The sequence below is a fragment of the Panthera onca genome, chromosome E2, assembly GCF_046562875.1.
Source record: "Panthera onca isolate mPanOnc1 chromosome E2, mPanOnc1 haplotype 2, whole genome shotgun sequence".
Classification (NCBI taxonomy): domain Eukaryota; kingdom Metazoa; phylum Chordata; class Mammalia; order Carnivora; family Felidae; genus Panthera; species Panthera onca.
In genome coordinates, this window is record NC_138353.1 from 1,117,204 (window position 1) to 1,245,558 (window position 128,355).

The 128,355-nt window shown below is 44.5% G+C and overlaps 5 protein-coding genes, 1 long non-coding RNA gene, 1 other non-coding gene and 3 pseudogenes across 16 annotated transcripts; 2 read left to right on the top strand and 8 right to left on the bottom strand.

Moving 5' to 3' along the window:
- Nucleotides 1-10,627: 10,627 nt before the first annotated feature.
- ZNF134 (zinc finger protein 134) lies at nucleotides 10,628-17,307 on the bottom strand. Of its 8 annotated transcripts, none has more exons than XM_078438689.2 (5): nucleotides 17,198-17,288; nucleotides 15,573-15,611; nucleotides 15,111-15,192; nucleotides 13,051-13,150; nucleotides 10,628-12,404 (listed from the first exon to the last, which is right to left on the bottom strand). In XM_078438689.2, exons 4-5 carry the CDS (start codon nucleotides 13,088-13,090, stop codon nucleotides 11,170-11,172), a joined length of 1,275 nt encoding a protein of 424 aa, XP_078294815.1. In that variant the 5' UTR covers nucleotides 13,091-13,150; nucleotides 15,111-15,192; nucleotides 15,573-15,611; nucleotides 17,198-17,288; the 3' UTR covers nucleotides 10,628-11,169. The 8 variants fall into 8 exon arrangements, with proteins under 8 accessions (XP_078294815.1, XP_078294812.1, XP_078294814.1 ...); XM_078438686.2 differs by lacking the exon at nucleotides 17,198-17,288 and adding an exon at nucleotides 15,730-16,286; XM_078438688.2 differs by lacking the exon at nucleotides 15,573-15,611 and having other exon boundaries at nucleotides 17,198-17,307.
- Nucleotides 16,326-18,175, top strand: LOC144614593 (uncharacterized). Its single transcript, XM_081791438.1, has 2 exons — nucleotides 16,326-17,534; nucleotides 18,046-18,175. Exons 1-2 carry the CDS (start codon nucleotides 16,555-16,557, stop codon nucleotides 18,077-18,079), a joined length of 1,014 nt encoding a protein of 337 aa, XP_081647564.1. The 5' UTR covers nucleotides 16,326-16,554; the 3' UTR covers nucleotides 18,080-18,175.
- Nucleotides 18,176-21,589: 3,414 nt separating this feature from the next.
- LOC132691199 (vomeronasal type-1 receptor 1-like) lies at nucleotides 21,590-24,469 on the bottom strand (annotated as a pseudogene).
- Nucleotides 24,470-29,984: 5,515 nt separating this feature from the next.
- On the bottom strand, nucleotides 29,985-32,389 carry LOC144614596 (uncharacterized). Its single transcript, XR_013552450.2, has 3 exons — nucleotides 32,161-32,389; nucleotides 31,054-31,162; nucleotides 29,985-30,896 (listed from the first exon to the last, which is right to left on the bottom strand). It is a non-coding gene; the product is annotated as an uncharacterized LOC144614596 (long non-coding RNA).
- A 5,015-nt stretch (nucleotides 32,390-37,404) lies between these two features.
- On the bottom strand, nucleotides 37,405-43,540 carry LOC144614591 (uncharacterized; annotated as a pseudogene). Its single transcript, XR_013552441.2, has 3 exons — nucleotides 43,326-43,540; nucleotides 40,457-40,513; nucleotides 37,405-39,282 (listed from the first exon to the last, which is right to left on the bottom strand). The product of XR_013552441.2 is annotated as an uncharacterized LOC144614591 (transcript).
- Nucleotides 43,541-44,758: 1,218 nt separating this feature from the next.
- On the top strand, nucleotides 44,759-44,944 carry LOC132691390 (U2 spliceosomal RNA). Its single transcript, XR_009615740.1, has one exon. It is a non-coding gene; the product is annotated as a U2 spliceosomal RNA (small nuclear RNA).
- Nucleotides 44,945-55,573: 10,629 nt separating this feature from the next.
- ZNF530 (zinc finger protein 530) lies at nucleotides 55,574-75,787 on the bottom strand. Of its 2 annotated transcripts, none has more exons than XM_078438675.1 (6): nucleotides 75,458-75,787; nucleotides 74,799-74,837; nucleotides 72,730-72,856; nucleotides 68,690-71,268; nucleotides 67,469-67,510; nucleotides 55,574-56,960 (listed from the first exon to the last, which is right to left on the bottom strand). In XM_078438675.1, the coding sequence occupies exons 1-4, from the start codon at nucleotides 75,488-75,490 to the stop codon at nucleotides 69,884-69,886; spliced, it is 1,584 nt and encodes a 527-aa protein (XP_078294801.1). In that variant the 5' UTR covers nucleotides 75,491-75,787; the 3' UTR covers nucleotides 55,574-56,960; nucleotides 67,469-67,510; nucleotides 68,690-69,883. The 2 variants fall into 2 exon arrangements, with proteins under 2 accessions (XP_078294801.1, XP_078294800.1); XM_078438674.1 differs by having other exon boundaries at nucleotides 67,469-67,513.
- Nucleotides 75,788-83,459: 7,672 nt separating this feature from the next.
- LOC132691292 (vomeronasal type-1 receptor 1) lies at nucleotides 83,460-84,457 on the bottom strand. The gene has a single exon (XM_060652726.3). The coding sequence runs from the start codon at nucleotides 84,450-84,452 to the stop codon at nucleotides 83,529-83,531; it is 924 nt and encodes a 307-aa protein (XP_060508709.3). The 5' UTR covers nucleotides 84,453-84,457; the 3' UTR covers nucleotides 83,460-83,528.
- A 13,834-nt stretch (nucleotides 84,458-98,291) lies between these two features.
- Nucleotides 98,292-100,314, bottom strand: LOC132674805 (zinc finger and SCAN domain-containing protein 4). The gene is made up of 3 exons (XM_060627330.3): nucleotides 99,857-100,314; nucleotides 99,261-99,426; nucleotides 98,292-99,169 (listed from the first exon to the last, which is right to left on the bottom strand). Exons 1-3 carry the CDS (start codon nucleotides 100,250-100,252, stop codon nucleotides 98,427-98,429), a joined length of 1,305 nt encoding a protein of 434 aa, XP_060483313.3. The 5' UTR covers nucleotides 100,253-100,314; the 3' UTR covers nucleotides 98,292-98,426.
- A 21,772-nt stretch (nucleotides 100,315-122,086) lies between these two features.
- On the bottom strand, nucleotides 122,087-126,691 carry LOC144614664 (vomeronasal type-1 receptor 1-like; annotated as a pseudogene).
- Nucleotides 126,692-128,355: the final 1,664 nt, after the last annotated feature.

Here is a 128,355-nt window from a genome sequence, read left to right on the forward strand (position 1 = left end):
AATTATTTAGTCCCTTTCCCCAAACTCTTCAAAGCTTTAGAATGCTTTTATTTCAAATGCTTTTATTCATTTGCACATCCCATTCTTGTCCAGGATAACTTTTCTTTCTCAAGTACAAATTTAGAAATCCATTTTGATAGCATTGCTGGTAGTAAGACGCTGAGTGTTTATTTGCATATATTTTCATGATGGTCCCGTTCTTGTAGGATTATTTAAAATGATATGCAACCCTGAGTTGCCAGTAATTTTATTTCTACATCTTCAAAACATTGTGATTCTCCCCTATTTTCCATTATTTCTTTTAAAATTTTATTCTCTGTTTAAGGACATTTCTTTTTAGGTCATCTATCTTTCCTTCCTGGCTATTTCTCAATCTTCCTTTTCTCTTCACTGGGGAGCCATGTGATATGGGTGTGTCTTTCAGTGTACTTTGTTGATTTTTATTAGAATTGTTTTGCTTTCATAATTTTGCATTTGATTCTTCATCAGCTCTAGGAAATGTTTAATCATAGTAAGCAATGTGAATAATAATCACAGTAATAATCATGGTAAATAATAGTAATCATTTAAATAATGCCTGAAAATCTTGTTCTGTTTTTTGAGAAAAAAATATAATTAATGGTAGTGGATTGCATTCTGCACTTGAAAAAATAGGATAATTGACATTTTAATATCATCTTTGAAACACATAATACTATTGGATCAACATTAAATTTTCTCATTTTGATCATTGTATCGACATTATGAGAGATAGTTTCCATTTACTTAGGAAATATTTTTATATATGTATATACACGTGTATATGTGTGTGTGTGTGTGTGTGTGTGTGTGTGTGTGTATTACAACTATAGTGATATATATATATATATATATATATATATATATATATATTACCTCACAAGAGTTGTAATGTAATTTATATCTATGTATCATCATTATATCCTATTTCCTAAAATTTTAAGGATGTTTTGCATCAGTGTCTGTATGGTGTTGGTCTGCAGCTTTCTTTCAAGTATTTTTTATTTTTGTTTTTAAATTTTATTTTATTTATTTATTTTGAGAGACAGAGACAGTGCAAGTGGGGGAGGGGCAGAGAGAGAGGGAGACAGAGAATCCCAAGCAGACTCACTGCCAGCACGGAGCCCAAAGTGGGGCTCGAACTCATGAAACCATGAGATCATGACATGAGCTGAAAACCAAGAATCGGTTGCTTAACCGACTGAGCCACCCAGGCACCCCAGCAGTTTTCTATTCATAGTATTACCTGGTTTTGGTATCAAGTTAAAGTTAAAATCATAAAACTAGTTGGGAAGAGTTCCATCCTTTTTTTTTTTTTTAATAATTTTAGTAGAATTGGAATTATTTCTTAAATATTTAAAAGAACTCACTAGTGAAGCCATATTGGCATGAAATTATGGTGGAAAAATTTAAAACTACCAGTTCAATGTCTATAATAGAGGGCATTTCAGATTACTCATTTCTTCAGTGACCATGAGTAGTTGAAGTATTTCAAGAAAGTTTTTCTTTTTTGTCAATTTCTAGTTTTCATAGAGTTGTTGGAGTTATTTAAAATATCATGTATAATCTTCTTAATATCTCTAATATATCTAGTGCTATACCATCTTTCATTGCTTATATTGGTAATTTGTCTTTTTTTTTTTTTTTTTTTTTTTTCTTAACAATCTACACAGAGATCTATCAACTACATTGATCTAGTTAAATGACAGCTTTGGGGTTCATTGATTTTCTCTATTTTTATCATCTATTTTTATTAACTTCTGCTCTTTGATATTTATTTTGTCTACTTTGTTTTTGTTTTATATTTACAGTGTCCTAACTTAAATGTTGAAAGTATTTACTTATCTTTTTAATTTACAAAATGAGTACTTGATCAGTTGTTCTTCACAAACCCAATGCAGCTTTCTGCCCATGGATCCTGTCCCTGTGCTTTAATAAGACCACATTTTTGCACTGAAAAAAAAAAAAAAAAAAAAAAAAAAAAATATATATATATATATATATATATATATATATATATATATACACATTTTCTTCTAATCTCAGTGATAGTAAATCTTGAAATATTGGGTTTCATTTCACCTGGTTCAAAATATTATCTACTTTTTCTTGTGGTTTCTTTTTTGACCCAAACATCGTTTATCAATATTTTCTTTAATTTCCAGATATGTGGGGGCTTTTTTCAGAGTATTCTTTTATGAAGTCTTGGTTGAATTCCCTTATGGTCAGAGTATATAGTTTCATGATTTTAATCATTCTACATTTATTGACATTTATTTTATGGGCTATGGTCTATTTTGATGAACATCCTTTGTGGACCTTAAAATATGTTCTGCTGTTGTTGGAGAAAGACTCTCTAAATATCAATTAGACCAAGTTGGTTGATGTGTTAGTTTCCTACGGTTGATGAAACAAGTTCATCAATTTATTCTACCACAGTTCTGGAGGCTAGAATTTATTCTATCACAGCAATTTATTCTATCACTGTTCTGGAGGCTAGAAGCCTGAAATCAAGATGTTAGTAAGGCCATGTTTCTTCTGAAAGCTCTGGGGAAGATTCCTTCCTTGCCTCTTCCTAGCTTCGGATATATTTTTTAATCATTGAATTTTTTTCATCATGATAAGTGTACTCTTTCATCCAGTAGTGTGATTCCTGGATTTTACAGTAGTTCTATTTTTCATTTTTTGAGGAACTTCACACTGCTTTCCACAGTAGCTGCACCAATTTGCATTCCCACCAGCAGTGCAGGAGTGTTCCTTTTTCTCCACATCCTTGTCAATGCCTGTTGTTTCTTGTGTTTTGTCACCAGTAGCAATAAAGAAAAAAAATTTTTAAAGCAGTCAGAAAAGAAGATAGTTACGTGCAAGGGAAATCCAATAAAGCTATCAGAGGATTTTTCAGCAGAAACTTCATAGGCTAGAAGGGAGTGGCATGATATATTCAAAGTGCTGAAAGGGAAAAATCTAAGCCAAGAATACTCTATCCAGCAAAACTATCATTTAGAATAGAAGGAGAGATAAAGAGTTTAAACAAAAACCAAAGATCATAACCTCTAAACTAGACCTACAAGCAATTTTAAAGGGACTCTGAGTGGAAGGAAAGACCATAAATAAGAGTATGAAGAGTAAAAAATAAGAGTATTTTTTTAACACAAAAGCAGTAAAAATAAATATTTCTGTAAAAATCAGTCCACGGATCTATAAAATAAAAGGATGCAAAATATGAGCTGATATACCCAAAATATGAGGAGAGGAGTAAAGAATGGTTTAAGTGATTATCAGCTTAATATAGACTGCTATATGAATAAGATGTTTTACACCAATCTAATGGTAACCACAAATCAAAAGCAGTAATATGCAAAGAATAAAGAATTCCAAGTATATCCCTAAAGAAAGCCAACAAACCATGAAAGAGCAAGAAAAGAAAGGATCAGAGAAAATCTATAGGAACAACCACAAAACAAGTAACAAAATAGCAATAAATATATATCTATCAATAATTACTTTGAATGTGAATGGACTAAATGCTCCAATCAAAAGACATAGGGTGACGGAGTGGATAAAAAAACAAGACCCATCTATATGCTGCCTAGGAGAGATGGCTTCACAGGTGAATTCTATCAAACATTTAAAGAGGAATTAATACCCATTCTTCTCAAATGATTCCAATAAATACAAGAAGGAAAAATTCCAAATTCATTCTATGAAGCCAGTATCACCCTGATACCAAAGCCAGATAAAGATGCCACAAAAAAAAGAGAAAGAGAGAACTACAGACCAATATTTCTCATAAACATAGATGCAAAAATCTTCAACAAAATATTAGCAAACCAAATCCAACAATATATTTTTAAAAAGCACACACCATGATCAAGTTGGATTTATTCCTGGGATGCAAGGGTGGTTCAATATTCACAAAACAATCAACGTGGTATGTCACATCAATAAGAGGAAGAATAAAAACCATGTGATCATCTCAATAAATGCAGAAAAAATATCTGACAAACTACAACATCCACTGATGATTTAAAAAAAAAAAAAACCCTCTGTAAAGTAGATCTACAGGGAACATATCTCAACATAATAAAAGCCTTATATGGAAAAAAACCACAGACAACATTGTACTCAATGGTGAAAAACTGAGAGATTTTCCCCTAAAGTCAGGAACAAGACAGGGATGTCCACTTTCACCACTTTTATTCAACATAGTCCTAGAAGTCCTAGGCACAACAATCAGACAACAAAAATAAATAAAAGATATCCAAATTGGTAAGGAAGAAGTAAAACTTCCACTATTTGCAGATGACATGATACTGTATATACAAAACCTTAAAGACTCCACCAAAAAACTACTAGAGCTGAAAAATAAATTCAGTAAAGTTGCAGGATACAAAATCAATGTACAGCAATCTGCTGCATTCCTATACACTAATAATAAAACAGCAAAAAGTGAAATTAAGAAAACAATACCATTTACAATTGCACCGGAACCAATAATATATCTAGGAATAAACCTAACCAAACAGGTGAAAGATCTGTACTCTGAAAACTATAAAACACTGATGAAAGAAATTCAAGATGATGAAAAGAAATGTAAAGATATTCCATGCTTGTGGGTTAGAAGAACAAATATTGTTAAAATGTCTACACTACCCAAAGCAATCTACACATTACTGCAATCCCTATCAAAAGAACAAATATTGTTAAAATGACTATACTACCCAAAGCAACCTACACATTTACTGCAATCCCTATCAAAATACCAATAACATTTTTCACAGAGCTAGAACAAACAATCCTAAAATTTGTATGGACCCACAAAAGACCTTGCATAGCCAAAGCAATCTTGAAAAACAAAACTGGAGGCATCACAATTCCAGATTTCAAGTTATACTACAAAGTGGTAGTAATTAAAACAGTGTGGTACTGGCATAAAAACCAGTCTCTGGTTTTTTAGTTTTATAGAGGCATGACTCAGTTTGTTTGTTTTTTTTCCTTTCCTTCCTTCCTCCCTTCGTTTCTCTCTCTCTCTCTCTCTCTCTCTCTCTCTCTCTCTCCGCCCCCCCCACCCCCTCCCTCCTTCCTTCCTCCCTTCCTTCCTCCCTTCCTTCCTTCCCTCCCTGGTATGCTCTTGCTTCTAGTATACCAAATATAGTGTATTAGACCACCTGATATTTTTCTACAAGTCACTTTTGCTGTTTGTTCATTTTTTTCCTTTCTATGTGGTTCATTTTGCATAATTTCTATAACTACATCTTTAAACTCACTGATCTTTTCTTCTTCAATATCTTATCTGATTTTCATACCATGCAGTGTATGTATTTTTTGTTAGATATATTCCCCATAAATTCCACATAGATCTATTTTTGTATGTTTTTAATCTATTTCTCTTTTAATCAAGTTATTGGTTTTCCTATGCTTCCAACAACAAATGCAGTATATTTATAAAAGCTCTTTAACATATTTGTCTAGTTTTATCATTTCAGTCACTTTTGGTGTTTGTTTCTATTTTCTTCTTATGCTAATACGCTATATGTCTTACATTCCTGCTCCTTTGTGTGCATGATAAATTTACTGGGTGCCAGACAAGATAAACGTTACATTGGCAAGTGTTGCATTTGCTTGTGTCCCTTTAAATAGTCTCAGATTTTGTCATGGCTTTCACTAAAAGTACTTGGTAGCTGTTTTTCCTTCGAATGTTTGCTTTTAATTCTTTTCAGTGTGAGTCCAGAGCAAAATTTAGTCTGTGTTTAACTAAGTCTCACTATCTAGGTGATATACTTCTGAGGATTCTACCTGTTGTTCTGTACACTGTATAATGGATGTTTCCATGCTGGCAGATGAGAACATAAATGATTCCCAGCCCTCCAGGAGCTGCAAGAATTATTCAGTATACTGCCTTCTAGGGGTGCTTTCCTAAACCTCACATAGTTTACTCTTGCACTTGTATAGATCTGGACACGGTCAACAGTTTCAGTGGATCTCTCCTCAATTCTTTGCCTCTCCTCTTTCCCTGTACCTCCCAACTCTAGCTCCTACCCTTTCATAACTAAATTCTAGTCACATTAGTCTTGTACCCTGATTTTTGTCTCCAGGCTCTAAGGGAGGGAAATCAGAGGGCTCCACTCCAGTTTCCCTACTGGGAAGCAGTGTCCCAGTGGCTACCCTGAATTTCGGGAAGAATTCTTTAAGATTCGCTGAACAGCCGGAAACAAAGACCAGAGAAATTGACCAGAAAACAGGAAAGAAAATAAATGAGAGTCTTTGCCAGGCAGGAAAAAAACAAAAACAAAAACGAAAAACACCTGAAAATCAGAGAATGAAATTGTCACCATGTGAGAACAGTCTTTCTGATGGAAAGACTTGAGTATCTAACCAGAGGATGGATCTTCACTTATTCCTAGGGAACCACTTATAGGTGCCCAGTAAAATACCCTGATTTAGGTACACCTGTGATGGAAAAAGCCCCTCTTCCCCTCGAATGGGAAGCAGCCCTCTTGTTCACATTGGTACTGCAAACCCCAGGGTTTCCCTCAAACCTCAGAATGATCTCACCACCCAGAGGAGGTCCACAACTTTCTGGATCCTTTGGACCACTTCCTCTCACCCAGATCTAATAGAACTACACTTATTTCAGGGTTTCCTCTGTGGCATAGGGTGAGGGAGAGGGAGTGATTTTGCAGCAGGCTCGGGAGGCAGAGAAAAGCTAATACCTTGAGGTGCCAGGGATGGCACAGGGGCCTACAGCACCCAGCCAAACTCAAGACCAGGTGGTAGAAGGTGGGTTATAGACACCGGGGTGCAGTAGACAGTAGGTGCAGGAGCAGGTGAGGGAAGCAGCCTTAGGGACGCAGGGGGAAGGTGGGAGTCGTGTGGGGACAGTGGGGCAGGAGCCGGCCTGGAGGCTGGGCCACGGAGGGAGCAGGCTGCCAAGGGTGCAGAACAGGGCCAGGGCAGCCACCGGGGCTGCACGTCTCGAAAGTGCAGGAGGGCCAAGGAGTCAACGCTGCTGCCAAGAAGCCATTAGGCGAGAGGGGAATTTCCAGGCTGGGCCAATAAGGCACATGGAGAGCCCCAGAGCTGGACTGCTAGGGATTGCGGGGGAGGGGGTGGAGGGCCGTACACCTGGAGGCCAGAGAGCCCAGAGAGGTACAGCCAGTTAGACCAGAGCTCTCCCTGGCCTCTGGCAGGGTGCCCACCTGACACCCCACCCCTAAGCCAGCAGTTTGGCACTTAGAGGCTCCGGCTTCCTTCCTCTCTGAACCAAAGCCTTTCCGCAGGCAAGTCCCGCCCTGGCATGCATACCTCTAATGCAGTGCACTGGCCGGGTTCTCCCCCAGGCCCTGGGGCTCCAGCTGTGCCTGGAAGTTGGCAGGTTGTGTTCCTTTCTGGAGGCTCTGGGAAATCAGATTCCTGCTTGTGTGGGCTGTTGGCAGAATTTAGTTCCATGTGGTTGTGGAACAGATCCCTAAGCGTCCAAGGTTCTTTCTGGTTGTGTTGAGATCTGCAAAGTCATATAATTTCTTCAAAGAGCTCTTTCTGTGACTCAGTACTCTGGCCTGATCTTGCTGAATCAAGACTGAAGACGCTGGCTATCAGATGTGTGATGCTCAACTTGGCTCCTAGCTTTTTTCTCAGAACCAGCAATGGGCCGTCAAAGGGCCTTATACAGCCCTGACTCTTCCGTCTGCCTCTGTCTCCCTGCAGCTGGGAAAGGTTCCATTTTCAAAGACTCGTGTGATTACATTGAGCCCACCTGGTCAAGTCTCACCAAAAACTGCATTACATTACACACGCGAAGTCCCATTGGCCATCTGCAGGAACATTCCCAGGTTCTGGGGATTAGGGCATGGACATTTTGGGGAGCAGTGATTCCATCCACTACAGTTCACTGTCTGGTCCTCAGATTCATTATGTGTCCTACTTGCAAAATATATTATGCCCATCCCAAGATCACAAAAAGTCTCATTCTATTACAGTATCAAGTCTAACACCCAAATCTCATCATCTAAATTGTCTAAATCAGGTATGGTGAGGGTTTGGATATAATCCACCCCGGGGCTCAAATCCTCTCCATCTGTGGATCTGTAAAATTAGAAAACAAGGTAACTGCTCCAAAAATAAAATGGTGGAATGGACCTAGGATAACAGTATACGCATTGTTTCAAAACGGGAGACAATGAAAAAATAAGTAAAAGCCACAAGTCCCAAGAAAATTTGAAATCAAGTTTAGCAAACTACATTAGGTACCAAGGCCTGGGAATATATTCTGTGGTTCAGGCCTCTGGCCACTGGGCTCACAGCTCCCCACCCTGGGTTCTACTCTGCCCTCGGAGTCCTCCTTTCCCATCACAGGTAACAAAGGTTTACAGTTTAGAAATTTGCTTAGCCAGTTTCATGTGTGTAGAATATTGGAAGTCCTAATTTTGTACTCTGTCCCTTTGAGATCCCACGTTATTTCTACTAGAATGAATTTCTTTTTTTTTTTTCAACGTTTTTTTATTTTTTTTTTTTTTATTTATTTTTGGGACAGAGAGAGACAGAGCATGAACGGGGGAGGGGCAGAGAGAGAGGAAGACACAGAATCGGAAACAGGCTCCAGGCTCCGAGCCATCAGCCCAGAGCCTGACGCGGGGCTCGAACTCACGGACCGCGAGATCGTGACCTGGCTGAAGTCGGACGCTTAACCGACTGCGCCACCCAGGCGCCCCTAGAATGAATTTCTTGAGAGCTTTGTGGCTCTTCTGGATCTACCAGAGATTGACTCCATTACACAAGAGGTTGGTCCACAGACTTCCCCCCTGAATGATCCCGTTATCTATTTTTGACTTTTGCTGAGCTGGCCGTGGGATGCCTTTAAGCTTCTTAGGTGCTCTCGGGTTGCAGAGGGGCCTGCTTAGTCACAATCTCTTCAAAGAAATGTCATGTGCCCGCATACTGTTCTTCTGATCTTGCTGAGATCTTACAAAAGGTTGTACAGCAACACCTGTGGCTAGTTCTCCAGAACATGCTTTTCTCACCATGAATCACTTCCTTTCAATGTCTTTTGCAACTAAGACAGGATAAGAATTTCCCAAATCATCCAATCTTGGGTCTTTTCTGTTTAATAGTTCTTCCCTACATTTATCTCTTCCCTATTACATTTTACCATAAATGGTAAGAGACAAGGCCGCACATTCAACACTTTGTTTAGAAATTTCCTCAGCTCAAAATGTCCGTATAAAGACTTTATATTAACATTTGCAGGAGCTTTGTTTTGAATACTCAGAATTTGGGGGGAAAAAACAAAAGGCAATTAAGATAAAGGGATAAACTGCAGTATATCCCATCAGAGCATTACTCAGCAACGAAGAGAACGAGCTATTTATACACACAACAGGAGTGATTCTTAAAATAAGGCTGCATGGAAGACAGCAGATGATAACAAACTTCTAAGGTTCCACTATAAAGAAGAATCTAGAAAAGACACATTTATCCATACTGGAAGTAAATCAACGGTTGCCTAGGGAAGACACGGGAAGTATTAGGAAGGGGCATGAGGTAACTCTGGGGGGTACGTATGTCCAAGAACATGGCTGGGTGATCCTCAGGTTTGTGCATATGTTAAGGCTTACCAAACGGTACGCTTTAAGTATGTGCAGTATACTGCATGTGGACTACACCTCAATGAAACTATAAAAAATGATTCCACTAACATCCGGGTCTTGTGCTTCTACTGGAACACCAGATCGAGCACCAATATAGTGACTCTACCCTCCCTCTCCAAATGCCCTGTGAAGAGAGCCTCTTCCTCAGCACTAAGGAAAACTGGCAAGCAGTGAAGGCTGTTTGCAAGGGAGTCCCCAGAAGCTCTGGCTGGTCACAAAAACTACAACTTTGGACCACAATGTCTGTGCCAGTTCTTGCCCATGCGGCAAAGACACTGGGTAAAGAGCCAGGGAGGTACAAGTATCAAGGTAAACTTTACATTCTTTGCTCTGCCACTGACCTTGGTCAGAGAGTGACACAGCCCTGGAGATCCTAAGAATTTCCACGCATCCCGATCTCATACAGTCACAGTGATTGGAATGTTTGTGGACGTTTTTAAAACGGGCACATCCACTCCCACTTGCTGCAGTCTCCGCAATTCCAATTATTCACACCCAGGGCGAAATTTATTTTTGTTTCCTTCCTGGGATGGTAGGTCTCGCAGCCAGAGACTTGGGCAGCAGATCAGATTCTGACCTTCAGGGCAGCGGGAACTTGGCAGGTCCTCAGAAACAGCTTCCCCTAACAGTGCTGGGAAACGTGGCACCTATGCTGGAAATAAGACACATTCAATCCACGCTGCTCCCAAACACCGTGAAGGCTGCCCCAACCTTCCTCAACACCACCCTCAAATTACGCTGAAATCCAGACAAAATCAGGCCCACAAACCCCTGACCTCTCACCTAAAAAGCTTGTGTCAGCAACACCAGAACTGGACTGAGAGTGGTTCTGTGCCAGCCTGCTCTTCCACTTGAGGTACCTGAAGCTGGAGGCCCCCACAAGCACCGTTTACCGCTTCCGTTTGGCAGGGCCTAGTGTCTGCAAACCAATCCAAACAGTAAAAAGAACGTCCAAGATTAACGATGGTTTAAATAATGTCTTTATTATCACAGAGACCAGAGCAACAGAAGACAAGTGGTTCTCCAGGTGGGGTGACTCGGAGAAAAATGTGTCACATGTATCACATGAGGCCAACAATGTCCATGAAGAAAGTAAAGCTCTTCTGTAAGCCTCCAGAACACAGCTCAGGTCCTCTTGGCTAAAGATGGGTGAGGTCCACACCTTTACCAGTCAGTGGGGAGGGAATGAGGAACCCCATTCAATTCAGGATTCTCATAATTTCCTCCAGAGACTGGAGGTGTCCCTGAGGACATACAGAAACGAAGCTGGTAGAACTGAGATGGTTTCTGCCACAGACATTGGGTGGCAAATTTGGCAAGGAACCTGAGCAGGTCTGCAAGTGCAACGCAACCCATGAAAGTGTCCCTGTACCTGGCATCCTTAAGGTCTCTCCCCAGTGCTAATGTTCAGATACATGAGGTTCAACATCTGACTGGTGTCTTCCTCTCCAAGGGCAATCACAAAGCCCCTCTCCACACAAGTCCTGTTGTGTCGAAAGCACTCCTAAAGCCGTCCTGCAGTGTGAACCTTCTGGTGCCGAATGAGGTGGGAGCTTAAACTATAGGCTTTCCCACATTCGTTGCACTCGTATGGCCTTTCTCCAGTGTGAACTTTTTGGTGCCTAACAAGGTGGGATGTTCTGATGAAATCTTTCCCACATTTGCTGCACACAAATGGCCTTTCCCCTGTGTGAACTCTCTGGTGTGCAATAAAGTCAGAGCTTCTACTAAAGAATTTCCCACAGTCGATGCACTCAAAAGGCCTTGCCTCAGTGTGAATTCTCTGGTGTTTAATGAGGGTGTACTTGTGGCCAAAGGATTTCCCACAATCACTGCAAACGTAAGGGTTTTCTCCAGTATGGATGCTCTCATGCTGAACAAGTGTGGATTTGTGTCTGAAGACTTTCCCACAGTTGTTACACTTATAAGGCCTCGCTCCATTGTGAACTCTCTGGTGTACGATGAGGTTGGAGTGATGGCTAAAGTATTTTCCACACTCGCTACACTTGTAAGGCATTTCTCCGGTGTGAATTCTTTTGTGCTGAGTAAGATTGTCTTTGCGGCTAAAGGCTTTCCCACATTCTTTGCACTCGTAAGGCCTTTCTCCGGTGTGGATTCTCTGGTGCTGGATAAGTGTGGCTTTGCGGCTGAAGGCCTTCCCGCATTCGCCGCACTCGTAGGGCCTTTCTCCGGTGTGGATTCTCTGGTGCTGGACAAGCGTGTCTTTGCGGTTGAAGGCCTTCCCGCATTCGCTGCAGCTGTACTGCATCTGTCCGCTGTGAGAGGCCTCCCCGCTCCCAGTCCTCCTCTTCCTCTTGCTGTGGGTGGCCTGTCGCTGGTGACTGCCCAGACTGGCCTGGAGGCTCCACTGCTCCTCACACAGAAAGGGCTTTCCCGACAGGTGAGGTTCTTCACAAACCCTACAGTTCTTCCCAGATGAGGTCTTGCCTCTGTCTCTTCTGACAGGTTTCTCTACACTGTACTGCTTCTGATGCTGGTGAAAGTTTGCACTGAACAAGAACTGTCTCCCACACGCCCCGCAGGTGTAAGGTTTCAGTCCTTGGCATATTTCCTGGTGTTCATGCAGGTGTAAGAGGTCTTTCACGATGGGGCCACAAATGTCACAAGGGTGAGCCATCTGGGTTGATGAACCTGCCTTGGAAATGCTATCATGGGAGACTCCTAAAGAAACGGTCTGCTCAGAAGGTGCCTCTTCATCTTTCGCCGCGCACCAATAACCTGCGGGCAGAAAAATGCTCTTTAAGTGAATGGGGACTTTGGAGAAGGGGCAACCCCATCACAAACGTGTCTAGTATTTACCCCACGGGGGTGTCGGTAGGACAGCAGATGTGGGATCAGGTTAAAGAAAAAGCTGCTGTGCAATGCTGGGCCTCAAAGGGTCACAGAATGAGGAAGCCTTCACAAGGGACAAAGACCCAAGGACGGGGTGTAGGTCAGGGAGAACCAGCAAGTAGGATATCCAATTTACTCCTCTGCAGATGACTTTTGAAGGGCCTTAGCTATTGGTGGGCACTACACAGAAATGTATGTCTAGGCCCAGGAAAATCTGATTTAAAATGAGCAACTTGTGTTCAAAAACAATTTAAGAACAGATGTGTGTCTCAGACACATCAGACACATCAGCATTGTCCAACACAGGACGGCACTGCAGAAAGAGCAGCAGAGAGCACTGGTGAGTGGGCGTGGACAGCCCTGGGTTGGAGGTCTGGACAGAAACGATATAAATAAGTGTCCAGAACGAGGAGAAAAAGATAGAAATAGGTGTGGTTTATAACCTGGGCACCAAACAGGAGTGGTGCCCAGGACAGGTTTCTGGTGCTATTTGAAGCCAGCCCTGAAGCTCCCTCCCCACGCTCCCACTCACCAGGGCCTGTCCACGTCCCTCCAGCCATGGCTAGAGTCATGACCTCTCAGTCAGGCACTCAGAGTTCTTTCCCCTGCTATGTTCAGCAACCACAAAAAGTCTGGAAGAAACAAGTCGTAGAGGAAAGACAGGGCAAGTAGGAAAGCAGTGGCCCAGAGCAGCCTGCCCACAAGAGATTAAAGGACAATTAAATATTGCAAAATGAACACCAGAAATGTCTTGCAGATCAGCACCATGGGCCCCACAGGCAGTGGCCATGATGACAATTCATGACACAGGTAGGCCCAAGGAAATGCCAATTATAGGAAAGGGTAGAATCTGGAGCACAGAGGTTATCACAAATGTGGACAGAGCCACATACAGCCAGGAAAACGGCAAGCAGGGTAGTCCACGGGACTGACCACAGGGACTGAAGGAGGCAGTTCACACAGCTGAACCCTGGCACCCAGAAAACCTGTGTTACTGAGGGAAAATGGCAGTGCCCACAGCAGCTTTGGGAAGAAAATGGCAACCTCTGAGGGAAAAGAGTAGAGCACGGCCCAGAAAACTGGGGTGTGTGGGGCCTTACCCAGGAAGACCGTGTGACTCAAGTCTCTGGGCCACTCTTCCCAAGAGAAACACACAAGCGCATCCTTCAAAGTCACATGACCCTGACTGACATCAATAACTGAACACGGGGGCAGCAGCTCTCCCCAGGACTCCTGGTCTATCCACCACACCTTCACTTCCCTCCTCAGCTCCCCAACTCAGACAGGAGACCAGGCCCTTGTGTGATCGGTGCCGGCTCACTCGTTCCTCATTTCCTAGTAATCATTTTGTCCAGCCCAGAACAACAGGTGGGGGACAAACAGACACTTCTGCCAGCCAGTTCCCCTGGTCCGGAGATCACGCCTCTTACATACAAATGTGAGCTCAGAATTCTCCTCTAAAGCCCCCAGGCTATGAACTCAGATTCCATCTCCAGTACACATCACTCTTTAGACCACACCTCCCTCAGGTCTATGGATACCCACAACACAGGTACCTCCCACGTGCAAATGTGCACACGGCATCCACAGAATTCTTGGTTATTGCAGCCAAGATCACATCTGGCTCCAGCTGATGGTTCCCAGTGCCGTGTATCTCTAAACCCAGCTTTTAAATGCTCCCTTCCTGGCGCTATTCTTTGATTCAATTTCAGCAATCCGGAACCACATACAGACATCAGATAAGCCCAGCCCCTTCCCACTTTGCCGTCACATACCGAGGATGCCACATCCTCATCAGTCGGACTTAACACTTGACACTACGTTATCATTCAGAGTCCGCACCCACCGGCCTTGTACCCCAAGCACAGTCACTCTGCCAGCTGACCCAATCAGCCTCTGAGCTAATCTACCTCTGCGCTTGGCAGAAACTCCCTAGGTCCCACTACAGGTCACCACGAAAGCCTGGGGAGCACCCAGCAAAGGAAACGGGTGCCTGCTTTGGCCTCACTTTCATCTCATCTCTGTTACTGCTACGCCCCAGCACTCATCTCATGTCTCCCCTCTCTGGAAGACTCCCCGCACCCCGCCAGACCCTATTATCTCCCCCACCATGGACACTACACTCCCTTTGTCTCTTAAGTGACTCCCTCTCTGCCGTGTCCACCCCCCTCCAGACCCTTAATGGTACTGCCACTGTGACAAAAAGATTCTGTCTATAAATCTGACACACAGCTCTACTCTAATCCATATACTGGCTGCCACTTTGTGGACTTGGATCCCTCCTGTGAAATCCAAACGTGTGCATCCAGCTGCCTACCTGAAACCTCCACTCAGATGTCTTTAGACGCTACAGACTCAACGTGGTCAAAGCCCAACTCCTGATATTATTTCCGGAAGTTACTCCCACCACCAACTTCGCTGTCTCAATTGAGAATTTTTCCATCCTTATACCTTCTCACGCCAAAAACTGTGGGAGCTGTCAGGTCATCCCTGAGTCCTCTCCTTTCTCTCACCATCCACATCAGAAAGTCCGGTTGGCCCTACTTAAAGAGACACAAAAAACAAACCCAGAATCCAGCACCCGTCCCTCACCTCCAGAACCACCAATCTGGTCCAGCCATCAACAGTCTTCTTTCCTCACCCCAATCTTCTTCACTGTGCAGCCAGAGAAAGCCTGTGAAGACCAATCGGATCACTCCTCTGCTCTAAACCTTCCATGGCTCCCACCAGCCCAGCTCCACAGGCTGCTGTTCCAGAGCTGAATTCTGTCCCCTGCTCGCTGATCACACCAAACATAACGGAGACCTGAGGCTCCCTGAGCACTCGCAGTTCAGCCTCCAGGGATGTTTTTGCCCAAGCTTGTTCCTATACCTGGACACAGTTCCACACTTCATCCCACTGCACCAAATTCAAGGTACAGACCGTTAGTGACACCAGCATCCCCACACCCAAAGGCAAATACAAGGGAGGTGAACATTGCTAAGACACCAGCATTTGCCATACTGGGTTACCAAGACCGTGGGCAAGTGCACTGACTGAGGACCGAGGACTCACCTATGCAGAGATCCTAAGTGCTCCCACCCTCAAAGCAACCTGGCAGTAAGAGGGAAGAGGGGGCTGAGGACGGCAGGCCACCACATGGGGCACCACGGACTGAACCCCTGTAACCCCTGCCCTGCCCTTCCGCACCCACGATTTCTGAATGTCTCACCTCAGATACTAAGACCTTAGTGCCGCCTCCGCCCAGCTGTGCGAACAAAGACCGGTGTCACCACGTCCTCACCGGTAAAGCAGACAGTAGTGGTACCCACCTAAACAGGGCTGCTGTTTGGGTCACACACGTTAACACAGATCAAAGATCTCTGAATTGGCTTTTTATCCAAATGGTTTTGGTGCAAATGAAGTGATGGGATTTTTAAATTGGGGATTTCTTTTTCAGCTTCTCAGAAAACGTGATACTTAAGACTTTCCATCATAATCAGACAGAGGCAGGCGCTTTGACCCGTCACTGGGCATCAGTATACACTTACAGCTACACACGTTAATCTTCGCCCACTTGCTCCTGCGAGCCGGGTGTACCCGTGTCCCTTCACCAAACCGGCCTACTGGTATACCCTCCTCTGCGGAGTCTGCGGGCCGCCCCTCTAAGACGTCCACAGCCTCTCCTTACCTGAACAGCTGGGGAGCTGGTGCACCAGCGCCCTGGACTGGGCTACGGCGGCTCCCCCCCGCCCGGCTGACTCTCCCCTGCTCCACGCGCAGAACCTTTGCTGGGTCCACACGCCGGCCAATCTGGAGCGCCTCTCACCTGCCCCTGCATCCCAGGCCAGGCTCCTCACACCCTCCGGCCCTCTCCTCCTCCAGCAGGGACTCTCCCTGGAGGGAATGAGGGCGTCCACCCCCTCCTCCCTGCCCTCCGATCTCTCACCCCAAGGACCACACACGACAAACACATCCTGAATCTTCTTCCCCCGAATCTGGCCTCCCGACCCGAGGCCTCATCCCTCAGTGGTCTCCACCCCAGCCCCCTCCCCAGATGCCCGTGGGACACCTCCCCTGCGAGGCGCCTCGGCTTTGCCACGTCCCGAGCGCAACTCCCGACTCCTGCGGGGCAGCTCTCTGCCGCACTCTCTCGGACCTCCGGGGAGAAAAACCGGACACGGACCTGGGACAGCCCCTGACTCCTACTTCCAGAGCAGCCGTCATCCGACATCCGACGCTGAGGAAACCCTGCCAACCACGTCTCCACCTGCAACCTCTCCAGCCGCCACAACACTCCCGGAGTCCGAGGCTCCTCACCGGCCCCCCGCCCCGCCCCCGGGCTCGTCCCGCCCCCCGGAGCCCAGATCGCCTCACGCTGCTCCGCGGCTCCCCCGGCCAGTCCACGCAAGGCTTCCGCTCGCCCGCTACCCCCCCCCCCCCCCCCCGCAAACATGACGGCCCCACTTTCCCCGGCCCTCGCGGCTCATCGCCCCTCCGAGCCTCTGCGCGCGCCGGTCGCTCGGCCAGGACCACTTCGACGGCGGTGACAAACGGGGGCTCCTCCCACAGCGGGCCCCCGCGGCCCAGAGCACTGGAGGCGGGGCCGCAACCGCCTCAACTGACACCCTTCGTTCGAGGCTTTGTGATTCCGAGCGCAGGGACGAAACGCGTCAAGGTCCGGGGAACAAAGTACCCACCTAGGCCGGATCCACCAACCGCGGCCGCCATCACAATCTGGAGGACCATACGGGGCCGTGAGGAGTCCCAGGTCGGGACCCGCGCGCCGCCGTCGCGGGCAGCGGAGCCTTCGCGGGCGCTGCCACCGCCGAGCCTCACTGCGGCGAGCACAGAGTCTCCTCCCGTGTCCTCCCGCTTCCGTCACTCCGGGCCGAACCAGCGACCCCGAGGTTCTAGTCCGAGCGGCCCACCGAGAGCGGACAAAATGTCCGCCGCGGGGAAGACACCGGAAGTCCCGCCCAGTCGCCTTCCGCGCGCTTTAAAGAGTGCCACCAAGCAAGGCGCAGAGGCTTCTGGGTAATGTGGTTCTCCAGAACAATTGGCCCCAGACACCCACGGACTCGCTCCTGGCCGGGGTGGGGCCCAGTGGTCCCGCGAGGGGCGCTGGGAAATGGTACCTCGAAGCTCCGAGGATGGAACGGGGCTTCGCTCCTCACAAGGAGCTGGGTGTATTATGCGGAGGTCAAAGAAATGTTTGGAAACGTTCTTGTGGCTATTTCCCAAAGCCACAAAACCACGTGGACACATCTCATCAAATGTCAGTTCGAGTCCACTCAGCGCACTCGCATTTCCTTGCCGGTTTTTAAATCCGTGTAGATGAAAATTTTAAGTTTGGGTGCTTTGGCTGGGTCAGGGGTCAGGGGTCAGATCTGCAAATTGCCTCTGGGGAGGAGGCAGGAGGGTTATTGTGTCCAGGGAGGCACTTTCTTGCAGGTGGGGGTGCTGATGGAGGGCAACCCAGGCAGCAGCACCCTTTAATTCAAATGATCCTTCTTAGCCCAAAAGCTGATATACTGATTCCCTCTAGGACTATGCCACCCATCTGGAAAGGACCATTATAAATGCTTTTCAATGTGCCAGGACGGTGGCTGACGCGGTCCTGGTGGCAGCAAATGTGCGAAAATGACTGAACCCAGAAATAAAGATTTGGAACAGCATGATCTCATTTCTTTGCTAGGAAGTGATTTCTGATGTGGAAATGTTGGGGTTCAGAGCTGATGGCCAAGAAAGAATTCTTCAGATGTCTTTGGTGCAAAAAGGTGGTTTTATTAAAGCACAGGAACAGGACTCAGGGGCAGAAAGAGCTGCATTGGGGTTGTGACAGGTGATGATTATATACACAATGTTTCCAGGGCCCTGAGGGGCTAGCCACTGTTAGAAACCTTGTTACATTTATTACTGTTTAGTAAAATCTCAGTCATGAGACCCTTCAGATGTTATCAGTAGGCATATGCTTGGAGTATGACTGCCAACATATACGTTGGGGGGGTAGGGATAAAGAAAATTTCTATAGGAGTTTCTAAATGCTTACAGTAGCCTCACAGGATCCTTGAGGTTGGGATAATGTTAAGATTGCCTTGTGACTTTAGCAAAGTGTCAACATCAAGGCAGCTGAGTGCCTAGTGGAAGGTCACTGCCTGTTTCAAGGACTTGTCAATGGGCTGTAGACAGTAAGGAAATTTAATTTTTTTCTCTTGCCTTTGTTTCCCACATCAATTTTCACTTCACTTGCAATTACAGGGACAGTGTCTGAATTGGGAGTACAGATTATTTATGGTAAAGGAAGAAGAAGAGGAGAGGGAGGGTGAGTGGAGGAAGACGAGGAAGGAGGGAAGGAGAAAGGAAGGGAGGATGGGAAGAAAAAAGGAAGGAAAGGAAGAAAAAAAAGAAACATGGATAGTTTAAACTACTGAAAGCTATTGATATAGTTCTGTAGTTCACAGATATACTCAAAAATGGTTCTGGGGGACATACCTTTGACAGGTGAAAGATGGCAGCAAAAACTGAGCTGGAAACACTGAAGTCTGAGAGGTAAGAAAATGAAGCTGAGCACACAGTGGGGCTGAGACACTGAATACAACAGGGTTTAGTCTCCAAAATGTAATTTCTTTCCAATCTTGAAAATTCTGATTATCTACTCTCAAGGAGAATGAAAACATTTAGAAAGATGAACAAGGATACTGTAATACCATGCTTATTCACGGCTCTAACAAACATTCGATAAACACCTACTGCATTTCAACCCCTATCTTAAGTACATGGAACAAATTTGAAAACAAGAGACAAAGACCTCAGCCATCAAGAAGCTTACATTCTACAGTATTCATGAAAGACGGGAAGAAATATGAAATATGAAAAAAAAACCAATGAATTATGTACAATGTTGGAATGTGTTAGGCACAATAGAAAAAGAAGATGAGGGTGCCGAGAAATGGGTCATGAGATGTAGTATTATACAGCTGAGAGAGGCTGATTTGGGCCCAGGTCTTACTTTATAAAGGCGACTTAGTGACAGCATGGACAGGTCAATGACATTGAGAGAAAAGTTTAATGTTATTCACTGTGTCTCTAGAAATGAGAGGCACAGCATACCACGAAAGGTCACAGAAGGAATGCTGGGATTTGTTTAGGAGGCAGAAGCAGGAGCCAAGGAAAGGCCTAGCCCAGAGACTTTATTGTGTTTTCCATGGGAAAGGCAGGGCAGAGCAGAGCAAACAGCTGAGAATTGGCTACTTTGAACAATTCCAGTGGACTTCAGGTTATAGAGGTGATCTCTAGTTACCTGATACCTAGCCCTGGGATGATTTAGGGCATGCAATTTTCTTCAGGAAACACTTAAATGAGTCAACATTCCTAGGTAATGGAGTCCCCCATTCAAGGTAAGCCACTGGGTGCTTTTATAAAACCTGAGCCCATGAAAAATATAAACACAGTTAAACTTCTTAAAGAGAGTGTGCAGATTTTCAATTAGAGGATGATGGGCTAATGAAGAAAAAGAACAGCTCTCTTTTTGAGGCACAATAATTCTCTTGAGTTTACTAGAGGCCAGAAAGGTATCATCATTTATCATACATAACAAACGTGTTGCTTAAATATATTGGACTAAAATGATCATTTAGGAGTGCCTGGGTGGCTCAGTTGGTTAAATGTCTGACTCTTGATTTCGGCGCAGGTCATGATCTCACAGTTTGGTTGGTGAGATCAAACCCCAAGTAGGGCTCTGCACTGACAGTGTGGAGCCTGGTTGGAATTCTCTCTCTCTCTCTCTCTCTCTCTCTCTCTCTGCCTGTCCCCTGCTCACTCTCTCTCCCTGTCTCTCAAAATAAACTTTAAAAAATTGTATTTATATAATTTAAGTACAGGTTTTATTTTTATATACATTAAACTGTATTTTACATGAGGCAGTCTCAAAAATACAACAAATAAAATTAATTTTAATACAATTTTAGTTATAGACATCATAGAAATGCAGAATTGTACATTTACCCACATATACTTTTTAATTACCAAGTATTATGTTTATGAAGTTAGTCATCATAAAAGTCAAGTGATTAAAGATGTAAAATAAAAGTGAAATGAAATGAAACTCTTTGAAAGTTTCTTTTAAGTACCAACAACTGACAAAATTTTCTAAAAATTAATTTTATTTCACAAAAAATAATAATTTTCGAAGTCTATTAAAGAAAACCAGGGGCACCTGGGTGGCTCAGTCAGTTGAGCATCCGACTTTGGCTCAGGTCACAATCTCAGTGTTCGTGAGTCCAAGCCCTGCATCAGGCTCTGTGCTGATAGCTCAGAGCCTGGAGCCTGCTTCGGATTCTGTGTCTCCCTCTCTCTCTGCCTTTCTCCCACTCATGCTCTGTCTCTCTCTCTCTCTCCCTCCAAATTAAATAAACATTAAAAAATTAAAGAAAACCAGAGCTGAACCGTAGTTAAAGCAGTATATGCAGATTTTAATAAGGAACAATTGTAATGGGGGGAAAGAGACCTCAGTATAGAAAGTAGCTCAATTCCAAATACAGCATGAACAACTAGGGGTTCATAGCCAAGAAGCAGTGTGGGAGTCAGTGGATGGAAAGGTACTAAGGGGAAATTTCATGGGTAAGGGGGATTCTTGCTGGAAGCAGGCCATGGTGATCAGTACCAACTGGGGGATGGTGGGATGAGCAATTTGATGAGATATTCAAGGAGCTATTAAGCAGAGGTGGATTCTGCCTACATCAACTTAATTGGATTCTTGCTACAATTGGACAATGCAAATATGGGCACAGAAGTCCAAACGTTGAGATCTAGTTGGGAATAGGATTCTGAGGAGCCTACTAAAGTTTGGTCAAGGAGAGACTTGTTGTCAGCTCTGACCCCTAAATATTGCTGAATTGGAAATGCATTGTTTTATCACTTATTTATTTAAGAGAAAAAACATACTGTAAACTAAGGTAAAAGAGAGCTAAACAATAATTTGTAGTAAATTATTCTAATTAAATTATTTTTATTTATTTTTATTTTTTTACTTTTTAAAACTTTTAATGTTTATTTTTGAGAGAGAGAGAGACAGAGTGCAAGTGGGGAGGGGCAGAGAGATTATCCAAAGCAGGCCCCAGGCTCTGAGCTATTAGCACAGAGCCCGACATGGGGTTCGAACTCAGACTGTGAGATCATGACCTGAGCTGAAGTCGGATAGTTAACTGTGGAGAATAAGCTTAGAAATCCCCGGGCTTACACCAATGGGTTAACAAGGCATAAAGAAATACAAAGCCACAGAATGCTCACACCCAAGTTCGGGTAAAAAAGACTGGCACTCCAAGAATAGGGAGGTGCAAAGGCACCCCAGAATATAGAGGGGATGCAAAGGCACCCCAGAATAGAAGGGAGTGCAGAGCCCCTGGAATAGAGAAGGAGGGACAAAGTCCCAAAATAGGAATGGGTGCAAAGGCTCTCAATACAAAGGTATATAAGGTGAACAAGATTAGGCATGCGAGGCAAAAATGCCCCCCAATTTAGTACCATAGCAGAAAAGCTGCTTTCACAAGAGGAAGGGGCCAAGTTAGGTAAACTGGTGAATTCGGACTATGGACTGCTGTGCTGCAGGCAAAGCAGCCCAGAGCGGAGATGGTTAACAAAAGAAAAGGTGCCTTGTTAACCCTGAGGTTATTCCCCCTATCTGTCTCATCCCCCAGGCTAGCTAAGATAAACAGACACGGTGCCTCATATCTGCCATTAACAACCATCTACCCATCTGCCTGGTGCCAGGATTTTGTTTTATATTGACCCAAACCCCAAACACTGTATATCTTCAAAACCCCCGTTTTCCCTCACATCCCCAAGTTAATGCTCACAGTTTCTTTGTCTCTTTGTACATGCCCATCACGTTTGTAAGCCTTCTTATCTTAATAAATACAGGGCAAGGACCCTTATTTGGGGCTCATATCTTTTCCCGGACATTAGCCATCTCTTGCTTTAATCCTGCGTCCCACTCTTTTGCTGGCCAAAAGAGAACTTCAGACTTAGAGTCTACGACAGTTAACCAACTGAGCCACCCAGGCACCTGAAATTATTTTTATTTTTTATCACAATTTTGATTCTTTCAGTGGACAAAAATTCTGAGAGACCCATGATCTTTCCTATGAAAAGTTTTGATCATTGACACCACCTTCAACCCCTGCCAGAAGATACCACCTACCTTCCTCCCTCGCCACACTCTGCTAAACCTCATAAACTTCTTTTAATTCCTTTAAGTCCACCTGTGTTGGACCAATTTGGGGTATTCCCAGTCATTTTCTTCTCACTTGAAACACTTTTCACTCAATATGCTTTGACAATGCAATGAATCTTATGGATGTCACTTCAAAGTTTGAATCAACAGAACTAAACACAAAAATCCCCATGTCATTATCAGCATTACCTGATATTCTCCATTGAATAGCATTATATAATTTTATTTTTTTTAAGTTTTTTAAAATTTTATTTTGAGAAAGACAGAGACAGAGTGAGTGAGGGAGGGGCAGAGAGCAAGGGAGAGAGAGAGAATCTCAAGCAGGTTTTGCACTGCCAGTGCAGAGCCCGATGTGGGGCTCAAACTCATGAAACCGTGAGATCATGACCTAAGCCGAAAGCAAGAGTCAAATGCTTAATCAACTGAGCCACCAAGGCACCCTGTAGTTTTAGAAAGTCATCACTGAGATATTATTTATACCATGTTCATTTTTTGGAAATCTTATAAGCCGTATGAGGCCAGGGTTATTTTTGCTGTTATTCCATACTGAGTCCCTATGTGATAATAGATCATCTGGCATTAAACACGAGCATACAAACACACAAAAAAGTGATTAAATAGGGACCCCTGGGTGGCTCAGTGGGTTAGGCGTCTGACTTTGGCTCACATCATGATCTCACAGTTTGTGGATTTCAGCCCTGTGTCAGGCTCTGTGCTGACAGCCCAGAGCCTGGAGTCTGCTTTGGATTCTGTGTCTCCCCCTCTCTCTGTCCCTCCCCTCTTTGCACTCTGTCTTTCTCTCTATCTCTCTCAAAAATGAATACATTTTTTTTTTAAACCGGCAAAAGAAAAGTGATTAAATAAATGATAGGATGTCCTATAGGGAACTTACTGTTTTAGAGACCATACTTGAAAAATTATTTTTCTTCCCTAGAAGCAGAGAAAAACTGACAGGCACGGGTGTCACTGCCATAGAGCACGAAGGGGCTGAAGGTCGGGAAGCCTGAAGATGCCAAAGCAGAGATGTTCATCAGCCAGTGGCTTGGGTTCACAATAAGTGTTACCCAAAAGACAAAATGAAAGAGACAAAATAAAAGGAGATGCATATGCTCACCAGGGCCAGGATGGTGTGCGTGGCTCTGGCCTCGTGGGAGGGTTTGGGGGGAAGTCTGTTGCTGTGAATGTGTTGGACTTGTTGCTTGTGCCTGAGCAGGACAGAGACCATGGAGCCACTAGACCAGGCCATGAGGCCCAAACAAGTGACACCAATGAAGGAGAACATGACTGCATGTAGTAAAACAACAAATTTGTTTGGAATGGGTGAATTACAGTATTCATAAATTTTTTCCACACTCATGTTTTTGTTCTTTCTTGGTCCAGTAACATGCAAAGAAATAAAGATATTCAACAGGAGATGCAGGATCCAGCAGAGGAAACAGCAGAAGCCAAAGCACTTTGGGAATGTAACCTTGAGCTCCAACCACTTGGAGGTGTTAGTGTTGAGCTTAATGGCCTGGAAACCACTGAGCAGGCAGGTGGTGCTGAGGGAAACCCCTCTGGCCACTCGGTGAAAATAGAAGACAAGCTTACATCCAGCATCATCCAGAAAAGATTTCAACCCAAATGCTGCCATTGTCTGAGGAACTCCTGTATGAAAAAGAACCAAGTTGTTAGCTAGGACTAGCTGGATGAGAATCAAGTCTGTGGGTCTCAACATGTGCCTAGTGAGTGAAGTAAAGATATAAAGACAAAGAAGCAAGGAGTTTCCAAGGATCCCAACTCCAGTTTGGGTGAGGAAAACAATACCCAGTTTTAAGTTAGAGGAACCATTTCATCAATTTAAAAGGGATACTGGTGGCTGTTTTGATCTGAATCTCAGGAATCTGGAGACTAAAATAGAAAATTTTGTTACTCTCAATACACCAAGAAAACATCTTTAGTCATATAATTTCTCACCGCGATATGAATATATGAATATTTACACATGCCTTTCGTATGTGCAAAACAATTTTTTGCAGGACTGTTTGTAATTACAAAGATTGAAATCAACCAATGTTAATCAACAGGAGACTGAAGGAATCATAGTGTATGTTCACAATGGGACACTAGGCAGCCATGATGGGTAAAGTTCTCTCTACTGCTGCGTTTCCAGGACACATCATCAGGTAAAAAATAGAAAGTGTCGGAATATTGTGTGCAGTTAGCTTATTTTTCTAATAAAGGGAGTATAACTACAATCCATTTATCTATGTGTATATGACCAAAATTTTAAACTAAAAGAATACATTTACAAGTTCTAAAAATGAGCACCTGCCTGCGTGGCTCAGTCGGTTAAGTGGCCAACTTTGGCTCAGGTCATGATCTCACAGCTCCAAGGTTTGTGGGCTTGAGCCCCACATCGGGCTCTGTGCTGACAGCTCAGAACCTGGAGCCTGCTTCTGATTCTGTATCTTCCTCTCTCTCTTCCCCTCTCCTGCTTACGCTCTGTCTCTGTCTCTCTTTCTCTCTCTCTCTCTCTCAAAAATAAATAAGCATTAAAAAAAATTTTTTTTTTTAATGAGCACCTGTAGGTGATAGTGGAGAAAGAGCACAGGACAAAGTAAAGTCAGACCACTCTCAATATACCTGGTTTGTGGCTTTGGTGCCACAATTCTTTTTTTACATATTTATCTAAATATATATGGTGACAAAAGTATTATAAAAATTCAGGCAAACATAAAAACAAACAAACTATATATGCTCATAAATGCATGCACATACATATACAGTGTATACATAACATTTTATTAAAAGATAATTAGAACTTCCTGAAGAAATGAATGAATCCACATCTGGGGTAGAAGTTACAGAAACTATCTCAGAACTTCCTATTATAGAAGAAAACAAAAGAGCCACCCCAAACTACTGAGATTATGTAAACAGGATGCCAAGAGTTAACAGGAAGGATTCCCAATGACAAAGTGTGGGATATTTCCAGCTATTACTATTTCCAAATTGTAATCGTAACAAATTAAAACAAATAGGTTTTTAAAATGCATTTTTATCACTACTTTAAAAAATAACCTTACAGCTGGAGGATGATAGAAGACCAACACACTGAAAAGGAGAAAATAAAGGGAAAGGAGTAAGATCTTCTTTGCTATCTAAACTCTCTTTTTGTAAAAGTTTTAACCTAATAAAAGAAAAAGGGGGACAGAGTGGAACGCCACCTAAATTGAGGCAATATTCATTAATGACTGTGGGACCCCTGAGGTGGCAGGACCTGTCATAATGGATGGGTCCAGAGGGCAATACAAGGGCCTCTGAATTTTTGCTGGAGGGAAGACCGGGCAGGTTTGCAGATGAAATGAGTGTGACCCTGGATGGTTTCTGCTGGAGCTGTGTGACAGGTTCATGTGGTTCCTATCATTACCTTCTTCTCTGGTGCAGATGTTTGAAAAGGTCTATATTAAAGTTGGAAAGGATTTGTTGTAATAACTGGCAAATACTAGGTTTGTTGTTTGCTCCAATTTTGTTCTTTCATTGTCTACAGCACCATGCTTTCTTATTTTGCGTATTTACCCTGTCACTTTCAGATATGAGTTCATTGAAAGCTATTGATCTTACTCTTTCTCTTAGTATTTTTCCTAAGCCAGCACCAACAATTTAAGTGCCCTCATTATGAAGAGAGGAAAGTGAAAAAAAGCAAAGCCAGCCACACAGGTAGAGCTGTAAAGTGAAAAATGCAAAACCCAACCAAGTGGGTTGGTATTTCCGAGCTCTGACCAATTTTTAACTGGTATTACCATATCAACAAACCCAGGCTGGTTTCTGCAATATTCTCAATTTTATAAAAACAAGCTTTCGGGGCGCCTGGGTGGCTCAGTCGGTTGAGCAGCCGACTTCGGCTCGGGTCATGATCTCACGGTCCGTGAGTTCGAGCCCCGCGTCGGGCTCTGTGCTGACAGCTCAGAGCCTGGAGCCTGTTTCGGATTCTGTGTCTCCCTCTCTCTGACCCTCCCCCGTTCATGCTCTGTCTCTCTCTGTCTCAAAAATAAATAAACGTTAAAAAAATAAAAATAAAAAATAAAACAAAAAAAAAAACAAGCTTTCAATGAAAACACAATATAGGCAAGCAAAACACATCTATTGTTTAAAAATTTTTTAATGTTTATTTATTTTTGAGAGAGAGAGAGAGGCAGAGTGTGAACAGGGGAGGCACAGAGAGAGAGGGATACAGAATCCGATGCAGGCTCCAGGCTCTGAGCTGTCACCACAGAGCCTGATGTGGGGCTCGAACCCATGAACCATTAGATCATGACCTGAGCTGAAGTCGGAGGCTCAACCGACTGAGCCACCCAGGTGCCCCAAAACACATCTATTGTTTAGGAGTGACATCTGGGCTGCCAATCATGGGCCTCAGCAATAAAGATGCAGTGTATCAAGAAGGCACTGCCTCAAGGTTAAGCGTCCGACTTCGGCTCAGATCATGATCTCAGTTTGTGGTTCAAGCCCCAAGTCAGGCTCTGTGCTGACAGCTCAGAGCCTAGAGAGCCTGCTTCAGATTCTGTGTCTCCCTCTCTCTCTGCCCCTCCCCCACTCATGCTCTGTCTCTCAAGAATGAAAAAACTTAAAAAAAAAGAAGATGATACTGCCTCAAGCACAGCTTTAATTTTTTCCAAAATTACTGGATATTGGGATTTTTTGCCTTTCTTTCCTTTTTTATTTTTGTATTATAGTGGTTAAGTATTAAAAATTATTCTGAGGGGCGCCTAGGTGGCTCAGTCAGTTAAGCTTCCGGCTTTGGCTCAGGTCATGATCTCACAGTTTGTGGTTTGAGCCCTGCGTTGGGCTCTGTGCTGACAGCTCAGAGCCTGGAGCCTGCTTTGGATTCTGTGTCTCCCTCTCTCTCTGACCCTCCTCTGCTCATACTCTCTCTCTCTCTCTCTCTCTCAAAAATAAACATTAAAAAAAATTTTTTAATAAAAATATAAATAAATAAAAATCAGTAGGGAAAGAAAAGTTTATTTAATACATATTATTAAGATATCTGCATAGTTATGTGGAAAAAGAAACCTACATTTCTACTACATGCTATTTAACATGTATATACACGTTTATACACGTTATATACAAATAATAAGCATGTATATACACGTTTCTTAAATGTTAACTTAAAAAATTTTGTTTAAATATTTATTTTTTAGAGAGAGACAGAGTGTGAGTGGGGGAGGGGCAGAGAGAGAGGGAGACACAGAATCTGAAGCAGGCTCTAGGCTCCAAGCTATCAGCACACACCCTGATGCTGGGCTCCAACTTATGGACTTCCAGATCATGACCTGAGCCAAAGCCTGACACTTAACTGACTGAGCCACCCGGATGCACCCTAAATGTCTTAATATTTTAAAAATAAAAACATGTAGGGGCGCCTGGGTGGCGCAGTCGGTTAAGCGTCCGACTTCAGCCAGGTCACGATCTCGCGGTCCGTGAGTTCGAGCCCTGCGTCAGGCTCTGGGCTGATGGCTCGGAGCCTGGAGCCTGTTTCAGATTCTGTGTCTCCCTCTCTCTCTGCCCCTCCCCCGTTCATGCTCTGTCTCTCTCTGTCCCAAAAATAAATAAAAAATGTTGAAAAAAAAAATTTTTTTTTAAAAAAATAAAAACATGTAGGGGCGCCTGAGTGGTCAGTCGGTTAAGCATCCAACTTCAGCTCAGGTCATGATCTCGTGGTTGGTGAGTTTGAGCCCCGCATCAGGCTTTATGCTGACAGCTAGAGCCTGGAGCCTGCTTCGGATTCTGTGTCTCCCTCTCTCTCTGCCCCTTTCCCCCTCTTGCTCTGTTTCTCTCTCTCTCTCAAAAATAAATAAACATTAAAACTTTAAAAAGAAATAAATAAATTAATTAATTAATTAAATAAAAACATATATATAAGTAAAAAACCTAAACGTAACAGATAAACCATATAGGATGTATATATTTTTTAAAATAATGACTTGTGATAAATATGTATGTAGTAAACAATCCATATGACAGAAGCCTAGTAACTTAAACTTATTGGAATATGTGAAAATGTACAATTTATATAAGATGAAAGGCATGATTAAATTAAAATATAAAGATGAAGAACAAAATAATAGAAAATATTTTACCTAAGAATAATGGAAAGGAGAGGCAATTAATAACATTCTAGATGCCACCTCTAATCATGAGATATATGATCATATATTTTCTAACATTGAAAGTTATATAAATAAGAATTTATTTTTAAAAATTTTTAATGTTTTTTCTTAGAAATTATCATGTAAATACATAATAAATTTAAAAGGAGATACCATTTATATGCAGGAATATACTCCTGTGCCAAATATTTAATCACATTCACATCTTCACTTTACATTATCATATTGTAATCTCACATAACCTCACCTAGATAAAGATTAAATGAATTAATTATGGTTTATCAGTCTAAAAATTTGTATAATGGTATAGGAGTAGGATCTTTCTATATATAAAATATTATTAGGTAAAAATGTTCAGTTCTATTATCCACATTTAATTAGATAGCAATTTTTTATAACCTTCTAAATGTTAGATGTTTCCAGAGAATTAATTAAATTAGGATACATCAAACAAGAGTGGTCTTCAGTTTTGTAATAATATTTGTTATCGGGGAGCCTGAGTGGCTCAGTTGATTAAGTGGCCAAGTCTTGATTTCAGCTCAGGTCATGATCTCATGGGTTTGTGAGTTCAAGCCCCACATCGGGCTCTGCGTTGACAGAATGGAAACTGCTTGGGATTATCCCTCTCTCTCTCTTTCTCCCCCCGCTCCTCTGCTGGCTCATACATGCACGTGCATTTTCTCTCTCTCTCTCTCAAAATAAATAAATAAACTTTAACAAATAATATTTGTTAATAATAATATTAATAGGCAATAATTTATCAAATTAAAATTCATTATATAACTGACATTAAAGTTTGGGAAACACTGGAATCTAAGAAAGTACATGCTAATGAATCAAAGCATTTCTGGAAGTATACACAATAACTGATAACAAATCATAAACCCAGTGACATGTGAGCTTAGGGAAGAGGGAGAGTGAGGAAGAAAAGAACATTTATTGTATGCATATGCATATAAATTTGTTCAAATATTTCTTGGGAAAAAGGTAGTAGGGTTTATAACTCCAGCTGAAAATTTTAGGAAATCACAGGTAAAATTAAATAAAATACACATTTGAAATTAACAAAGAGAAAGAGATAGGAGGGTTGCCCTTGAATCATAATTAAAATAAAGTTTTATTTATAATAAATCGTAAAAATGAATTTTAATAATAATTAGATATTTCAATTGAGTAGGAGTGAGGAGAACAATGTTTGGGTAAATAACGTAGCACAAATGTTCTATGAATGCTCGAGCCACGTGTCCTTTAAGAAACACAGACATTCATGTACAAATAAAACCCCATCTCATTCCTTGAGCAAACTGCTTTCTGTAGAGGCACAATTAGGAACTGTATTGGACACATTTTACTTCCTGGGAAAGTGGCAGGATAATCTTACTAACAGCTCCCCTGACTAGGATCTTTGTGGTTAGAACAGACCAATTTATTATTGCTTGTGAGGTTGAGTTTGAATAATGACTTTTGAAATCACAATGGATTCAAAGCAACTGATAAAGTTCAGGGAAAGTTCTAGTTAAATGTCAGGGTCACATGTAGATTTTAACACAGTAATATTATCCGATGATTTCTGCTCCCAAATCCCAAAAATTCAGAGGGCTATGACCAAGAAGGCAGAAGACAGACATCAGGCAGCCTCCAGACAGGAATGTTGGGTCTCTACTTCTCAGGAACCCTTAGAAAATATCCCTTCTGTATATATTTGTGCCCATTTTCTCTCCCCAGGAAAATAAGATTATATTCACACACAATATTTCTTAAAATGTTTTCTTAGCAGTATCATTTTTCTCTAAGACTCTCTCTTGATCTAAAAGGAAGTTCTACTTACCAAATGTCATTCCCCACCAAACCAGCAGATTTTAGAGTCCAATCTGGAGCATGTGTGCAAAGGTGGTATCTTATCCGAGATAAAGGTCTGGGACACCATGATCTCATCTCTTTGCTGGGAAGTGATGATCACTTCACCAATAATTGCAGTGACAGTGTCTGCATGGAGAGTTGAAATTACCTCTGGAAAAAAAAAGTAAAAGCTACAAATTACTAGGAGCTATTAGTAGTGATTAATTATCTCAGAAAGAAAGAAAAAGCAGGAACAGCCACGGGAAAACAAAGCTAAGTTTTCTGAAAAGTATCAGGTGGAAATGACAGGTGAGATGAGGATGCTCACCTTGTGTGTGTGTGAAGTGACAGAAGGAAGCCTCATTCAAGGCTGGTCTGTGATTCTGGCCAACCTGAGGATGTTACCTCTCAAATATGATTCTTACACTGCCCATATTCTGAAAGAGGAAAAGAAAGAACCATTAAGTAAAAATTACTAAAGTATTAAAAATGAATATGAAGAAAGTGAGGCAAATTTTTAAAAAGATTTTATTTTTAAATAATCTCTACACCCAACATGGGGCTTGAACCCACAATCCCAAGATCAAGAGTCACATGCACTACTGACAGAGCCGGCCAGGCACTCCCAAGGCAACTTTTATTTACTACTTCAATAAACAGATGTTAAGCACCTGAAATGTAGATAATACATTATCCTTGGTGTAAGTGATCTATAGAGGGCAAGAGGAAGGGGGAAGGTAGAAGAGAACTTACCTGTATTGAAACAGGTATTAGATAATAATAATATCTAATATCTAGTATTATCTAATAAACAGTAAATATTCAGTATGCTATATGATGACAGGTGCCTTGAAGGGGAGTAAAATGGAGTTGGGGGATGAGCAGGGAATGAGAGGGTAGAGTAGTAAGGGAGACCTGACGGCAAATGGAAACTTCAGGCAAGACTTGAATAAAGATGAAGTAAGCCATGCAGCATTTTTGAGTATATGACCCAAGCACAGGTATCAGCCAGTATCATTGTGTCGAGCAAAGTCTGGTACTGATGCCTATGGAATGAGATGAATGAGCCACAGGGTTTAAAAGTGCTCAGAGAGAGGGGCGCCTGGGTAGCTCAGTCAGTTGAGCGTCCGACTTCGGCTCAGGTCATGATCTTGCATTTCGTGAGTTCGAGCCCTGTGTTGGGCTCTGTGCTGATAGCTCAGAGCCTGGAGCCTACTTCGGATTCTGTGTCTCCCTCTCTCTGCCCCTCCCCCACTCATGCTCCATCTCTCTCTGTCTCTCAAAAATGAATAAACGTTAAAAAAAAAAAAAAAGTGGTCGGAGAGAAACATGGGCTAAAGACCTGTGTAGCTCCTCAAGCTCTTGTAAGAATTCTGAATTTTCCCCAAGTAAAATGAGGAGGGCTTCTGGGATCTTGCTCAAATACGGACATTACCTGATTCATACTTTGAAAGGGTCACGTTGGCTGAAGCGTTGACAACAGACTTGAGAAGAAAAAGCATAGGATCAAGATCAGTTGACGACCGCTGCAGAAATTCAGATAGAGCATGGTGGCTCTTACCAGGCTGAGGACAGGCATGGCGGTGCAAAGGGGTCAGATTCATGATATGTTTTGAAAGTAGACCCAATCAGATTTCCTGTAGGACTGGTTCTGCGGTACGAGAAAAGGAATGAGTCGAGAACGAGCCCTGGATTTTTAGTCTGAGCAACTGGAAGGATGCAGTCGCTATCAAGTGAGAGTGGGACAGCTGCGGTCAGAGCAGAGTGAGAAGCAAGCTCACACGGACACCACCAAATGCTGGTGAGGAGGTGGAGCAACGGGCACTCTCATTCGTCGCTGGCAGGGAAGCAAAATGGCACAGTCACTTTGGAAGACAGTCTGGCAGTTTCCTACAAGACTGACGGGCTTGCCAGGCAATCCAGCAATTGCATTCCTTGGTATATACCCAAATGTGTTGAAAACACATCCACACAAAAACCTGCACACGGATGTATACAGGCAACTTTATTCACAACTGGCAAAACTTGGAAGCAATCAAGATGTCCTTCATTAGGTGAATGGATAAATAAACTGTGCTCTGTCCAGACAATGGAATATCATTCAGCACTTAGAACGAGAGAGCGAGCACTGTCAAGCCATGAAAAGACAGTGGAGGATACTTAAACACATATTACTAAGTCAAAGAGGCCATTCTGAAAAGGCTACAAACTGTATAACATTCTGGAAAGGCAAAACTATGGAGACAATAAAAATATCAGTCATTGCCAGAGGTTAGGCAGGAGGGAGGGACGATTAGGTGGAGAATTTTTAGGGCAGTAAACCGAAATTTTAGGGGAGTGAAACTAATTTGTATAACTATAATGGTGGACACATGTCATTATACATTTATCCAAACCCATGAAATGTACAAGAGTAAACCTTAATGGAAATCATGGTCTTTGAGTGATAACATGTCTTTGTAGGTTCATCAATCATAACAACTGCACCACTGTAGTGCTGGAGTTAATAATGAGACAGACTATGTGTATGTGAGGGCATGGGATATATGGGAAATCTCTGTAGTTTCCTGTTAATTTGGCTATGAAGCTAAAACTACTCTTTAAAAAATAGTTTATTTAAAAAAATTTTTTTAAAGAGAGTTCGGAGAAGTTTAAGTGTGGAGTCTGTCATGTCTACCAGATGTCCAGAAATAGGTTTTGCAAATAGATCATTAGATAGCTGAGCGCTGGATTTTTCAATGGAGATACACACTTTAAAGTTTTGAGCTTATCATATTATTTATAATCATGCCATTGCATAAGATCACCAAAAAGCAGATACAGATTAAGAGATGACTGTTAGTTGGACCCTCATTCATTACAATACTAAGAGAATATATATTTTTTTCTTCTCGAGCCAGCATATTCAGTTAAGAATACAAAACAACAGGGGCATCTGGGTGGCTCAGTTGGTTGAGCATCCAATTTCGACTCGGGTCATGATCTCACGGTCCGTGAGCTCGAGCCCTGCGTCAGGCTCTGTGCTGACAGCTCAGAGCCTGGAGACTGCTTCGGATCCTGTGTCTCCTTCTCTCTCTGGCCGTCCCTGCTCATGCTCATGCTCTGTCTCTCTCTCTCTCAAAAATACACATTATTTAAAAAAAAAAAAAAAAAAAAAAAAAAGAATACAGAACAACAACAAAAACCCCGTGGTGCCAAAAGCCGCTGAAAAAAACTTTAAGGAAAAATTTAAATGTCATTAATGTGTTCATAAGTTCATTGACGATGATGAAGCTGTGAAGACAAACTTTCATACGAATGAGTAGGAAACACACAGGAGTTGAAATAACAAAAAACAAAAAGAGAGAGAAAGTGCTTGTGAAAATTTAGCCATAGAGAGTGAGGGAGAGCAAAGCTAGGTAAGAAAATGTACTAGATCAGAGTGAAGGGTAGTTATTTTATGAAGTACACAGACTTACTGATTTTTGTACTTTTGTACTTTTTGTAAAGGCGATTAAGAGACTGAAGATCAGTGAGGGGTGGGTTTGTCAGTCAAGAGATGTGATAGACCAAGAACAAAACCCCTTAAAAGTTAAGACATGGGGAGGTCATCTTTAAGTGTCAATAATCAAGGAATTGACCCTACATTGAAGGGAGGCATCATTTCCATTTCAACACAGGGAGCCCATAAGAGAATTGTTTTAGATTTACGAGGCAGAAGATGTTGTCAAATGATACCAAATAATGATTTTTATGTTTATTTATTTTAGAGACAGAGAGAGACCACAGGTGGGGGAGAGGCAGAGAGAGAGAGGGAGACACAGAATCCAAAGCAGGCTCCAGGCTCTGAGTTGTCAGCACAAAGCCCAACACGGGGCTCAAACTCATGAACCCCGAGATCATGACCTGAGCCAAGTCGGACGCTTGACCGACTGAGCCACCTAGGTGCCCCCCAAATAATGATTTTCTATTCTCTGTATAAAGGTGGCAGAATATTAACATAGACAAAAGTAATCCTGGAAGAACGTTACAAAGTTAAAAATTGATTTATTTGGCATTCTTGAGATTTTCATGACTATACTGAGCTAGGAACCCACCAAGGTGGACAGGCAAGTAACGGGAGAGGAAAAGGAGCTGTCCTCCTCCAGAGGACAGCTGGAGGATTCGGGTAAGGTCCTGATCAGGCTTTGGGAAGCTTTTAAGTGACAGATCATAACATCAGCTCTTTGAGCAGACTGACCTCTTTACAGGTAATTATTAGGACAATGCAGGATAGAACAGAGGTCCTGGATTATCTGGATTCCCCAACTCAGGGATGAGAGGTTTGAAGGTAGTGGCAACAAGCCTAGTAAGGAATCAAAATATAGTCTTTTTTAGCTGATGGCAACGGTGGAATGTTAGAGCAGTGATTGCTGTGGTGTAGGGAGTTACAAGGCTCTAAATGGTAGAGAACGTGTTTGTGACCCCAGATGGTGGATCTGGCTTTCCCCTCTACCTGTGGCCAGCGTATGCTCTGTGATATCAATGGCTGCCATGTGCCACTGGGCCGACGGTCATTGGGGTAGGGGGCAAGTATGCTTCCCTAATTGTTTGGATCCAGTGGTTTCGCTGTAAGGAAAGTTCCCATTGGAACCCTAAATAGGAACCAGGTACTCTGCTACAAATAGCCTATGACGCACCCTGAAGATGCTACTGAGTCCACACAACTGAAGTGGGGTTAGTGACAAAGCAAAAATAAGATTTCAAGGAGCCCTTAGCATCTGGATGTCACCTTAAAGATTGCAGATTTGGGGTAAAAAACCAGTAACAAAACACCTTAGACTCCTAGCTTAGCTTTGTAACATGTGTTCTCCTTAAAACAAAAGAGAACTAGTGAGGCTTTGTTTCTGATATGGTGTCTGAGCAAATGGAACACGGAGAATGCAAAGTTTCTCTGGGCTGATAAAAATGTAGGTGGACGTTGCGCAATTAGGAAGTCACCATCAATGGTCTCAATCAAGTTTCCATGCAGAGATAAGCCTTAAGTTGAACTCTAAGCTTAATGGTAATTATTGATGAGAACTTTTAAAACTGGTTTTAATACTCATATATCTCAGTGATTTCAGTCAGAGAAAGATTAAGCACTATGTATTTTCCTAATTCATTAAGAAAAATTTTTGTTTTATTCTTGAGAGAGAGAGAGAGAACAAATGGGAAGGGCAGAGAGAGAGGGAGACACAGAATCCAAGAAGCAGGTTCCAGGCTCTGACGTGGGGCTCGAACCTGTGAACCACAAGACCGTGACCTGAGCCGAAGTCGGATGCTTAACCGACTGAGCCACCCAGGTGTCCCTTTCTAATTCATTTTAAAAAATCGGGCCTTAATGTCAGGTTCAAGCATAATTCAAACACTGCTGATTTCTATCACTATGACTGGGCGAAATTATGACGTCCTAGCCTTTTCACTTCCAAAAGCATTGTTGGTTGTCACAACTGTGCCCTCCTCAGGGCAATCTTTGGTCCTACAAAAAAATCCTGGCACTCAGGTCACAAATTAGGACCACAGACCTTTCTTAGAAGGCCTTATGCAGTATCTGGCTTTTTCTGATAGCAAATGTGTCATTCTAACACCAACTGGGTGTTCAATTCAATTCAATTCTGACACTTAGCCCCACTCGATCCTACAGTTAAGGACTCCATCCCACAACTGTCTCTTCAGATGGCAGCCACAAATGGGGTCCCAGGTTAACCCCACTTCTGCCAGTCTGACTACAAATTTAGTGTTGCCTTGAGTCCCCACTCAGGTTTGATAATTTGCTAGAATAACTCACAGTACTCAGGAAAATGCTATATTTACTATTAGTCTACTATAAAGGACACACGTTAACAACCGGATAAAGAAGTACACAGGGTGAATTCCATAAGAACCCCAAGCACAAGAACCTCTATCCCAGTGGAATCAGTGTGCACTCCCCTCCTGGCTGGGCAGTGTGAAACCTTATTGTCTAGAGGTTTTTAACAAGGTGTCATTACATAGCCATGGTTGACTAAATCATTGGCAATTGGTGGATGAACTCAACCTCTCACACCTTCCCATCCCCAGATGTCAAAGGTAGTGCTTAAAATTCAAACCTTCTAATGTCTGGTGACCAGCCCCGATCCTGAAGTTCCTTTATTGGCCTCCATCTTGAGTCATTTCACTATCATACAAAAGACAGTCTTGGGGCGCCTGGGTGGCGCAGTCGGTTAAGCGTCCGACTTCAGCCAGGTCACGATCTCGCGGTCCGTGAGTTCGAGCCCCGCGTCAGGCTCTGGGCTGATGGCTCGGAGCCTGGAGCCTGTTTCCGATTCTGTGTCTCCCTCTCTCTCTGCCCCTCCCCCGTTCATGCTCTGTCTCTCTCTGTCCCAAAAATAAATAAAAAATGTTGAAAAAAAAAAAATTAAAAAAAAAAAAAAAAAGACAGTCTTATCACTCAGGAAGTCCCAAGGGTTTTAGAATCTCTGTGCTAGGAAGTAGGGACAAACACCAAATATTTATTATTATGTTTGTTTTTAAACCAGACAGGAAGGCAGATAAGGTAACAACTATAGTGAATGGGTAGTCTGTGATGTCATACTGTCCCCATGATGTCTCAAGAAAGCTGTCCACCTCTCCACAATGGCAGAGCCCAATTCTGTTTTCAACCCACCCCACACAATAAACAAAAATCTTAAGATTAAAGGTCACTTAATAAGACTTTTATTATTGCACAAACCAGAGCAAATGTGAGACACACAGGTCCCAGATCAGTGAGTTGGAGGCTGGAAAACCTATAAAAAATATTGCATGAGACCAATTAACACCATGAAGGTAAAACTTTACAAACTGAGCAGTTCCTAGACTGGATCCTTTCAGCAAAAAGTGGGTCAGGTCCCTGCCATACTAGTCAGAAGAAAGCGAATGAGAACCCCCAGGGGATCAGATTATGATTTTCACTAGAGGATGGGAGACAGAGTGCAAACATCTGTCTTCCCTAAGCATGCTGAGGTGACACGCGTGCCATAAGGACCTGCCAGGTGTCAGAGGCAAAATGACTTCTACTACCACCTGGCAGTGACATAATTCTGGCAAGGTCTGCGCAGGTCAGAATATGAAATGCAGCTCCTGAAAACTTCTCACAGCTGGAATACACAGCAGATGGCTCTGCACAGATGCTCTCTAGTGTTGTTACGCTGAACAAAGAGCACGTTCGCTGAAGGTTTAAGGCCACCATCTTAAGTGGAATTTCTTTCTCATGCTCAATGAGTTTAGATCTTTGGCTGAACTTCTTCCACATTTGCTGATTCATAAAACTAACGTGGGTCGTGAAGTTTTGGTGTTAGAGCAGACTGTTTAATGAACTTTCTTGTGCTGGCTGCACTCCTGAGGCCTTTATCTAGTGTGAAGTTTATGGTGTTCAATGAGGCTGTAGTTTTGGCTAAAGGATTTTCCACATTCGTTGCACTCATAAGGCCTTTCTCCAGTGTGAATTCTCCGATGTAGAATAAGGCTGAAGCTTTGGCTAAAGGACTTCCCACATTCACTACATTCATAAGGCCTTATTCCCGTGTGAACTCTCCGATGCTGAATGCAACTGAAGCTTTGTCTAAATCCTTTCCCACATTCATTGCACTCATATGGCCTTTCTCCAGTGTGAACTCTCTGGTGCTGGATGAGGATAGAGCTTTGGCTAAAGGACTTTCCACATTCGCCACATTCATAAGGCTTTGCTCCAGTGTGAATTCTCCGATACTGAACAAGGCCGGAGCTTTGTCTAAAAAATTTGCCACATTCAACACACTCATAAGGCCTTGCTCCGGTGTGAATTCTCTCGTGCCGAACAAGTTTGGATTTGCACCCAAAAGCTTTCCCACATTCACTACACACATAAGGCCTTTCTCCAGTGTGAGTACGGTGGTGCTGAACCAAGTTTATACTTGAACCTGAAGGCCTTTCCACATTCACTGCACTCAAAAGGCTTTACTCCAGCGTGGACTGTCTTATGCTGAACAAATGTATGCTTGTAGCTGAAGGTTTTCCCACAGTCACTGCACTTAAGTGTGAATTCTCTGATGCTGAACAAGGGTACGTTTACGACAGAAGGCTTTTCCACATTCGCCACATCTGTAAGAACTTTTTCCAGTGCGAAAGACTTCCTCACACTTAGTACTGCTGTGTATACTCACAGCACTGGCCACACTGGCCAGGAAGTCCTTTTCAACCTCCCCACAGGTGAAAGGCTTCCCTAATGAATGGCCTCTATAGGTCTTCGCAAAGGAAGCCCTGTCCATGTCCTTGCTATAGGGCTTTTTCCCACCGTGCTCATTCTGGTGTTGGCGAAGATCTGCACTGAAACAGAATCATTTCCCACGTGCCACACGTGTGTAGGATTTCTGCCTGGTATGTGTTCCCTGAAGCTCAGCCAGGTACAAAATATCCTTCATGACAGGAACACACATCTCACAGAGATGAAGCTTCTGGGTGGATAGATTTGGCCCCGAAGTCCTGCTTGGTGGTGTTCTTCCCAGAGAAACATTCTGTCCAGAAGGGGCCTCTTCATTGTCTATCCCACAAAAATAATCTGAAAACAGAGAAATGCTAGTCAAGTACACGTGGGGACGGGTGGCAGCCACGTTACAAACATGTGCCTGACACACCCAGGAATGAATGCGTGAGGCTGTTTTCAGGATGAGGGAGCTGGGAGGCAAGGTGAGGAAGGGGCTGTTTTGCAGTACTGGACTCTAAAAGGTCACGGAAGTAGGGAGGCCTCGCAAGGCGGAACGAGGAGGAATGGGATGTAGCACAGTGGAGAGAGGCAGCTGGGGTTTCCGACTTGCTCCTCTGAGGACAACCCCCAGGAGGGCTGTTGCTCACACGTGAGTGTTGTGAAGAAGCTCTGGTCCAGGAACAGAAAAGTCAGATTGCTAGTGAGTAGCTGGTGTTCAAGGACATTTGAGGATACGCGCTCACCATCCGCTACGCACGAGCCAATGCGGGGGCCCTGCAGAGGCAGCAGTGGAAAGGAGCAGGCAGCAGACAGATGCCAGGAAGTTGGGAGCAGCTAGGGGCCAGAAGTCAGTAAAAAGGACAAACTGGCCAAGCGTCAAGAACAGGGAAGAAAAGGTGGAAATGAGGTGTGGCCAGTGGAAATGGCACCAAAACACTGATTTGAACAGATTGCTGGTATGATGTGAACACGGTCCCGATGTCATGTCTTCCCTCAGCTGCCACTCAGCAGGGCCAGGCCCCCTCCAGCCCCTTGTCCCTTGGCGGGAGTGGTATCTATTCTGTGAAGCAGCCAGAACTCTCCCCGACACCCCTAACGGAGCAACTACACAGGACTAGGATAACCAAGTCCTAAGGGAAAGACAGGACAGGTAGGTGGCCTGTACCAGCCCAGCTTATGACATGACAAAGCAAAGAAAACTGAACGCTACAAAAAGAACCTCAGACAAAGGTCTCACAGAACAGCTCATCGTGCATGTAAGCAGTGTCCGTGTCAGTGACGGCAATTCCTGGCACGTGCAGGCGTGCAGGACTGTCAGAGGGAGCAAAACCTGAGGTAAGTAGGTACCAGGGATCTGCAGAAGCCACGCAGCTAGGGAGGGGGCAAGCCAGGTGGGGTCCATTCGGCTGATGGCCAAGACTGCCTAGGATTCCCTAGAACCCTTTCCTACCAGGAAAGGCAGCGGGTACCGGGGTAGCAGGGAGAGAAGACGGCAGTACCTCCCAGTCATAGCAACAACAGCACCTACCCAGGAGACGAGGAAGGACGCGGTGGCCATGGTCTGGATGTAAAGACACAGCGGCCCCTCGGGAAAAGCAGAAAGGCAAAGTCACTACCCAGGTCACTGGTGGGTGTGAGGGCCTTACCCAGGGAGATTATAAGTGCCAAGTTCTCCAGCATCACATTGTGGTACAGGCGTCTCTGAACCTCATCAAGGAGACCCCATTCCTCCCAGGAGAATACATGGCCATGTCCTCCAAAGTCACACTGTCCTGTCATGTTGGGGACAGATGAAACCACAGCCTCCTGAGGACCCACAATTCAAACCCACACATCTACCCCATGCCCATCCTCTTCCCAAGCTCCCCACCTCAGCAGAGAAACCCAGTTCTGCTGGTTCTACTCTTTCTTCATGGTTCTATTAACCAAATGCCCAGCCCTCAACAAGTGCAGCCAGGTAGGCATAGAGACACCATCTACACTCGGGAATATGCCCGAGGATTCCAGGACCGCATCTCTCCCTACCATGCGATTCCCTGGAGTCCTCTGTTATCATGACTCACAATAAAATTTGGGGTCACCCATCACCCTTAAGTTTCCAGTACCAGGACCCAGGACCATCAATTCATATCCCTCTCTCCACATGCACCCCTCTCACGCCTTCGGACCCCACAGTTGCATCCCCACAGCCACCACCAACTCCCTGCCCCACACCATATGCATCTCTCTCTCTGGACTTGCACCAGGTTACCTGGTACGTGGCATCCAGAAAGAACTGGGCAGATCCAAACAGGATCCAGTACTACCGCAGACCTCTGATGAATCCCAACACCAGAGGTAGCCCTGGATGCTGCTTTGAAGGCCTCTCCGCCTGTCTCCAGTCCTTGCTTCAACGTCAGTCACATAGCACCACATGTGAATTTCAGATACCCGTGACCCTCTCCCACTTCTGTGCTGCACTTGCTGTCCCCTCAGCAGCCACAACCATGTTCCTTCCACCTACTCTCCTTCAAAGCCCAGCCATCCCGGTACCAGGCATAGTAATTCTCACAGACGACCACATTTACCCCAGACATTACCCACCAGCAAAACCCCCAGAACCCACCAAAGCTTACCACAAAGTCATAGTAAACCCATCTTATCTCAATTAATCCGACGCCTCCAAATCTGTCTCCGGTCCGCTCTTCCCTCGGAAGTCTTGGTCACCTGCCAAGGCCATCCTCCCCACATACTCCCTTCGTGGCCACTTCTCTCCTACATCTGTATTTATGATCCTCCTAACCCCCAACCAGGTACCCAAGCAATAGAGCTAGTCCTCAGAACTCTTAATCTTCTTTCTGACCTGCTGATAACACCACTGCCATGACCTGAATTCCATCTTCTAAGTATCATCCACGGTCTGGTACACATGCTAGCCACCCCTTTGGGTGTCTCCATCCTAAGCCCCACCCCAGATTTCCAGACCTGTGTCCAGCTGCCCACTCGATGCCACAGTAGTCTGTTCTCTGAGCTCCTGCCACCCCCCAGTGAAAACCACTATCACGGATTTTCCAGTCTCAGCTGATAGAATTTCCACCCTTCTTGCTGCTAAGACCAACACTCTAGTGTCATCTCTCACTCCTTCCTCTCTCTCTCTCTCACCCTCAAAATCAGCCCTTCTTGAAAGATGCATCCAGAATACCAACCACTTCTCCCACCTCCACAGCTACCACTCTGGTCCATGAACCCTCACCTGGACTATTCCAGTACCCTCTTCCCTGGTCACCCATCCTCCTCCCTCGCCCCCAAAGTCTGTTTTCCACTCTACAACCCGATGGAGCCTATCTGGACCTGGGTACGATCATCTCCCTCCTCTGCTCCCAATCTCCCATTACGTCCATTATAGTTGCCCAACTTCTCAGGCAGCCATTTCCAAGACTAACTCCAGCCCCCTGCTCTTTGTTCCTAAGAGAAAGAAGACATGCTGTGCCCTGTTCCCACACTAACAAGCACCTGCACACGCTGGTACCTGTTCCTGGGATAACCTTCTACGCCTCCTTCCATTCCAGAAACAAGAACTCCTGCATACAACCCTCAGCCTGGACTCAGGACGAGTCTAGATCACTTCCTGGCGGTGGGATTTCTCCCAGATCCCCACACCAAAAGGGCTAGCAGAGAGGCAGGTGAAGAGTCCCAGAACACCACAATCCCAAAGTTGACATGGGCAAGATCCAAACCAGCGAGGCCCAGAGACACCCTCCACGAGTGCTACTTCAGCCACGGGGCCCTACAGGCAGAAGCAGGCCATAGAGGCCACAGAGGCTGGGGACCACGGTGTATTTCAACCGGCCCGAACCTCCCGTGCATCTTTCCAGCCCTGGAGGCCAGACCTAGGGCTGTAACACTAAAGTCTGAATTTCAGTCCTCAGCGCTCCCCGTTGCCAGTTCTCTGCGCTTGGACCCAACCTCCCTGTGCCTCGCTGTCCTCATCACCCCCATTCCAGTCGGTTCTCCCTGAGCAGCTCCTGGAAAACTTTTAAACCCCTAAATCAGACCGTGTCCCTCTTGTCTTCACAACCATCCATGGGTCCCAGCGCCCCTACCACGCCCCAGCCCGCCAGTTCCCCCGTGACTCCGCCGCACATCCTCCGTTCTCCGAGGGCAGAAGGCGGACCCCACACTCTTGAATCCTCCCGCCTTGGGCCCCCCTGCAGCCCTGCACCGAGAGGCCCCTCCCCTGCAGCCCGCTCCCGCACACCGTCACGCCGGCGCTTAGACGCGGGGTCCCCGCCCACGAGCGCCTCCCGGGCCCGGACACCGGGACCTGGGCCGCAGGGAGCGAGCAGGTGCCCCGCGCTCCGGCTTGGAGGGTCTGTCGGGGGGAGAGGGCGGGGAGGGCCCGGGGACAGCGAGTTTACCTCAGCCGGGTCCCTGGGCGCGGCCACTGCCACTGGACTCTGTCCCGGCCACGCGGTCCCGGGCCCGGCGCGGGGCAGCACAGGCGGCGTCGCCGAGCCACGAACCCCAGTCGGCGCGCCGGGGACGGCGCCTCTTCCCGCCCCTTCCCTGTCGGTCGCCACGGAAAAAACCCAGGAACACCCAAAACGACCGCCACAACCAGGACGCCGGAAGTCCCGCCCGAAGCGCTGTAAGCGCACGGAAGAGCTCTTATCTTGGGCCTTCATTGGCTCAGCCCGCTGCCTCTCGGCGTGGAGCCCTCTGGGTAATGTAGTAGAGGCGCTGGCGAAGATGCTCCGCACCAGAACAGTCCCAGAGGCTCAGGTTCCGCGGGGAATGCGAAGATCCCGGAGGCTTCCTTAAGGGATTTACGCAGATTTGTGGGGAGTGCTGCCTGCAAGCGATCTCCAAAAGTTCTCAGAAGCATGCTTTCAGACCCCATGAAGCTCAGCAGGCTCCCGAGACTAAAAAGAGTATTTTAGGTGCTACCAAAGGCTGTTACTGATACAAATGCACATATCATTCCATAAAGTCATTTCGACATAAAAATACGTACATTCTTAGCTGTAAAGTAATCGACATTATCGTATTCTTCTTCATACACATGTAACCTCAAGCATTAGCGTCACTTTTGTGAGTGTCAGTGCATCTGGTCAAGAACAAGAGGAAAAGAGTGGACGGGTTCATAACAGACAGAAGAGGGATGTGGGCTGCCCTGAAGAAACTGGGCAGGGTGAAGCTTTGCCTCTAGATCCCACGGAAAACGTCTCTCCCACCTGTATATTGTGATTGTGTCCTATCCAGTGCAGAACAGTGTTTAATCCCAGTGTTTAATCCGTAGAATACTTCTTTCCCCATATTCCAAGATATTCAATTCCTTTAAGGAATCTGCCGTGTGTCTCAAATGGAGAGCGACTAATTTCACACTGGGAGCACGAGTGCAAAGGGGGCCATCTGAACCCCAATATTAAGGGGGTATCTGAATCTCAAGAGGAAGGGAGCACCTTCACTTCATGATCTCATTGCCTTGCTGGGAAATGATCATTTCTGCTATTACTGAAGGGAAAGTTCTGCAAGGGTAATTCAGATTATCTCAGAAAGACAGTAGTGAAATAGAAATTACAGAGTTTTAATAATGTTTATGTAGTTCTTTAAAGCTAGTGACAGGAACCATCAGTGAAGGTTGCAAAAATTTCAGACTTTAATGAAATTTAGCAAGTCATTTAAGTCTGAGAAGAGCTAGAATCCATTGAGCATGTGTTTGTGCTGGAACCTTGGTCACTCAGAAGATATCGTCTCCAAAAGGTGATTCTTTTTCATTCATGAGCACATTGAGCGATACCAGCTTGGAGACTTAAAGAGGTCATTGAGAGTAGCCAGAAGAATAAACATAATTGCTTCTCAGCCTTATGGCTAAGATCAAGTATAGTATCTGTTCTAATCAATTTAATATCTGATACGTCCTCTATCGGAGGACAACATATTAAATGAATTTTTGGAGCACGGAGATGGAATAGGAGCTTGCCCCGCCCACTCCACACATTGACCTGGTTAAAAAAAAAAAAAGAATAAACATAAACAGAATTTGAGGGGTCATGTTTACTCACTGCTCTAACAAATGTGTACTGAACACACAAATAAACCACTTAGAACTGTGTGTATTTCTTACAAGAATTATGGCAAATACTTAGTAAGCAATGCCAAAAATAGAATCTAAAAATAATTAGAGAGTATGTAAAAATGTACAATCTGTGTGAGATGAAAGACACAAAAAGTTTTTAAATAAAAAAGGTGAATTGAGTCTATAAAAGTTCTGTGAATGTTGGTGAATTCTAGACAAACATGCCATTTAAGAACTGCAGTCATTCATGGACAAATCAAGTCCTATCTCATTTCCTTGATCAAAGTACTTACTGTAGAGACAGAATTAGGGACTAAGCTAGGGGTATCTTTCTTTCAGGGACAGTAAGAGGAAAATGCCCACCACACAGTTTTTCTGGCTGGGATTTAAGCAGGTAGAACAGACTAAGTTATCACTGATCAAAGGCTGAGAGGGATGAAAACTTTAGAAATCCCAATAAATTCACCAGATCCAAAGCAAGTCCCTAGTTCGGAATATATCAAAGCACTTTTACATCTGGCTATATGTCAGGGTCACACATAGACCAAACCCCATCTGCAATTCCTGCTCATTCTTGCTCTCCAACTCTTGCAACCTTCATATCACTTCTTATTTAACATGACTTCTATTTCTCTAAATAGGAGATGGAAGTTAATTTAACCTTCTTTGCTTTGGCCACAGATATTTACTACAAATGTAATGTCACAGGCCCAATAAAGAGAATCCTGCACCCAGAAATACAACAGAAAGAAGGTGGAGGTTTTCAGTTTCATGCTTATCACTCACTGTTTTTAGAGAAATGCTATTACAGACACCCAAACAGAGCATGGTCCATAAGATAAAACCATCAAACAAGAACAACACACACACACACACACACACACACACTCCACTAACATTTTTAAACTTTATATTTTCCTGATGCTCCAACATCCCCACACCAGGTGAACACCAGGTAACCAACTGCACCAGAGTGATAAGGCTGGCCTGCGCCACAAGTTCCCCTTCTTGCTTTCCCTGTCTCTGACTCCTGTCTGTCTCTCTTCGTTCTGTGTCTCTGTCTCTGTCTCCTTTCTGCTCCCCTCCCATCTGGCCTCTGCGACTGCACCTGGCCTCCCTCTTCTAGGACCTGTGCGTATAATAAAATTCTTTGATTTCGTACCTCCCCAAGAGTAATTTCTGCTGCCGTGTGGGAGTGACCCTTGAAGACCCCACAAGGGGGGTTACTCCTCCACTTGGCCCACAAGGAGGGGATGATCGGAACTCGGAGAAGTCCCCAAGAGATGCCCTTGCCCACGCACTTACTGCTTGGCTCCCCCCACCCCCATCCCCCGGGTAGGCCCCCCTGTTGGCTTTCGGGGCTGCTCTGCTGCCCTGTTGCCCCTGCCTTCCGCGTGCAGCCAAGTCGCCCTGTCCCCGTCCCCACAATGCACCGGGATGAGGACGCCCAGCCACCCGGCTTGCGAAGCGATACTTCTCAGCGCGCCTCTGGTGACGGCAATGTCAGGAGGTCCCCCGCCACTGAGCCACGCACCTCCCCAGAGCGCTGCAGGGCGGGGGACCCTTACGCCGAGCTTGGTGCCTGCAGCAGCCCTCGGGGACAGGTGGCCCGTCCCTGGACAGCCCTCCCCAGCCCCCCCTAAAGGGTCCAGGCTGCCCCTACCCTACCCCGCATCCCTCCCAAGGTCGCTCGTGGCCCCCAACACCTCTGAGGCTGCTGGGGACACCCTGCTGGAGGGGGAGCCACTCAGAACCAAGGGAACACGGTCAGGTGGACAGCCATCGAGGGGGGAATCAATTAGCCACCCACAGAGAAGAGCCATTCTAAAGGTTTTGCTAAGAGGAGAAGCAGGAAGAGAAAAGGAAAAAGAGAAAAAGAAAAAGAAAAAAGGCAGAAAGGGCAGATTATCCTGTGGTTGGGGCCTTCCCAGGGAAGGCTGCAGCCCAGAGAGACTGGGGCCCTTTCTCCTCCCCCTTCCCCTCTCAGCTTATCAACCAGAGACAGGAGCAGAGTAAAAAAACAAAGGGGGGGGGGTGCTGGTGTGTGTGCCACTTTAGGGACTATGAGCCCAAGAGGAGGGGAAAATAGAACTTTACAAACCCTAGGCACTAAGCAAATGCCAGGTGTGGCAAACTTAATGCTAGCTCTAGACTACTAACTGCTTTAAAAACAGACCCCTAGATACAGGCGAAGAAAGAGAAAAGGCGAGCAAACAAATTGCGTGTGTTGGCGTGCATACGCATTAACAAGTTCCGTAATCTGATCCAATAGGATCCAAAATTTATACACTGAAGAATTTCTATAACAAAAAAAGATCAAACTGGCACTGACTGGCTTTCCTGCCTGTGCAATCTAGTTCTACAAAATGAACATGTGCTGAAATGCACCAACAGACAAAACGTTATGCACTTAATCAATCCTGGGGCTCAAAGCGTTGTTTCAACTGAGGACCCCATTCAATTTATCTATTGCACCCCCCTATAACCTAAAGTAAGTGACTAAATGGAAAACTTTTTAATGGTTATGCCTCACTTTAACTGTAGTCTTTCCCATAGTTATAGTAGCTGTTGCCCTAAAATATTCATATTAGGCAGAGATGCTCTACATAATAAATAATAAAATTAAAGAAGTTTTGACACTTGCACAGTGGTTTGATAAATGAGACCCCATGAACACCCAGCTAAAATAGTTAATATGGCCCAGTATAAGTTAAACCAGGACCTTCACTATTAAAACGTATCACGTGAGGGGCACCTGGGTGGTTCAGTCGGTTAGGCGGCGCACTTTGGCTCAGGTCATGATCTCATGGTTTGTGAGTTCGAGCCCTGCTTTGGGATCTGTGCTGACAGCTCAGAGCCTGGAGCTTGCTTCAGATTCTGTGTCTCCCTCTCTCTCTGCCCCTGCCCTGCTGGCACTCTCTCTCTCTCAAAAATAAACAAAAAATTTTAAAAACGTTATTATATGAAACCCAATTAACAAAGGGGTGATCATCTGTTTTTCCAGCCCAGTTTTGCCTGCTTTTAAATCTTGGGGGTGGTGAGACAATGCCTGGTGGATGTCTACAACCTTCTTGCTTCTTGTCTACAATCCTGTCTACACCCAGGATTATGAAAAGTACTGATTCTACTCAATCAATAACTGGCAAATATTTTGCACTTATAGATTTGGCTAACATGTTCTGTTCAGCTCAGCCTATTTTAACAGGCCCCCAAATGCAGTTTGCTTCTATTTCCAAAGGGACACAATAAATCTTTGCTAGTCCATCCCTGGGCTATCCCAACAGCTTTGCCATCACACACAATTTGCACACAGTTCTTGACGACATCCACCTCCCTCCAAAAGCATGGTTGTGACATTATATTGATGACATCCTCTTTCAAGGAGATTCATTTGATGCACATATTTAGTCTGACATTTAGGGGCACGTGGGTGGCTCAGGGGGTTGAGCTTCTGACTTTTGATCTTGGCTCAGGTCATGATCTCACAGTTCATGGGATCGAGCCCCACGTGGGGCGGCGCTGACAGTGTGGAGCCTGCTTGGGATTCTCTCTCTTCCTCTCTCATGCTCCCTCGCAAAATAAATAAATCAACTTAAAAAAAAAAAGTTTAAAAAAAGTCCAACATTTAGTCCTTGGGGTTTGGTGGCAACATAGTCCTCATTTACAAATTTTACTTATAAATTAATCTCAACAGCCACTTCTGCTGGTGTCCTCAGAAACTCCTTCACTAAGAGGCTTTGGCAACCTCTTCTCCTGCCTCCTGGTGTGTCTGGACCAGTATGACAGCCATTAGCTGCCCCAGTGCCTCTGATGCAAAAAACTACCCCTCTCAGCCTTGGTATATGGATCATTAAAACAACAAATAACTAGCCACACACCAAGCTTTGCTGGAAGGGGAGACTCTCAGCAGAGAGCCTGTGGCCCTCCACCTCCAGCTTCCCATATGCTGTGGGGCATGGAAACAGCACCCCACAGGCATCGCACAGCTACCGAGGCCTCCCTAAGACAGGATGGAACCAAACCGAGGCCCTATGGCATATTCCATCTGTTGGAGGAGGTGACCTCTGCTGCCCTCAGTCCCTTTCCAGATGCCAGGGTGAAGGTGGTTAACCCTCCCCCAGACCCCTTGGCTACACAGGGAACCCCTTGGGATTAACTGAATGAACAGATGTAGGAGTAAATGACATCGCTAACCATCGTAGGTGATGAGCCCAATGGAGTGTTGCTGCTTTCCGTCCCTTAGCTAGGATGTCCCTGATGAGGGTGGGACCCAAGAAACAGCACATCTGGCCAGATATCAGGTAGTTATCTCAGTACCAGCGGCCCTGGCCTGCAATGGCCCCTCTTCATATTTATTATAAATGATTGGGCTATTACCTAAAAAAATGTTCCCTTCAAGGTAAATAACTCTGGCTATCTCCTGACTCACAGATGCCCAAAATATAAATCAAAGTCACACATGCCTCTATATATCCTAAGGCCACAATACAAGGCATTGCCAGAATACTTTATTCCATCCACAGTTAAAACCATCACTGTACTACTTGTAAGCAAGACATACATTTTCACTTCTCAAAATACGTAATGCTGGCTTCTTGCAACAGACAGTCAATAGAACTTCCATGTCCCTAATAGTTCCCAGATAACTGGCTTAACTGAGAGCCAGAGTGGTCTCCTCAGACAACTCTTCTTCAAATTCCAGTCCAACTCAATATTAGGTTTACACCCCCAATATTCTCTGTCTTGCTCTGGTCCTTAACCTATTTATCCGTAAGCATTGGAGGCCAGATGGAGGACCCACACTTTCCTGGGACAAATTAACCACAGAAGATCCCACAGGCCAGGCAGATTCCCATTAGAAATGGGACCCATTTGAACCTAAAAGTCCACTACAAAACCTTGTCAGGTACAGATGGGCATCACTGAGTTAACCGTGGATCCTCTTACTCTGCTTTGGGTGCTGTCATTTGTTTACAATCCATTCTTGTGACATCGGTCTTATCATTACTGGTCTACTTTTCATTAATTCACAAGCCAGAGGCCCAAGACCACAAAACAAGCCATTGCTTCAGGTCAATGTGGCAAATGCTGGGACCCATATCTGCTGAGTGGGTACCCACTGGGAAATGATACCCCCATCCCACATCACTCTGACCCCAAATCTCACCACTTGAGATGACGCTGTCTCAGATGACATGGCCAAACCTAAGGCCTCTCTATTGGAAACGACTTTACCCCTGCATCAAAGATGGCTACACCCAGGCACTAAAACCTCCAGCAACACCTAGAAATTGCATCTCCTTAGAGCACAAACTAGACACAAGACATTTATTGCTTTCCTTTCTTTGATATTAGGGATGTTATTATCTTCTGAGCTTGCTATCCACTTGGCCCTTGGTCCTGGTATATTCTTTGCTCTCTACTAAAGTGTACATGCCTATGCTCCTGTGCCCGATGGGAAATTTGGTAGAGATTGCTACTACATATGCAATTTCCTAAAATTAAGAGAAATTATTGCTTCCCCTAGGAGGTACCTGCCTCATATCATTCAAACAAGTCCCCCACTCTTTGATGTATTTCCTACCATACTCCTTCAGTTTTCTACCATAATCTACAACCATGACCACACAACCATTCCTTCCCTTTGGTTAAGCACAACAACACATTCTCATGGGTACATTATACTCTAATGATGGCAACTGTGGGTTCTGTTAAGCCCCAAACCCCAGGCACAGCACTTTATTTTAAAAGATTATGTTATGTTATTTATTTATTTATTTATTTATTTATGTACTGACACCCCCCCCCCCCAAATATATTTTCCCTAACGAAACCATATGCCAGTGTGCAATGGTTACACTGAGGATTTCCACAGTTCTTCATCCACTGGTTCCAAACCTTCCTCAGATGCCTCATAGGACTTTTCCTTGTTGTCACCCTTATCAATAAATTTGTCTATGTGGCTAAGTCAAGCAATATCACTGACCCTTAATATCTCCACAACCCAGATGACAAGCGGTACCCATCCTAGTTAGTATTGTTAATGATGTTGAGGCATCACAAAATAGATTGTGTTGTAAACTGATAAAACTTCAAATTTTTCTGATGCCTCATCATCCCTACAAATAGACTATGAGCACCCCACCGGATGACCAGTTGTACATACAGTGTGATCACTGGTCACTGCCACACGTTCCTCCTCTTGCCCTCCCTTGACTGTGACCTAGGGACATTCAATCACATCAATAAAGTCCCTTCATGCCTTTTGCTTCTGTATCCCCCCATTTCCTTCAGTAAAGACACTTGCCTAGGGGTCCTCACTCTCTTTCTGGGCTCCCCACATACTTGCTTGAGCCCTATCCCTGGGCACACTTCCAATATGGCTCCTTGAGTGGGGTATGGGGTCTCCCTTGTGTAGGATATGTGAATATAACAAACCCTTTATTGCATACGCCTCCGTGAGTGTAATTTCTGCATCCCTGTTTGAGTGATTCTTAAAGTTCCCACAAGGGAACTCATTCCCCCATTTACAACATGCACACGCACACGCACAATGAATCATTCACCTGTCATGAGATAATAGGTGTATACTCAGAAGTTATGAGCTGAGCACGTTCTTACATGTCTTACATGTAAGAAGATGAAAACACTGAGTTCAATGTATTTACTTAGGAAGAAGACTCCAGATGCAGCAATAGAAGACAAGACAGAGGTTAATATCAGGCACCCCTGGGACAGGAAGGTGAGAAAGATTGAACATTTCAGGAACCCTCAGAAAATATGCCTCTTATCCATAATTATCAGGGCTCATATTATAACCTCAGGAGAAGCAAGATAATTAAATTTCCACATGGTATTTATTAGGTTTTCTTTTTTAATTCCAGTATAATTAACATACAGTATTATATTAGTTTCAGGTATATTAGGTTTTCTAGTAAATATTCTATTTCTGTGTTTTGCCAAAAAAGAAAATCTATTTACCAAATTACATCATTTCCTTGGGAGGGACAGTGGCCATCATGGTCATAGGGCACGTACGGAAAGGGGGCATTTTACCCTCACGGTAAAGGTTCGGGCCTCCAGGTCAGCCCCTAGTTGGGAAGTGACTCGTGTCATCTGTAACTGCACTGACCTTGCCTGTACAGGGACTTGAGGTTGTCTCCGAAGAAAGTTTGTGAAGTGTTTCAATTGCTACACCCTGTTAATCAGTACTAATTTGTCCAGAGAGAGCGGAGGCGGGAGCAGCGAGGGCAAGCATAACCACAAGGCCTGAAAGGGCCGGATGGAGACGACAGGGGAGGTGAGGGCAGTGAGGTCTGGGCAGGGGGGATGGACGCTGAGGACGAGGTAGGGCTGCGTCTGCGGCCAACTTGACGGTCGCATCTCCCAACTAGGGTTACGTTTTGTTGCCGGGAACCACGTACAGTAACAGGTTTGAAGAGGAGAAGAACGAGGGGGAGATGAGAAGGAATTGCCAGTGTTCGAGAGGAACCAGGAGGAAGTGGAGAAACCTTTAGGCGATGTTCACTCAACTCTGTGAAGCACCTAACAGGTCGCCCATTCTTCTCAGTGTATGAGAAAGACCGCAGAAGGAAACCAGAAACCGCCCCGACCAGGTAGAGAGTAGCGCGGGGGTGGGGACAGGACGAGCTATTAAGTAGGGTGGTAAGGGGAGGCCTCGTTGATATGAGCGAAGACTTGAAAAGAGAGGAGGGGGTGCTCCGGTGGGCAGCTGAGGAGGTGTGATCGAAGCAGAGGCACCGGGCGCTGGTGTGTTCGGCGGAACCGGCAGCCCGTGCCCACGGGACCGGGAGCACAGAAGGAGCTGGTCGGGGAAGCAGCAACGGGGAAACACGGGGCCAAGTCCCGCGAGGCTCTCCAGGCCGCTGCAAGCATTTTGCCTTTTCTCAGAAAAACTGAGAAACGCTGCCGGGTTTTAACCAAAAGACTGACATGCTCTGACTCATACGTTGACTAGTAATGTCGACTGAGGAGTTGAGAGAGTTGGCCATTTTTTTTTTTTTTTCTCTCTGCACTTCCCGTGCACTTCAATTAGTTGTGTGGGAGGGGTCGAGGGAGAGGAAGAGATTTTTAGGTCTTTTCCTTTAGTAACCCAGAGTGGTTTCCTGCACCCTGTCATTCCATTCTCTCTCTCATTGCAGGCCGCCTGCTGCCAATAGGCTTCTACCTACAACTCCTGTGGCAGCAGTGTTAGCACAGCCGGCAAACGTTTATGGTCACTTCCCAGCCTTCTAGTATCTTCTACAGCCACTCTAGTATTTTTGATGCTTTAGGCTCTTTTCTTGAAATCAATCCCACACTCTCCCATTTTTCCTTTTTCCCCTTATCAACAACTCATTTTCTGGTTCTTTTGTAAGATGTTATTTCTCTGTTATTCACATCATGAATAAGGATGCTTCTCTGAGGTCCAAAGAATGGTTAATATTAATGATAAAGTTGGAACAAACGTTATCATGGAAGGACATAGTCCACTCAGACTCTCTCCTCGGTCCGCAGCATCTCCTGACCTAGATCTCACTATTCATTGTCCCCCCTCTGGGGACAGATTGTCAGTCTCCACAGATCACAGGAAAGTTTCTCTCACTAATGTCTTTCCCTTCTCGGGAGAGCATTAACCACTATGAATTGTCCCTGCTAATTGACAGAACAGACAAAAAGCTTTCCAGAGTTATTCTCAACTTCCCAGACAGGCACTGCCGTCACTGCACCAGGTGATTGGATAACGTGAGGTGAGATCAGAGAATTTCAAATTATGCCTCAGGGATTTACTGATTCCCCACCTCCCATCCTCTGTTGTGACTGTCACCACAGACCACAGGTCCAGCCTCCTTTAAAAAAAAAAAAAAAAAGGCAACACTGTGGATGACTCTCTGTATACCAGTCTGAGACGGAGGCTCAGAAGAAAAGGTCTCTGCATTGGAGTAACAACGTGTAACGTCTGCAAAGTAACTCTGCTTATCAGGGTGGTACTGGTATTGACACACGCTTCCACGCATAGAGATAGGACATTTTCTAGGCATGAACCACACTTCTGAACACAGAGGCAGCTAAGAAATCCTACGTCCGTCTCTGACTCCTCCTATTTCAGTTGGTGTGATCATCAGTGTCACTGGTTGGCAAGGAGGGCATCTAGTTACTAGATGGTAATTCTGTAGTTAGAATTTCAGACTCCGCTTTAAGAATCAGCAGGAGTCATACTATTGTTACCTCCATGTGTGTGATGAGGGATACGACACTCGGTAAGTTCTCTGATCACAGGCACCCGCTATGTACTTGAGAGACAGTCGTCAAAATGTAGACATTTACTGCTCTTCGTTTGAACCCTGGATGTGATTAAAGGATCATCACACAGTGATGGACAATACCTGTGGTCCTTAAAAGAACCTCTCTTGGAGAAGGGAAAGCAGTCTGAAAAGGAAATTACGCAATTAGCCCTAGCATACCCTAGCGGATGAAGTTCGAGGCCGAAGCTCGAACTTAGGTTTTCCATTATTGTCTGCTGGACCCCCCACATGCTGGTAAATAGTATGTTCCTTTGCGTATTACAGATGCAAGGGAAAGCCAATCACAGAGAACAGACCTGGTGTGCTAGTTTGACACTTATTAACAGAAATATATACGTATTGTATTTAGTGTTCTTTTTTCCCACTGATGTGTTGCGTTTGGGCCTGATGGTCTGGGCTAGCGGCTCTGTGGTGTTCATCTTGTACAGACGTATGCAGGACGTTCTCCACATTCACAGCAAAGACCTGTCCCTCAAATGCTCTGCTGAGACCAAAGTCACCCAGAGCATCCTCATCCAGGTAAGCACATTTGTCTCCATTACCTCGCTGTCTTCATCCCTCTGCCTTTTGGTTGGCTCACTCTGCTGCACCCAGTTGTGGCTGGTGAGTCTCAGTGCACTGACTGCTGTATGCCCCCCACCCTCGGTCCTCTCGTGCTCCTTTCTCTTTAGGCTCCACTTTGCCCACTATGCAAAAGAAACTATTTCCATACACTGGTCAGGTCACTACAAATGTTAGAATGTAGGTCTCTTAATATTGTCCATTTATAAATTCATCTTTCCTCCCATATATTTAAGCACTTTATGGACAAGTCGGATTGAGAACAGAGTCAGGAACAAGACAGGGTGAGCCTGACCCTTTTTTTTTTTTTTCTAACTGTTTATTTATTTGAGAGAGCGCTCATGCATGAGACGAGGAGGGGCAGAGGGAGAGGGAGACAGAGAATCCTAAGCAGGCTCTGTGCTGTCAGCGCAGAGCCTGACGCAGGGCGCCATCTCAAGAACCGTGAGATCATGACCTGAACAGAAATCAAGAGTCGGGATGCTTAACTGACAAAACCCCCCACGTGCCCCATAAAATTATTTGTAATTTAGCCAACAGCTAGGCACAAAAAAGGGAGGTATTCTCACTTCTACTTTCCAGTACACATCCCATAACAGCAGAATAGAAGTGGGTATTTTTCTCACAAAAACAAACAAACCTCTCTTTCTTATAAGTCCTGCTAAATTTCCTGTCTCTACCCTTCTCTCCTTTTAGAATCATTTGAAACAACATGGTCATTAAATATATTCTCAGCTTTATTTGATTAAATACACAAACTCCTAAAAACATGAGATCCCATTCTCCCCTCTCATTCTTGCATGGGCTAGTAAAGACTTTAGGAATACATTTACGATAAAGCTTCTCCCCCCCACCCCACCCCCTGCAGTTTCACTAGGAGAAGACTCTTAAGTCACTTGGGTCTCAAGTTGCTGCCACTGAGTCCAGAAGTGTTTGGTGCCACTTGGATGCCCTCAAATAAATTCCAAACACAACTGCAGAAGTAAGCTAGCTGTTTGATGATACCTTCAGAACAGTCATGGGGCATCACACAATATTTGAACAGAAGAGTGGAATTTCAAAGTTGGGTTTGCTCGTGGTTGCAATCCAGTCAGAAACTCCATATATGCATCCCTGCAATGTTCCCTGTGCTCCAGTGGGATTGGGAGGGCTGGAAGGGAAAGGGGCCACATAAACCTGGTGCTGAGCTAGGTGGGACTGGGCAATTTGTGAAGTGTGCATGAGAAACAGCTTTCATGAGGGTGACTGATGTCAGAGCTCTGGTACGTGGGATCACAAACTCTAGTAAAGATAGTGATGCTACTGTAACCCCCTTAAGGAGGCTACGGCTGTGCTGATTCTCGTGTGTCTCAATTCTTCTGCAACTTTTCTTTCTGAACCTATTCTCTCCTCCTTAATGCTCCTCACCTAAGCTCTCTCAGAATCAGTCCTCAGAAAAGAAGCCTTTAGTAGGAGAGTTTCCTCTGTATACTTCATTCCTTCTAAGAATCACACGGGATGTGTCCATTTTACATCCATCTTCTGCTCTGTGTTGACTGCTGAGGTCTTTTGCTGTTGTGGACGGTCATCTGTTTGTTCAGTCTGTTTCCTCATCTGTCTACCTCTGGTCTTTTGTTCATATTCTCCATCTTGGAATCAGGATATTTCACTTGACCTTTACTCTTCATCCTTTAAAGTCTTGCTGTTCTCTGTATTTGAATCTTCTTTTGATAACCGTGTTATCAATCACTAGAATCTCACTTTTATTATTTATTCAATTGACTGAAGACGTCACTGAATCAGTATATATGTGTCAATAGTACTCTCCGTGGTGTGTAGCATTCCTATTTTTCTTCCACTCTTTTATTCTGTAAGAGTCAGACCATTTTCATGAGCTCTTTCTTCTGTGAGACTCACTCTTAGCCAGCATGGTTTTCTCCCTTTTTTCTCTCTTCTCTCCACTGGCTGCAGTTCTGGCTGCTTCACCTAATGTCCTTTTCCTTGCATGGTCAACTTCTCCCAAAATCATTTCATATAACCTTGATTTTCCCAGGGTCTCTGTGAAGCTTGTATAGAACGGTTGGACTCAAGTCGTCTCGGGTCCTGTGGACACCATGCTTTCATGGCATCTCAGGATGAAAAGGAGATGTTACAAGACATGATTAAAAGTAGGAAAATAATAGAAATTTAGAACATGAGTGTCTTTTCTTTGGCCTCATTTCATTTAGTCTGGTCCTCAATGATGTCCCTTCTGGACTATTATTTAGATGGCTTTATGGTACTCTTTCTGTACCTTTGAAAAAAAAATTTTTAACATTTATTTATTTTTGAGAGAGACAGAACGTGAGTGGGAGAGGGGCAGAGAGATGGAGACACAGAATTTGAAGCAGGCTCTAGGCTCTGAGCTGTCAGCACAGAGCCCGACAAGGGGCTTGAACTCACGAACCACAAGATCGTGACCTGAGCCCAAGATGGACGCTTAACCGACTGAGCCACCCAGGTGCCCCATAACCATTAATTTTCAAAAAGGCAGTTCCATGAAAGACAAAGGCTGAAGTGCTCCAAATTGAAAGAGGCTGAGATACATAACAAAATCTATGACTCTAGAATGGATCATGGATCAGAAAAGATTACAACGAAAATATCTCTAGCAATTGGTAAAAATGGAAGTGTTTGTTAGATACCATTTATCGATGTTAAATTTCCTAAACTTGATAGCAACACGGTTGCTATGATGCTTAGATGATAAACATAAAAGTATTATGGGGTGCTAGATGGGAGTGAGCATGTTACTAATGTGTAAACACTAGGTGATGGGTGTTCAAGGGCATATTGGTGTTCACTGAAGTATTATTATGACATTTCTAGACATCTGAAACTTTTCTAGAAGAAAATGTAAGAACAGGGGTGCCTTGGTGGCTCAGTTGGTTAAGTGTCCAACTCTTGATTTCAGCTCAAGTAATGATCTCACAGTTCATGAGATCAAGCCCCACATTGGGCTCTGACAGCATGGAGCCTGCTTGGGAATCTCTCTCTCAAAATAAAAAAACATTAATGTTTCCTGAAAGAAAGTATTAAAATGCTTTAATCTTCTGCTTCTATTATCACTAGTTTCTTCAAGTATCTCAGTTTACTCCTCAGGATACTCTGGTACAAGTTCAATATGTTCCCTTATCTCTATGTAGGAATAAAGGAGTTTTTAGATTGGCGGGGGGGGTGGGGGGGTGGGGGGGGTGGGAGGGGGTAGGGGTACATTTAGTAGGACCCAAGAATCTGTTCTGCCTTAATGGATATAAATAAAATATCCTGTCATAATAACAAACCACAGAAAATACATGATTAGCCCTCGTTACATGTCTTGACTATTCTTGGCCATATGCTTATTTTTAATACTAGTTTCAAAGTAAGCTTTTCAACTCCCCTGGGAAAAAAAAAAATTTAAGAATTTTAACTGTAATTTCATTAACTCTATATAGATTATTAAAATACCTATTGACAGTAGTTCTGTGCCAGGTGCTAACATATAAAAGCATAATGTATAAGTGATGACACGAGAGGTCAATGCCACCAAAAGAAAACGTTCATGTCCCTCACAACCCCCCTAGAAGTGGGAGGCAGGGCATGTATTCACAGAAGGAACACCAGATTTGGGTCATAAAACAGAAGTAGGAGCCCAGGGAGAGCCTAGGCCAGAAGACTCTACTGGGGGTTTCTGAAGAAAACATAAGGCACGGCAGGGTGAACACTTTAGGAATGACTAGTCTGCGTAATTTTGGCGGGTTCTGAATCATAAGGGTGGTCTTTGAGTTGCCAGGTGGACTGGCCCTGGGACGACCGAGGCTGAGGAACATGGCCTCCTGGTGTTCACATACAAACAGAGGAGCCTGTGGGGTGGTGTTTCGATGACCCAAAATGCAACGGCAACTGGGTGTGGAGGGTCACAAGCTCAGGGTCTATGTGAGCCTCCACTTCCAGAACAGCCTGGCACATAGCCAGTCACTTGTGGCTTCCCCCACCACCCCCGTTGTGGTTTTAATGGTGTACGGCACAAGGTGGAGAGGGGGTTTCTTGTGTCAGAAGCCCTCGAACAACTAATGCCCATCCAAAGTATTAGACCCCAGGAGGCGCGAGGCTGCCAAAGCCTCTAAGGAAACGAGTTTACGAGGGCGGCAGCAGGAATGCCTGCTGATCTGAATTTGGAAGTGAGATCTGTAACGAGGAGTATGTCGGCACTAGAACCCAAAGGACTAAACAACGCTGGACTTCCATGTCCTCAATAAGTGTGTCAAGTGAGTCTCCTTGGAGGAGGACAGCATCAATGTAGTGTCACACCTGTGCTTTTGGAGAAAGGTGGACGTGTGCAGACTGATGGCAGAGCTGTCATTGTAGCCCGTGTGTGAACTGGGAAAAGTCTTGTGTCCCCGTTGCAAGTGGAAACAAACTGCGTTTGAGAGGCGGTTAAAATAGGCTGAAATAAACAGAACGCGTCAGCCAAATCTACAAGCACAAAATACTGATCAGTTACCGATTAACAGAATCAGTAATTTTAATAATATTGGGCATGGGGCCTTCATGGATGGGACCACAGCATCCCGGCCGTAGAAATTCATCACGAGGAACCCAGTTATTTCCAGAATCCAGAAAAAGCAAAATTGGGCTGTCAAGTGGTAGAACAGTGGGGAAACCACCCCCTTATCAACTAGTCTTCACACAGTAAGTTTTAACCCTTGAAGGTCTTATTTTAACTTACATTGGGCCATGTTAATATTCCAAATAGGCATTATGGTGTCTCCTTTTATCAAGTCAATTTGGAACCATTAAAGGCTTTAATTCATTATTTTGTCAGAGCGTCCATACCTGATTTTAAAGCAATGGGTCCTATGACTATGGGAAATTGAGGCAAGGCTACCAAGGCATACTCGCTTTTCCTCCGATTTTATGTTTATTTACTTTTTGTTTGTTTATTTACTTTCTAAGGCGACAAAGGGCACAACATTTAAATTTAGTGGGATCCTCAGATGTAACCAGAATATTCTTAAGTAACAGTATCAATTAAGTCCATGGAGTTGTCATTTGGTGCATTTTAGCAAATGTTAAAGTACCTTTAGAACCTAGGTTTTACGGGGCACCTGGGTGGCTCAGTGGGTTAAACGTCCGACTTTGGCTCAGGTCATGATCTCACGGTTCATGGGTTTGAGCCCCGCGTCAGGCTCTGTGCTGACAGCTTAGAGCCTGGAGCCTGCTTCAGATTCTGTGTCTCCCTCTCTCTGCCCTTCCCCTGTTCACACTCTTTTTGTCTCTCTCAAAAATAAAAAGCATTAAAAAAAAAAAAGAATCTAGGTTTTATAGGCACAAAACCCAATCAGTCTCTTTTTTTACCTTTTTTGTTACAGAAATGTGTTAGTGTATAAATTCTGGATTTTTAATTTTTTTTTTGAGGTTTTTAATTCTTAAATGGGGTCACACTGCAGCACTTTGCTATAACATATATGAACACACAACTTATTATATATGAATGTTAGAGTATTAAACATATGTATACATTATTACTCTCTTTCCCCGTTACCTCAGGGTGTGTTTCTTAAACAAGTCACTGAGGGCTGGCACTGTTTGCTACTAGTCCTGGCATCCGCTCAGCACGTAGGGTTGAGTCCCCCGAACTCGGGCTTGCAGCTGCCTCAAGAGCAATCTTTACTCCTCTTTCCTTTGTCTCTACCTCTGATTCACGCTTTGAGTTGCCTGAAGGTGACTTCTTTACTTTGTGTCTCGGGCTTACAAGAAAAAAGGGGGCATGGGGGTAAGCTAAGGGGCCTGGTGCTCCCAGGCCAACTCTCCCCTGGACAGCTCATCTCCCCATTTTCTTTTAAAGTGGGCTTCACACCCAGCACAGAACAAACACAATGCGGGGCTTGAACTCACAATCCTGAGATCAAGCCCTGAGCTGAGAACAAGAGTCAGATGCTTAACGGACTGAGCCATCCGGTGCCCCCTCATTTTTTTTTCCTTAGGCAAAATCTTTTAGAATGACTTTGTCTCTAGGCAGCTGTCTATACTCCCCACCCCATTTCCCCTTTTGTCTCCTGTATGTCCCCCAGTGTTTTCCTTTTTTCCCTTTTGGGTGTCTATCGGCCCAGCTCCTGGTGGTCCCAATCGCCCTCAGAGGGGCCGGGGTCTACATGCAAAAGAGCAATGTGGGCAGCATCCTGACTCGGGGACCTCTGGCTTATGGAGACTCCTAGCTCGTTACCAGGCAGCGGCACCTACAAGGGCCCCAGCAGTGACAGGGACATCTGTCGTGTCTAACGAGCAGAGAAGCCTCAGGTGCTTAAGGGGGAGTGCTGGTTTTTCTTTTTACCTTTTGAAAATTTAACAGGAGTCACAAGTGTCCAAGGATGGGATCCCTTATATCCTACTTGGTTGGGGGACGGATCGTGACAACAGTAAAGCAAGCAACAAGGGATGTGCCTTTGAAACATTTACTTCTGGCTTCCCATGAGGAGGACAGCCCTCGGTGCTAGGCAGCCCCGGCAGCCCCCTGCAAATCCCAGGGACCCACGCCTGGTTGAAAGCAGATCTATAGCTCATGGGGACCAATACCCAGACTCCCCGCAAGGAATGCCCTTGAGAAGGGCAAGCCCAGGAGCCCTCTGCAGACCTCAGCACCGGTGGGCAGGCTGACCAGACTCAACCCCAACACAGCCCCATTGGAGGAAGCCTATTCTCGCTTCCTTGTGGGAGCCTTTGCCAGACACCCAAATACCCCAGGTCACTGCCAGGAACTCAGGGTCAAATGAGGTTTGGCCCAGCGGACCATGATGTTCCAGGTAAAGCGCCAACCTAGGGAACTACAGCCACCGCCAACCTGGACCCAGCACCTAGGACACGAGCGGACCCCAGAGCCGCGCGCCTCCAAGGTTCTCTTACGGTTCAGGTTGGAACGTCGCGGCGGCACACGGCAGGCACAGAAAGCAGCAGTGGCGGCGGCTAGCTGCGCCCTCCCGAGGGAAGCATCTGCAGCCTGGGATGTCCGGGCGGGCAGCCACGGCCCTCACTGCACCTGTTCCGTGTACAAAGGTGCCCGAGTAGTGACAGAGGTCAGCACCACTGAAGGAAGAGCCAGGCAGAGCCACAGAAGGAAGACCAGGTTTGGGTCAAGAAGCACGAGCCAGGGGAGAACCTGGGCCAGAAGACTTTCCCGGGGTTTCTGAGAAGGCGAGGCAAGGCCAGGGGAGCAGGTTAGGACTGGCTGGTTGGAGTTACCTCAGCAGGCTTCAGGCCCAGGGATGGTCCCTACTTGCCTGGCACCTGGTCCTGGAGTGACCCAGGCCGAGGAATACTGCCTGGTGGGGTGCGTGGGCCACACGGAAGAGGTGTGGCTCTAGACTGGTCCGTTTGCACAGCAGAGACACGCTCCCGGCTGGGCCCTCTGGTATCACCAAGAATTGGCCAGCCCCAGCCAAAAGGTTATTTAAGATATAAAAATATCAAAATGTACAGAAAATAATGATTAATACAACAGCATCACTCCTCTTGGATAAACTTTATCACCGAAATTCACTCCTTTAGCCTTCACAGTGATGCTGAGTATGCATATCTCCAGAGAAACTTGGAAAATTCGGGTACAGAATGCTATCTGAGAGGAAGGAGAACAGTCCGCTTTAGTGAAATGCTCCTACACATTCCACTGCAAACCACACACGCAAAAGACCACAAAACATACACACAGAAACACAAGCTACAGGGACACTCAGTGCCCGCTGGGAAGCTGTGAGTACAAGTCTCCACGCCCTTCACAGGGAGCAAAGCTCGAGTGGACGTTGTCAAGTTCAGTGTGTTTGGTCAGCAAAGAGGGAGGACAATCCACCCAGCCTGCAGAGGGAACATGAGGAGACATCAAAGGTCCGCCGAATGCTGTGGCCCAAGCGGCAGGAATGGGCACTCTAGGATCCCAATACTGGCCACCTCTCGTGGCCCCAGTGGGTGATGCGTCCTCCTTCCTGGTGCAGGAAAAGTTCTCTCTCAAAATCAAAGAAGCCTAACAAGCCCTGGGCTTCTCTCCCCCTCTCTCCCCTTTTACAAGGATTCAAGAAACATTAGAATGGCTAACGTTGTTAAAAAGACTAATTATACCAAATATTGATGAGGTTGCAGGGAAAAGACACTCACGCTACTGGTGGGGGCGTGAAATTACATACCCGCTTTAGAACACAGTCGGCAGCTTCCTAAAAAAAACCCCAAACATCCAACTACCCTCTGACTTAGGCACGATACTCCTAGGTATGAACTCAAAAGAAATGAAACATATTTCCATGAAGACTTCACATAAATGTCTGTGGCAGCTTTATCTTAAGAGCCAGGAACTGAAAACAATCCAAATGCTAATGAACAGACGAATGCACAAAAGGCGTGATATCCGCAGAGTATAAAGTATCGACCTATATGCTACACGACTCAAAAGAAAAGCAATACCGGGGCGCCTGGGCGGCTCAGTCGATTGAGCGTCCAACTTCGGGTCATGGCATGATCTCGCGGTTCGTGGGTTCGAGCCCCGCGTCGGGCTCTGTGCTGACAGCTGAGCCTGGAGCCTGCTTCAGATTGTGTCTCCCTCTCTCTCTGCCCCTCGCCCACTCACACTCTCCCTCCCTCTCGAAAATAAACATTAAAAATTTTTTTAAAAGAAAAGCAAAATCTAACTATTCTTGACACAGCAGAGATAAACATCAAAAATAATTGTGCCGTATAAAAGAAACCACCTAAGAAAGGACTCAATTTATATGAAATTCTGAAAAAGGCAAACTCCTCTATACTGAATAAAATAAGCACATTTACCCAGACGCCAAGTATCGTCCACTCCCCAACATTTCCAAAAACATTTCCAACAGTCCTAAAGAATCCTGACCATCAAAGCCAGAAGACAGCTGCCACCAAGCAGGCAGGTCACCTACTGTGAGTGAGCTCAGCTTTGTGAGGCAGTCCCTGCAGCGGGCACATTTTGCTTACTTGGTTGAGCAGCAGATATGGGGAGAAAAAACTGAGCGAGACATCCCAGGGCCTGGAACAGGACAGGCACGTGGTCAGTGTTTAGGACATGTTAGCTCTGGCTGTTGTTTTATTTTGTTTTGTGTTTACTAATTTATCTCTTTAAAGTGACACATATTTTATTTTTCCTAAATTATTATATTCTTTCCAGAGCTCTGGTAAATGGGAAAAAATTTTCCTTGCCATAAAGAATAAGTTGCCATGAAAACACAACAATAAAATCAAAATAATGCTACTACGTCCCAGCAAGCTCATGGGGCCTCCTCGGGACTGCTCCCGGCTTGCAGAAAGGGAAATTAGTAATGTGTAGAGGGGTACGCAGACTCAGCACTAAACCCAGACTTTCTCCTGAGGCCAATCGGGGGAACGACAACGGAGAGGGCTGGCTGCAGGAGTGCCCACCCATGCCACATGAAGACATGTCCGTGCGCCCTCTAAAAGCATCCCCCGTACGCGTGGAGGACCACGGCCCGGGCCTTAAGGAAACAGGGATGACTGCACAGGCACCTGCTGTGCTCCCATCAGCGCACTGTCAGACCTGCAGTGACAGAGGAGGGGGCTGTTCCTTCCAAACCGGGCTGCCCCCACCACATCGTCCTTGGTCCAAGGGACACTGTACGATGACTGTGTGGCCCACCCACCAGGCTTTGCAGCGTCCCTAGAACATGCCTGCCCCACGAGTCTCTGTGGTGCGTTAGTACCCTCTGTGTCCCCGGGCTTGCTAGGTCACCTCAATGCCTCCACCTATGTCCTAGGTCGCTGGTGAGTTTTACGTATCCCAGGTGTGCATGCCTTGTGTCCGTCCCACACCGTTCGTGCTGTGGGATGGTGTTCGCACACAGGTTCACGCTGTGTTGAGGATGTCAGCGTCGCACGTCTGTCACACGTGTTCCCAGGGTTTATGTCAGGTATGGCCAGGAAGTGCTAAGGACTATCAGCATCGCACTCCTGACACACAGGGTCCCCCAGATCTAAGCATGTGTGTCCCCAGGCTGCACTACAGTGTCATCACCACACATCCATCCCATCCGATGCCTGAATACGCTTCCAGGTTATGCAACCGCCAGGCACCCATCTGCCAGGACCAGACCTCAATCACTCATCAGTATCTAGCGCACGGGAAATTTGGGGGAAGGGGCAGCACATTATGAGATACAGGGAGTCAAGTCCAGAATGCTGCAAACTGTAACGGACACGTGGCTCATCACTTCAACAAGTAAACAAAACAGAGATAAGTGGCATCCAGGTGGCCCCAGTCAGTCGGGCGTCTGACTCTTGATTTCAGCTCAGGTCATGATCTCATGGTCCATGAGACTGAGCCCTGTGTCGGGCTCCACACACTCAAGCCTGCTTGAGATTCTCTGTCCCTCTCTCTCCACTCCTCCCCTGCTTATGTGCATGTTCTCTCTTCTTCTCTCTCAAAATAAATAAGTAAACTTTAAAAATAAATAAATACAAATAAAAGAGAAGCGGTATCTAGAGGTTAAGAGACCTGCAAAACACATTCTGCATCCTGAGTCTGACTACTCTGCCTGAAAAATCAAATGCGTTTTTGAGAAAATGGATAAAATTCATCACTGAATTTTTCATATTTATCACAATTCACAATATTTTTATTACATGAGAAAGTTATTTGCATTATAAAAAAACTCTTAACATTTTAGAAAAGCATTGCATTAAAAACCATGATGTCTGGGAGCACCTGGGTGGCTCAGTTGGTTAAGCATCCGACTTTGGCTCAGGTCATGATCTCGCCGTCCGTGAGTTCGAGCCCTGCGTCGGGCTCTGTGCTGACCGCTCAGAGCCTGGAGCCTGTTTCAGATTCTGTGTCTCCCTCTCTCTCTGACCCTCCCCCGTTCATGCTCTCTCTCTGTCTCAAAAATAAATAAACGTTAAAAAAAAAAAAATTAAAAAAAAAAAAAAAAAGAGTGCAACTTCAGCTCAGGTCATGATGTCACGGTTTGCGAGTTTGAGTCCCATGTGGGGCTCTGTGCTGACAGCTCAGAGCCTGGAGCCTGCTTCGGATTCTGTGTGTCTCTCTCTGTCCCTCCCCTGCCCACAGTCTGCCCCTCTCTCTCTCGGAAATAAACAAACATTAAAAACAAACAAAACAAAAAACCCCACCATGATGTCTGGGTTTAGTGGGTAAAATAACTCACTGATATACATGAAGGGAGATGAAACAAGAATGACCCTAAATAATGATAGAAGACTAAGGGTCCATAATCTTTTCCATTCTGTGTATATTTGAAAGTAGCCATTAAAAAGGGTAGAATATGTCCTTGTATTAGTAATTCTATGTTGGGAAGATTATCTTTAATTAATTTATTTTATTTTAGAGAGAGAGGGAGAGAGAAAGAGCATGCACATGTGAGTTGGGGAGAGGGGCGGGGGGGGGGTAGAGAGAATCTTAAGCAGGCTTCAAGCTCAGCACAGAGCCCAATGAGGGGCTCGATCCCATGACCCTGGGATCACGACCTGAGCTGAAATCAAGAGTTGGCCACTCAACCAACTGAGCCACCCAGGTACCCCTGGTTTATCTTTTTTTTTTTTTCCTTTTTTTAGAGAGAAGGAGAATGAATTTTAAAAGCGCACAAGGAAGCTTTTGTTTTTATGAATCAAAACGTCCAAATACACATTTTAAACATGCACATTTTAGTCAATTATACATCAGCCAAACTTGAAGTCACAAATACTCAAATAGTGTCACTCCCTGATCACTTTACTGTTTTCGTATCACATATGGTCCGGAGGCCATCTGTGGGTACTCTATCAATAGGGTAGAAATAGAATGGCGTGCTACTGCCAACTTTTCCCAACCCCGTTTGGCGACATCATGTCGGCAGTTTGAAATTGGTCATCATGGGAGAACTTATACCAAGAAAGTCAGCAAATGCTAGAAACTAAGGCTTAATTTATCGTATTATTGAATACAATATATGGAATGTCTACGCCTAGAAAAGTGACGGAAGGGCGCCTGGGTGGCTCAGTCAGTTAGGCATCCCACTTCGGCCCAGGTCATGATCTCGCGGTCTGTGAGTTTGAGCCTCCCACCGGGCGCTCTGCTGTCAGCCGGCTGTCAGCAGAGAGCCCGCTTCAGATCCTCTGTCCCCACTCTCTCTCTGCCCCTCCCCTGTACATGTGCATGAGCTCTCTCTCGAGAATATATAAAAATATAAAAATAAAATAAATATTTTAAAAAGTGATGGAAAGTATGCTAATAAATCGTATAGGTGGCCACTACCTTGTGCATATCCCCCCAAAGAGAATATCCATAAAGAAAAAATGACAGAATATTCTTCGAGTATTCAAAAACAACTATTCCATGCAGCAAAGAAGTTGCCCACATTACTGAAGAACAAAGAATATTCCAACCTAAGTCTGTTTTGTTTCATCTTATTTGTTACTAAACGGAAAATAACCAAATTTCATAAGAGAGAAAATAGTCCACAGGTAAGAAGAGGCAGTTTACTAAAAAAGATAAACAGCAAACACATGAAATAATGCTCAACACCATAAATCCTTAGGGAAATACAATGAAAACAAATGAGATAACAATACTTATTTTAAAAAGGTGAAATTAAAAAGTCAATCTTACCAGGCACTGACAAGGGTGCGAAGGAGTTGGAAGTCTCACACGCTGCTGGTGGAAATGCAAAAAGACACAATCATTTTAGATCACTGCTTGGCAATTTTTAAAAAGGAGTTAAATATTTACCTACCCCATGACTCAGGCAGTGCACTAGGAGTCATTAAAGTAGGAGAAATGAAACACATATCCATATAAAGAATTATAAACAAATGTTTACACCAGCTTTATCTGCAAAAACTCAACACTGGAAATAATCCAAATATCCATCAACAGATGAATGGATAAATGCAGCTGATGACACATCAAAGAGAAAGCTACTCAGAAATTAGAATAAATGATTCATATAGGCACCATTTAGGATTCTCAACGCAGCATCAAGAAAACAGAAAAAAAGAGCAAACACTTTATGGTTAATCATAAATTCTAGAAAATGCAATCAATTTTATTTTATTATTTTTTTAAACGTTTATTTATTTTTGAGACAGACAGAGACAGAGCATGAACAGGGGAGGGGCAGAGAGAGAGGGAGACACAGAATCTGAAACAGGCTCCAGGCTCTGAGAGGTCAGCACGGAGCCCGACGCGGGGCTTTAACTCACGGACCGTGAGATCGTGACCTGAGCCGAAGTCGGACGCTTAACCGACCGAGCCACCCAGGCGCCCCAAAAAATGCAATCAATTTTAAAAGAACGCAAATCAATGGTTGCCTGGAGGGCCAGAGAGAGATTATAAAAGGGAGAAAGGAAAACATGCAGGTGACAGACATGCTCATTATCACTGCTAACAGTGACGGTTTCCTAAGTGTACACAGGTCAAAACTCACCATGTTGTAATGCTTTAAATACGTTCAATTTAGTCTATGTTTATTATGCCTTAACTTAATACAGCTTTCACAAGTGGTTCACAGTAAAAATCCAAATCTCCCACCCTTCAGAACATCAGGTCTGGGAACTCTGTATTGACTCCACTGTCTCACTCATGCCTGAGGGTCAGCCTTTCCTCAGTGGCAGTTAATGCTGGCCAACAGTGAAAGCCATTTCCACCAGAGTAAGGGCATTGCTAGCTGGGTCACAATAGCCATATCCCCAGAGTACAGGATCTCCCTTCTCCCCTGCCTTCTTCTGTTGCCTGTACAGCAACGGCCTTGAGGTTAACAGCTCAGATTGGCTACAGGAACCCACAAACCCCTGGTCTGCCAATGACTTCAGCCACACAAGATAAACCCACCTGGAGATCCTGAGATTTCTGTACACTCGCAGCCTGCAGTCAGTCACCGAAACACCTGTGGGTGCACACCCGGGGGAGGCGCACTCCACGTACCCTGCGGCAGTCTCCTCCACGCTCTATTGATAGTGTTTCTGTGCCAATTATGGGTTCCCTTGCCCCTGCAGTCTTACAGCCAGAGACACTGGCCTACTGAGCTCTGGGTATCAGGGTGCACAGCTCCTCTGCAGGACCTGGGGCTGATTTTCCTCAGCACTGCTGGGCACTGAGGTAGCCCGTGAACAAGGAAAATTTCACGTTGTCTCCAAAAGCACGGGTGTTGTCACAACTGCCCCTTTCTCAGGGTGACCTCTGGCATCCAGGCAAAAACTCAGGACCACAGAGCAGTCTTTCCTAGGAGGTCCTGGCAGCAACGCAGACTATGATACAACTGGAGAGCACTACACTCTACCATCACACTGTCCCCTCTGAGGCACCAACATTTGCATCCCCTCACAACTTTCCACTTCAAGTTGGCAGTCCTTCAAGCTACCCTACACTGTGGACAGAGTTTCTAAGATTAAAGGTGCTTAAACAGAAAGGCCTTTATTATTGCACAAACCAGCCAAAGCTGTGCGACAGTTTCCGGTTCGATGACTTGGAAGCTGGAAAACCTCATCAAGAGCACTCCCTGAGACCAGTTAGATCTCTCAAAAATCTAGTTCTTCTGCGCAGGCCATCAGCAGAACCCAGATAGTGTTCTAGAGGCCAACAGAGGGTCAAATCCACGTGCTAACTTGTCAAGAGAGAAGGGAATGAAGATCTCATAAGGCTCAGGATATTCTTGATTTCCTCTAGCACATGGGAGAGCAGAGGTCAGCTTTGACAAGCAGACCAAGGTGACTGACGCACACTGTGGGGACTGGTCACATGGTAGAGCTGAAGTGGCTGCTGCCACTGAAACTGGCAGTGACATCAACCTGGCAAGGAGCTTGGACAGGTTGTACATGCTTCCCGCATAACTGAAACTTACAGGGAAATCTCCAGTCTGTAGATGTTTTCAGATCTATAAAATTCAGTTCAGGCAGATGGCTCAAGAGGCTTTCCTCCACCACAATTAAACTAAGTAAGGAAAGGGCACATTCTCTGCTTCTGTTTCACTTTGTGTGAACTGTTTGGTGTTGACTGAGCTCAGTTTGCAGCTAAAGGATTTCTCATTCACTGCAGGTGAGCTCTCCTATGTCGAAGGAGGCCAGAGCTCTGGCTAAAGGATTTCCCACACTCATTGCACTCATAAGGCTTTGCTCCAGAGTGAACTGTCTGGTGTCGAACGAGGTGGGTTTTACGGCTGAAGGATTTCCCACATTCACCGCATTCATACGGCTTTTCTCCAGTGTGAACTCTTTGGTGTTGAATGAGGACAGATTTCTGGCTAAAGGATTTCCCACATTCATTGCACTCATAAGGCCTTTCTCCAGTGTGAACTCTTTGGTGTTGAATGAGGACAGATTTCTCACTAAAAGATTTCCCACATTCAATGCAATCATAAGGCCTTACTCCAGTGTGAACTCTCCAGTGTCTCATGAGGTGGGTTTTACAACTAAACGATTTCCCACATTCAGTGCATTCATAAGGCCTTGCTCTAGCGTGAGCTCTCTTGTGGCGAAGAAGGCCAGAACTTTGGGTAAATGATTTCCCACATTCAATGCATTTGTAAGGCCTTTCGTTAGTATGAACTCTCAGGTGTTTAATAAGGATAGATTTTTGGATAAAGGACTTCCCACATTCACTGCACTCGTACGGCCTCTCTCCAGTATGAACTCTTTGGTGTTGAATGAGGTCAGATTTCTGGCTGAAAGATCTGCCACATTCTATGCACTCATAAGGCTTTGCTCCAGTGTGAACTCTCCAGTGTCGAATGAGATGGGTTTTGCGACTAAAGAACCTCCCACATTCACTACACTTGTAAGATCTTTCTTCGGTGTGAATTTTCTGCTGCTGAAAAGGTCTGTATTTACAGCTGACGTCTTTTCCACATTTGCTACATTCGTCAAGACCTTCTCCATCGTGGAATCTCTGGTGGTCAAGAGTGTGAGTGGTGCTGAAAGCTGTCCTGCATTTGATCCACTTGTGACTTATTCCGCTGGTAAAGGGCTCCCCACACTCAATGCTGCTCTGGGGCTTCTCGCTATTGGGCATATCCAGGTGCTGGAGAAGGCCTGAGGGAGCTAGAAAGTCCTTTCCACCTTCCCCACTGGCAAAGGGCCTCGCTGACACGTGGAATCTGCAGCTCGTCACTAACAAGGCACTGTCCATATCCATTTTGAACATTTTCTCTCCACTGTCATGCTTTTGATACTGGTGAAGGTTTGCACCAAACCAGAAGCCTCTGGTCGCCCCACCCAAGTATGATGTCTGCCCAGAACATGCCGCTCGGAGCTCAGAAGGTTGCAAATTGTCTTTCAAGACTGGGACACAATTCTCACAGAGGTGAGTCTTCTGGATTGATGAACCTGTCTTAGAAGTCCTGACCTGTGACACTCTTTCTACAGAAACACTCTGCTCAGAAGGTACTTCCTCATTCTCTGCTCCACACCAACAATCTGAAAGCAGAGAAATGCGGATAAAGTATACTTTACCTCTGAGGAAGAGAGGGAAGTCCCATCAAGAATGTGTGTCAAAAATATACTTTCAAACCAAAGACAGAATCCACGGGTATAATTTCAGAATGGGGCACCAATTTGAAGGGAGGGCTGCTTTGCAGTACTGGGCCTCTAAAGATGACAGAATGAGGGAGACCTTTTGGGACAAAGGGCACAAGTAGGGGGTGCCACACAGGGAGGGGAGGCAGGATCACTAATTCACTCCTATGCCAACAGCCTTCAGCAGGAACTTGTTGTCTGGGGACAAGTCCGCGCTACTGAGAACGATGGTTCTGCCCAGGCCCAAGGAAATACCAGTGGAACTGAGTATCTGGTGTTCAAGGACAATTTAAGGATATGTGCACACGTCACAACACATTACGTACAGGAGAACTGCAGACCACGTGGTGGAGAGGAACAAGTGATGGAGGTCAGAAAGCCGGGGACAGCCAGGAATAGAAGTCACAGATGAAATGTGACTCAGAGTCAGAAAAGCATAGAGTATGCAGAAAAAAGGTGTAGAAATGATGTGTCCAGTGGCACCTGCACCGAAACGCTGGTGAACGCAGGGCGGGTTCCTGGTATACTTTAAACACAGCCCTGATGTCAGGCCCCTTCCAGCAGCTGCCACTCACCAGGCCAGGCCTTCTCTGAGACCGCCGGGCCAAGTCCACCCTGCGAAGCAGCCAGCACCCTCCTCAGACTCCCAGTTGGAGAACTACGTAGGACCTGAGTGAGGCAAGTCCTTAGGGAAAGACAGGACAGGTGAGGGGTCAGCACCAGCCCAGAGCAACTAGGAAATATCGGACCACAGAAAGGAACACTGCAATTAAAATCTCAAAGCACGGTCTTTCAAGAAAGGTCTAAGGACCACGTAAGTAGGGACCATGACGATGTTTACAATTCCTGATATAGGCAATCATAAGGAAATCTTTAAAAGTTCTCATCACAAGGAAAAAATATCTGCAACTCTGTATGGTGATGAACGTTCATTACACGTAATGTAGTAAGCATTCCACAACATATACAAGTATCAAATCATTACACTGTATGCCTGAAACCAATATGTCGCATGTCAATTATATCTCAATTTAAAAAAAAAAAAAGGAGGAGGCAAAACCTGGGGCACAAGATGCCACGAATGTGGACACAGTCATCCCACCAGGGAGAGGGTGAGCAATGTGAGATCCATTCGGGTGACTGTGGGACTCCCAGATTCCCAGACCCTTCCCTGCACACGGTGGGGTAGCAGGTATTAGGGCGGCTTGCTGAGGGCACCGCTTGGGGCAGTGAACATAGCTTAGCACTGGCACCCACAGCACACATGCCAAGGAAGTGGGGAAGTTAGCAGAGGCCAAGGTTTAGCTCTGGGAGAGGGAGAAAGAGCAGCTCACAACACTGAGAGGAAGATGAAGGCCTTACCCAGGGATGTTGTAAGTGCAAAGGTCTCCAGCATCACGTCGTGGTACAGGAACCTCTGAGCCTCATCAAGGAGCCCCCACTCCTCCTGGGAGAAGTACACGGCCACGTCCTCGAAAGTCACACAACTCTGCCAGAGTGGGGACAGTTCATTCCATAATCAGCTTCTCCCCTAGGATTCCCAAGTTCATCCACCCACTCATCCTTCCCCTGCTCACCCACCTCCCCACATCCCCATCTCAGAGAAGACACCAGGCCCTGGGGCATCTGATGCACACTGTCTCCTTCTGGTCCCTTTGATCACCATGTCCACCCACAGCAACGACGGGCAGGTGGGCAGGTAGACGATACCAAAATTCTGATGTCAGGCCCCTTCCAGCAGCTGCCACTCACCAGGCCAGACCTTCTCTGAGACCACCCTGCCAAGTTCCCCAAGAGGGACACACTCTCTCGCTAAGCAATTCTCCAGATCAGATGTCCCAGACGTAACCAAGGGTGTGGGCTCCCATTTCTCTCTTATGTTCTCAAGGCCAGGGCCCTCGGGCCTTCACTTCCCACTCTCTCCTAGTTCTCCCCGCTCTGTACCACAGGCACCCCCCATCCTTCTTCCATGGCATAGAGTCTGGCAAATTCAAACACGTTCCAGAACTACAGCAGCACACCTCCAATGGTCCCACTGCCAGAGGCAGCCCAGAGTCCTGCTCCGTAGGTCTCCCAGCCTGACGGCTCCTCGCTTCAACCGCAGCCACACGGAACCACTTGTGGATCTCAGCACTCATGACCCTCCTCCACTCATGCCGCACTTGATCGGCTCTCGCCGGTCAAGGCTTCTTCTCCCTGTCCAACCCTCATCCAGAGCCAGTCCCAGAGCCTTTCCACCCCAGGTCCAGAGATTCTCCTACATGAGCACTTGGCCCCCGAGCTAATCCAGCTGCCCGACTGAAAGTCCCCAGGCACACCAAGGTCACAACAAAGTCCTGGTGACCCCAGAGCAGTGAGTAAGCTGCAGTCCTGGCCTCACCACCATGTTGCCTCCATTACTCCCACACTCCTGCATCATCTCATGTGCACCCACCTCTCAGAAGCCTTGCTCCCATCAGGTCATCCACTCTCCCGCACTGTTCCCACCACTCCTCCCTTTCACTGACCCACACGCAGACACTGGTCTGCACCCCACAACTAGGTGACCAAGCACGAGACCCAGCCTCTGACCTCACTCACCCCTTCCGAGGCTACTATTAACATCATCATGACTGGGATTACCCCTCCTCAACGTGACCCACTGTGTTACGGACCGAATGTACGCATTCTCCCAAAAGTGGTATGTTTGGAGCCCTAACCCCCAGTGTGATAGAATTTGGAGATTTGGAGGTGGGGCCTTTTGGGGTGGTGATCAGATTTTGATTAGGTCAGGAGGGTGGGACCCTCTTAAGAAACCCTTCTACTTTCTTCTTTCTCACCTTCAAAATCAGAAAATCACAGATCTACTGAAAAAACCTGATTCAGAATCCAGCCATCTCTACCCCCTCCAAGGCCACCGCACTGGTCCACATCATCAGCGCTCACTGGACTACTGCAGTACCCTCCTCCCTGGTCTTCCTGCCACTTCGCTCACTCGCCCAGTCTGTTCTCTGTGCTGCAGCTGCAGGAAGCATAAGAGCTTGAACAGATCCCTCCTCTGCTCCAAAGCTCCCACTGTTCCCACCATCTCCAGAGTAGACACCCAACTTCTCAGGGGGCCATCCCAGGTCTAACTCCTGCCCCGGTGCTCTCTGTTCCCATGAGAAAGGACACTGAGCTACCCTTGTTCAGCTCAGTCTCGCCTCCAAAGGCCTGCAGACACTGGTACTATACTGGGGCAACCGTCCTCCACACCTCATTCTATTGGCTGCCAGCAACAGGAACCACTCCACAGAACCCCCAGCCTGGTCTGAGGACCCCGGGCTTAGAACCTGTTCCCAGTCCCCAGGCCTGGAAGAATGATAAATGAAGAGTGTCAGGACACCACAATCACAGAGATAAAGAGAGGAATCAGGACCAGTGAGGTTCTGGAACACCATCCACTCACTCACCTCTGCAGGGTTCATAAGTGCTTCTGTACTGATAACGGTCTGCGTGAAGAGGAAAATTCAGAGAGGCAGGTGACCATGGCAGGGCTCCATGGGCTCGGGGCTACCCTGCACCCCTGCCCGGCCCTGGAGCCAGGTGACCTGGGATAACTACAGTCTCTCTGATCCTCAGTCCCCAGAGCTGAGTCTTACAACTGTATGACCTTGGACAGGGACCAAAACCTCCCTGTGCTTCCTATTATCATCCTTCCTCCGGTCTGGTCCCCTTAGCACCTTGTAAAAACTTTTTAAAAAGGCTAATTCAAGTGAGGCCTTTCCTGTTCACAATTCTCAATGGCTCCCAGCCTCTGATGGCCACCTGCCAGTCCCCCCGTGACCCCGCCGCACACCCTCTGTTCCCCTGAGGGCAGAGGGAGGACCCCACACCCCCCAATTCCTCCCCCTCGGCGCCCCCTGCAGCCCTGCACCAGCCGACCCCTCCCCTGCAGCCCGCTCCCGCACCCTGTCGTGCCAGCGCTCAGACACAGGGTCCCCACACGCGAGCGCCTCCCCGGCCCGGACACCGGTACCTGGGCCGCAGGGACGCGAGCAGGCGCCCCGCGCTCGGGCCTGGAGGGTCTGGGGCGGGGGGGGAGGGGGGGGCCCGGGGGGCGCGCGTTTACCTGAGCCGGGTCCCTGCGCGCGGTCGCCGCCATCTGACTCTGGGCGGAGCGGACACCCGGGCCAGGGGTCCCCGTCCCGGCCCCGGCGCGGGGCAGCCCGGGCGGCGTTGAGGAGTCGCGGACGCCAGTCTGCGCGGCGGGGTCAGCGCCTCCCCTCGCGCCTCCTCGGTCCCCTCAGTCACCACCCGACCTCAGGAGTCCGTGACCCAGCACATACAGCTCACAGCAGCCAAAACTACCGCCACGAGGAGGACGCCGGAAGTCCCGCCCCGACACGATGGGAACACACGGAATTGCCCTTCTCGTGAGCCTCTATTGGCTAAACGACGACGACGCCCGGCGCAGCGTCCTCTGGGTAGTGTAGTTCTCACAGCACGAAAAGCCCTGGCGCGGGGCGCCCCTCACCCGCAGACTAGGAGGGAGAGGTGCTGAGAGGTGGTGTCTCCGTCTCCCAAGGGCGGGGGAGGGGCCTCGCTCCTTTAAGGGGCTGCTCTTAGATTTCTGAGGAGTGTCGTGTGCAACTGATCACCTAGGTGTTTAGAGAAGTTATTTCGGACTCCTTGAAGCTTAGCATTTTCTCGGATTCTAGAAGTAGTATTTCAGATGCTCCCAGTGACTCAGTCCATTCCACAGAGTCGTGCAGACCCAAAACGTGGAGCCTAATAGTTTATCTTCTTTCTTTTCAAATGCCTCTAGCCCGAAACGTTAGAGTCAGCTTTGTGAGTTTCAGTACGCTGGGTCAGGAACAAAAGAAAAAGACTCCGCACAGGGACAGGACAGAGAGGAAACAAAGTGTTAGACTGCTGTAGAGCAGGAGGACAAAGGTGAACTCTGTTGTTGGTTCCCACAGAAAATCTCTCTGCTGGCCGTATAGGTAGTGATTGTGTCCAACTCACTGAGGAACACGGGTTTGTATCCATAATATCTGTTACTCCCTATCCTTAGCCACATTTAATTCCTTTTAGGAATCTGGCGAGTATTTAAAAGAAGAGACAACTGTGCTGACAGGGCGAAGCCTGCTTGGGATTCTCTCTCTCCCTTTCTCTGCCTCTCCCCTTCTCATACTCTATCTCTCTCAAAATAAATAAACTTAAAAACAATAATAAAAGGAGAGCCACTTACCAAATGTCATTTTGGAAAAGGACAGTGTCTATAGTGTTCGCTAATATAGGAGCACGTGGGCAAAGAGGATACCAGACTATGAAGTAAAGGTTTGGGATACTAAGATCTCATCCATTTGACGGGAAGTTATTATCGTTCCTGCTGCTACTGCAGGGATGGTGTCTGTATGGGGAGTTGAGATGATCTCAGAAACAGTTGTGAAATGAAAATCACTGAAACCCATTAATAACGGTTATGTAGTCATTCAGGGATAGTGGCAGGATAGCGCTGGGAAAATATAAGTAAAAGGTAAAAAAAGAAAAAAAAAAGTTAATACTCCTACCAACTTCCGTCAGCAAATTATGCCCGGAAAAGAAAAACATGTATATGCCAACAATGGCTATAGAGCAGCTGTGAGTTAAACACATTTTCTTACTGATCCTCACTTCATGCATAATGAAGGCTTCAGAGTGGATATTGTGAGGATCAGTCAGTTTGGACAGAGACAAAAGATGAACTCAGGCTATCAGAGAGAACACAGAACAGTAGGTAGCCCTAAAGCAAGTAGAAGAGGATGACATGTCTCTGGGTCCCTCAGACACCAGCCACGTGCCTCTCCTTGTATTTATGTCCCAATGCAAGCAAGAAGTATTGATTTTCAAGACAGTATTTCTTTATTATTTTCATAATATGTTCTTTCTTAAATTTGACACTTATCTGGAAATCGTATTTACCACATCACCATTTGCTGCCAGGATGGTGGTTGTCATGGTGGTATCCACATACATGTAAAAATAAGTATATGAGCCTTGAAATAAAGGCCTGTGTATCTGTCATCTCATCTCTTTCTGGGAAGTTATTATCATTTCACCTCTAACTGATGAGACTGCATATCTCAATAATTAAAGATATGTATTCTCCCCGGTATTATTGAGATAAATATCAATAGCAGGTGACCAAAGGACCTTCCATTCTATGAAACAAGGTAAAATAGTGAGCAGATTGCATTCTGGGTTCCTGCCATCCTGAGGGCTTCTCCAAATGTGATATTTTAAAATTCCCATGGACGCTTAAAAATAGCAGATTTCAGGGGTGCCTGGGTGGCTCAGTCAGTTAAGCGTCCGACTTCAGCTCAGGTCATGATCTCATGGTTTGTGAGTTCAAGACCACATCAGGATCTGTGCTGACAACTCAGAGCCTGGAGGCTGCTTTGAATTCTGTGTCTCCCTGTCTCTCTCTGCTCCTCCCCTGCTTGTGCATTCTCTCTCTCTCTCTCTTTCAAAAATAAACATTAAAAAAATACCAGATTTGAGGGATACATAGAGAAAGAGAATTAAAAAAACTTTTCCAGGGTAATAAAGATGAACAAGGAGACAGTGGTGTCTCATTTTGTTATTTCAATAAACATTTATTGTGGTGCGCCTGGGTGCCTCAGTCGGTTAGGCGTCCCACTCTTGATTTTGACTCAGGTTATGGTCTCATGCTTCGTGAGTTCAAGCCCTGCATCAGGCTCGGTGCTGACAGCACGGAGCCTGCTTGGGATTCTCTCTCTCCCTCAAAATAAATAAGTAAACATTAAAGAAACATTTACTGAGCATACATGGTGCATTAATCTTTTTATTGGGTGTGCATAATGTGTCAGGAAACAAATGAGATAACAAACCCTATTTCATGTTGCTTATAATCATATTAAGGATATTAATAAAAATAAATATAAACAACATACTATCTTTTAAGTGAACAGGTGCTTTGAAACAGAAAAAAAAAAAGATAACAATGATGAGAAGTGCAAGAGAGTGACTGCAGATGGGTTGTGATATCGAAGAGGGTTTGTCAACTATTCCTCAATAAAGCTGGAGAAAAAGAGAATTGAGTGGGATGCTCCACTAATAAAAGCATATTTAAGGAATGCCTTGAAGACCGTGGAGTGAACTCTGTGTATAGCCTTGTGTTCCATAGAGGAAACAGCTAGAACAGATGCCTTGGGCCAGTGCTGACCTTTCATGTTCCAGTCAGAGTAAGAAAGATAATGCAACTGAAAGCATGTGAGTGAGGAACGGCTTGGTAAAAGCTACAGTTGGATCATGAAAGGCACTGTAGATCACTGGAAGAACTTTCCATTTTATCCTGGTTGATAGAGGAATCATGACAGGGACTGGAACATCATGCTAAGTGTCTGAATGAGAAATGAGGAGAAGGCAGGCTGAGAACCTAAAAAGAGGTAAGGTTAGCAGCAGATAGATGACTAGCCGGGTGACTTATCACAGACATCTAGGTGAGAGGTAATGAGGTCTGCAATCAAAGTTGGGGCAGTACTGGACACAGTATCGTTAGGTACTCGATGTGTTTTGAAGTCATTTCTTTTCATTCCTAAGGGATTTTCAATTGGGTTGCTCAATTGGCATGAGCAAAGGAACGGTACAGAATATGACTCTCAAACTTCATACATGAACAGTAGTAGAATGAGGGAATTGCCATCAGCTGAGATTGTGGGAAAGCAGTAGAAACAGGTTAGGAGGGAAGATCGGGAATTCAGACACCAACATAGTAAGTACAAGATGCCTGTTGAGCATGTGAATATAGCTGTCAAGTCGGCAGGCAAATCTCGAGAATTTTCGAGAGCAGTGTTGTCAGGATTAACTCTGAACACTTAGTTTGTAAGCTTCTAAGTATCGAAAAGATGAGACTGGATGAGATGACCAAGGGGGTAACTTCAGGTGGAGTAGGTGAAAGGAAAATAGACCGGTGTGCAGGGAAATCCCAACACTAATTTTGGGTGGAAAGGAGAAACAGAGAAAGAGATTTGAAAATTACCAACTATTTCTCAGTTGGACAGTCACAAGTCTCTTATGTCTGTCTCAGCCTATCAAAAGTGACTCTACTGCTATTAATGCCTGAGGTCCTTGCTTGGGCCATCGTACTGGCGGTGAGCCCCATGGAGCCAATGTTGGTAGGTGGACTGGCTCTTACAGTTCTTGTTATGACTGCAAGTTGCGCTTCAGCAAAAACCATGAGGGAACTTTAAAGGACAAGATTTTTTCCTCACAGGTCCCAGAGGGTACAAGTCATGCCAAGGGCCACATAGCGGGTCAAGGGTAGAGAGGGAGAGAGGAAGCTCCGACCCGGGGCTCTGCCTTTATTGGTGCCCAAGGGCGGGGTGCCCAGGTTTTGCAGGTGGATTTAAAGAAGAAGAATGGGCTGGACACTAGGGTTTCAAGAGAGAAAAGCGAGGTCCCAAAGGCAATCAGTTCTCCAGGTTATTCATGGCTTTCTAAAGGAGGAACTTAGTTGTTTTGTTAGTAGCTGTGTTGTACGGTAGGCAATATGTGTATTTCAGATGGATGTCTTTGCAATGGATGCCTTGGCAATCAAAAGCTTAACCTGCATTATAATCCTCATGCTTACTGTCAGGCACTTATGCCACACAAGTCTTAAGACACGAGGGGATTTAGAAACCTGTTTGTGCCTTCGGTGCGCCTTGGTGGCTCAGTTAAGTCCGACTCGGGTCTTCGGGCCTCAGCACCTTGGGCGGGACCCCACACTCCGCAGGCCGTGTGCGTGCGGACACCACGGTAGCGACGCCGGAAGCCCCGCCCCCAGCCTACGTCTAACACGGAAGCACTCCATCCGGAACGCTCATTGGCTTAGCGTCGCCGCTGGGCAGAAGGCATTTTCGGATGGTGTAGGGCCACTGCTGGTCTCCGCGAGGGGCGCTCCGCACTTGTCACTGCGGAGCAAAGGTCACCGGCCCCGCGAGGGTCTCTGGGAAGTAGCGCTGCTTTGTCCGAGGGCAGAGGCTGAGCTCCGCTCCCCAAGTGGGCTGAAACCCAGTTTCTGCGAGTCTTGTGGGCAGGTGATCACCGAAGTGTTTAGACGTGTATTTCTTCAGACTCCACAGGGCTCGGATGCTCCCCGGGACTGCAGGTGCACACGGACCCAACGGCAAGCGACTGTCGTGTGATTGCGCGTCATGTGGCCGTAGTCCGATGCATCAGAGTCAGTCCCGGGCGCTTAGGGACTGGGGTCAGGACGGGAGAGAACAGCCTCCAGGCCGGAAACGACCCCTGTGAGTCGAGCATCAAGGCTCGAAGAAGCCTTAGGCAAAGTGTACAGTCCGTTCCCGCCGACAGGGGCCAAGAACTCGCCGGATCCCAGCCAACAGCCGCCTCCCGCGGGTCGCCCGCAAAGATCGGGATTTGGCCTCCGCCCACACAGGCCAGGTATGCGGCCCGAAGTGGGAGGGGCCTTCGCCCCTGGGATCCGCGGCGGAAACCCAGCGCCTGGATCCTGAGAGATCCGGGGGAGCCCTGCCGGGAGGACCCCGCAGCTCCCTGCTGTCCTTCGGGGCGCCCTCGGGGCAGCTCGCGGCCTGCGCCGCTCCCGGAACCCGGGCGGGCGCCCCCTGGAGGCCCCTTGGGTGGAAAGGGGGAACTCTGGCGGAGGGTGGCGCTGTGGGGTCTCAAGTTCCACCCCCTCTGTGCCCAGCCCACGCTGTCCCTGGTCAGATGCGACCTCAGATCACACCTGACCCACTGACCGATGAGAATATCTGTCCGCGGAGGGAAAGAATAAATCAGGTTCCCTCAGGAAAGGGGGATCAGTGAGAGCCCAGCACTTTCTTCAGATTAAGGGATGATACATATGATAGATGATAGATGATATGACATATATGATATAAATAAATAAATAAATAAATAAATAAATAAATATTAGGGCACCCTGTTACACCTAAAGTGCGGCCTTTCTAGGGTCTCCAATGACCATCTAGAGTGTTTCAGGGGGGTGTCTCCCCTCTGGCTGGTCAGGATTCTAATATTACCCGCACTGTGAGGCCTGTGCATCCTCCAGCCTGTTCTCAGCACCCTGCCAGCTGTTTTCTATCCTTTCCCAGCCTTGCCCTGCACCTTAGTTTTCTGCCAAATTCTCTGTGACCTCATGCAGGTTTCTAAGGCTTCTTCTCTGCCCATACCCCACTTTGTCAGGACCACACAGGAATTCCAGAGTGTACTTAACTCTTGAATGAGGAGGGGTTAGCGCTGACACCCCCAACTCCCATTTCCCCAGCCCCTCAACTTTCTCCACCTCTCCAATCACGGCAGTTGAAATCCCTATAGCTTTTGATTCCCTCAAAACTTAACTACTAATAGCCTACCGTTGACCAGAATCCTTACCAATAACATAAACAGTTGATTACATTTTTTTGTTTGTATTATATACTGTATTCTTCCAATTAAGTAAGGTAGAGAAAAAAATGTTAGTAACGAACAAGAAACAAATATACATATACACTTACAGCACTGTACTGTATGTATTGAAAAAAATTCACATATAACTGGACCCATGCAATTCAAACCTGTGTTGTTCAAGGGTCAACCATATAGCATGAAATCTCAGACCTGATTTAAAGCAGAAGGAAAATCCTATGTAAAGCAGGAGGAACCCCTTCTATAACAGGACTCACTTGAGTTAGGGAAGTTATTTTGTGAGCTGAAAGAGAGGGAAGAAAAATCCCCAAATGACAGCCTCCACTCATTTTATAGATTACCTCTATTTCCAATAGAGGGCGTCAGCTTTCTGCTGGATATCTGTTTTACCGCGTGGAGTTTACTCACTGGAAGAAAGATGGGTTTCCCTGACTTCATTTGGAGAACAGAAGAGAGAGTGGGGAAAGGAATTTAACGTGTGTGCTGCAAACCTGACTGGGAGGGACATTTTGAGAAATGGGATAGAGCTTTCAGGAAGTGAAAGGAGGCAGAGTTTCATCTGAGCGGAGTAGGTATCAGTACATGTTTATACAGTTTATACAGTTACACAGAAGAGAGGGAAAACAAATGAGGAAAAGGACAATGGAAACAGCAGGAGTAAATTACTTCAGATGTCAACACCATAGGTCATTAAGGAAATACAAATGAAACCACCATGAGATACCAATCTACATCTACCAAGATGACTATTTTCAAAAGGGTAAAATAACAAGTTGTTGCCGAGGCTGTGGAGAAACGTGAACCCTTGTACACTTCTTATGAGAATATAAAATGTTGCAAAGTGAGAAGGCAGAATATGGCTTCTCATTAAGCTTAATAGAGATAGGTCATCTGACCAAAAAAAGTTCCATTCCTGGGCATATACTGCAACAAATGGAAAGCAGGGACTCAAATCTATACTTGTACACCCATGTTCATAGCAGCATTAATCACAACAGCCAGAAAGTGGAAACAACCCAGCGTCCGTCAATAGATGAATGGATAAAATGTGGCATGCCCAAACAATGGAATATTTTTCAGTGGTAAGAAGCAATAAAATGCTGAAACATGCCATAAGATGAATGAACCTTGAAAACATTACGCTAAGTGATATAAGCCAGGCACAGAAGGATAAAGATATGGTTCCATGAATACTAATATCTAGAATAAACAAGCTCATAAAAACAGAATGATGAGAGATTCCTAGGGGCTGGAGTGAGGGGTGAATGGGGAGTTATTGCCTAATGGATACACAATTTATGTTTGAAATTATAGAAAAAAAAAAAACTTTGGAAATAGTGGCAGTAGATACACAGCATTACAAATTTACCTGATGCTACTGAATTATATACTTGAAAATTATTTACATGGCAAAGTTAATATTACATAAAATGTACGACTCTCCCACCCCTCTCAAAAATACCCAAACTGAGTGATTTTATCCACTTCCTAAGTTCAAAATTTTACTTCTGTTATGCTATTTCAGAATGTCATCAGCTTTTCCACTGATGAAGCTAAAACAGTATACTCTTTGTGTAAGCACATAAATAATGTTCGTGTTAGGACTCCTATAGGATTGTGGTTTCCAGGATCTAACTGCCCCACTCTACACAGAATAATAAATTTATATCAAGAATCTGAAAATTTTTAGTCCCTTAAGTACTAACAGCTGGTGGAAGAAATGATTAATTTCATGTAGAGAACAGAGTCATACAGTCACAATCAGATTAGAAAATATGTTTTCCTTGCCAAGAAATGAAACAAAACCGAGTGATGCGAGTATCACTGAAAATGAGCACAAAAGGGCTGAATGTTGGGAAACATGAAGACAAAAACATAGAGGCATCCACCAGCCACTGGCCCGGAATAGCAAATAGAGTCATCCAAACAAACAAAAGAGAAGACAGTGAGTAAAAGAAGAAAAAAGCACTCACAAGGATCAAGACGGTACAACTGGCCCTGGCCTCGGGAGAAGGTCTGGGAGCAAGGCTGTGGCTGTGAATGTGTTGGACTCGCTGTTTGTGCCTGAGCAGGAAAAGGACCACTGAGCCACTGGCCCAGGCCATGAGACTCAAACACATAAAATCAGTTAGGAAGAATATCGCTACAACCACAAATTTGAGAAATCTGTCTGGATTGAGTGAGGAACAGTATCCATAACTTACTCTCACACTAAAATTTTTGCCACTCATAGGACTAATCATTTTGATAGGAACAAAAATATTTACCAACAGATGCAGGATCCAGCAAAGGAGACAGCAGAAACCAACGAACATGGGGGATCTTATGCTGAGCTCCAGCCACCTAGAGAAATTGGAACATAGTTTAATGGTCTGAAAGACACCGAGAAGTGTGGTAGTGCTGAGGGAAACCCCTCTGGCCACTCTATGGAAATAGAAAAGAAGTTTACATCCGGCCTCATTCAGGAAATATTTTGATCTAAAGGCTGCCATGGCCTGAGGGATCCCTCTCAATAAAAGCACCAAGGAGTTGGCTAAGACCAGTTGATTGAGAATCAAGTCTGTGGGTCTCACCTTGTGTCCAGTGAGAAGTGTGAAGTTATAAAGACACAGGAGAGAGGCGTTTGCAAGGATTCCCACTCCCAGCTGAGTGAGGAAGAGGATTCCTATTTCCCACTTGGTGGCAGCCATCGCATCAATATCTACGAGACATTGATTTTAGTTGAAGCCAGATGAATGGCTTCAAGTACAAGAAAAACAAAAGAAAAATGTGTGCATCCAGGCAATGGAACATTATTCAGTACTAAAATAAATTGAACTATCAAGCCATGAAAAGACACGCAGAAAACTCAAATGCATATTACTAAGTGAAAGAAGCCATTCCGAAAAAAAAACTACACACTGTAGGATTCCAACTATGTGACACTCTGGAAAAGCAAAACTATGCAGACAATTAAAAGATCCGTGGTCGACCAGGATTGGAGAGGAGGGGGAGGGGATAATAAATAAGCATGCATAGAGGATTTGGGGGCAGTGAAAATATACTGTGTGATATTATAATAATAGATATTACTGTAGGATATTATAGTAATGGATTGTCCACCCACAGAATTGACAGAACTAAGAATGAATTCTAAAGTAAACTCTGGACTTTGGGTGATTATAATGTATCAAGGTAGTGTCATCCTTGGTGAAAAAAAAAAGTACCATCCTGGTAAGTGATGCAAATAATGGAAGAGGCTATACATGTAGGGAGGCAGGAAATACAAAGGAAATATCTGTGCTTTCCTCAATTTTGTTGTGAACCTAAAACTCCTAAAAAAAAAAAAAAGAAAGAAAAGAAAGTCTTAAAACAATGAAATATGTGACCATCACCATCACTTGAAAACACTTTGGAGGTCTACCTACAGGAGCCGAGTAAACACATCATGGCTCACCTGCACAATAGAGTTTTCTATGCCTGCAAATTGAGTGAGGAGGATCTCTACAGTCTGACCTACGGTTATAAACTGTATCTATTCTGAAATGAAAAGCTAGATGGAGAGCTCTGGTTAGAGAATGCTAAAGGTTTTTTTCCCATGTATATGGAGGAATGAAAATGTAGGCACAGAACATACATAGGAATGGGGCAGATTTTAAAGCTAGTTTTTAGAGAAAAATCTTGTTATACTGTTTTATTTGTACATATGTACACATATCATATAATTATTAAACAATTTTAAGGCAAACTAATGTTTTAAAATTCAAAATTCAAAGGTTAAGAAGTAACTGAATACCCCATTGGCTTTCTTTCTATGTCAAAGACACATTTTGAGTGACTTGAAAATATGGGATTGGCTTTATTTTCCTAGGAAGTTCTATTAAGGTAAAACTACCTGCAAGGAAATCTTAAAGTCCGTGTATGTATTTTACTAAAAAGTATTGGGATGCTATTTTGGAAACAAATATATTACTATGAATGGAAAATAAAGCTTTCTATGTCAGAAAAAAATAAATATATAACCTAAGAACTTGAACAAAACTAAAACACGTATTTGGTAGGAACAATTGATATTAACTCATATACTATTTGATTTTAAACATATATGCATTTTTTCCGCAAACTGAAAAAAAAATTAGAAATTATGGACAATGCTGTAACAATGCCTACTTCTAGCACCCAGTTTATGGTCTCTTAATCCATTTTCTTGTGTACATAAAGAGTGTCTTGAGGGAAGTGGGGGCTTATTCGTGGTCTAGGGCAGGAACTTTCCAAGATACAACTGAAACTTCTTGTCATAAAAGGGAAGCAAGGAAAGAACACTGAGGTCACTTTTTAGAGGTCACAGGATTCCACCTGATGAACGTGCCCTTGCAAAGTGTTGGTACAACAGTGTAACTTCAAATGATTGATTTATGTAAACCAAATCCATATAAATGACATAAAAATAAGTGCAAAACTGCTGGAAGATGTTGAGGAAGCAGTTAATTCCTGGAAAATGGATAAAGGGGAATATCAACTATTTCTCCTGCAACAGCAGTACGGACTATGTTTCACAGTAAGAAATCTCTGGGCAGTCCCCCCAAACTTGTCTGTTTTAAATGATACTAATTAATGTCAATGAAAACATTTTCCATCATGGTAAAAATAGATACAAAACAAAATAATAGAAAACTCAACAATAGTTTAGGGGAAACTTCCTCACAAGAACAATTCCTTCTTCCAGATGCAATGTTTCAATATTGGATGACAAAGTAGAAGAATGTGTCCATGTTCATGAAAATATGTTCATGATGTAGAGCACCCTACTGAGTCACCATCTTCCTGGCATGGTTGTTTCAACAAGGCAGGAATAACAGCTGTGAGATGTATTTCAGTTTCCATGATCACGAACTGAAATGGTTACACACTTGAGAAACACTCTGGAAACACAGAAATTGTTATTAGGATCAATAATATAATTTAGAATAGTCACACATCAAGACAGCCATTTTTTCCCCTTAAGATAGGCAACGGTCTTCTTAAATGTATAAGCAAAAATGCATTAGTGAAAGACAAATGGAATTTTGAAAACAATATTAAAAACTAAGTATTTGAGGAAAACACTGAATGAAAACCAGACACTGTATTTTAAATCAATCATAGTATTCATTTAGTATCAGAAGACTGTTGTCCTAGATGAAAATTTTTCCAGTCTTACTAATTCAATTCATACTATTAAGTATGTTGTCTCATAAGATTCCAAAGAAATATTAACATTTCTAAATTTCCTCCACAAATGTCAAAAATAAACACAATTTAATGACACAACTTGCCTTAGTATATAAAGTATAACCAGAGGTTTCTATTGGCGAAAACCAAACATGGCATAGAACAAGGAGCTTGCAAATTATGTTTGCAAATATTTTTATAGGATAAGTTTATAGGGGCTTATGTATGATAACACTAAATGATGAATTAGCTGGGAGAAGTGGTATTTTACATGCAGTATTAAAATATTTGGAGATTTGGTGAAGTCTTAAAGATATTTCTAGCTTTCAATCTTAGAGAAAATAAATACTACATCTAAACATAAAGAATGTAAATCTCTTAGAAAAAATATTGTATGTTTGCATTAATTTTGCCTGAATAAATTACCAAGCATGTATCCAAACTTAAGAACTGAAAACATTTTTATCACACTTGTTTTAAGTTTATTTATTTTGAGAGAGAGCAAGCAGGGGAGGGGCAGAGAGAGAGGGAAAGAGAGAGAATCCTAAGCAGTCTAAACTCACAAACCGTAAGATCATGACCTGAGCCGAAGTCAAGAATCAGATGCTTAACTGACTGAGCCACCCAGGAGCCCCTTATCACACTTCTTAATAAAAAATGTAAGCCTTTTCATTTTTGTACTATCTTTTACTGAAAGACTCCTAAAACCAATAGAAAATAAAACTTAAAAAATTAAACATGTAGAAGATAAAAAAGGTAATTATGATAATCTCAGTGCTTCTTTTGGAAATGTAAAAGAACAGGCAACTCTGAGAAAAGAACACATATATTAAAAAATGTATTTTTCTCATAAGTATCAGAAAAGGCCAAATTACAGTGCAAATGACACTGACATTTTCAAATATACATATACTCTTGCTGAAATCTCATTTTAAGATAAGTTTCCTCTGATAGAGAAATTGCATCATTTTTCATATCAAAAAAGATTCACAAATGGATCTTTTAAAATCGGTCTGCTATACTGTAAATTTTAAAAGTTAATATTTTGCTGCTGCTTCAACATCTCCACAACCAGGGTCCGAACACCCCACCCAGGTGACTGGGTGCATCAGTTGAAGGCTGGGCCCTGCCACAACTTCCCCGTCTTGCCTTTCCTGACTGTGACCTCAGGATATTCAGATGCGCCAGTGGAATCCCCTTTCACTGTCTCCTGTGTACTCCACCCTGACCGTCAATAAAGGCGCTTGCCTAGAGGTCCTCCTCCATTTCCTCTTCCATCCCCCACCTTCTCCACCTGCTTGGTTGAGTCAACCCCCTTGGCTCTTCCACCAATGACCCCCTGGTGGTGTGCCCGGACTCTGTCTCTGTAGGACCCGTGACTATAATAAACTGTTTTTCTGGCCCTCTCTTGTGTCTGGCTGAACCTGACACACCATGTCATGACAGATACAAAACAGCTGCAAATTTAAAATGTTTTGAAAATCATTTAGAATACTGAATACATAAAATTTTACCTGATATATTTTTTTCTCTTGTTTTCTGGAATGATTGTGCAGTTTGAGATTAAAGTAAATGCTGTGTAAAATACATTTCAATTCTATTTTAGTAACTGAAATAGAGCAGTTTGTATTTAAGTGTGGGGGAGACACCTCAGGCTTGGTAAACAACCTAATGGACTAGTGATAAGAGAGTCCGTGGGGTGAATAGGAGGAAAACACCTCACTAGTAAGTATCCATCATATTCCTTGGACATTGATTAATATGTTTCATAAAGGAATGCAGAAGGTGAATTCACTCAGCCGTAAATCAGCAGATGTGACTTAAGAGAGATCTTAGTGACTGAATATAAATTGGTCTAGAAGGATCCTCAACAAGTGAAGCAGGGTTAACTGTCTGGGCTGGGAAGGAGGAAAGGGGCAGGGGAGGGGGTGTCAGAGTGGAAATCCACCTGAAATTTATGCATGAATTGATTTCCTAAAAATTTCATGGTGAAATTCGTAGTTTTTAAATTTAAAATTTTATAATTAAAAAAAGTTTGTTTATTTTAAGAGAGAGAGAGAGAGAGAGAGAGAACAAGGCAAGGGAGAGAGAGAATTCCAAGCAGGCTTGGTGCTGTTAGTGCAGAGCCTGACATGGGGCTCGATCTCATGAACCGTGAGCTCATGACCTGAGCCCAAATCAAGACTTGGGGGCGGGGGAGGGGGGGATGCCTGGGCGGCTCAGTCTGTTAAGCATCCGACTCTTGATGTTCCCTCTCTCTCTCTGTGTCTCAAATAAACATTTTTTAAAACCCTACATGAGAGTCCTATAAATCTGAAATTGCCGTGGTTACTGATCATTCCAGCCCTTAAAGACTTCAGAAGTACAAAGGCAATAAACGATCTTGACATTCCCATCATCATAGGGTGTTGGGCAACAAAGGGAGGATCCAAATTAAGTGACTCCTGCTCTTAGCGAGGGGGTGTGAACTTCCCCGTCAAACAAGTTCTCCAGTCAGAATTTTATTTTATTGTTTTATTCTTATCTTTTTAGTTTGATAAACACACATCTTGGGGGGTAGAGAGAGCAATAGGTTAACAGCAGAAGGATGGGTTAACAGCAAGAAGCAATAGGTTAACCAGCAAGGCACTTTTACCATCCGCTGGGTTACACAGCAGGGTAATACTACTATCAGAAGACTACTGAAGTCTCTGATTATTCCTCCCTCCCTGCTCCAGCCCCAAATCCTACAACCATTAGGCACAGTGTTCTTCAAATAATAATTTAATTTCTTATTTTATTTTTTATTTTTTAAATTTAAATTCTAGTTAGTTAACATACAGTATAGTCTTGGCTTCAGGAGTAGAACCCAGTGATTCACCTCTTACGTTTGACACCCAGTGCTCGTCCCGAAAAGTGCCCTCCTTAATGCCCATCACCCTTGTTTGTTTAATGTTTTATTTTATTCTTGAGAGACAGAGCATGAGCAGGGGAAGGGCAGAGAGAGAGGGAGACACAGAATCCGAAGCAGGATCCAGGCTCTGAGCTGTCAGCACAGAGCCCGGACATGTGGCTGGAACCCATGAACCTTGAGATCATGACCTGAGCCGAAGTCAGATGCCCAACGGACTGAACCACCCAAGTGTCCCTGCCCATCACCCTTTTAACCCATCCCCCACCTAGCTCCCCTCCAGAAATCTTCAGTTTCTTTTAGTTCTGTAAATGGAAGATAAACGTGGGGCACTTGCGTAGCTCAGTCGGTTAAGCATCAGACCAGCTCAGGTCATGATCTCACGGTTCATGAGTTAGAGCCCTACATCGGGCTCTGTTCTTGGCAGCTCAGAGCCTGGAGCCTACTTCAGATGCTGTCTTTCTCTCTCTCTCTGCCCCTTCCCTACTCACACTCTGTCTCTCAAGAATAAAAATAAACATTAAGAAAATAACTTCAATTTAAAAAAAAGAAGATATATGTTTACTCTCTTTTACCGATGTCAGAAAGTTTAGACCTATGTTACTACACATCCATTTAGTACAACAGGCTCATAACAAAATATAACAAAATTAAATGTGCTAGCTCCTGGCACACAGACTGCAGTTAACAACTCAGGGCTGGGAGCTCAGCCTTATCATCTCTTCTCTGGTCATAGGTCTGCACTGGGAAATAGTAGAGTGAACACCGTGAGCTTTAGTCTCTTTGGGCAGGGGCGAACAAAAGATTTCACAAAAGCTGTAACTGTGAGGAGAGAGGAAAGATGCCAGGCAGCCCTACGGGAGGTGAGCAAAAGGATGGTGTGTAGCAGATGTTCTCAGAAAGAATCATTGCTCGCTCTATACAAAACTGTTTCAATGCCAGAAAACATACATACATGTACACATACACATTATTCTGTGGTTTTCCCTCTACTTTGTAGAATTCTCCTATGAATCTGACATTCTTCTAAAAAAGAAAAAAATAGACACTTACCAGATGACATTTGCAATCAGGACGATGGGTGCTGCGGCAAGATGCGTGCCAGTGTGGAGAGCAGCGTCTGAACCTGATCTAAATGCTTGGGGTGCCGTGATCTCATCTCCTTGACCTCCTTGGTGGATAATTATTATCCTTTCACCTGTAATTTCAGTGACAACACCTACACAGGGAGTTGAGATTATCTTTCAAAAACATCTGCGGATTGTACAAATTATCGAAGGAGATCGTGTTTAATTAGAAGGTTTTCTATTGAAGGTTGCAGAGATATCGAAGGAACAATTTGCCTCTGAAATGTTAAAAAAAAACCTCAAGGAACACTGAGAATGCCAGAAAACATTAGGATCTGACAAGTTAGAGAATGAAACTGAGCACCTTCTTATCCAGGATTATTCTACATTTTGAAAATTTATCTCAAAATATAATTCCCTTCCATTCTTGAGCTCACTGCAGGTACTGAAATTGAAGGGAGAGCAGCAAATGAGTAGAGATAAAAAGGATAGCTGGGTGCTTCAAATTAGCAGAAACCTGTGATGTTCTATCCATTAAGCATTCTCCAAGATATTTACTGAGGTTCTTATGTCTGTCGGGCACTTTGGTGGCTACGCTGGAGCGTCAGTGCACAAACATGGAGCCCATCTTCTAGTGGAGGGAAAGAAAGCATTAAAAAAATTAAGCTGTTAAATTCTTTAGTTTATTAGAAGGTGTTATGTTCTACAGAAAATGAAAACAATAACGCAGAGCCCGAATGATGAAAACTTTGGTGGTCGAGGAAGGGTTGCAACATTAAATCTGATGTTCATAGTAAGAATCGTAGGGAAGATGATACTGAAGCAAATATTTTAAAGAGGTGAGGGGCCACCCTCTTGAACCTTTATGTGTTCATTTTTAAATTACATTAGTTCAGTAGATGTCACCACAACGGATAGGAATACTATTGAGGTTCTCTAGACACGAAGGGGGTGGGGAGGTGGGCAGAAAGCACTTGTACGCTTTCTGGTATCATTTCCTATAAGGACAGGAATCCTATCATACCAGTGTCCCACCCTTATGACCTCACTTAACGTTTATGAAGAGGCCCTCTCTCTGTACAGCCACATTGGCGGTTAGATATTAAACTATTAAATTACTAATTTGGGGGCAGGAACAATCAGTCCGGAGCAGATTACCACAGGTGTGTGCTCCATATGGGAATCACTTCAATAGGATATGTTTCCATTGCCCTTCTGCCTGGTCAGGCCAGGCCAACGGATCATGCCATTGGTCACACCCATGAATTGGTAAAAACCCAAGTATAGAAGCACAAAGCATGCAAGTTAGCCTAGTGCACCGATTTTTCTGTCTTCGATCAGAGCAGCCACCTTCTAAAAAGGATGCTGTTTGCTTTGGAACTGCCATCCATAGACCAAGCAGCTAGTTTTGGTTAATCAAGAGCAGTTGATAAGGCACAAGAAGCACAACAGGCCATTGGATCTGGCACCTCCTTAGGAAGTTACTTTGCTGGCTGACAATTCTCTGACACCAGCTGGGTGTCCTACAAGTCAATCCTATTCTGATACTACTTGGAGTCAGCATGACTTCCCAGGTTTAAAGACTCAGTCTCACAAAATTGTCCTCACCGTGGATGCTAGTCAAAAGGCCTGAGTCCCCAGGCTACCCACACATTTTTCCAACCCAGCTATAAATTTGAGGGTTCCTATGACCTGCCTCTCAATTTTGGTAATTTTTGAGACTAGGTCATGGAATTCAGGAAAAAATTTTCCTTATATTTACTGGCTTATTGTAAAGGCTACAACTCAAGAACAGCCAGATGGAAGCAATGCATTAGGCAAATTATGGGGGGATGGCCCTCCCTGGGCACACCACCCTCCCAGAAAGTCAATCATGTTCACCAGCTCAGGTCTCTAAATCTTGTTATTCAAGAGTTTTCAGAGATACGTCTTTAGATTCTCCCTCACCACCCAGTCCTCTGTTCTTTTCTGAGAACAGCCCATCACTCGCAGTCTTGCTAACTGGGTCCTGGGACGCCTGCCCCAACCAGGCTGGGCCAGTCAGCTTCCCTCCTGTGTAATCTAGAACATGGACTGTAGACTGAGGCCTGAGCATGCTGGGCACTGGGGTGAGGGTTGGTGTTTAGAAGGACATTGTTTCTATCCCAATGATCCCTGATGCAGATACAGGAAGACCAGGTAGGAAGAGAAGGAGCCAGAAAACTGCAGGGTCTTTGGAGAGGAGGGAGGGTGGCTCCTGTGACATTTATCAGCCAGGAATCAAGAAGGCTGGGGTCCCCCCACCCAGGGGTAGAGAGGTGAGCCCTTCCCCAGTGAGACCAGAAACCCGCAGGTATTCAACATCACTTCCTGGTACAGGGCCCTTTGGTCCAGGTCCAGCTGTCCCCACTCTTCCTGGGTGAAGGTAATGGCCACATATTTGAAGGTATCCAAAACCTGGGAAGTCAAACAGATGTAGTGGCATTGGCCTTGTGCTGTTGGATGGGGATCAGAGCCTGTCAGTCTCTGGTGAAGGGGTAGAGAGACCCAGCCTCAGATCACCAAGGCCTATGCTGGGCTCAAGAGTTGGGGAAGGACACAGACTTCAGACCTAACGCAGTTGTGGCTGAGAGAAAATCCTCCCCTGGGGAATCCACTGGAGAGGACAATGGCATTCCTATGAGGATTGTGGGGGCAGACAATAAGTGATCTGGGACATCAGAGGAACAGGGAATATGATTATGATAATTCCAACAAGGAGAACCACAGCAATGGTAGCTGAGCCTCCCTGGTTCTCACCAAGCCTCACAGACTAAAGACTTCACATGCTGTAGTAAAGGGATCAGATGTGTTCAGCTCTGGAGCCAGACTCCTGCAGTTTGAATCTGTTCTAAACACTCAGCTACTGTGTCACCTTAAGTCACTTGATTTTCTGGAGCCATGATTCCTCATGAATATAACAATAGTTCTCACTTTATCAGGGTGTTATGAGAATTTTAAAATGTTGAAAATTCAGGGGCGCCTGGGCGGCATAGTTCATTAGGCATCTGACTTCAGCTCACGTCATGATCTCACGGTTCATGAGTTCTATACCCACGTCTGGCTCTGCGCCAACAACTCAGAGCCTGGAGCCTGCCTTGGATTCCGTGTCTTCCTCTCTCTCTCTGCCCCGCCCCTGCTTGCACTCTCTGTGTGTGTCTCTCTCCCAAAAAGTAAATAAACATTTAAAAAAATTTAAATGTTGAAAAAGCAAATGCTGGAGTGCCTGGCCAAGACAAACGCTCGGTGTGATTATCTTTATTAATCCACCCACAGCCCCCACAGTAAACACCAATGCAATTTCCACGTCACAGTCATGTGAGGCCAGAGGCTCAGGCAGACTATCAAGTCACACAGAGTGCCCAGTCTAAGAAGCTGATGTGGGATTTAAACTCAGATCCCTTTGGTTAAATCCAGCTCCCCCTGGCTGTGGACAGGGAGGCCTGCAGTGGTGCACAAGTATCTCATCTCATGGCCCTCCATCATCCCAGTGAATCCACAGAAACCAGGATGTGAAGTATATCTGATAATTGTCACTGTTAGCTCCATTTTAGCAACTGCAGACTATATTTCTGGGAACACGGGCAGAGGATTGGAACTGTCCTCACCCACCTCACAAGAGAGGCACTGAGATGCTTGTCACTGGGGATACACATCGTAACTGAGCTCTCTCCAATTCCCTCAGTACAGGGGAGATAATGATAATGTTCCCATTTCAGACTGGAGGTAGTGGAAGCCAAGGGCAGTGAGGAGACTTCCTCAAGCCATGGAAGAGGTCCAGCTGGAATCCACAGAGGCCTCTGCAGCCCTGCCCCATCATTCAGAGATGTCCCTATTGTGCGTGATGCAGTCAGTATCCATGTTTACTTTATTCATAAGCCAAATGACACATGTAGCAACAGAGTCAGGGCTTCCTTTTCTTTCTTCGGGCTGTCCAGGACATCCAGGAGAGGCAACTGCGTGTGTTATCACTGATGCGGCGGATTACAGCAAGTCTGAAGTACCTGATCGTGCAGCCTGCTGTGTCTTCTGAAGCTCATCTGGCTCAATCCCACCTGTACATTTTTTTTTTTAATTTAACGTTTATTTCTTTTTGAGACAGAGAGGGACAGAGCACGAACGGGGGAGGGTCAGAGAGAGGGAGACACAGAATCAGAAACAGGCTCCAGACTCTGAGCTGTCAGCACAGAGCCAGACGCGAGGATCGAACTCACCGACCGTGAGATCATGCCCTGAGCCGAAGTCGGCCGCCCAACTGACCGAGCCACCCAGGCGCCCCCTACCTGTACATTTTAAATTTACAGTGGAATACAGCAAGGGCCTTTGGACTTTATGATTTGGTTGAAGAGAATCCTGCTTGCAACGGGCAATTCCATGTGCATGATGACCGGATGCACCATAGTGAAGCATTCATTCCCTTCTGTGGCACAGGGGCACAATAGGAGTTGTTTCAAAATGACTTACAAATCTATACTACAGATGGATTGGACTTCCTGTAGACCCCCAGGAACCCACACTCACACAAATGACAAGAATGAATCTCAAATAATTATGTAGTATGAAATAAACCACAAGAGAAGTAATTATGATTTGTAAAAAAATCTACAAAAGGCAAACTAATTTATACTGAAATAAAGCAAATGATTGTCCAGGGAAGGGTGGTCATGGAGGGCACGGTGAGACGGATTATCTAGGAGCCAGGTGAAACTCTGGGAGTGATAGATGTTCATAATGATCATGGGGATAGTTTCACCATTGTATGTATATATAAAATTGCACAATAAAATATATGAAGTTTATTGCCTGTCGATCTCACCTCAATAAAGCTCTGAAATAATTAGTTGCACATAAATTCTGGATTTCCCATACCTCTTAGGAACCCAGAAGATCTGAAAGTGCTACATTTTTTTTAATTTAATTTATTTTTGAGAGAGAGAGACAGAGTGTGAGCAGGGCAGGGGCAGAGAGAGAGAGAATCTGAAGCAGGCTCCAGGCTCTGAGCTGTCAGCACAGAGTCCGGACGCCAGGCTTGAACTCATGAACTGTGAGATAATGACCTGAGCTGAAGTCAGATGCTTAATCGACTGAGCCACCCAGGCGCCCCTGAAAGTGCTACATTTCACCATCCCTCTCTTCAGGTCTTGGAAGAAGCCCTGGCTTAGTGGCAATAACATAACAAACATAACATAACATAACATAACATAACATAACATAACATAACATAATAAAATAAATAAATAAAATAAAATAATAAAACAAATAAAATTGAATTAAATAAATAAATAATCGATCATATTCTCCAGTCACCAGGAAGGAATGCTGGGTCATAAAGGGCATATCCCTGAAATACGTGATCTCTCTCCTCAATCCGTTTGCTTGTACCAGCATCAAGGGTCTTCGGATAAGTGTATAGGCATTCCGAAAATCTCAACAGTATTTGCTCTGGCGGTGGGCGGAGTCATAAGGGACACAAAACTGGACCTTCTGAAACTCTGTCCCCTGTCAAGGTGCACACCCATATACTTGGGAATACTTATGGATGCAAACTTTAGAAGAGCTATGTCCTCGGTCATTGGCTGCCGTCTTCCCCACTCACTATGAATTACCTCTTCAGGGACTGGCAGGGAGAGAGCCTCCCGGGCCGTTGTTAGGAGCTCCGCGCTGCTTACCAATACCATCCAAGCTTCTCCTCCGGTCTGTGTATCTCCCCTGGTTGCTTGTTGCGGTCCGTGCTGTGGCACCGTGGCCTCTGGAATCCCTGCTGTGGTAGTCCGTACTCCCAAACTCTCCCCGTGCCGCCGACCTGACTCTGCCCCTTCCTCTTCTGTCGCCTCCAACGTGCGACCTCGGATCCCACGTGGCTGCGGGGACCTGAAGCACAGGCCGTCTGTGCAGAAGACCTCACGAGCTTCTCTCTAGGAGAGCCCACACGAACCGCGGCTCCTGGGCCCCGACCTTGGGAGCGAGGCCCTCCCGGGGACGTGGACCTGTGCCCTGTGAGTCTTCCTGGAGTCAGGGCTTCCTCCAGGGAAGGAGCGTGAGGGTGGGGGCACCGGGTCACTCTCAAGGAGTGGGACCTCTGGCCTTGCAAAGAGTTGAGGACCTGCGGACGGGCGCACTGCACATCCTAATTTTACCTTGCTGCCAAACACCCAGGGGACTTTCTCTGAACACAGAAATTCCAGACACAGGCTAACCCGGAGCTCAGACCGGGACCCCCCACCCTCGGGGCGGAGATTCCCAGCCACAGCCACCGCGTGGCTGCGCAGAGCTCACCGGAGACCACAGTACCCAATGCGCAGCGCGCGGCTGGACGTCAGGACTACAAGTCCCAGAAGTCTTCGGAGAACCTGGTGCTGCCTCGACTTTCACCGGCCAGTTCCTCCCCCAGATTCCGCGGGGCCTCCAGCCGCCGCCTCCAACCCCGCCCCTGCTCGCTGCCCCCTGGGGAATCACTTTGAGTGCCCTTTCCTCCGCAAACCAAAGAGATCCCATCCCTGCGCAGGTTTTGCTACCGAGGAGGGAGCTTCCCAGAGAGCACCGTGGGCCGCAGGCTAGACAACTCCCATAATTCTCCGTTTTGACCTTTTCACGCTGGGAATTTAACCTTCGGTGCCAAATTTACAAAGACTTGGGTAGAAACAGATTCCCTGAAAGCCTTAACCGCGAGCTCTGGCTAGAAACGCTGGGTGGACACCTGAGGATCATTGTCGATCTGTCCGTGTTTGTACAAATAAAGCTGACCATGTGTGGCAACTCCACCGTGTGTACTCTCTAAGTCACCATGGAGTGGGCCCACTTTGGGTACCAAACTCCAATTTCCAGGAGGACGATAGCTCACAAAAGTATCCAAAATAACGTGTCACCATGTGCACTTTTGCTTCAGTGTTGCACAAAAAGCTTTCTTATTACCCAAACCACACTTTCAAACCTGTTCTGAAAATAACTCCCACCCTATCCCCCCATACCTGCTATCTTTGGAAGAAATGAAGGGGAAAACATTCTACCTTTCTGGTTTCTATCACTCAAATAGCATTCTGCAACTTTTAGTCTTATGCAGGTCCATTTAGCCATTAACATTTCCAGTAAATTAACTGATTATATAACTTAAATATAAAAGTTCACTTTCACACTGGAAAGTGTCTTTAGGTGCATGCAGCCCACAAGAGATAAAGAGTGTGGACAGAGGACGGGAGCAGGAGAGAAAGCCTCACTTGACCAATGGGAGCCGCCGGGGCTGAACATTCTTGGATTTTAAGGAATAAACACCAATATTACACATTCATTCAATAGATGGTCATTGGTCATTTGAAATGTGGCAGCCATTTTTCTAGGTACCAGAAATACTTCAGTGAACAAACAAATTCCCTGACCTCCTTAAAGTTATATTTTAATGGAGTAAGACAGGAAATGGAGAATACGATCAGGAAATTAGAAATTATCTTCCAAACAGAGAAGTACGATGGAAATATACATACTTGCATATACATTTGTGTACATTACATTGGGGCTGCAGCTGAGGAAGCTTCTGGTGTGGAAGGAGCACTTTTGAAGGCCATTTTCTGGTGAGTCCTCAGGTGGCGGTGGTAGGTAGATGACTGGCGGTAGCTTCTCCGGCAAAGGGAACACGCGTAGGGCTTCTCTCCCGTGTGGATTCTCTCATGAGCCCGGAGGTTGGTTTTGTGGCTGAAGGACTTTTCACATGTGCTGCACATGAAAGGCTTCTTTTTTACATGAATCATCTGGTGCACGCGTAGGTCTGATGCTTGGAAGAAGCCTTTGTTACACTCACCACAAATAAATGTCCTCTCATTATTGTGTCTTCTCTGATGGGCTTTTAGCTGAGAGAAATACCTAAAGATCTTGGGACACTTTTCACATCTATATGGTTTGGGGGCTTCATGGGATCTTTCTTGGAGTCCCTCACATGTGGAGATTCCCTCATTCTGGTGGGTAGGAACAGGCTCAGGGGTGACCTTGACTGGCTGAGAGAGAAACCCTGGTCCCACCTCCATAAGGATATCTTGATAAGGGGGTCCTTTTGGGCACCCCTCCTGGGACCCGGAGATAGCTAGACCTGTTCTTCCAGAGCTGACTGGATTCTTCAAAGAAACACTGTCGTCTTCAGGCCTAGGACAGCCCTCTTCCTGGATAATGAGCAGGGAAGGGATTTCATTGCCTTGACTAGTAATACCGTCATTTACTTGGTCAATGTTGCCACCATTTTCTTTATCTTCATCTCCTGTGAGGGCAAAAATGTGACTCAGTGAAGTTGTAGCCAGGAGGAAGTCCACATAGAACATCCCTCCGGTACCTTGGCCTGCCCCACTCACCTCGTCCCATTGTCAGGGAAGTATCCTGGGGAGTACAGGACGGTGTCCCCATATTCTCTCCTGTTGGGGTTCCTGGTGACAACTGTTTGGCGAGATGAACAATGACTTCTCTTAAGGGCATATTCTCAGAAAAGAGGGCTTCCTGTCCCTGCATGTGGACGTGGACCTGTTACAAAAACAAAAACAAAAAAAACCAATGATCACTGTTATATAATCTTCATTAGTATGTCTTCCCTAATGAAAAAGATGAATACTAAGGCTTTCTGTGGGAAGAGGCAGCTCTTGTCAAGGCATTTCTCCTCACCTTTGAGGTTTTTTCCCAACTGACAACTTCTCAGTGAGTTCCTACCACCTCATCAATAAAATGCAATTAAATAAATTAATATATTGGTTCCTATATGTCCCACAAGGAATGACTGTAACACTTTTTATTTTTGCTCACATAGGTTGGTAAAGATTCCCCTTGGTGAGGAAGAGTGTGATCTGACTAATAACTGGGTCTACAATAACTTCCTTCTCTACTTCCAGCTGTCGCCTACTACTTATTCCTTACTCTTTTTGGACCCTCACTCCAGGGGGAAGAACTTTGTACTCACTAAGCCAGGTGGCTTCATGCAACCATCACTCAGACCTTCCATGAATTTCTCCAGGTTTCTGCCACCTGATTCCCACTTCTCCTTCAATGTAGACCGATCACTGCAGTGTCGATTGATCATAAACTGTTCCAGGACCACTTGAAAAATAATTTCATCTTTGCTGTGTTTTTCTGGCTGCAGCCACAAGTAAAATGATTTATAGAGTCTTTGCAGTTCCTGCTTTGCAAATGAGTTGTTGCCATTTTGAAATAAGTTGTGCTGGGTGTCCTGGAGCTCAGAGATCTCCTCTGCCTTTTGGAGAGCAGGTCCTTGGCTGGGTTTAAAGTCTTTATTTCCTGATCCAAGGTTATCCATGGATGGGTCACACAGAAACAAGGTTCTGAAATCTAAATCCATTCTTAGTAATATTTATCAGAGACTCAACTTTCTGGATTCAGTTTGTGAAGTCCTGTGTTTCTGGAGATCTGTTTCAAGACAAAATCGGGACATCTATAATATTTGATACATTTTCTCATCTTATTTTGCTAGTTGACTAGTTAGCTAACAGTCAAATGTTACATAGTGGTGGATGTTTAAAAACCACAAGCTATAAATAGAAGAGATATATATTTAATCATATCACTGGCATAATTTTAACAAAAAAAAAGTATAAATTTCAGGCCCATATTACTTCATAGGTGAATTTTGAGACATTTAAGAAAGAAATAATGCTAGTCTTACCAAAATCATAGAAAAAGACACTTCTCTTTTAGTTAATGAAGTTAATTAACCTTGCTGATAATAAAACCTTACAAGTACATTAAAGAAAGAAACACTACCGGCCAATAATTCTCTTGAGCATAGATGCAAAAATCCTTAATATCTGCAAATCAAACTCAGTCATATATAAGGAAAATAATATATCACGAATTGGTGGATTTTAGCTTTATATACAATTTGGGTTAAATCTCAAAAAGGAATGTAATTTATCACACGATTGAATTTACAGAATATGCTATCATCTTAGTAGTAGATACATTAAGCAAGTAATAAAAGTCAGCACTCAATCCTGAGAAAGATATTTAGTACACTAGGAGTAGAAGAGAACTTCCATTGTGTGATAAACCATTTACAACATAACTGCAGCAAAAATTATTCTTAAAAGTTTTGCCCTTGAGATTGAGAAATAGAAGCCCATTATTAACTCTTTGTAACATTTGACTGGTACCTAATCAGTGAAATAAGATCAGAAACAACATCAACTATTATAGATGGCCTGATTTTATTTGAAGAAAAATCCAAAATATTCTAGGAATATTAGACTGGGTGAATTTAGCAAGGTTCCCAATACAAGGCCAATATTCCAAAAATAAATTTCTATTAATAAGACAGCAGATAAAATTAAAGTAAAAATTTTATCACTTCAATGACCAACATCAAACACCTATGAACATATGTAATGAAAGATATTTAAAACCTCTACACACATACTACAAAATAATATTGAGAAGGAAAAGCCATATTTATGGATTGGTTGAAGGACTCATTATAGAAAATGTCAGTTCTCTCCAAATTGATTTATATATTCAATACAATTTCAAGGAAAATCCAAAATATGTTGTGTGTGTGTGTGTGTATGTGAGTGAGAGTGAGAGTGAGAGTGAGAGAGAGAGAGAGAGAGAGAAATTGACAAAGCAATTCTAAAATACATGGACACCAACAGGCAAAAATTTAATATATCAGCAACTTATTTCTGAAGAATAAATTTGGAGGATTTACACAACCAAATAACATTTTATTATGAGACTATAATAGTTAAGGTGGTGGCATAGTGGCACAAAGATAGACAGATAAAAAGTAACAGAACAGGGGCGCCTGGGTGGCTCAGTTGGTTAAGCTTCTGACTTCGGCTCAGGTCATGATCTCACTGTTCGTGGGTTTGAGCCCCGCACTGGGTTCTGGGCTGACAGCTCAGAGCCTGGAGCCCGATTCAGATTCTGTGTCTCCCTCTCTCTCTGTCCCTCCCCTGCTCGCACTCTGTCTCTTTCAAGAAAATGAAAAAAATGCTAAAAAAAAAAATTTTTTTTTAAGTAACAGAATAGTGTCCAATACTGAGATGTATTCAGTTACTTGATTTGTGAAAAATGACACTGACGTGATAATAATTACGTGAGGGCCATGATCTAGTATAAAGCATGTTCTTTCAATTATTGTTAGACAATAAGGTATTAGAAAAAGTAAAGAAGGTGAATAAAATGAGATAGGTTGAGGAGTGGGGGAGCCAAGATGGCAAAGTAGGAGGAGGACCTTATCAAATCATTCTGAATACCCAAGAGATTGACCTGAGGACTGCAAGAACAAACTGCACAACTAGAGGGAGAGAGGAGGCCACATCGGGAAGTAGGAAGTACAGAGATGTGGTTTCCCGGTCACGGAGAAAGAGGAGAAGAAAGAGTGGAGCGCACATGCACAAGGACAACACTTCCCCAAAGCTGTTTTGGCTGGGAATGTGGGAGGGGCTGATTTTTGTGTTTTTGCATGCAACCAGCGGGGCTCGAAGGCTGGAGTTTTAGAGGTCTGTGGGCTTGGCTGGGATAGAGATCTGAGGACGCTGCCCTACTCCTGGAGAGAAGGCAGGCATCCTGGGGCCCATCCATGAGAGATGGCATTCCCAGAGATGCCTCTCTGGGGACAAAAGAGCTGACAGGCACCATTTCCCTCCCCTGCCCCTCAGCATAGGCGCAGAGACACCTGCTGAGGGTGACTAACCCGGACACTGGCTGTCTAGCCTGCTTTGCTCCAAATTCTACATAGCAGCACTCTGCTGTGCCTGTCCTCCATCAAGCCTCCCTCAGTCCCCACATGGCAAGACCCTCCCCTTGAAGACCAGCACAGGACCCCGCCATACCAGGTCGCTAAAGTCTGGAGTTTTAAAAGTCAGCAGGCTTGGCTGGGATAGAGCCCGAAGTGCACTGCGCAGCCCCAGGCAGGCAAGCAACCTTGAGACTGACGGTATGAAAACAGCAATCTGAAAAATGACTGGGATGCATGAAGGGAAATCATTCACCCTCTGGGAGTGCTTCCTAAAAAGAGCAGCAAACGCGGAGACCCCTCTCCAGGGACAAAGGAACTGGCCCATTTCCCTCCCCTGCCCCTCAGCATAAGCCAACTTCAGTAACCCAGACAATGCTGACACTGGCTGCCTAACATACTTACATCACGTCCTGCCCCACTGTGCTCTGCCTGCATTGGCCTTCTCAGGCAAGTGGGCCTCGGGGCCAGCCAAGTGGGCCCCTTCCCCAGAAGACCAGCAGAAACCCCTGCCCACACCATGATTCCCAACCAGAAAGTTCTGCAAGGCTTCAGTTCTAGTGGAAGTAGCATCAGGTCTCATTTAACAATCAGACCGGAACACACCTAGTTAAAACTCCCCCACACTCTGGCCAAGGCCCAAACACTGCCCACCGCAGGCAAGGAGAGCACCTGCAGAGGACTGGACTGAAGGACGGAGCAGCCAAAACACAGCAGCAGAGTGCACACACACACACCAGGGACACTCTTTGAAGCGTCAGCCCCTGGACACCAAACAGCCTCTTTATCATAAAGCTATTACTCTCAGGACCAGAAAACAAAACAGGCTTTTCTAACACACAGAGACAGAGACAGAGACAAAATGTCCAAGATGAAGTAATTCATCCCAAATGAAATAAGAAAAGTTCATGGCCAGACATCTAATTGAAACAGATATAAGTAATACGCCTGATGGAGAATTTAAAGCAGCAAACACAAGGATACTTGCTAGGCATGAGAAAAGAATGGAAGACTTCAGGGAAGCCCTTACCACAGTGATAAAAGTTAAAAACCAGAAATTAAAGGGGTGCCTGGGTGGCTCAGTCGGTTAAGCGTCTGACTTCAGCTCAGGTCACGATCTCGTGGTTTGTGCGCGGTTTGTGAGTTCAGGCCCCACATCCGGCTCTGTGCTGACAGCTCAGAGCCTGGAGCCTGCTTCAGATTCTGTGTCTCTCCATCTCTTGGCCGGTCCCCTGCTCATGCTCTGTGTCTGTCTCTCAATAATAAATAAACGTTTAAAAAAAAAAAAACAAATGAAAAGCAGTAACAGATTTGAAACAATCTAGATGTAATGACCACAAGAATGGAAGAACCAGAGGGAAAAGTAATATAGAAGATAGAATAATGAAAAATAATGAAACAGCACAAAAGGGAGAGAAGAACTACAGATCACTAGAATAGACTTAGGGGACTCAGTGATTCCATCAAATGTAATAACATTCATATCATAGGAGTCCCAAAGAAGAGAGAGAAAAGGAGGCAAGAGGTTTGTGTGAGGAAATAATAGCTTAAAAATTCCCTAATCTGGGAAAGGAAACAGACATCCAGATCCATGAGGCGCAGAGAACTTGCATCAAAATCAACAAAAGCAGGCCAACAGCAACACATGTTGTAATTAAATTTGCAAAATACAGCGATAAAGAAAAAAATCCTTAAAGCAGCAAGACAAAAGGAGTCTAACTCACAAGGGAAGACCTATAAGGCCACCTGCAGATCTCTCCATAGAAACTTGGCAAACCAGAAGGCAGTGGTAGTATATATTCAATGTACTGAATGGGAAAAATATGCAGCCAAGAATACTCCATTCAGCAAGGCTATCATTCAAAATAGAAGGAGAGATAAAGAGTTTCCCAGACAAATAAAAACTAAAGGAGTTCATGACCACTAAACCAGTCCTGAAAGAAATATTAAAGGGGACTCCTTGAGTGGGAAAGATCAAAAGTGACAAAGACTAGAAAGGAACAGGGAAAATCTCCAGAAACTGAGAAAAAGTAATAAAATGACACTAAATACATATCAACAATTATTCGGAATGTAAATGGACTAAATGCTCCAAATCAAATGACAAAAGGTATCAGAATGGATTAAAATATGAGACCCATTGATATGCTGCCTACAAGAGACTCATTTTCAACCTAAAGATACCTGCACATTGAAAGTGAGGGGATGAAGAAACATTTATCATGCAAATGGACATCAAAAGAAACCTAGAGTAACAATATATCCTCAACATGAAAGCACCCAAATATATAAAACAACTAAAAACAAACATAAAGGAATGAAATGATAATAAAATAGTAAGGTACTTTAATATCCCATTTAGACCACTTAAGCTAAAAATCAGCAAGGAAACAATGGCTTTGAATTACACATTGGACCAGATGTACTTAACAGATATATTCAGAACATTCCATCCTAAAGCAGAATATACATTCTTTTTTTTTTTTAAAGATTATTTGACCATGGGAGGGGCAGACACAGAGAGAGAGAGAGAGAGAGAGAGAGAGAGAGAGAGAGAGAGAGAGGGAAAGAATTCCAAGCAGGCTCTACGCTGTCAGTGCGGGAGCCCGACACAGAGCTCAAACCCATGAACCATGAGATCATGACCCAAGCTAAAATCAAGAGTTGGATGCTTAACTGACTGAGCCACCCAGGTGCCCCTACACATTCTTTTCAAGTGCACATGGGACCTTCTCCAGAATAGGTCACATATTAGGTCACTAATCAGGCTTAACAAGTACAAAACAATTGAGATCATACCATGCATGTTTTCCCACCACAAAACTATGAAACTTTAAGTCAACCACAAGAAAAAGTGGAAAAACCACAAATATATGGAGGTTAAACAACATGCTACCAAACAATGAATGGATCAACCAGGAAATCAAAGAAGAAATTAAAAAATACATGGAAACAAATGAAAATGAAATACAATGGTCCAAAATCTTTGGGATGCATCAAAAGTGGTATTAAGAGGGAAGTATATAGCCATACACTCCTACCTCAAGAAGAAAAACCTCAAATAAACAACCTAACCTTATACCTAAGGGAATTAGAAAAAGAACAAACGAAGCCGAAAGCCAGCAGAAGGAAAATAATAAAGGTTAGATCAGAAATAAATGATATAGAAACTAAAAAAAAAAAAATTAGAACAGAGCAATGAAACTAGGAACTGATTTCTTTGAAAAAATTAATAAAATTGATAAACTCCTAGCCAGATTTATCAAAAAAAGAGGAAGGGCCCCAATAAATAAAATCACAAACGATAGGAGAAATAACAACCAACATCACAGAAATACAAGCAATTATAAGAGAATATTGTGAAAAATTATATGCCTACAAATTGGACAACTTGGAAGAAATAGATAAATTCCTAGAAATGTACAAACTACCAAAACTGAAACAGGAAGAAATAGAAAACTTGAACAGACCAATAACACAAAGCAATTGAAACAGTAATCAAAAATCTCCCAACAAACAGAAGTCAGAGTCAGATGGCTTCCCAGGGGAATTCTACTGAACATTTAAAGAGTTAACACCCATTCCTTTCAATCTATCCCCAAAAATAGAAATGGAAGGAAAAAATTCAAACTCTTCTATGAGGCAAGCATTACTGATTCTAAATCCAGACAAAAACTCCACTAAAACAGAGAACTATAGGCCAATATCCTTAATGAACATGGATGCAAAAATTTTCAAATAGCAAATTGAATCCAACAACACATTAAAAGAATCGTTCACCACGATCAAGTGGGATATATTCCTGGGTTGCAAGGTGTTTTAATATTCACAAATCAACATGATACACCACATTAATAAAAGAAAGGATAAGAACCATAGAGATAACAGATCTGTACTCTGAAAACTATAAAACTCTGGTGAAAGAAATGGAAGAAGACACATAGAAATGGAAAAATATTCCATGCTCATGGATTGGAACAACAAATATTGTGAAAATGTCTTTCCCACCCAAAGTAACCTACACATTTAATGCAATCCCTATCAAAATAACACCAACACTTTTCATAGAGCTAGCAAAACAATCCTAAAATTTTTATGGGACCACAAAAGACCCTGAATAGCCAAAGCAATCTTGAAAAAGAAAAGCAAAGTTGGAAGCATCACAATTCCAGACTTCAAGTTCCATTACAAAACTGTAGTAATCAAGACAGTACGGTACTGACACAAAAACAGATACATAGATCAACAGAACAGAAAGCCCAGAAATGAATTCACAACTAAATGGTTAATTAATCTTCAACAAAGCAGGAAAGAATATCTAGTGGATAAAAGACAGTCTCTTCAATAAATGGTGTTGGGAAAACTAGACAGCAACATGCCAAAGAATAAAACTGGACTACTTTCTTACATCACACACAAAAATAAATTCAAACTGGATGAAAGACCTAAATGTGAGACAGGAAACCATCAAAATCCTAGAGGGGAACACAGGCAGTAAAGTCTTTGACATCAGCTGTAGCAACTTCTTACTAGATATGTCTCCTGAGGCCAGGGAAACAGAAGCAAAAATAAACTATTGGGACTTCATCAAAATAAAAAGCTTCTGCACAGCATAGGAAACAATCAACAAAACTAAAAGGCAACCTACAGAATGGGTGAAGATATTTGTAAATAGACATATCTGACAGTATCCAAAATATATTTTAAAAAAACATGTAAAAGTGACACCCAAAAAACCATATAATCCAGTTAAAAAATGGGCAGAAGACACAGACATTTTTCAAAGAAGACATAGAGGGCTAACAGACACATGAAAAGACGCTCAACATCATGACAAATCAAAACTACAATGACATATCACCTCATGCCTGTCAGAATGGCTAAAATTAACAGCACAGGCAAGGATGTGGAGAAAGGGGAACCCTCTTACTGTGGTTGGTGGCAGTACAAACTGGTGCAGCCACTCTGAAAACCAGTATGGAGGTTCCTCAAAAAAAGTTAAAATAGAACTACCTTCAATACAGCAATTGCACTACTAGGTATTTATCCAAAGGCCCAAAGGATACAAAAATGCTAATTCAAAGGGTTACATGCACCCCGGTGTTTATAGCAGCACTATCTACAATAGCCAAAATATGAAAAGAGCCCAAATGTCCACTGACTGATGAATGGATAAAGAAGATGTGGTGTGTGTGCGCGTGTGTGTGTGTGTGTGTGTGTGTATATAATGGAATGCTACTCAGCCATAAAGAACGAAACCTTGCCATTTGCAATGACGTGGATGGAGCTAGAGAGTTCCATGCTAAGTGAAATAAGTCAGTCAGGGAAAGCCAAACACCGTATGATTTCACTCCTATGTGGAATTTCAGAAACAAAACAGATGAACACAGAGGTGGGGGGAGAGAGGCAAACCAGGAAACAGACTCTTAACTGTAGAGAACAAACTGATGGTTACCAGAGGGGAGGTGGGTGGGGGAGATGGGTTATATAGGTGATGGGTGTTAAGGAGGGCACTTGTGATGAGCACTGGGTGTTATAGGAGTCACTACATTCTACACCTGAAACTAACTAACTGTATGTTAAATAACTGGAATTTAAAATTTTGAAGAGGGGCACCTGGGTGGCTTAGTCGGTTGGGCCGCCGACTTTGGCTCAGGTCATGATCTCACGGTCTGTGAGTTCGAGCCCCACATAGGGCTCTGTGCTGATAGCTCGGAGCCTGAAGCCTATTTCGGAGTCCGTGTCTCCCTCTCTCTCTGCTCCTCCCCCACTCATGCTCTGTCTCTCTCCCTCTCAAAAATAAACAAACATAAAATTTAAAAAATTTTAAATAAAATTTTGAAGAAAAAAAAGAGATAGGCTGAAATCCATAGAAATGACTCCTCCCATGCTGAAAATTCCTACATCATGCACAGACGGTCTGTCTGGCCACCCCTAGCTACACCATCGTGTCAGTCCAATGATACATCCCTTAGGAAACTTTCCCTTATTACATTTGCTGGGGTTTTTTTCTTTATAAAGTTACTGTTCCTTGTGAACATTTATCTCTGCTTCACTGCTTTTTACCAAAGCTATAAATTTATGTTTATTTGTGTTTCTGATCCCTGCCCTTTCCCAATGGAATGCGGAAGCCAGTACAGATGAAATTGAGTTTGCCATTACTTGACATTCATTTCTATTTGCAAACCACATTTTATGGGCAACTATAGGCACGATGCTTGGAAGATCGAGTCAAGAAGACGAGGAAAAAAGGTGCACTGTTGGTAGGAATGTAAAGTGGTGCGGCCACTGCAGAAAACAGTATAGAGGTCCCTAAAAAAATTAAACAGAACTACTATATGATCCTGCAATTCCGCTTCTGGGTATTGACACCAAGAAAACGAAGACACTAACTCAAAAGGGTATCTGCACTGCCATGTTCATTGCAGCACTGTTTACAACAGCCACGATGTGAAAGCAACATACGTGTCAAAGGAGGGGTGGATAAACATGTGATACATACATTTATATTTTTATTTTACATTTACTTATAGTATTTATATATAAATATAATCAGAATACTATTCAACCGTAACAAAGAATGAAATCTTGTGATTTGCGACAAAACGCATGGGACTTGGGGAATTATGCTAAATGACACATGTCAGACTGAGACAGAAAGACAAATACCATGCGAGCTCACTGTATGTGGCATTTTAAAACAAAAACCCAAGCTCATAAAGATCAGATGGGTAATTGCCAGAAGGAAGGGGTGAGGGGTGGCAAAATGGATGAAAGGGATCAAAAAGTACAAGCTGCCTCAGGGCGCCTGGGTGGCTCACTTGTCTGAGGTCATGATCTCACAGTCTGTGAGTTCCAGCCCCTCATCGGGCTCTGTGCTGACAGCTCAGAGCCTGGAGCCTGCTTCAGATTCTGTGTCTCCCTCTCTCTCTAAAATAAATAAACGTAAAAAAAAAATTAAAAAAAAAAGTACAAGCTGCCAGCTATAAATAAGTCATGGAGATATAACATACAGCACGGTGACTATAGTTAATAATATCATAGGGCACATTTTGAAGTTGCTGAGAGAGTAAATCTTCAGTTATACCCCATTAAAAAAAATAAATCTATTTTCCATGTAATTTGTTTATTTTTTTGTCCTTTTCAATTTTATATATAGTAAGTAATTCAAAGATCTGTATCTTAAAAAAAATTCATACTGCGGCGCCTGGGTGGTTCAGTCAGTTAAGCCTTCGACTCCTGATTTAGGCTCAAGTCATGAGCTCATGGTCGTGAGATGGAACCACTGGGTGTAGAGCCTGCTGAGAACTCTCTCTTTCCCTCCCTCTCTCTCTGCCCCTCCCCGGCTCAGGGGGGACATGCACACATGCACTCTCTCAAAATAAATAAACATTAAAAAAATTCTCTTAGAGTTGTCACTGGAGCTCAATGAGTCGACATATGGAGAACACGCGAACAGCCCCCAGCAAGAGGGAAGTACTCAGTAAGGTAAGCTAAACAGCTGACAGCTGCCCTTTACATTTTAGCCCCCACCCCCATGTGCTGCGGACCAACACTTTGACAAGATGCCATAAAAACGACTTACTAGAAACAAAATTAACAAGACAACAGCCATACAAAAAGACTTTCTCGAGGAAGAACTCTCTTTCAGTCAAACCAGCCTTTCCAAGCCCTTATTGAGCCAGAGCAACTGTCAAAATAGACCATGCCCAATGCCTGAAGCAGCCCTGTATTTTTGTACCTAGGAATTTTCCCCCAGTGATTATGCCCACATACACATGCACAAAACAAAAGCACACAACTGGAAATTTCCCTTTCATTCTGGAAACTCACCTCCTGAGGAAGACTGAACTTCAAACCAGGAGAGCCGGGGCTAAACGACGTGCTGCGGTGTGACTCACACTTTGCACAGGGCTCATCTGACGGGCCTTCCGGAGGCTCCTCCCTCTTATAGGGTCTGGGGTCAGGGATGCATTTACAGATGTGATTGGATAAAACCCGTCCTGTTGATGGAATTTTCATCCGACCTAAGCTCCACCTCTCCAATACCTTATTACACAACACCTCTGGGGGTGGGCCAATTGGCCACCACCAAACACACTAATATTTCTTTTTTTTTAATTTTTTTTTCAACGTTTTTTATTTATTTTTGGGACAGAGAGAGACAGAGCATGAACGGGGGAGGGGCAGAGAGAGAGGGAGACACAGAATCGGAAACAGGCTCCAGGCTCCGAGCCATCAGCCCAGAGCCTGACGCGGGGCTCGAACTCACGGTCCGCGAGATCGTGACCTGGCTGAAGTCGGACGCTTAACCGACGGCGCCACCCAGGCGCCCCACACACTAATATTTCTGCAGTGAAATGTAACAATACTCACAACTGAGTGGGCGCACAATGATGAGCATTCACAGGGCGCCCGGGTGGCTCAGTCCGTTAATCCGACTCAGCTCAGGCCACAGTCTTGATGCAGGGGCATGGGGCAAGCTGAGGGCAAATTTCAGGCTACCAGCAAACCCCACCCCCACCAGGTGGGACATGTATGATACTCCCTGGACACTCCCGGCTATGCCAAAACAGGTAAGGACAAAAAACAAACAAACAAACAAAATAAGAGTCTCCACCACTTCACAAGAAAAAGGCAATCCCATCAATTGGCCTTAAAGTCCAGGAACTCCCTACTGTCTTAATGTTAATGCTTTGCTAGAGGGAAAAACAACCTTAGTTTGACAATAGCTAGGCCTCCAGTAAGTCTGTAGCCTGCGAAAGTCTCTTCGGAAACTCCCTTTGACTGTATCTTCCCGATTCCATAAAACGGTCACCCCCTCCACACTTGCTGCCCATGGGCCCTGTCCCCGTGATTTAATAAAATCACATTAAAAAAATTTGGTGGGGGGAGGGTGCGTGGGTGGCGCAGTCGGTTAAGTGGCCGACTTCGGCTCAGGTCATGATCTCAAGGTTTGTGAGTTCGAACCCCGCGTCGGGCTCTGTGCTGACAGCTCAGAGCCTGCTGCCTGTTTCAGATTCTGTGTCTCCCTCTCTCTGACCCTCCCCCGTTCATGCTCTGTCTCTGTCTCAAAAATAAATAAACGTTAAAAAAAAAATTTTTTTTTAGGGGTGCCTAGGTGGCTCAGTCAGTTGAGCATCCAACTTCAGCCCAGGTCACGATCCCACGGTTTGTGGGTTCAAGCCCCACGTCAGGCTCTGTGCTGACAGCTCAGAGCCTGGAGCCTGCTTCAGATTCTGTGTCTCTCCATCTCTCGGCTCCTCCCCTGTTCATACTCTGTGTCTCTCTGCCTCTCAATAATAAATAAATGTTAAAAAAATTTAAAAAAAAATTATTTTTTGGGTGTCGACCCCGGACCCCACAAACCCATCACCCCAAAACTTCATCAATCTCACAGTCCAGTCCATGAGTTTGATGGGCCCTGCTTCGGGCTCTCTGCTGTCATCGTGGAGCCTGCTTTGGATTCTGTTCCCCTCTCTGTCCCTCCCTCCTCTTGCACTCTCTCTCTCTCAAAAGTAAATAAACATTAAAAAAAATTAACATTAATCCCACATAAATTCTGGCCAAGTTTAGTCTTAAGTGAGTCTCTTACAAACTTGCTAATACTTTCTAATTTTTGTAAAAAATTTTAATGTTTATTTTTGAGAGAGACAGAAAGAGACACAGAGAAAGACAGGCAGAGACAAAACCTGAAGCACGCTCCAAACTCTGAGCTATCAGCGCAGAGCTCAACGTGGGGCTCGAACTCAGGAGTCGAGAAGTCATGACCTGAGCCGAAGCCGGACACTTAACTGACGAGCCACCCAGGTGCCCCTACTACTTCCTAATTTTTTTTTTTTTAATTTTTTTTTCAACGTTTTTTATTTATTTTTGGGACAGAGAGAGACAGAGCATGAACGGGGGAGGGGCGGAGAGAGAGGGAGACACAGAATCGGAAACAGGCTCCAGGCTCCGAGCCATCAGCCCAGAGCCTGACGCGGGGCTCGAACTCACGGACGGCGAGATCGTGACCTGGCTGAAGTCGGTCGCTTAACCGACTGTGCCACCCAGGCGCCCCAACTACTTCCTAATTTTATGAGATTTGTGGATTGCAAGTAGGGCGGAGAACAAGGTTAATATTCTCCCTCCCTGGGGCGCCTGGGTGGCTCAGTCGGTTAGGCGTCTGACTTCAGCTCAGGTCACGATCTCACGATCTGTGAGTTCGAGCCCCGCGTCGGGCTCTGGGCTGATGGCTCGGAGCCTGGAGCCTGCTTCCAGTTCTGTGTCTCCCTCTCTCTCTGCCCCTCCCCAGCTCGTGTTCTGTCTCTCTCTGTCCCAAAAATAAATAAAACGTTAAAAAAAATTTTTTTTTTTTTTAAATATTCTCCCTCCCTATGTCAATCCCAGGCTAGTGAATCAGAGGGTGCTCTGGGACCCCAGAAGTGGGGTTCCTAGTGGAGCAGAGAGACCACAGGACTAAAACAAAAATCACCTCAGTGGAAAGGGAGAGACAGGTGCTTATTTTCTGCTGAGAAAGTACACCATATTTGAGAGACTTCATGTCAGGACAGTGTGAAGGGGAAGTTACATTGGTGTGAGGCTCCTGGTTGGAAACTCTGGCTGGTGGGGTCTGTCCTGCACTGAGTAGGAAGAAAGGCGACAGAAGAGATTCTATGAAACTCAGCACTTCCTGACTCACATGGAACGAGACCATCTCGTAGATGAGGGAGAGTTTGGGTAGCAAAAGGGATTGTGTTCAACAAGGGACTGGGGCGGCAACGTAATCATTGCCATCTTCTCTCTGCTTTCAAGTTGTATCCAGAATCAAGCGACTTTTAACCCCTTCACAACCTTCAGCCCAGCCCCTATGCTTTTCTCTTGGATTATTGAGGTCAGCTCCCCACCGGCCTCTCCTCCAGCCCGTCTTCAGCCCATTCTCCAAACAGCCACCAGAGAGACCCTGTTATAACCAAGTCTGACTGGCTCCTCCTATCATTGTGGAACTTCCCAACCGCCTGCAGTGAAGGACTTGCCCCCCTCCTTCACCAGGGACTCCTGGTGGGACTCCTTCCCATCTGTCATGGACTCACTTTCACAAGATGCAATTAAATAACTTACTAGAAATATAAAATTAACAAGAAAGCCATTACCCACAATGGAAGGCCTTTGATGTCTTAAATGTAACACACGGTCAACTTGCTCTAACGGTGTCTAAATGATTGGTCACCATTTCTGCACCAGCCTTGCTGCAGACAGAAGAGAGTGGAGATGGGCTGTGTCCTCTGACCACATTCTGAGGAGTACTGACTTAGAGCAGAAGCCAGATTCCTAACGGTAGCCTGGAGACCCTGGTGACCTGGCCCCGCGCCCTGTCCAACTCAGCCCCTCCTCTGGCCCCCTTGCTCTGCTTGAGCCTCACCGGGCACACACGGGGTCCAGGATCCAGCAGCTCTGCTCCCATCGCTGGCCTCTATTAGCTCTTCCTTCTGCTGGGTGCACCGTCCCCACCCAGCCCTCCTGCATTCCTGCCAGGTCTTTGTTCACGGGCTGGACATGCTTTCTAAAACTTGCAGCTAAGCCCTGAAAGTCCCCTTTCCCCCATCCACTGATTTTTCTCCTTATCCCTTACCTCCGCTGGGCAAGCTCAACATTCTACCCATTTCTCTTATTTTTTGTTTATCACTCCCCTACCTCCACCATGGGATTTAGTCAAACAGAGGGCGGGGATTTTCATCTGTTACGTTGCCACTGTATCTATCAGCAGTCTACACGGAACTGGCACTTGGGAGGTCTATTCAGTATGTGTCCAATTTAGACGCGTATTCCAGCAAGAGAAGGTGAAAAGCCTCCCCCAAATGGTATGGCAGCAATAGGGAGGGGAGAATCAGACTGGACCAGAGGGAATTATGGAGTAGGTATTTCGAGAGAGCTGCAGGGAAGTGACACATGAGCGACTGGCTATGTCCCCAAATCACCACAGAGAAATGAGACGCTAGTGGACACTCAGATTCTAGAAACTAGAGAAGCCCTGTGAGAAAGCCCTGGGGGAAATCAAAGCCTATCTAGAAATCAAAGTCAAAGGACAGAAGTCAAAGGCTTCAGGGAAGGGAGGAATTGAGAAAATCACTTTAATTCAATTTAATTGCTCACCTAAATCACCTTGGGGCAGCAGCTACCTCTTTTACTGCCGGACTAGATGGTGATGTCGAGGGGGATTTGAGGATGTCGGCAAGTCAAAGTGATCAGTGGCCCCTGGGCTATCACACTATCCCTACTCAGCTTGCCGACTTGGGCGACTATGACCGTGGGTTGGACACACCTCTGCCCAGTGCTGCTTCCCTGGGGCCACGTAAAGATGAAAACTGAGCAGCCGGGCCACGCAGTGTGGAGGGAGCTGGATTGTCTTCCCCGATCCCCTTGTCACTACGCACTAGCCAGATCTAACAGAGCACACGCTGAACTGTATTCCTTCCTGTGTACGCACACAGGAGACAGGATTTCATATAACCAGGGTAAGTAACTAGAGACGGAGGAAGTGCACAATCCAAAAAAAGTCCATATTAAACAACACATCCTACTTGGAACAAAGGGAGGAAAAGAATAATGAAGACATTAAAATAAGCATATAAAAATAATTAAGGAGATAAGGAAAGGGAAAAGTCACCAGAAATAAGAAGATATGTTTTTTAAAAATGCAGAAAATGTTGGGGCGCCTGGGTGGCTCAGTTGGTTAAGCGGCCGACTTTGGCTCAGGTGATGATCTCGCGGTCCATGAGTTCGAGCCCCGCGTCAGGCTCTGTGCTGACAGCTCAGAGCCTGGAGCCTGTTTCAGATTCTGTCTCTCCCTCTCTCTCTGCTCCTCCCCTGTTCATGCTCTGTCTCTCCCTGTCTCAAAAATAAATAAAACGTTAAAAAAAATGTTTAAAAATGCAGAAAATGTTACTGAGAATAATATGATATGTCTAAAGACAATAAAAAAAAGAGGGGCGCCTGGGTGGCTCAGTCGGTTGGGCGGCCGACTTCGGCTCAGGTCACCATCTCGCGGTCCGTGAGTTCGAGCCCCACGTCGGGCTCTGTGCTGACAGCTCAGAGCCTGGAGCCTGTTTCGGATTCTGTGTCTCCCTCTCTCTGACCCTCCCCCGTTCATGCTCTGTCTCTCTCTGTCTCAAAAACAAATAAACGTTAAAAAAAATAATAAAAAAAAAGAGAAGGAAAATATTTTTTAAAAATTTTATTTTTAATTTAGTTGCAGGGGGGAGGGGCAGAGAGAGGGAGAGAGAGAGAGTCCCAAACAGAGATGCCGGGCTAGATCTCTCATGAACCATGAGATCATGACCTTAGCCCAAATCAAGACTCGGGAGCTTAACCTACTGAGCCACCTAGGTACGCCTTAATTATTTTTTTTAAGTAGGCTTCACACCCAGTGTGGAGCCCAATGAGGGGCTTGAACTCACAACTCTGAGATCAAGACCTGAGCTGAGATCAAGAGTCAGATGTTTAACTGACTCAGGCGCCCCTATTTTTAAGGTTAGTAGCAAGATAGATGATCAGATTGAGGAGAACACCTAAAAATCAAAGGAAACAAAAAAGAAACAGCACAAAACAGCCAAAAATATAACCTGTCATAGGAAGACATATTTTTAAATCTTTATATCCCTAGAAGTAGCACCACAACTGTAACTGGTGCTCAATAATGATTGTGTAATAAGAAAGAAGATAGAAACAGAGGGAGCACCACATGGTCAAAAGGAGTCCCAAAAGGAAGGCAGGCAAATTGGGATGACCTGGGAAGGGGGTGCATCCGTGAAGGGAGCAGCCAGCCTGTGACAGGAAAGGCTATGATGTTCTCAGGTGTTCAAGCCCTCAAGTGTGTGGTAGGAGGTGAAGAAGTTCAGGGACCAGGCAGGAAGACCCAATGGTGGTGAGACAGGGGGATGAGGAGGGTGAGGACAAGGCAGGCAGAGTGTCTGGTATCTGGCTGGGAAAATGTTTGCATGTCTGAAATCTGAAATGCCTAAATTTCAGGCTCTAGGTTCTTCCTCTCTCTCTGCCCCTCCCCTGCTTGTGCTCTCCCTCCCCCACCCCCTAAAATAAATAAATAAACTAAAAAAAAAAAGAACTCGGCTTATTTGTTCACTGTGGAATCTCCAGGGCCGGAATATAGTAATCATTCAATAACTACCTGTTCAATAAATGATTAAGCAAATAGAAAAGATATTTTTTAAAGGCAGAAGATACTTTGTGTAAGATTTTCTTGAACAGGAGGAGTTTGAATTTAGTTCTAAGGGTAAAGGGCATTCAATTTGTAATATGGGGTCAAGCTTACAAAGAACGTTAATTCTGCTGAAGACCTGTTGAGCAATAAATTGGTGTAACCGTAAATTAGGGAACGAGAATATTCAGTATAAAGGACCTAGACCTCCTCGGAGTGGGTAGTGGAAGAGGAGACAAGCAACGGCCACTCTCCAGTACAATTTTCGCTATGATGAGAAGTAGGGGAAGTACAGTGTCAGCTGGAGGAAGTTAGAGACCCATGTAATGTTTTGTGTTGGTGATGCAACCGTTTTAACATTGTCAGGAATAACCTGCAAGGAGGAAAAATGGTTAACGGTATAGAGAGAAGGTAATTAGCTGTAGGTATAAAGTCCTTGAGAAGCCAAGGTCTTGATCACAGAAAGATCTGTTTTCTGCTGTAACAAAAGGAAAGACAGAGAATGTGGGTAGAGGTAAGTTGCCAATTGGTGGTAGAAACACATGGGAAAATCCTATCTTTCTGCTTTTAAATCCTCAAAGAATTATGAGATCTTGATATCACTACAGCATAAGGGATGTCTGGAATATAAAGGGAGTGGTGAGAGTAGACCTGAGAGGACTTTCTTAGAATATTTGATATCAAACATTTCAGGGAGAACTTTCAGGTGTGCAGCACTTACGATACCACTTGATATCTAGCTCCATAAATTTATATCAAAACCAGGCATTCTGGCGCCTGTTTATTTACAGCATTATTACAGCATGGCAGTAGAAGAAGCAGAGAGTTTATGTCCAACAGGATTGAGATATGATTAACCAAAACTTTTTTATGTGGGAGACAAAGGTTCTAGAGTCTCTTTCCAAGGGAATCATTACGGTGATGCAACATGAAATCTCAGCTCTGTGGAGAAGGAATGGTGTCACTACGATGGGATCATCACAGAGTCAATGGAACCAAGATCCATATGTGACAAAATAACTGAGAAGGGAGTAAGGAGAGCATTTGGCCAAGGGGTAAAAAGGTAGGAATCTGGTACAATACATATGGTTTTTCATTCTCTGGAAATGAAATAATATTCAAGGTGTCATATGAACTACACAACATTTCCATAAAACCACTGTTGTAGCAAGGAAAATTTAAAATTGTTATAACATCCTTAAAGTAAGAGGAGGATAATAGTTGGACAAATAGAGAGAAATAATGTTTACTATGATAAAAACTGGGGGGAAAAAATAAGACCATTCGCGTTTGCAGTTAAGTGATCTGAGCAAAGACAAAAATATTTTAAATTTAGGTAATAAAAGTTAATCATTATGGAATAAGAATGAGTTCTCTTAGAGGACCATAAGCTATTAAATTTTAATAATTAAAGGTAAAACTGGGGTGCCTGGGTGGCTCAGTTGGTTAAGCATCCAACTTCGGCTCAGGTCGTGATCTCGTGGTTTGTGAATTCGAGCCCCACATCAGGCTCTGTTCTGACAGCTCAGAGCCTGGAGCCTGCTTCAGATTCTCTGTCTCCTGCTTTCTCTGCCCCTCTCCTGTTCCTGCTCTGTCTCTGTCTCTCGCTCAAAATGAATAAACATTTTTTAAAAGTTAAAAAAATAATTAAAGGTAAAATTAAGTATTGAGAAGTGTAAATTTTATTAAGTTAGATAGTGCATCTTAACTGAACATTTACCAAATTATTTATAACAGGCAGAAGCTGATCATTATACCCATCTGGCTTGGCTTTGTAATGAGCTTTATTTACACTTAGGAAAAAAGTTCACTGTCCTTCCAAATCTTGGGAGAATTGAGGTCATGGAAAGAGGATTCCCTTACGATATAATCCATAAACATGAGCACGATAATTGTTTACAGAATATATAAAGTTTTTTTAATGATAGCATTGAAAAACGAAGGAAAATATAAGACATCAATAAATTAGAAAAAATATTTAGACATCAATAAATTAATAAGCTCAAACTCTCGGTGAAATGTGGAGAATAAGCTTAGGAATCCCCCGGGCTTACACCAATGGGTTAACAAGGCATAAAGAAGCACAAAGCCACAGGATGCTCCACCCGAGTTTGGGTAAACAAGATCAGGACCCCAGAATAGGGAGGTGCGAAGGCACCCAGAATAGAGAGGGGGTGCAGAGGCACCGAGAATAGACAGGGGGTGCAAAGGCATCCAATACAAAGGTATATGAGGTAAGCAAGATTAGGCGTTCAGGGCAAAAACGTCCCCCAATTGAATACTATAGCAGAAACCTGCTTTCACAGGAAGGAAGGACAAAGTTAAGTAAGCAGGCAAATTGGGCTATAGACCACTGCACTGTGCTGCAGGTGAAGCTGCCCAGAGCGGAGGTGATTAACAAAAGAAAAGGTGCCTTGTCAACCCTGAGGTCACGTGTCCTACCTGTCTCATTCCCTAGGCTGAGATAAACAGAGGTGCTGCCTCACATCCCCTGTAAACAACCTTCCGCCAGGCTGCCCAGTGCCTGGATTTTGTTTTGTATTAACCCAAACCCCTAACCCCAAATATCTTCAAGACCCCCTTTCCCTCACGTCCCCAAGTTAATGTTCACAGATTCATTGTCTCTCTGTGCACGTCTACTGCCATGTTTGTAAGCCTTCTGATCCTAATAAAAACAGGGCAAGGCCCCTTATTCAGGGCTCTTGTCTTTTCCCAGACATTATCTATCTCTCGTTTTTCATCCTGCATCCCGCTCTTGCTGGCCAAGAGAGAACTTTAGACTTAGAGTCTACGACAGTGAAATAAATAAAACACGTACATTATGCAGGAATCCAAAACAGTAGCACAAAATAACGATGACATTTATGAAAATTATACTCTATTAAAAACCCTCCAGAAGGCATGAGGAGCCTTAACTAACTTGAGCAGGAGTTCTCAACTTGGAGAAATTTTGCCCCCACTTGCAAGGGCCACCCAAAGACAACTGTGGTTGTCACAACTGAATGGTGGTGCTACTGGCATCTAGTGCATGGAGGCCGGGGTTGCTGCTCAACATTCTACAGTGCACAAGAGAGGCTAAAAAAAAAAAAAAAAAAAAAAAAAACAACAAAGATCCAGCCCCAAATGTACACAATGTCTGGGAGAAGTGGTGGCACCATGGCACCCTGGCAAACTTATACAGATCTGCATAGCCCGTCAGAAAAGACTCAACAGCAGTCTGACCCACATGTTGACTAAAAACCTTGTGATCTTTCCAGCACCATGGAAAGACAGACAGTCTTGAAAGGATTTGTCACAAGGCCATTTCTCACCCTGTGACTGGTCATGGAACAGCCCCTCTTCTGCCTGCCTGGTTTCCTTCTTTTATTGTACAGCTGCAGTTGGAAATACTTTAAGTATAGAAAAGGCTCCTCAATGACAGACTGTCCCCATCGCTCATTTGTTCATCAGACCACCATCATCTGGTCCCTTTGATCGGGTGTCATCTTGTGACATAAGGGTCACGGGAAACTGACAACATGCTGGCCTTGCTTATGCAGTCTATGAAAGTAATGAAGTCTAAATTCATGTGCTTTGTTGCTTTTTTACTGGTGACATCTATGGCAGAGTGGCCAAACTAGCATACTGCTTGGACACCACTTGACTGCTTAACTATGCCAAAGTGAAGAAAGCCTGGACTAGAATACAATTAGTAACCAGGCAAAGACCAGCTTTTACTGTGGTTCTACAAGTAAAGGATGAAAGGAAAATGAAATTTAAGTGCATTCGATGTTTTGCCCTTCAGTGTATAAGATCAGGAATAAATATATGAAAGTTCATCTAAGCTCACCATCACAAAATGAAAATATAGCATTTTCAAACTGTACTTAATATGAAAGCATTTGACTTTGAATTTGAATGTTTGGAAAATATGACTTTTTATAAAATAACTTTTTTAAGTTTATTTATTTTGAGACAGAGAGAGAGCGCGTGGGAGGGACAGAGAGAGAGAGAGAGAATCCCAAGCAGGTTCCACACCATCAGCTCAGAGTCTGACACGGGGCTTGAACTCATGAACCATGAGATCATGTCCGGAGCTGAAACCAAGAGTCAGACGCTTAACTGACTGAGCCACCCAGGCGTCCCATTTTTATAAAAGACTTTAATTTACTCCAGTTGACTGTGTGAGTCACGTACAATAAGCAGAACACACTGTGTCACCCGCTTGACCGAATCCAGACACTGGCCTGCTATTTCTTAGGATGCACTTTCCAGGTCTTCACCCTACCACGGCATCTGATGGAGCTACAGGCCCGACTGTGCCCCTGCCTCTTTCCCCTCACTATCAGTACCCCTAAAACATTGGATCTCTCCAGTTCCTTGAGGACTCTACACGACTTCCAATGCAGGCATCAGTTCAGGCAATCTTCCATCTGCTGGAACAGCTAGACTCCACTTGGGGTAAAAAAAGTCATAATTTTTTCAGGTAACAACACGGGGAAAAAAAAGGAAAACAAATACACAATGGAACTCAACTCTTCCCACCAAAATTTGCAAGAATTTGCAGTGAAATAAATAAATTTATGGTTATGTGAAATAAATAAATCATACTTTACATGATCTCAAATATATCCAAAGCTCCCATACTGAATACAATAGCACAGTGAGATCGACTGGTGTAGATGATTTCATTGATGGCTCTACTCTGAGTTGTAGATGGCATGAATATAACTGCTCTTCTATTTTTAGTGTTTATTTATTTATTTATTTTTGAAAGAGAGAGAGTGTAGAAGTGGGGAAGGGCCAGAGAGAGAGGGAGAGAGAGAATCCCAAGCAGGCCCTGCACTGTGAGTGCAGAGCTGGGCGCGGGGCTCAATCCCACAAATTATGAGATCATGACCTGAGCCAAAATCAAGAGGCAGAGGCTTCACCAACTGAACCACCCAGGCACCCCTAATTGCTCTCTCTCTCTTTTTTTTTTTTAGGTTTATTTATTTATTTTGGGAGGGGAAGAGACAGAGGGAGAGAGAGAAACCCAAGCAGGCTCCGAGCTGTCATTGCAGAGCTCGATCTCACACATGTGAGATCACAACCTGGGCCCAAATCAAGAATCAGACGCTTCACCAACTGACCACCCAGGCGCCCCACTAATTGCTCTCATTTGTCACAGAATAACAGACTTGTAGCCTGATTTTAGGTACCTAGGTTTCACTGGAAATATTTTTGTAAATGATGGACAATGGATCCAAATGCGGAGCTTAGAAAACCTATAGGCGTCTAACCAGAACGGTTTTCCTTGCCAAGCAGGCAAAGCAGAACCGAGAGGCACGCGTGTCACTAGTGGTGAGCACAAAGGGGCTGAACGCTGGGGATCTTGGAGACACCAGAACAGAAATGGGCAACAGCCACCGGCTTGGATTTACGATCAGGGCCAATGAATGTGTCAGAAGGGAAGACAGACAGTAAAATGAGACAAAGGAGCTCACCAGGACCAGGATAGGACGTGCGGCTCTAACCTCATGGGAAGTTTTGGAAGAAAGGCTGTGAATGTGTTGGACTCTCTGCTTGTGCCTGTGCAGGACGCGGACCATGGAGCTGCTGGTCCACACCATGAGGCCCAAACATAGTACGTCCGGAGAATGTAACTGTGGGCAGTGATGCTATAAACCTCTCTGGAATGGTGACACTCAGTATCCCTAAATATTCTCCACACTCATGTTTTTGTTTTTCTTTGGGACAGTAACATTCATAGCAACAAAAGTATTTAACCTGAGATTCAAGATCCGGTAGAGGAAACAGCAGAAGTCGATGCACTTTGGGGATCTCCTTCTGAGCTCCATCCATCTAGAGATACTGGGGCACAGCTCAGTGGCCAGGAAACAACTGAGGAGGCAGGCAGTACTGAGGGGAAACCCTGTACCCACTCTGTAGAATAGAAAATAAGTTTACATCCAACATCACTCAGGAAATTTTTCCATCCAAACTCTGCCACTGTCTGAGGGATCCCTTTAGAGAAAAGAACCAAATTTGTGGCTAAGACCAGCTGAATAAGAATCAAGACTGGGGCAGGGCACTTGGGTGGCTCAGTCGGTTGAGTGTCCAACTTCAGCTCAGGTCATGATCTCATGGTTCGTGAGTTTGTTCCTCACATCAGGCTCGCTGCTGTCAGCGCAGAACTCTCTTCAGATACTCTGCCCCCCTCTCTCTCAGTTTGCCCCTTCCCCACTCATGCTCCCTCTCTCTCAAAAATGAATAAACATTAAAAAACAAACAAACAAATCAAGTCTGTGGGTCTCAACATGCGCCCAGTGAGCAAAGTATAAAGACAAGGGAGCAAAGAATTTCCAAGGATCCCAGCTCCATTCTGAGTGAGGAAAGTAAGAGCCAAACCTATATTACTAGAAACCATTTCATCAATTTAGAGATGTCAGAGGTTGTTCTTATTTGACTCAGAGGAACCTAGAGACTAAAAAAGAAAATTGGGGGATGAGTTGGCATCACAGAAGCATTAGCCATTCCCGTGTCTTTCCCCTTTAATTGACAACCAGTTGTTCACCCATAACTCAAGATTCCCCGGCATGGCACAGCAGCATGCCAGACAGATTCACACATCTGTACATTTGAAGGTGGGTGGGCTGGACTTCAGGGAGGCAGCAGAAACGGGGGAGTAGTGTTGCTGGTGCCCGTGATCCAGGCATGTTCCAGGACCAGTGGCAGTGCCTGTGACCCCTCCGGCACAGTGGATGGAGGATGGAAAAGGGCACACTACCAAATACAACTGACCCTTCAACAATACAGGTTTGAAATGCATGGATCCATTTCTGTGCAGAATGTTTTCGATAAATACCATACAGTATTTCCTTATGATCTTAATAACCTCTTTTCTCTAGTTTACTTTATTATAAGAATAGGGTATATAATACTTAAAACATACAGAATATGTGTTAATCAGCTGTTTGTGTTACCAGTAAGTCTTCTGGCTCACAGTAGGCTATCAGAAAAGTTAAGTTTTGGGGGAGTTCAAAGTTATAAGTGAATCTTTGAGTGGGGGTCAGGACCCCTAACACCCACCCCCAGAATGGTTCAAGGGTCTACTGTATAGCCCAGTGGCAGCTCAGTTAGGAGAAACCAAAAACTTGTGTTATATCGTCACCTGCTGGAAAACAAAAGAAAGGCCTCTAATTACCAACCTGTTGAACTGTTAAATCAAAGGAAACAAAACTTTACTTGTGATGAACGTGTTTGCTACTTCGAATGCAGTGGCAAAGGCACATTTTATCACATACTATGAAAAATCACAGTAATTGTATCTGTGATACAATATGGTATCACAAAAAGAAAATGACAATTCTCCAGTAACCAAAAGTCAAAGTCACAGAAATTGGGATCTGACTGATAGAGAATACAAAATAGCTGTTATGAAGAAAATTCAGTGAGCTCGGAAAGGAAATTCAATGAACTCTGGGAAAAAAAAATTAAGCAAAAGGAGTATTTTGCCAAATATACTGAAATTCTAAAGAAAAAAAAAAAAAAAAAGGACCAAACAAATTCTGGAGCTCAAGAACTCAATACATGAGATGAAGAATGCATTTGAAAAGATCCGATCAGCAGGAAGAGAGAATAAGCAATCTATTTTTTAATTTAATTTATTTTTCTAATTTACATCCAAGTTAGTTAGCATATAGTGCAACAATGATTTCAGTAGATTCCTTAATTCCCCTTACCCATTTAGCCCATCCCCCCTCCCACAATCCCTCCAGTAACCTTGTTTGTTCTCCATATTTAAGAGTCTCTTATGTTTAGTGCCCCTCCCTGTTTTTATATTATTTTTGCTTCCCTTCCCTTGTGTTCATCTGTTCTGTGTCTTAAAGTCATCATATGAGTGAAGTCATATGATATTTGTCTTTCTCTGACTAATTTCGCTAAGCATCATACCCTCCGGTTCCATCCACGTAGTTGCAAATGGCAAGACTTCATTCTTTTTGATCGCCGAGTAATAATCCATTGCATATAGACACCACATCTTCTTTATCCATTCATCCATCGATGGACATTGGGACTCTTTCCATACTTCGGCTATTGTTGATAGTGCTGCTATAAACTTTGGGGTGCATGTGCCCCTTCGAAACAACACACCTATGTTCTTTGGATAAATACCTAGTAGTACAATTACTGGGTCGTAAGGTAGTTCTATTTTTAATTTTTTGAGGAACCTCCATACTGTTTTGCAGAGTGGCTGCACCAATTTGCATTCCCACCAGCAGCTCAAAAGAGATCCGCTCTCTCTGCATCCTTGCAAACATCTGTTGTTTCCTGGATTGTTAATGTTAGCCATTCTGACGGGCGTGAGGTGGTATCTCAGTGTGGTTTTGATTTGTATTTCCCTGATGATGAGTGATGTTGAGCATTTTTTTCATGTGTCGGTTGGCCATCTGGATGTCTTCTTTGGAGAAGTGTCTATTCATGTCTTTAGCCCATTTCTTCACTGGATTACTTGTTTTTTTGGGTGTGGAGTTTGATAAGTTCTTTATAGATTTTGGATACTAACGCTTTATCTGATACGTTGTTTGCAAATATCTTCTCCCATTCTGTCGGTTGCCTTTTGTTTTGCTGATTGTTTCCTTCTCTGTGCAAAAGCTTTTTATTTTGATGAAGTCCCAATAGTTCATTTTAGTGAGAATAAGCAATCTAGAAGATGGAACTGTTGGAATTATTCAAGTTCTAAGATTTTTTAAAAGGCAAAGAAACCATTTGAGAGCTATCAGGCTCCATTAGGAGAGCCAACATAAAAATAATGAGTATACCAGAAGGAGAACAGAAGGAATAGGGGACAGAGAGGTTATTTAAAGAAATAATAGCTGACAACTTCCCAAACCTCAGGAAAGAACTAGATAGACACAGTCACAAAGGTAATAGATCACTTCACCATCTCAACGCAAAAAGAACATCTCCAAAACACACTATAATGAAGTTGTCAGAAGTCAATGCTGAAAGGCATCCGGGAAGAAAAAGAACCCTAATGTAAGCTGTTGGATTTTGTTAGTAATGATGTGTCAATGTAGGTTTATCTGTTGTAACAAAAGTACCATTCTGGGACAGGATTTTGACTGTGGGGGGTCTGTGCAGATGTGTGTGTGTGTGAGGGGGCTGTATAATGGACACGTCTGTACCTTCCTGTCAATTTTGCTGTAAATCTGAAACTGCTCTAAAATATAAAGCTTAATGAAACAATAAGCCAACATTCTTTTTTAAATTTTATTTGTTTATTTTAAGAGAGACAGAGAGAGCTCAAGTGGGGAAGGGGCAGAGAGAGAGAATCCCAAACAGGGTCTGCAACACCAGTGCAGAGCCTGATGTAGGGCTTGAACTCACGAACTGCGAGATCATGACCCGAGACGAAGTTGGATGCTTAACCAACTGAGCCACGCAGGCGCCCCGAGCCAGCATTCTTTTAGCTTCTCATGGATGAGAATGTCAAATAAATGTAAGGGAGCAAGTGACGTCAGCAGGATGGCAGAATGAGACATCCCTACCTCGTATCTACCTGCCCCCTCAACAATTTGGTGGTCATCCATGGAAAAAAAGTGTCTTTGTGGGAACTATAGGATTGAGATAGGAGACTGAGAAATCCAGTGCAGTCCAGGAATGAGGAGAGCCATTTAGAGGAGACAGCCCCACATGGGCAATTGACTTATCAACGATGGTCCTGGAGACAGAGCCAGAAACAGCTTTGTAGCTTTGGAGACGCAGCTACGGCCCTGTTCAGCTTTGATTCCATCACCAGCACTATACACCAAGGGAACCAGAGTCTCGCCCACTGGTGCACTGGGCTTACAGACCTCGGTCTCACTGTGGACCCTGAAGTAGCCCATGAACTGGCTTCATTCCCTCTTGGCTATGGTCTGGGAACCCCTGGAGAACACTGATTTATACAACCACATGTGGAGGAGATAGCTTTTGTAAAAGTCCAGGGGTCCAGTGAAGAAGTTCTAGCACACTATTGGAGCCAAAAAAGAAAATCTGGCATTGGAGTCACTGGATAGGGTAAGAGGAACACTGGCTGAATCTGTGTCACTCCTCCCCACAGGTGGCACAGCTGAGTGCCAAGAGAGCCCTTCTCGGTCCTTATTTCTCCCATGGGGGGAAGTGAGAGCACATGCGTGAGTGCCTGGCTTCCACAGCTGAGCAGAATGCTGCCAAAGAGGCCCATCTGTCTCTCATCCCATCCGGAGGACTGAGCTAGGAGTCACACTACTGGAGGGTGGTGAGAGGTTGGGAGAAGAGTGGTCACGGGGTCAGGACAGAACGTATAAGAGGGACAGGGACCTTACTGAGCCTGGACTTCATTAACAGGCCCTCCCATGAGCTGCTGGGGATGCGTTGTCCGAAGAGCCCTTCAACTGACCCACAGCCACCCCCAGCAATCCACATGACTCACTCGCACACCTCCACCCTGAAGCCACATCCCTGAGAGCCACACTCTCAACAACCGAAAGAGTGAGCTTTTGCAGATCGCTAGTGAATGCAAGCAGAAAGCCAGTGAATCTGTGGGTCTAGGAGAGACCACAACCTTGAGCATTTAGCACAACTCTTGGAAAAACAAAAACGAAAGGGAGGCTGTGAGCACCTTGGCCTGGCTACGGAGGCTGGAGAGGTGGCATACAAGTTTAAGTATTCTGCTACAAGAGGAGGCAAGAAGTGTGGAGGAGTTGGGAGTTGTACCTATAGAAGTTCTGAGAAAACCTCAGAATCCTTAGCAGGGCTGACAGAAGGTATTTATTTCCTGAAGTAGCAAGTAAAGACTGGAAGAGGTAACTCCTACTTCAAATGAGAAGATAACAATGCAGGACTTCAAGGAACATGAAAAATCAAGGAAACATAACATCCCCAAAAGAACACAGTAATTTTCCAATAACTGACCCCAAATCTGTGATTTACCTGATAAAGAATCCAAAACAGGTGTTTTAAGGAAGTTCAATGATGTATATGATGGCACAGAAAAAACAATTCGATGAAATCAGGAAAACAATATATGAATAAAATGAGGAGTTTAACAAGATGGAAATCCTAAAAAAAGAACCAAAAAGAAACTCTAGAGCTGAAGAATACAATAAATGAAATGAATATGCTCTAGAGACCATCAACAGAATGGATAAAGCAGAAGAAAGAAAAAGAGATACTTGTGCACTGTTGGTGGGGATGGATATTGGTACCATGGAAACCAGTATGGAGGTTCCTCAAAAAAATTAAAACACGTGATTCAGCAATGCTACTTCTGGGTATATATTCAAAGTAAGTGAAATCAGAATCTCAAAGAGATATATATAGTGGAAAACCAGCTGTGAGAAAATTTTGCAATAACATGGATGAAACTTGAGGGCATTATATTAAGTAAAATAAGTCAGACATAGAAAGACAAATGCCTCATGATCTCACTTATACGTGTAACCTAACAGAGCTGAACTCACAGAAACAATAGAATGGTGGTTGCCACAAACTGAGAGGTGAGGGAAGGGGGCGGGTGTTGATCAGAGTA

Coding starts and splice junctions, on each gene's coding strand:
- LOC144614593 (XM_081791438.1), top strand. CDS start 16,555: ATGCCCGTGGGACACCTCCCCTGCGAGGCGCCTCGGCTTTGCCACGTC. Junction 17,535..18,045: donor CAAGGCGCAGAGGCTTCTGG/GTAATGTGGTTC, acceptor GATTCCCTCTAG/GACTATGCCACCCATCTGGA.
- ZNF134 (XM_078438685.2), bottom strand. CDS start 17,246: ATGGTCCTCCAGATTGTGATGGCGGCCGCGGTTGGTGGATCCGGCCTA. Junction 12,405..17,197: donor GGTTGGTGGATCCGGCCTAG/GTGGGTACTTTG, acceptor TTCTGCCCGCAG/GTTATTGGTGCGCGGCGAAA.
- ZNF530 (XM_078438675.1), bottom strand. CDS start 75,490: ATGGCGGCGACCGCGCGCAGGGACCCGGCTCAG. Junction 74,838..75,457: donor CGCGCAGGGACCCGGCTCAG/GTAAACGCGCGC, acceptor CTCTTCACGCAG/ACCGTTATCAGTACAGAAGC. Junction 72,857..74,798: donor CACTTATGAACCCTGCAGAG/GTGAGTGAGTGG, acceptor CCACTCTGGCAG/AGTTGTGTGACTTTCGAGGA.
- LOC132691292 (XM_060652726.3), bottom strand. CDS start 84,452: ATGGCTGCCACCAAGTGGGAAATAGGAATCCTCTTCCTCACTCAGCTG.
- LOC132674805 (XM_060627330.3), bottom strand. CDS start 100,252: ATGGATTTAGATTTCAGAACCTTGTTTCTGTGTGACCCATCCATGGAT. Junction 99,427..99,856: donor GCATGAAGCCACCTGGCTTA/GTGAGTACAAAG, acceptor TTTTTGTAACAG/GTCCACGTCCACATGCAGGG. Junction 99,170..99,260: donor TTCCCTGACAATGGGACGAG/GTGAGTGGGGCA, acceptor TTGCCCTCACAG/GAGATGAAGATAAAGAAAAT.